The sequence below is a fragment of the Eurytemora carolleeae genome, unplaced genomic scaffold, assembly GCF_000591075.1.
Source record: "Eurytemora carolleeae unplaced genomic scaffold, Eaff_2.0 scaffold1190, whole genome shotgun sequence".
NCBI classification, from domain to species: Eukaryota; Metazoa; Arthropoda; class Copepoda; order Calanoida; family Temoridae; genus Eurytemora; species Eurytemora carolleeae.
In genome coordinates, this window is record NW_019397076.1 from 1 (window position 1) to 144,179 (window position 144,179).

The 144,179-nt window shown below is 33.1% G+C and overlaps 10 protein-coding genes and 1 long non-coding RNA gene across 13 annotated transcripts in view; 7 read left to right on the plus strand and 4 right to left on the minus strand.

Annotated features, from left to right (window-relative positions):
* The first annotated feature begins 1,109 nt into the window (after window positions 1-1,109).
* On the plus strand, window positions 1,110-6,550 carry LOC111711648 (DNA polymerase beta-like). The gene is made up of 8 exons (XM_023486040.1): window positions 1,110-1,910; window positions 2,280-2,457; window positions 2,935-3,098; window positions 3,375-3,600; window positions 3,899-3,991; window positions 4,854-4,958; window positions 5,225-5,333; window positions 5,854-6,550. Exons 1-8 carry the CDS (start codon window positions 1,889-1,891, stop codon window positions 5,986-5,988), a joined length of 1,032 nt encoding a protein of 343 aa, XP_023341808.1. The 5' UTR covers window positions 1,110-1,888; the 3' UTR covers window positions 5,989-6,550.
* On the plus strand, window positions 6,371-14,459 carry LOC111711647 (lamin Dm0-like). Its single transcript, XM_023486038.1, has 11 exons — window positions 6,371-6,450; window positions 6,551-6,659; window positions 7,101-7,203; window positions 7,280-7,462; window positions 7,955-8,084; window positions 10,345-10,694; window positions 10,964-11,330; window positions 12,620-12,699; window positions 12,774-12,936; window positions 13,322-13,460; window positions 13,686-14,459. Exons 1-11 carry the CDS (start codon window positions 6,423-6,425, stop codon window positions 13,759-13,761), a joined length of 1,728 nt encoding a protein of 575 aa, XP_023341806.1. The 5' UTR covers window positions 6,371-6,422; the 3' UTR covers window positions 13,762-14,459.
* Window positions 14,460-14,506: 47 nt separating this feature from the next.
* Window positions 14,507-22,263, plus strand: LOC111711649 (uncharacterized). Its single transcript, XM_023486041.1, has 7 exons — window positions 14,507-14,604; window positions 15,459-15,541; window positions 17,667-17,724; window positions 18,426-18,548; window positions 18,998-19,131; window positions 19,266-19,361; window positions 22,135-22,263. Exons 1-7 carry the CDS (start codon window positions 14,593-14,595, stop codon window positions 22,238-22,240), a joined length of 612 nt encoding a protein of 203 aa, XP_023341809.1. The 5' UTR covers window positions 14,507-14,592; the 3' UTR covers window positions 22,241-22,263.
* Window positions 22,236-41,840, plus strand: LOC111711646 (DNA polymerase iota). Its single transcript, XM_023486037.1, has 14 exons — window positions 22,236-22,322; window positions 22,687-22,750; window positions 24,613-24,674; window positions 28,916-28,974; window positions 29,409-29,449; window positions 30,607-30,709; window positions 31,929-32,007; window positions 32,898-32,946; window positions 34,385-34,513; window positions 35,786-35,891; window positions 36,529-36,624; window positions 39,144-39,252; window positions 39,845-39,912; window positions 40,467-41,840. The coding sequence occupies exons 1-14, from the start codon at window positions 22,263-22,265 to the stop codon at window positions 41,422-41,424; spliced, it is 1,983 nt and encodes a 660-aa protein (XP_023341805.1). The 5' UTR covers window positions 22,236-22,262; the 3' UTR covers window positions 41,425-41,840.
* Window positions 41,841-42,534: 694 nt separating this feature from the next.
* Window positions 42,535-57,376, minus strand: LOC111711639 (uncharacterized protein C4orf22 homolog). 3 transcript variants are annotated; one of them, XM_023486030.1, is made up of 9 exons: window positions 57,342-57,376; window positions 50,874-50,981; window positions 50,733-50,780; window positions 50,508-50,654; window positions 50,005-50,106; window positions 48,081-48,146; window positions 46,824-46,890; window positions 46,535-46,614; window positions 42,535-42,653 (listed from the first exon to the last, which is right to left on the minus strand). In XM_023486030.1, exons 2-9 carry the CDS (start codon window positions 50,945-50,947, stop codon window positions 42,560-42,562), a joined length of 678 nt encoding a protein of 225 aa, XP_023341798.1. In that variant the 5' UTR covers window positions 50,948-50,981; window positions 57,342-57,376; the 3' UTR covers window positions 42,535-42,559. The 3 variants fall into 3 exon arrangements, with proteins under 3 accessions (XP_023341798.1, XP_023341796.1, XP_023341799.1); XM_023486028.1 differs by lacking the exon at window positions 57,342-57,376 and having other exon boundaries at window positions 50,874-51,618; XM_023486031.1 differs by lacking the exon at window positions 57,342-57,376 and having other exon boundaries at window positions 42,547-42,653; window positions 46,476-46,614; window positions 50,874-51,618.
* A 6,131-nt stretch (window positions 57,377-63,507) lies between these two features.
* On the plus strand, window positions 63,508-81,395 carry LOC111711640 (uncharacterized). Its single transcript, XM_023486032.1, has 9 exons — window positions 63,508-63,517; window positions 63,722-63,790; window positions 67,514-67,535; window positions 68,452-68,495; window positions 68,923-68,980; window positions 71,193-71,224; window positions 71,413-71,479; window positions 75,838-75,859; window positions 81,211-81,395. Exons 2-9 carry the CDS (start codon window positions 63,759-63,761, stop codon window positions 81,393-81,395), a joined length of 462 nt encoding a protein of 153 aa, XP_023341800.1. The 5' UTR covers window positions 63,508-63,517; window positions 63,722-63,758.
* A 16,907-nt stretch (window positions 81,396-98,302) lies between these two features.
* On the plus strand, window positions 98,303-106,084 carry LOC111711641 (protein hunchback). Its single transcript, XM_023486033.1, has 11 exons — window positions 98,303-98,313; window positions 100,810-101,515; window positions 102,052-102,176; window positions 102,409-102,502; window positions 102,630-102,701; window positions 103,015-103,094; window positions 103,295-103,366; window positions 103,496-103,601; window positions 103,686-103,781; window positions 103,879-103,993; window positions 104,103-106,084. Exons 2-11 carry the CDS (start codon window positions 100,819-100,821, stop codon window positions 105,469-105,471), a joined length of 2,826 nt encoding a protein of 941 aa, XP_023341801.1. The 5' UTR covers window positions 98,303-98,313; window positions 100,810-100,818; the 3' UTR covers window positions 105,472-106,084.
* A 4,628-nt stretch (window positions 106,085-110,712) lies between these two features.
* LOC111711645 (uncharacterized) lies at window positions 110,713-115,909 on the minus strand. Its single transcript, XM_023486036.1, has 7 exons — window positions 115,688-115,909; window positions 115,214-115,287; window positions 114,579-114,615; window positions 113,949-114,077; window positions 113,359-113,414; window positions 112,473-112,537; window positions 110,713-112,418 (listed from the first exon to the last, which is right to left on the minus strand). The coding sequence occupies exons 1-7, from the start codon at window positions 115,813-115,815 to the stop codon at window positions 112,293-112,295; spliced, it is 615 nt and encodes a 204-aa protein (XP_023341804.1). The 5' UTR covers window positions 115,816-115,909; the 3' UTR covers window positions 110,713-112,292.
* Window positions 115,910-116,318: 409 nt separating this feature from the next.
* LOC111711642 (uncharacterized) lies at window positions 116,319-120,386 on the minus strand. The gene is made up of 6 exons (XM_023486034.1): window positions 120,307-120,386; window positions 119,306-119,433; window positions 118,154-118,258; window positions 117,187-117,259; window positions 116,729-116,853; window positions 116,319-116,370 (listed from the first exon to the last, which is right to left on the minus strand). Exons 1-6 carry the CDS (start codon window positions 120,376-120,378, stop codon window positions 116,319-116,321), a joined length of 555 nt encoding a protein of 184 aa, XP_023341802.1. The 5' UTR covers window positions 120,379-120,386.
* An 8,572-nt stretch (window positions 120,387-128,958) lies between these two features.
* On the minus strand, window positions 128,959-130,300 carry LOC111711650 (uncharacterized). The gene is made up of 3 exons (XR_002767296.1): window positions 130,122-130,300; window positions 129,550-129,623; window positions 128,959-129,244 (listed from the first exon to the last, which is right to left on the minus strand). It is a non-coding gene; the product is annotated as an uncharacterized LOC111711650 (long non-coding RNA).
* A 4,628-nt stretch (window positions 130,301-134,928) lies between these two features.
* The window catches only part of LOC111711643 (uncharacterized), a 13,706-nt gene continuing 4,455 nt past the window's right edge, over window positions 134,929-144,179 (plus strand). The window contains exons 1-6 of the mRNA XM_023486035.1: window positions 134,929-134,958; window positions 135,042-135,170; window positions 138,403-138,973; window positions 139,051-139,182; window positions 139,318-139,779; window positions 139,858-140,010. Of these exons, the coding sequence (XP_023341803.1) occupies window positions 134,929-134,958; window positions 135,042-135,170; window positions 138,403-138,973; window positions 139,051-139,182; window positions 139,318-139,779; window positions 139,858-140,010 (1,477 nt within the window). The remainder of the gene's footprint in view (window positions 134,959-135,041; window positions 135,171-138,402; window positions 138,974-139,050; window positions 139,183-139,317; window positions 139,780-139,857; window positions 140,011-144,179) is intronic.

The following is a 144,179-nucleotide window of genomic DNA, read 5'->3' on the forward strand; positions in this document are numbered from 1 at the left end:
AGTCTAATAAAGAACACACTTATCTCTATCTCTAGCCAAAACTCAAGGCTCTCTATTCTCAGCCAAACTCTAGGCTCGATATACGTCCGTGTAAATCAAAGAATACTATTGAACTAATTTTATTTATATACAGGTGGATAAACTGACCGGGCTATCCCGGCAGGGTCAACTAACAGATAATTAAGATATTTACAGATAACATAGATAGCATTATACTTGATACAGAATCCATTACAGATCTCATCTGAAGTTCCGTTCCTGAGATTGGCTGCTTCTCAGGACTCAGATTGTCCGTCACATAGATATACTGCTTCTACAGTTTCCAGATCTAGAGGTTGGGTTTCCCAGTATATCTTCTAGTATCCTGGGTTTTAAATCCATTTAGCCCCTCTGCAGGATCGGGTTTCCTGTCCAGATTTTTTTGAACTTATGACTAGGAGCCCCATTCTAAAGATCCGTTCCTGATTGTCAGTTACAACACCTTGGGGAGTTGGGAGAATTTCTTCATCCTCTCCTCAACCTCAGGAGGGCTGATCCACAATTGCCTTGTCATTACTCTATTCCCTGTCTTCTAGATTCTCTAGATGTAGAATCCCAGTCAAGCAGCTTTGCATGAGCCTAACACGCTCTGCACAAGCAGTGTAAGTAGCATGTAAATAGTCCCTACATTCCATTCAGGAACCCCAGTCCATGGTTTTCTACACTAGGCTTATTCCATGGTAATTCATACTTTCCATCTGTAAACTCAAGTTCTCCTTTTCTATCTGTAAACTTTAGTTCTCCTATTTTCTATTCTATCTGTAAATTTAATTCTTTTACTTTCTATCTGTAATTTCACCGGTAAATTAGTATAAATAATAAGATGAGAAAACTTTTTAACGGTTATTTTAGGTCATTTATTCAATTCTATTTTCACTGTACGTGTCTTTCGTAATTGATGCTTTTTATTTCATGTCATAAATTTCCTTAGGGGGGGCCGCCCCCCCCCCACCACCAGGAGCTCACCCAGCTGTCTGCAATCCATCTCTCTTCAATCCAAGGTTCGACTTTAATCCATCCCTCTTTTATCTATATTCAATCTACTCTCTTCAATCCATGGTCTCTTCAATTCATACCTTTTTAATCCAATATCTCTCTTCAATCCAATCCAAGGTTCTTCAATCAATGCCATCGATCTTCATTTCATCTCTTCAATCCATCTCTCTTTAATCCACAACACTGTTCAGTGTTCAATCCAGCTCTTTTTAATCCACAACACTGTTCAATCCATCTCTCTTTAGTCCACAACACTGTTCAATCCATCTTTATTTAATCCACAACACTGTTCAATCCATCTCTCTTTAATCCACGACACTGTTCAATCCATCTCTCTATTTAATCCACAACACTCTTCGATCCATCTCTCTTTAATCCACAACACTGTACAATCCATCTCTCTAATCCACAACACTGTTCAATCCATCTCTCTAATCCACGACCACGACACTGTTCAATCCATCTCTCTCAATTAATCCACAACACTGTTCAATCCATCTCTCTTTAATCCACAACACTGTTTAATCCATCTCTCTAATCCACAACACTGTTCAATCCATCTCTCTAATCCACAACACTGTTCAATCCATCTCTCTGCATTTACGTTCCACACAAATCGTTTTAGATCATTCGAAAATCGAAATCCTTTTTCCGTTAATCTTCAGTTTAAATACATATGACTTCACATTTAACCGGTGAATTTAGAACAGGTACACAGTGACGTCACTGTCAGTTATGACGTCATTTAAGCGTAAACTCCCGGCTTAAACTGCGCCTGCGCAGACTGGACCCATGCCGTGACAAACTCCGCACCCAAGTTCTAACAGCCAACTCTGAAATTGAGGAATGTGTTATGTGTACACACGCCAATACCGGTATGACTGTGAATTAATTATTTATTTCTCCAGTATCTCGTAACACCTGGAGATTTGAACCACTAACTTTTAATACTTGCTTTCTAATCTTTTCTAGAGGATATTTCCAACAACATGGCGGGCTTTTTATTGTAGAAGAAATCTTACTTTTAAAACATTTTTCATTGATATTGTTCAGACGGGCAACGTCCGATCCCTTTCTTTGTAATTTGTGAAATGTTCGTTGTTTGAGTGACAAGTCATGCTGTTGTCACTCTTTTTGATGCAGTTAAATAATTGTTTACATTAATTTTTCTTTTCTTAATGTAAACTGTATTACAAAAAACACTAGGTGACATTTTTAAAAAATATTTTATATTTTGTTCATAGAAAGAATGAGTTTGAAGCGTAAGGCGGAGTCTAGTAAGAGTGGCGGAGAGAATCTAAACTCTGATTTTAGCTCCGCCCTGCTTGAGCTGGCGGAGTGGGAGAAGAATGTAAACCGGAACCAGTTCAAATCGGCGGCGTATAGAAAGGCTGCTACGGTTGTATCTGGTCTTGATTACAGGTTGGATAATTCATAAACGTTCACTTGACAGAGATTAAGATGAGTTATACATTTTAAATGTATTACAAGCTGAAGTGCCCGGCGTTGCCCGTGGAAATTGGAAAACCCTGGGATAAATGTCGAATTTTACGCCCCGGGCTTCGATCAGTTTCCTTCAAAAATGTCAGCCAATTCGGTCCAGCCGTTTGGCAAGCATAACTGACAAATATACATACAAACAAATGGGTAATTTCCTAGAGAACGATCTATAATGGAAGACATGTGGCCTCAGCGCTCGGCCCCCTAGCCTGTCCTAATCGTTCTCTAGGAATATACCAGCGAAGGCCGACGAGCTTTATTATCTAGAAATAGCAAATTTGAGGGGAAAGTAGTACGTAGTTATATATCTACATCTGACATAGGACTTGGGAGAGTTTTTAAAAATAAAGGAGTTATCAAATATAGTTGAAGGAAAGTTTTCAAAAATGCTTTAAAAAGGTTGACATCCGGAGCTGACGCTGCTAAACTCCCAGGGATCGGTAAGAAGATTGCTGAGAAGATTGACGAAATGATCGACACTGGGAAGCTGCGAAAACTTGAGAATATCAGAGAAGATGATTCGACCGTAGCGATTAATTTACTGACCAGAGTTTCAGGAATAGGTAATAATTTTCTATTTGTGATTTGTTCCTACGTTGAAGACAATCATTGATCCCAAAGAAATTTATTTATATTCTCATATGTACAATAAACCCCCGCCCGACAAAACCCAATAGTTTAATCATGTATCCCCTAATTTTGTGGGAAAACCCCAGGAAAATGATTAAAAAATTTTTTTTTTTACTGGTTGACTTATAATAGTTTGGTTAAGTTTCACCATTTTTCTTGGTTTTGATTTTTTTAAAATAAATTAATGAAAAACTAGTTTTTTACAACAGGTCCCGCAAAAGCTCGAGAATTATTTGACGCTGGAATAACAAACCTAGAGCAGCTTAAAAAGCAGCATATCAAACTCAATCACGCTCAAAAAATAGGACTCAAACATTTCGAAGATTTCGAACTTCGAATCCCACGAGCCGAGATTACGAAAATTTTTAATGAAATGGAGAAAATCCTGAAAAAGTTGGACCAAGACTATGTTGTAACGGTATGTGGAAGCTATAGGAACGGACAGATTTCGGAACTGATTCAATTTAACAAATATTTTATAAGTTGTTAAATCCCATCTTCTCATTTCTCACTATTTCCTTTTAATTTATGTAATGGGCAATTGCATGAAGTTTTGCTGGGCGATATTTACTCAGAAGATAAGAATAAAAATTATTTTTATAATTGCAGACAGGTTACTCTTTTTATAATCTAGGGGTTTGAAGATCCGACCATTTACACTATGCAGTATAAAGCATACACATTGGGGTTGCATTTGAAAATTTAGACTTTTTTTTAACGAAACGTTCTGCAGAAGAGAGACGGCCACGTCCGGAGATATTGATGTTTTGTTGACACACAAACAGTTTAAACATGCAGACAAACATCATGGAAACCTTCTCCACAGGTACTAGTCAGAGAGTTATTGTAAATTAAATCCCCCGCCCACCATCAACTTGACTTTCCCCAAGCATTTTAGAAATAAAGTGAATGCCCAATTTTGATGGGTATTTTACCGCAAAAAGTATTGAATTTTTGGCAAAGACTATCTTCAGTAATAAAAGGGAAACTTTAACTGAGAATTTTTTGGTCATTTGGATAATTTTATTTTCGAAAATTGCCCTCCCCTCAGTTTTTAAGTCTTGAAGCCATAAAAGGCAATTATTGTTCAAACTTATCCAATAAGCATGACTAGACATAACATTGTAGAATGTAGAGTGGTGGGCAGAGGAAAAAGAGGATTTAATCACCAACAGTTGAATTATATAGGGTGGTGGACAGACTGGAAACAGAGGATCTGATCACCGTCAGTTGAATATTGTATTTATGATGGTGGACGGAATGAATACAAGAGGATCAAATCATCGACAGTTGAATATTTGATGGTAGGGTGGTGGACAGACTGGATAAAGAGGATCTAATCACCGACAGTTGAATATTGTATTGTAGGGTGGTGGACAGACTGGATAAAGAGGATCAAATCAGCGACAGGCCAGTTGAATATTGTATTGTAGGGTGGTGGACAGACTGGATAAAGAGGATCTAGTCAGCGACAGGACAGTTGAATATTGTATTGTAGGGTGGTTGACAGACTGGAAAAGAGGATCAAATCAGCGACAGGATAGTCGAATATTGTATTGTAAGAGTGGTGGACAGACTGGAAAAAGAGGATCTAATCAGCGACAGGACAGTTGAATATTGTATTGCAGGATGGTGGACATGCTGGAAAAAGAGGGTCTAATCACCGACAGTCGAATATTGTATTGTAGGGTGGTGGACAGACTGGAAAAAGAGGGTCTAATCACTGAAAGAATATCTGAAGGGGAAACAAAGTTCATGGGTGTCTGTAAACTTAAACAGTATGATCACTATAGGTAATTTAAGAATGATTCTCATTCTGATTCTATTCAGGGGAAGGGGCTATGGGGGCTAGGGAGGGGGTATAAATGATTTCTGATACTTTTTACCCAAAATATCATTTATTTTTCCGGACAAATCATTTATTTTCCCCAATTCAGTGGAAAAAAAACTTTAAAAAATTATAACATCTAGGGGGAAATTATTATCTTAAAGGGGGGAAATGATTTTTTCGGAAAATATACACCCCTGTGGTCACAGGTCCTACACTAATTCTGTTTAGGAGGTTAGATATACGTCTTCTACCCTTGAACCAGTACTACTGTGGGATTCTATATTTCACCGGAAGTGATGTATTTAATAAGAAAATGCGAACCTGGGCGCTATCTAAGGAATATTATCAAAATAAGCAATTTCACTGGAGTTATACTTAATTTTATAGAGAAACTGAAATAAAAATAATAAATTTTGTTTACAGAGACAAAACTTAATTCAATTAAAGCCTTTAAATGTACCGTTGTGAATTTGATATTCCACTCTGTAGATTAGGGTCACTTGAAATAGCATCTTTGATGGAGATTTATTAATCTTTTGGTTTATCGCACCCAATCTTCTATAATTAGCTTTGGAAAAAGGTTTTACTATTCTAAAATCATTAATCTAAGATAGTTTTTTTTAATTTCTTATTTTACAATCTTTGCAATGTTTTTGCACTACTACTAAACCGCGATTGGTCAATGGATATTCCCGCCATTTCAAAGAAAAATTATTTAACTTTATTTTTCCTAACTATGTAAGAATTGTAGTTATTTCGATTTTTCCCAGACCCCCTTCTCCTACGCGTATATTTAAAAATATCAGTAGAAAATAATGCTGAAAAATTGCTCTTAAATTGATAATATGGTTGGTTAGGGGTTTACCTTGAACGAGTATAGTCTCCGCCCCCTGGAGGAGGGCGTGGCTGGGGAGCCCCTCCCTGTCTCCTCAGAGCAGGACATTTTCGAGTATCTAGATTATCCCTACAAGGAGCCAAAGGACCGAGCCTAATATTAAAAACAGGATTTAATCAAATAATATTTATCAATTTTGAAGTTGGGATGTATAATTTTCCTAAAAACTAAAACCCTGTATCCTTTAAAATCCTTTCCTTCACTATACAAGGAAATCTACATTTAAAAAAATATATTGGGGCAACACAGAATAAATGATTTCAGCGATCAAAATTTCAGTGAAACTGCACTTTTGCTCAAATAGCATAGACCAAAAATGTTTGTAATAAGATTGTTCTACCAAATGTGTTAATTTTTGTGCTTTATTTATTAAGAGATTGTTATGACATTTAAAACGAGATTTTAAAGAATATCTTCGTTATTTTATTTTTAAAATCTTGACAATAGAAATCCTCAAATTATTTTTAGAAATCCGCAAAATTACTTTTAAATCAAAAATACGCAAAATTTTTATTCTTCAAAGATTTCACCATGGGTCGCACGAGAAGACGTCGTCCAGGTCTAATTTCCAATCTTAAGTCATCCTCAGCCTCACTGTGATATGTGTTGTGTATGTTTGTTAATATCCTTGTATTATTAATTATTTATTAAATTTTCAGGGAAAATGGCGTCACGGAGCAGCAGATCCTCTGCCAAGGAACCTACTTCGGGATCCACGTTCAAGAAGGAGCGAGATACTTCCCCCCTTTCTCCTACTAAAATATCCAGGTTATAATTGATTTTGTATAATCTTAATCTTAAAATGTAAGATATGGGGGGGGGGTCTTAAAATAAACTAGGCTTCTTTTTTGCCTGCTTTAACGACTTAAACAAATTTTAAAGCTTAGTTTCTTTTGTTGGATTAAAATTTGGGAAATTTGTCTATCTTGTAAAGGGGTATAGGATGAAACCTGAGAATCTCGGGAGTTGAACGATACATAAAACATCTATCTGATGTTCCTGTCTAGAGAAATTGTGTCAAATTTATACAAAAATTCATATATATATGCAATTTTGTACGTATATTTTTCATCCTATACCCCCTTTATTTTTCCTTTACAGTCCCTTTAAGTTTAAAAAATATTTTTCACTGTTTTTATTTCCTCTGTTCGAAATTTTATTTCTTTCAAATGAATTTTCTGCAAAAGTACTGAACATAATGTACACTAGGACCGAAGAGAAGAAACAACTGGGACATCTAAACGATCGTCTCGCTGCATACATCGACCGAGTGCGTAGTCTGGAACTTGAAAATGGAAAACTGGAAAAACAGGTGAAGTTGAAAAATATAAAAAATAAATAAAAATATATATACATATAACAATTGTTAATTTTTTTTCTGATTGTAGATGTTTTCATTTGAAGAGACGAGTACCAGGGAAATTACAACTATGCGCTCTGCTTACGACAAGGAGCTTGCACACGCGCGTCGTGCCCTGGACGATACCTCGAAGGAGAAGGCGCGCTTGGAGATGGACGCAGAGAAGGCCAAGACGGAGTGCCGGGAGATAAAACAGAGATTTAAGGAGAAGGTAACATTAATTGTTGATTAATAGATTTTTCATGGTGTTCTGTAAACAATTTAATTTTGTAGAAAACGGGATATCTTATCTAGGGAAACTAGGGGCCAGCAAATACTTTGCGAAATCAGACTTGTGAAATTTTAATTCCTCACGTTTTAGATATCAATTGATCCAAAAACATTATTTAAGTCTGTAAAAAAAAATACAATTTTGGAAATTAATAGGGTCAATCATTGCAACCCTTAAAACTGATTTAAATATAGTGTCCTCAATTTAAAATAACCAAGTTTTGAGAGTTTGGATAAATAAAGTAGTTTATTTCAAATAATATATTATATTCATGAAATCATCGGGTAAAAAGATATCACCGTGATTAATTCATAATTAAACTTTCTGTCCGTCTCGACTGGATTTTTACCATAAGATAATAAACTTTAATATCATGATATATTTGTTGGATGATACAGTATCCGATATTAAAGTTGTTCTTTATCTATTTAGGAAGATGAGATCTCCAGGTTGAGTAGATCCAACAAACATCTGGAGACACAGAACACTGATCTCAGAAACAAGGCTGAGGCAGCTTTGGATGAAGTCCGATCTCTTAAACCTGAGTTCGAGAATATGAAAAGTAGGTTTTATTTTTTTAATGATAATTTCATTGGATTAAAAATAATCGGTGTATACGTCAACACCGTTCAGGGATTTGGAGACGTAATTTCTGGTAACCCCTCATTTATAAAGTGGCATGTCCGATTTTCAACTGTAAGCTTGAAACTTTAATCGGAACAAAGCCTTATTCTTCTCTTGAAAAACAGATTTTTTTAAATATGATGTTTTTCTGTTATTGTAACTTGCGGAATTATGCTACAGATACAATAAAGGAAATTCGTTTTAGTTAAATACGTATAACAATATGACATATTCATAAAAACATCAAATATTCATCAAGTTCCTCACAAAGCCCTTCACCCTAAAAATAGTTAATTTCCTGATCCCGCGATTTAAAATCTTCGGCTCGGATCGTAATTCCTTAAACCAAGCTTTAAGACCCAACTCTGACGACAGTTTGTGTCATGTGATGGACAGCTACGAGATCTTGGGCTCTACTACAGGGTTTCATCTAGGAATTTTGTAGCTGGTGTAGTGCTTCCCTTTTGTCGCAGTGTTTTTTTTTACCTTTTTTACTGTTTTGTTACCAAATCTAGAAGTTTAATTGAATTTGTTGTTACATAAAAATGTTTTTTTTTTTACAGTTTATTAGTTGTGAGACTCATGAGACCCGAGGGGTTACAAAAAATATAAACCCCAAAATTTTTGCATTGTTTTTTTTCCCATTTATTATTTCATGTGTTTCCTTTTAGTTTGTGGCAGATTTTGAGCTTAATTATAATTTGTGGCATATTTTATGGATTTAGATACTTCTTGTGGCTTCTGAGCTTTAATGGCATGACTGGCAGATTTTTTGTGGCATTTTTTATAGAAATATGCTGCATATTTTTTGCTTTCGGTTATTTTTTGTGGCATAATTTATGAATTTTTGGCAGATTTTAAGTGTTTTTTTGTGTGGCATTTTCTTCAGAGTTTAAATTTTTGTGGGCTATATTTTATGCTGAAGCTTTTTTTGTTCTAGTTATTTGTTGATGGCATATTATCTGAGCTTTAATAGCTATTATTGTGACAGATTTTTTGTGCCAGGAAACCCAGAGTATAACTTGCGGCATTTTTTATGTGTTAACATTATTTTGAGGTATATTTTAGGCCTAGTGATAGGTTTTGTTGCAGATGATTTTATGCATCTTGAAACTGTTTGTGGCATATCTTCTGATCTTTTATGGCATGTGTGGCAGATTTCATTTGCCAAAAAATATTTTGTGGCAGTTTGTTTTAATTACTGTCAGTGACATTGGCAAATTTAAAGTGTTCAGATATCATTGGGGGTTATTAATTTATGCTTTAAAGTGTTTTTTTTGTGGCATACTTTTTATATTTTGATCCTCTTTTTATGTAAAAAAAACTTTTTGTGTTATATCTACTGAGCTTTGTTTTATTCTTCGATTGCATATGTGGCAGATTTATGTGTCTTGTATAACTTGTGACATATATTATGTGTGAGCATTAATTTGTGGAAGATTTTCAGCTTATGATTATTGTAGTTGCAGATTTTATTCATTTAGATACTGATTGTGGAAAATTTTCTGATCTTTGATGGCATGTGTGGCAGACTTTATGTGGCAGGACATTATTTGTGGCACATTTTATACTTTTAATTACTGTTTATGGCAGATTTCATGCATTTAAATACTGTTAGTGGCACATTTTCTGAGTTGTGGCAGATGTGGCATTATTTTCCCTTTCAATTACTGGTGGCAGATTTAATATGTCTGGGTATAGCTTGTGGCATTTTTTTATACATTAGCTCTACTTTGTGCAGATTTTAAGCTTATAGATAATTTTAGTGACAGATTTATGCATTTAAATACTTTTCGTGGCATGTTCTCTGAGCTGTGATGTCAAGTGTGGCAGACATAATTTGTGACATATTCTATGCATTTATATACTGTTTCTTGTACTCATCAAAACCTGATGAGAACGGTTGTCATCAAAATCTGGAATGCGCCAATTCAAAACACTAAAATCCGCCAAATTTGATATTAAACCGGTTTTAGAACTCAACTCTGTGGAAAATTAGATGCAACTTAAATTCAAAAGCCCAAGCCGTAAATATGGCCCAACGACAGCTTAGACCTATTACCTGAGTCGTATGTTCTTGAATTTTTTAAATCGCGTGCTCTGGCATTATTAAACATGTTCATATATAAGGATTGGAATTAGGATTCAAGTCTGATAAATACATTTAGTGTTTTTAACTGTACCTTTTATTGTTGCAGATAAGCTTGAGGACGCCCGTCAGAAGCTTGAGGATGAAACCTTGAAGAGAATAGATCTTCAGAACCAGCTTCTCACCATGCAGGAAGAGAACGCATTTAGCCAAAATATTCTTGAGCAGCAGCTTAACGATACCAAGGTTAGGAAGCAGATTGAGATAGAGGAGGTGGACAGCAGGGTTCAGAACCAGTACGAGGAGAAACTATCTCAGTCCCTAAAGGAGCTGAGGGAATCCTACGAGCAGCAGATGTTGGATAACAGGGCCGGGTTCACCGCTATCTACGACAAGAAGATTAATGACCTCAACGCTAAGTTGTCAGGGGAGAGAGGAGCAGCGGCTAGTGCTATCCAGGTTTATACTTCATTTTATTCAGCAGTCGAAATTACAATATTTGAAGAGATTTCAAGGTGTTTAAAGTTCTTGTATAAAATGTTGACTAAATCTTAATTGACTCGATTCATTTAAAATCTCGGTACCACGAATAACTTCGCCCGAGGGCAAATGTTAGTGGTTTCTGCTCGTGAAATAATACTATATTCCTCATTCTTGCTGTGCCTCAGGTGTCTCAGTTACTCCGTAGTTGAATAATTACATTATGTTTTAATACAAACAATGTTTAGGAGATGAAGGAGATGCAGACCAAGGTTGAAGGAATGACGAGCAGAGTGAGTGAACTTGAGTCCACCAATTCTGCTCTAAACCGTAGGATCAAGGAGTTGACGGATCAGATAGATGATCTGGGTAGAGCAAATCGTGCTGATATGGCCAGGAAGGATCATGAGATTGATTATCTCAACGAACAGTTGAACAACTTGACTAAGGAGTACCAAGAGCTCCTGGAGATCAAGATAGCTCTGGATATGGAGATAGCAGCCTACCAGAAGCTTCTTGACGGAGAGGAGACTAGGTTGGGTTTATCTCCGGATAGTAGAGAACCAGGCAGAGGAATTAAGAGGAAAAGGTTGGATATTGAAGAGAGTTATGTTGGTGAGTAGTTGTATTTACTTAATAAATTCAGCAAGTTCCTTATATTCCTCCCCTTTACTGTATACTTGTACTTGAGGTCATATATTTCTTAATAATCAAGCGATAAGTACGAGTCGATTAAGTCGCAAGGAACAAGAAATGAAAACAGTGTTAAAACTTGGAGGAGTCATGAAACTGGAGAAAGGTTTTCAAGTTTCGGAGAAAACTTTGCAATACTTGCCAGTTGCTATTTATTAAGTTAATTTTTTCAAAACTAAAATTAAGAATCATGGGTGTTTTAAAGGCGAAGTAATTAGTTTATTTTAAGAAGATTGCTGCTGACTCGACTTAAAGGGACTGCCTTTGTAATTTCCAGTAACCAGTGCTTAGGATCCGAATCTGTTGGATCCGCAAGATTTTGGCTTTCTGGATCCGGATCCAAGGGATCAACCAAAAACTGCAAAAAAAAAAAACTTCTCTTAAAACCCCAAATCTGAACTGTTGAAAAAAAGAGAGATTATAAAAATTTCCTCATTTCTTAATGGTTCATCAAGTTTTAGGTTAAAAATAAGCGAAACAAATAAAACAACAAATTTGAAAATTATTTTTTGTTCAGTAAATCTTTAGAAATGACCAGGATCCGGATCCGGATCTGGATCCGTATCCATTACTGGATTACTGTAAATTTTTCGCTGGGAGATGACTTTTGTGACATTTTCAGCGAGTCAATATATCTTTTTTGTTTCTACTGATAGTGCATTAAGTTAAACCAGGGATCTTGGCGTCCCTGACACCTTCACCTGGGATCTCGTCGCCCCTGACATCTAACACATTGAAGAAATATGTTTGTCATACATATTCTTAAAACTAATCAATGAGGTGGCATTTTTAATGACTATTGGCAAACTGTTCAATCTTTTAATAACTCTCAAGCTAAAGAAGTTTCTCCTAATATTTAGATTGCATAGTGTTGAGTTGAAGTTCATATTGCATGTTGAAAATCTCGTTTCTCGTTGAGCTGTGTCTACAGACCTTGTAAACCTTGTACCTTCTTTAATATTATCATTTTTATGGATAATCTTTCAAGTCTGGATTAAATCCCTTCTTATTCTTCTTTCTTCCATTGCGGATCCAGTATCCGTATCCGGTTCCGCATCAAAATTAAATGGATCCTAAGCACTGCCAGTAACTTTCAATTTATGAGGGTTTTGGTTAACCGTGTGAAGCGGACATGCAACTTTAAAAATGGAGTCATATAAAATTTAATTTTCAGTCCTTTTAATCCTCAATATAGATGATGTATTGTCTAGGTATTAAGATGAACACCTCTTTCAGCCAGCCCGGTGTATTCCTCATCGAACCCCTGGAGGAGTCTAGAAACTGTATCACGGTAATATATATTTATAGTTTCAAGGTAGAAAATATTTTCTTAAAGTTATGCAAATAAGTAATAATATTATCTAGATCACTAATACTGGGGATGAAGAGGAGACCCTAGCTGGACATATTCTCAAGTGCCAGAGTGCTGGAGTAGAATCCACATTCAAGTTTACCAGGAACCACAAGGTTGCTCCAGGAGGAGCTATCACGGTCTGGAGCTCAGATAGTGGGGTAGACCATGATGTTGGTTAGTATTCTTATACCCAATCCTCATACTCAGTTTATGGAGGAATAAAATATCTTGTGAACTTATGCACACAAATCATAAAACTTTCTACCCCATACATCCTCTTAATCAGCTCCTTGTTTAATAGTAGATCCGTTTACTATCTAAACAAATATTAGAGATGATTTTTTTATGAAGTTAAGGATTGATTATGTAGTCATTGGACTACTGGTTAAAAATTATCGGATTCGGGTTTTACTTTATCCGTAGGATTGGGTTGTTGATTGTACTTTGGTTGATGGTAGTTAGATTGTGGTTTGGCTGGCTGGCTGGCTGATGGAATGCATGGAATGCATGGTAAATTGGTGGACTGAAGAATTGCTTGATTGTAAAATGTTGTGTGAAGGATCTGGGCAGCTGGTGATGAAGTCTGGTGCCTGGAAGATGGGAGAGGATGAGGTGAATACTGTGCTAGTGAACAAGGAGGGTGAGGAGATTGCTGCTAGGGAAACTACCTGGGAGAAACAAGTTACAGGATCCAGGCTGTAAGTTTAACAAATTATTTTATTTATTTTAAACATTTTTCCAAGAGAAGAAATATTATCAGTATCTACCATTTTAAATTCTTCTTTATTTAAAAAGAAAAGATGCAAGTAAAAATTCAAATTTGAATTCTGTTCTAGGTTTTCTTAGTAAATTTTGTGTGGATTTTGTTGAAAATAAAACCATAATTTTTTTCTGCCAAATATTTACGGTTCTATTGTTTTCAGGCAGTTCTCCGGGGATGCGGGCAGTAGTGTTCTAGCCGCTAGGCAGGCCGAGGAAAATAAGTGTGTTATCATGTAAATCATGTACACAATCCTTCGTGTACAATTGTTTTTTAGTATCAACATGACTCATCATTCTCCAAGTACCTCTAGCAACACAATGCTTTAAATGTTTAAATGTTCACAAATCACCACCATTTTAATGTTATCCTGATTTAACATCCCGGATATCCGGATTATTTCTCGTTTGCTTGACAGTATTCAAGAAACTTATTGCAGCAAAATTCTAAGTTTAAATAGTAAAAAATGCATTTTAAACAACGGCATTTTGTGAACCCAGTTAATGTACGTTGAACTGCAATGTTTAGTATTTTTATAAACATGGTGCTTGATGCCTCAGCTTGAATACAGATATTTCAAGTTTCTTCTTGGCTTGTAAATTCTAATATCTACATACATCTAAATGTAACATATAAACAAATTTAAATTAGTATTTTTTTCCGGTCCGACTCTTTAATAATTTTTTTCTCTGAGATTATTTCCCAAACCCTAATTTCGCGAATATTCAACAGTTGTATGTAGTTTGGCTAAATTCCAGTTAGCTTTACAGTTGAAACTAGTTTGTATTAAACTAGTTGTAATAACTAACTATTCTAGATGTGCTACTTTCTACTCATGTACAGTGTACACCATCTACAAACTAGTTGAATGTGTTTTCTCTTAACCATGTTTTCGCATTGTACATATCTTGCTTACTGAATAAATAAATGAAACTAATTTTTTGGAAAGTTATGAATGTAAGAATGAATTCTCATTTCAGATAGGAATACAATTTTAAAATGTAGAGCTTGAAATTAATAAATTCTGTCAAGTTCTATGACATTTGAACTACTTAAGATAAAAATGTCAAATGTTAACGACGGTAAGTAGTTGTTTTTCGCACTGTAATTCAACACTCCCTAAAGGACTGTAAGCGTTATTTTAAGTAAACAATGACCATCAATGAAATTATGACAACGGGTTTCTTTAAAGCTTTGTCTGATTAAGCATGAGATTGAAATCGATGTTTGTAATTTTAAAAACTGATGATTTTTTATGTAAGTGATATGCGCATTTCTATTGCAGAAAAAATAGAAGCTATCAGAATTCTACACTTAAAAAAAACTAGAAAAACATCTTTCACATTTTTGAAAGATAACTAATTCAATGGTACCATTGTGAATCGAGCATAGCCATCTTTGCATGGAGGGTCACTTGAAATTACACTGTCAGTCTCTTTAAATGACAAACCATATTCTTTACAGTTTTGAACTTTTTATAAAAATCAGCCTCTTATATCGGAAACTTGTGCGTTTACGCTGAAAAAAAATATTGCGATGAGAAAGAATTTAAATTGTTATTGAATTGAGCATACAGTTGCAAGAAAATAACATGAAATAAATCGGAAGTAGCGGGCTCTGTAGATATTTCTTTAGAGTATTGAATCATAGCCACTGAAATCTTAAAAATTAAAGTTTCCGGTGTCTACGTTCCTATAGTCCATGCAACCACATATTTACTGCCAACCTTCTGCAAGCCGAGCAAGCCTTTACTACATTTTAGATTAACGATAAAGAAATTCACAGAATTTGTTGACTGGATTTCTAAAATATTAAAATATGCACATTTTTAGGCATTTTTTTAAATTTCGACATGCTCTTTGGCTTTTCGGTTTATTGACCTGATTTGTTTACGTAAAGTTTTAGGTACAAAATTATTGAGCTGAGATTATTTCAGATAAGAATGTCTACCTCGGAATCAGAAGATGAAAATTTACAAAAATTGCAATCTGCCGTGGACCCAACCTTGCTGCAGTCCAGGGATAAATAATGATAAATTAACTCCAAAACGACGAAGTAAAGGGAGTATAGGGGGTGAATATTTTGTTCAAAAAACAAGGACACCTACCTCGAAAACCACATTTTTACCAACAGAAGTTAGGGTTTTATTCGCTAAATTTCAGAAAATAAAATATCTTTTTAAGGAGAAAATAGATAAAAAAGTTTCTAAAGAATGAAAAAATTGCCTTTTGGTGTCGTGTCCTATCTCTCATGTTTCTTCAAGTTCATCTGAAATCATCCTGTCCCCGGGAGGGGGGGGATAGTTTTTGAAATTAAATACCCCTCATGTAGTTCAAAGTAAATTCAAATTAAGGAAGGACTGACAAGGACGCTTTTAATTATTCCCCTTGCTTTACCCGGAATGGAGATAAAGAAGTGCTTGTTTTCTTTCTTATGCGCGTGCAGATTAAAACATGATATATGATTCACGAATCCTAAAATACCTGCGCCTTAAAGGTTAAATTTACCCAGAGCTGGAAAGGAGGCGTTGCATCAATGACATTTTTCAATATCTCAGTAAATAATGGTGCTAGCCGGTTCTACTTTTGCATGTATACTCATCTGATGCCCTAGGAACAGGATATGAGATCAAATCTTCAATGTCTCCGTTCGGAGACCGGATATATGGGAAGGTACCTCCGTCGGCTCCGATTTTTTATCTCCGGCCCTAATGAACTTACAGAGCCCAAATTCAACACACATACACTTAAGGACCTATATAATTTAATAAAAAAATTTTTTTCAAAAATTATGTTTTTTTTTGCCAAGACAGGGTGTCAAAAAACGTCATTTTTTCATTTTTTTTAAATGTCTTTTTTGGGGGTGTTCCGATAAAAAATAACGAAAGAGAAAGGGTACAGAAAATGTTTTAAAAACTATTATGAATCTTTTTTAGAAAAGGCGGTTTTCAAAAAAATGTTCACATCACCCCCTGCAGGGCGTCCCAAAAAAATTTCCCACTAATTTTTAAATTCTTTAGAGTTTTATTATCAATAATAGTGATAGCTGGTTCTAGTTTTGCATATATACTAATCTGATATTCTAGGAACAGGATAAATAGTCAAATCTGTAATATCTCCGAGGATAAGGTACCTCCGATGGCTCCNAGCATCAGATGAGTATACATGCAAAAGTAGAACCGGCTAGCACCATTATTTACTGAGATATTGAAAAATGTCATTGATGCAACGCCTTTTTTTGTATTGGTTGGCTAAGGATTGGAGTTCTACGGCTGAATTATATATCCAATGAATTACTTTTTATAATCATGAGGATTGTAGACCCTAGTGGTAGTGAGTTCTTAACCTTGAACCACTTCATGAGGATTGTAGACCCTAGTGAGTTTAGAACCGTCAAACCATTTCAAAAGGATTGTAGACCCTAGTTAGTTTAGAACTGTTGAACCATTTCATGAGGATTATAGTCCCTAGAGAAAGGTTTGTCAAACTTCTTCTAGTTAGTTTAGAACCGAGAACCATTTCATGGGGATTGTAGTCCCTAGAGAAAGGTTTGTCAAACTTCTTGATTGATGGATTAAAACCTTTCCTTGAAAATCATATTTGATTTAATTGAGGTAATCCTTCGTTTCAAATTTTGCAATCAATGGGACGATATTCGGTTAAGTCAATGAATCCTATTAAATCCGTAGATTCAATACAAAAATTCCTGGCTGTGTTAAAACTGATTTCACAGAATTTGTTGCTCAGATTTTTAAGCTTTGTACAAATTCGATTGAAGCTGAATTAAGAAAAACTTGATAATTGATGTCCAAATGTTTTGCTTCCCACATTCTTCAAAATATATGTTGCCTGCAAACAGATTTTGATCTAAGAAAAAAAAAAATTTTTTTTAAGTATTCGAAATTTTTTAGCCGATGTTACCCCCGCGGTACTCTAGGGTTCCCTCAAAAAATTTCCGCCCATCCGTTTGGCCAGCTATAGCTAACATATATACAAACAAATATATTTGAGCGAAGAGCTTTTATATAGAAATATATTTGATTTAAATTCTTTCAATTCAAAGCTATTCAGCGTTTTTACCGAAAAAAATTGTTGGAAATCTTTGCTTGAAAGAAAAAATGGATTTTCATTATTTCCGCCTGAAGTTTGTATGGAAAGAAAGAAGAGGAAAAGGTTAAAAATGTTCCGAAAGATAAACCGAAGGTAAGATTAAATTTTTTCCCATACTTTGAAGTAACTTTTTGATTAAAGCAGAAGTTGTTCCCATAATGTAAAGTAACATTATGATCAAAGATGATAAGCATGGTTCCCGTAATGTAAAGTAACTTTATGATCAAAGTAGATAAGCATGGTTCCCGTAGTGTAAAGTAACATGATCAAAGTAGATAAGCATGGTTCCCGTAGTGTAAAGTAACTTCATGATTAAAGTAGATAAGTTATTCCCGTAGTGTAAAGTAACTTTTTGATCAAGTAGAAGTGGTTTCCGTAGTTAAAAGTAACAAGATCAAAGAAGAAATTGTTTATGCAGTGTAAAGTAACTTTATGATCAAAGTAGCTAAAGTTATTCCCGTAGTATAAAGTAACTTTTTGATCAAGTAGACGTGATTCCCGTAGTGTAAAGTAACTTTATAATCAAAGTAGCTAAGAAATCTTAAGAAAACATTAAGCAGTTTATTTTTTATTTTTTGCTAGTACTTCTTGTTATAAGGAGAACTTTATTTTTCGTAAAGTAAGTTCTAAGTAAATACTGTAGAAAACTGTGTTGCTCTTTGGCGGTTCTTAATTTCTGTATATATTGGTGTCTTGTTCTAGACCCTGAGAAAAGAATTTGAACCCTCTTGAAGAACAGAAAATCTCCGATCTTGACTAATTATATATTTAAAAATATCCATGTCTTGTTTTAGACCCTGAGAAGGGATTTGAACCCTCTTGAAGAACAGAATATCTCCGACCTTGAGGTTACTCCTGAGTTTCAAACCTTCGTTGCTGCTCAGCTTGACAAGATGCTGGAACAAAATATTACAGAGGTTTGGAATCATCTATTATGCATCCCTGTACGTCAATGGTGTTCGTTCTTACAAAACAAATCACCACCCCGCTGGCCTCGTCACTAAACCTATCCTTAAAATTATTTTGTACGTCATGATTTTTTCAGTGCATGAGGGCAATTTAATTCTAAGTTGAAAGGGCTCAAGAAAAAAATTACATTTTTCTATGTATTGTTCATCTAACCCCCCCCCCCCCCAAAAAAAAAACTTCCTTAATTATTCCCCTATTTCTCATTGTGTTGGGGAGATGGGGTCTGATTCCAGCTAAAGCTACAGCTCAAAAAATTTGCCGTAATAATTGGATTTCTTTTAAAACTGTGAATTAATTTACAGCGGATTAAAATGTCTTCCTTCCTGGATTTTTACTTTTCTGTCTCTCATGATTTCTTCCAGAAGGAAGACGACATTTAAACTATTAATTACCCCAGGTTGAGAGAAAGATAAAGAAGGTGAAACGGAATGAACCTGAGACCGGGATAAAATTGTTAAAATCTAGTCTGAAACCTGTAGATCTTACTCCTATCGTACACCACCAGAAAAGGCCAGATTTATTAGCGCATAGGTTACTTTTTCAATTCATCAAAATATTAATAAAATATGTTACATCGTTAAATTTATTTAAGTAAATAGTTTAAAAAACAACTCATTTTTTGTAAAATAAACAATCTTAATTTTTATATTTTATATTTATTTTAGAAAAGAGATTGTAGAAGATGATGAGAGGTTGCGAGAGGTTGCTGTAACCCCGGAATCAATCTTATCCCAAGAGGGAATACAATTTTACGCCAACAAGTAAAATATTGTAATAATTTGATAATTTCGGGCATGTGTAATTTGTTTTTTAGTAGTTTTTGAAGGGATTTTTATGAATTTAACGTTTCTGAACTCAGTTTTTTAAGACGGATATTTTGATACCCATCTTATTTTTACGAAATTTTGTGATCTGATTTAAACTAAAAAAACTAAAATCTCAATTATTTTTAAAATCGTAAAAGAAATTCTTAAATCTCTTTCTTTAAATGTATCTAAGAAAACTCTAGAAGTGGTCACACTGCTGAAAATGGACTATCAGGTTTCAAGTCAAAACACCTAAATTTTTTCTTTGGAATATATTAATATGCAGTCTCCTGAGTTATAATCTCAATTTTCAGGAAATACCACCTAGGGAATGTAAAGTAAATCCATTTTAAAGAAGTTGTAGAAATCAAGTGCATTTTCAGGTCTGAACTCAAACTTAACTGTAGTTTCAAATATTAATCAAGCTTATTCTGTGTTTTTTTTGCGATATTTTTAGAACCGCTAATGGAAGGGTCCCCAATTTTTTTGAATTTTCCTTTTCAGTCATAAGACATGTTTGAGCAAAAAACAAAGTGAACTGTATAATTGCCCAATTACTGCCTAAAAAAGACTTTTTGAAGTAAAATCAGTAAACATTACATAAAAAAAACTTTTTCGGTCCGTATTTTGACAGTCAGGCAGTTGACTTAGGGGTTTGATTTTTTGATACAATGTGTTTCAAGACTGTTTAAGAAAAATGAAAAAGCTTGGAGACCATGCCATATACTGTAAAAAAATATCGTCAAAAACCCAGAAGATGCAGATTAAAGTCTTGAAACAAAATGTTCGTTAATTTTACACCTGTGAATGAACCTGATTTCTACAATGTATTCCAAAGAAAAATTTAAGTGTTTTGACTTGAAACCTGATAGTCCATTTTCAGCAGTGTGTGGTGCAATGTGGACCCTCACCAATATATTCATCAAACCTTTTGTTGATATCTCTTAAAATTTTTCCCAAAATTCCCTCAAACTTTCTTCCATTATACCCTCAAATTCAAACCTTCTCCTTCTATTAACAACTCTAACCTTCTCCCTCAAAACTTCGCCAAATGTCTGATCAAACCTTCTCCCAATATCCACTCAGACCTTCTCCCAATATCCCCTCAACCCTTCTAAAAATTTCACCTCAAACCTTCTCCTAATATCTCCTTAAACCTTCTCCCAATATCCCCTCAAACCTTCTGAAAATATCACCTCGAACCTTCTCCAAATATCACCTCGAATCTTCTCCAAAAGTCCCCTCGAATCTTCTCCCAATATTCCCTCAAACCTTCTGAAAATATCACCTCAAACCTTCTGAAATATCACCTCAAACCTTCTCCCAATATCTCCTCAAACTTTCTGAAAATATCGCCTCAAACCTTTTCCCAATATCTCTTTAAACCTTCTCCTAATATCTAGTTAAACCTTTTCCCAATATCTCTACTTTGGCTTAACATAATATTCGTTTTATCTTTAGCGGTTGTTGTGGAATCTTAATATTTTTGTTTTGTTTTATATTTTCCTCTTGAAATTAATTTTATTCTGAACTAAAAAAAAGTATGGGTTACACTCAATTTAACTTTAAAATTAGTTCCCTCGGTTAATTATTAATTTTTCCTAACTTTGATTAATAAATTTCAAAGAACATTACTTCGATCTTATCTAAAAACTTTTTTCTTTAAAACAATGCCGCCCTTGGTAGTAACAAGGGATTAATATAATCACCAAAATAATTAAGGGGTACATCTATAGAGCAGGGTTCCCCTTGCAATACAAAAGAGAAATCATAATTATCATTTTCACGTCCTTATAAGTTGTATAATTTATAAATTTCACTGTACAAGCAAATCCTCCCCGGCGAGGGAGGGAAGACAACCTCTCCTGCACAGCTTCCTAACCTCATTTTACCTATTTGCGTCCCCATAGAGCTTCCGAACCTCCCTCAAACAGTCTTCCGGGAATAATCTTCCATATATAATCGTCAATTTCTACTTAAAGGGGAACTATTTGATTATTTATGCACGCTAGTCCATCCATAGTATCCTTAACATTTATATAGCATATTTTTTTCTTTTTTACAATCAAAGATCAGGGAGAAAATAGCTTTTATTTATAGATTTTTTTCTCCGCAAATTTTGGAATGGCTGGGGCTTTTTTATGAGCTTTTACTAAAAAGTAGACAAATAAAAAATATTCTTTAAGTTTAGATTCTAAAAAACATTGCGATTTGTAAATTTTCTTTTTAGTTATTGAGATATTTAAGAAAACAAAACTCGGTTATAATCTAATAATTTTAACACTATTGGGCTTTATTTTACAAGCGCTACAGATTTAAAATGCATATAGATCTAAAGATAATTACATTTTTTAATTTGAGCGTTGCGGATATCAAACAAAATCTACAAAAATTTGGTTTTCCAGTACGAACATTGATTGTAAAAAGAAATAAAAATATTATGAAAATGACAATGTTAAGGATACTATAGATGGACTACCATGCCTAAATAATAGAATTAGTCACATTTTAAGTAGAAATTGACGATTATAAATGAAAATCATTTCCGGAAGACTGTTCAGGGGAGGTTCGGAAGTCCTTTGGGGACGCGCACTGCCACAAGTAGGTAAAATGAGGTTCGGAACCTGTGCGGGGAGGTTGCCTTTTCTTCCTCCCCCGGCTCTCCCCTCTAGGATATTTCCTAAAAATCTCTCAAACAATGGATTAAGGAAATGTTTTTTTTTTAAAGATTTGCTAGTAGAGTTGAGCCTGGTATCGAAAGAATAAAGAAGAAGAAAAAGAAGAAAGATAAGAAAAAGAAATCTGAAAATCCTGAGACGAAGGCGGAAGGATAAATAATGTATTTTTCCAGAAAAAATGGAGGATCGGCATGACAGGGTTATTGTACACATTGATCTTGATTGCTTTTATGCCCAGGTTCTAACTTTGTAAAGGGATATTTGGGATATATTCAGAGATATTTTGGATATATTCAGAGATATTTACGCCTTTTTTCTCGGATATTTAGGAAATTTTAAAGTGATTTTTTCAGGGATATATTTTAACGGATATTGAGAACATTTTTACGGATATTTAGTCACAGTGTGCCTGTTTCGGGAAAATTAGCATATTCCCAGAATACTATACCTAGATCCACGGGTATTATTTAACTATTAACATGATGGGGCAACATCATTTCTCCGTTGCGCACCTTTGAAGGGATATTTAGAACATATTTAGCAAGCTCTGAGGGGGGGAGCTAGTGTCCTCATATTAATCCTTTTAACTCAGTCTGATTAAGGTTGAGATGAATAAGAAACCTGAGCTTCGAGACAAACCTATGGGAGTACAACAGAAAAATATTGGTTAAACACTTTTTAACTTAAATTAATTTTACATATATTTTGACCTAGTAAAATGTGGATTAGGAAGACGACTGATAATTCAAGTTATTGTTTAAGTATCCTAATAACCATAAAGTACACAGGAATTGTGGAAATTGATTTTTGAGGAACTGGTAAAAATATTTGCTTTATCTATGTATAAATTTAGCTTGTCTGTTTGTTTGTATCCAATAAACGTCAAAACGACTGAACCGATCGGGCCCAGTCGGAAGGATTATGGATGATCAAAATTTTAAGAATTTGTGTTTAAATGTTTTTTATTTTGTAAAATTTTGAAAATGCGCGAAAAAATGTTATGAAATCCGCAAACTTTTTTGTTTTGTTTTGTACTGTACAAAGAGAAGATGCTCACAGATAAAGCCACAATTAAAAGTTTAAATAGAAGATGGGCGAGAAATACACTTAAGATTTGAAGTGCAAATTTTTCTGTTTTCAAAAGTATGAATCTCAGAATTAATGTACACCGGCCCTGCTGATAAGATAGTTAAAATATCGTCTTTCTTTTCCACAGTTTTATTGTTCTCACTGTAATAAATAAAAATCGGCATTAGCGTTAGTAAATCACTACATTATATAACATTTTGAGCTTCTGGCTTGCGAGTGAGCTTTGTTTATACATTTAAAGGGACAGACCGGCTGTGTAAGGTAATTAAACTGAGTATGCAGTGTTGTGGACAAATCCTTTAGGATATAAAACATATATATATATAACATATATAAACATATATATAAACATATATATATAACATATAAAACTTTTCCACGATGTATGATTACTGATTGCTTAGTCGATGTTCAAAATCATGAATTTGGGTGGGTATGTTTTCAGAATCGTTTTTTTTTTTTAATTTTTAAATTACGACGACGAAAAATAAAGTAAAAATTATACAGTAAACTAATTAGATGGTTAGGAACATATTTCTAAAAAGAAATTTGTCAATAAATCAATGCTAAATCAATTATTTCGTTTTCTTTATTATATTGAATTTCTTATTTTTTATGAATTTGTTCGCAGATTTCTACAAATTCTTCTAATGTCGTCTTTTCAATAATAATTCCAGAAAATCTTTGTAAATAATGAGAAACCAGAATAAAGAGAAATAGAAACTAATAATTGAAATAGATTACTTATTTTCGATGATAAGATTAATTTTTATTTTCTTAACCTGTTCCTAAACAACTAATTAGTTTACTGTAAATTTTGTTTACATTTTTTGTCGTCGTTGTTTAATAATTAAAAAAAAACAATTCTGAAAACGTATCCACCCAAAAGTACGACTTTGAACGTCGACTTTGCGCTCAAACTCAGGATTTACAGATCTTTAAAAAGATTTATATGTCTCAAATGAATCCAAAAGAATTTGTCCACAACACTGCATACTCAGTTTAACTACCTTAAATAGCCGGTCTGTCCCTTCAAAGCAAAGAAAATTTCCATTGACCATTGGCTGTAGACTGACATGTCCAATTCACCACGGTACCCATAAAAGCGTTGTCTGATAAAATTGAATGCGATCTTCATATTTTCTCTTTTTTGATAATTTTGAGTTGAAGTTTCTCTGAAGAAGTGCAAATTTCTGCCACAGAAACCGTGGAGGAAATTTTCAGATTGAGCACTTTTCAAGCTGTTGCAATGACTATATTTTACATTAAAGATGAGAAAAAGGTTTAAAGGGTATTATTGTGAATAGGGTATGTCTTTCTTTAAAATTGATAAAATAGTCCATTTAAAAAATATTTTTGAATTTACTATTTTAAACTTTCTGTTTTGTGTCTCCTGGCCAATTCTTAATAACTATGTAATGTAAATTATTTCTGTTTAGTTGTAACCTGTAACTACCCAGCCAGGGCTAGAGGTGTGGGGAAGTGTATGTATATTACTGAGGTATGTCAATATTTATATCAGTGCTTAGGATCCGTTGGATCCACAAGATTTTGGCTTCCTGGATCCGGATCCGCCAAAATATGCGGATTCACGGATTCGGATCCAAGTGGAAAAATATCGACCAAAAACTGCCGAAAAAATTTTGCTCTGAAAACCTAAATCTGAACTGTTTAAAAAAGAGAGATTATAAAAATTTCTTGATATTTGAATGGTTCATCAAGTTTTTGCATAAAAATAAGCGAAAAAAAGAAGAAAAATAGATTTGATAAATCTGAGTCGTAAAAAAAATCAGTAAATCTGAAAGTAATGTTCATGGCCTGGATCCGGATCCGGTTCCGGGTTTGGATCCAGTTTTTTCAGTTCGGATCCAGGATCCGGATTCGGATCCGCATTGAAATTAAATGGATCCTAAGCACTGATTTTTAAGTAGTATACTATCTATGCTTGGATGCTTGGATGTCCGATCAAAACTCATGAGCACCTAAACCGATTTGCCTCAAATTTTAATTGGAGAACTTGGTAGAACCCCGGGAACCTTCTTAGCTTGGCTTCAAAGTTCCAAATTTAGTAGGATGACTTTTTTAGCGAGAACTTAGTTTCCAAGCAAAGTTGAGTTCCCAAATTAGTGATGTGTGTTATATAGTGTACAAAGCATAGTATTTGTACTTGCATGACTATTCTAATTACCGAACAGAGGAACAAGCAACTTACGTTTTGGGATTACAATTTCTGAGAAGATAAAGTAAAAACTAGGTTCGTTTTTTAAACTTCCAAGTGTTTTTGACTTTTGAAAGATTCCAGTTTATTTCTTTATTTCTGTCAAAGTTAGCATTATTGAATCATGCAAAATGGTTTACCATTAATGAAAAAACGATCGTTTTAAAAGATGGGGTTATATTCGTTTTTGCATTCAAGAGTTTTGCAAACCCTAATCGGCACTGGTATAAACACGACGACATTTAATCTATGCTACTAGAATATTTACAATAAGATGCTGAAATAAATTCAAATAGTAAAACATTATAATCTTAAAATATAACAAAAAACTAAAAAGCAAAACTCAATCAAAACTTGTCAATATGAACAAAAGTGAGAATATCGATAGTTCAGATGACGTTAGTTCTAGTGACTAAATACCAAAATAAATAACTTGTGGATACATCTAAAGTGCAGATGTTCAACAAGAAACAATTATTAAATATATAAATAAGAGTTCACTTGTACATGGTGTACAGTAGCCCCTCGTCTAAATCATACTTTATCATTTTTTGGTTGAATAAATGTCCACTACAATTTAAGAGATTGAGTAATAATATGAATGTCGTCATCTATAAACCAGTGCCGATTTCCGGGGTTTGCACTACTTTTGCAGGGTGTTAATTGAAGGGTTAACAAAGTGTAAGGAAAACATCTCATATTTGCCGCCCAAACAAGTAGTTTGAAAACTTTAGGTGAAATTGTCCTCTCATTTAAAGAATTTTGTATTTTTTAAAGCTTTTGAGTATCTTCTTTTGTTACAAGGACGGAATTTTAAGTTTCCAGTTGGATCTATTTTAAAGTGACTTGCGTATTCATGCTACGATGACAATTAGGGAAATTTTCACAAAAGCAACTTTTAAAAATAGGAATGTATCTTCCTCATTGTACTAATATCAAGGTTTAAAGGGTGCTGCAGCTGTCAATCCGACATGCAAGGATATTAATGATATTGTGATATTAAGTGTACAGTCTCTTATAAGTACTTTCCAATGATTCCAATCATTGTTTAAGGTTCCATTAAGGAACATGAATCTTTGATGATAAAAGTAGTTTCTGATGGTAATTTCATTACTGACATTTTTATAAAAAAAGAAGGTAATTTTCTGTTCTTTAAACATTATTGATCCGGAATCTATTCTATTCTAAGAAGGAATAATAGTTTTACAAAAATATATATTTTCTGTCATTTAAATATTGAAAGATAACTTTATTTTTGTAATTTTTCTTTTTTCTTCATTAAAAAGGACGTGCGGTTTGATCTTAATAGAATGTGATTTGCCTTATTAATTTCTTAAAAATCAACGAACATAATTCTTACTTCGTCAAATTTGATCTTTTTCATAAATAAGGTGACACATAAGGGGAAAATACTAATGCTGCTTCCTGGATCCGGATTCGCAAAAACATGCGGATCCACGGATCCGGATCCAAGGGGCAAAATATCAACCAAATAATGCCGATTTTTTCCATTGCGGACCCAGGATCCGGATCCGTATCAAAATTAAATGGATCCTAAGCACTGGTCAAAATACCATGTAGGGTCAACGTTTCAGTTTCCTGTCTTTTTTATGAGGTTTTCAAGGGACTGTTTACTTGATCCTATATTGACAGAGTTGCTTGTTCGATTCACAACAGTCCCCTTAAAAGCTTTTGCATGACCAAGTACGAATAAGATGTTATTTTGTTTCTTTTTTAAAACTAATTAATTATATTTGCGGCTTCTCTACAACGTTACTTGCGCATTTCTTGCTTTAGAATTATTTAAGAAGTGAAGTTTTCAGGCCAGAACAACGACGTTATCTTCTACATTATGTATTGGATCAAGGCTTCAAGGGTGCTGTTGTGAATCAGGCATGCACAGTAACTTAAAAATTCGTTTACAGTCTCTTAAACTCAATGTGTATCAGGTCAGACAGAGCTAATCCTTTAATTAGATTATCTTTGAAAAAAGCCGATTACTAGATTTATGTTGAAAAATCTTTGATTAGAATAAACCATATTAAGGGGATCAAAGGGATAATTATTTATAGTTTATTTAAAAAACCCTCAAACAGACAAAAAAAGGCGTTATGCATTTTGATATTATTAAATTGTATTAATTTTTTTATGCAGGTTGTCCCATATCATATTAGATCATAATTGTGATTTTAGGGACTAATCAGAAAATTTATAAAACAATGAATCATTTTTTAAAAACGTAAAAGGTTTTAAAAAGTTTTCTTGCAGAAAATACTAGGTTTTTAGTGCGTATTTTGGCGTTAAAGCTTAGAGATAATCTAATATAATATGGGACGCTCTGTAGTTTTTACAACATTTTCTCAAGTTTACGCCTATATTTAAATCGTTAAGATTTAAATTTTCCCTTGTATTCTTAATTATTCTTATTTTATTTCCCAGAACACATGAATTTCATTTTTTTTACATTTTTTTTCTAAAAGCATTTTCTCTTAAACATGCATCTTATTTTGAATATCATATGTAGGTGATATTATATAATTTACTATTTGTAGGGGTTTGGATTTAATTTAGTACTAACTTGGAAACCCAGCTTTGCATGGAAACTAAACGCCAACCAACCCAGTTTATAATCTTTAAACCATACTAAGAATATTCCCCTGGTTTTACCGTGTTCCTTAATCAAAATTTGATCAAATCGGCCAAGGGGTTCCTTCCTTTATACAGTCGTCGTCGTCGTCGTCGTCGTCGTCGTCGTCGTCGTCGTCATCGTCATATATATCAACACTGCTTTCGATTTCAATTTTTTAACTCCACTAAGCTCTTAAAGTGCATGGATACATACACGTAATTATAGAAATAAAGAGAAGCTGTCAATTAGCACCTTCTTTTTGTTTACTTGTAAACTTGTAATTTGACGAAAGCATGTTATAAATCAAAACTTGTATCGAAAACTCATCTTCATTGTATTGATATGAACGCCGACCACTGTTGATCTCATCTTAGACCTTTGGTTTGGAAGTAGGACGTCCCTAAACTTTGGTTTGGAAGTAGGACGTCCCCAAACTTGGGTTTGGAAGTAGGACGTCCATAAACTTGGGTTTGGAAGTAGGACGTCCCTAGACTTGGGTTTGGAAGTAGGACGTCACCAAACTTGGGTTTGGAAGTAGGACGTTCCTAAACTTGACAGGAAGAATGACAAGTTTTATAATAAAGTCATTAAACATTGGACAATGGACAATCCGAAATAATAATAATAAAGATAATAATCTAACTACAAAAACTGTTTTTATCCTTACTTTAATGGATGTGGGTACTATTAATATTATTTTACCTATCAACTTTGATGTCTTCTTACATATTTGACGTACTTATTGAATGCTAAAAAGATTTAAAGCTGGATATGATTCACTAACCCAAGGTGACATGGACATGGGGAATTGACGAGGAGCTCAACATAACATAGCCTTCATGACATGATACTTTAACTGTAGATTGAATGATAATATTAATAATAATAATACTAGGCCCGTGAGATTTGTCCTGAGTTAGTTCTAGTGAATGGTGAAGATCTTGCAGAATACAGGTAGATTTTAAATAAATAGAGATTACATATATACAGTGAGACCTATAAATCTGTGGAATACGAAGACAACTTTACTTTATAATTTTAAAATGTCCAATACACAAAATACAGCAATTGTACTGTGCAGTGTATACAGGCGAATTCCTTAAGATAACTTGGGATTTAAAGCTAATTTAAAGCTGGTTAAGCTAATTGCTCATCAGCAACATAAAATATTCACTACTTCCTTTCACGTCGTCTTCCATTTTCCACAATTTAATGGGTCCAACTATACAAGGATACATTTAGCAGTTTATAGTAAATAGTCCCTTTAATGCTGCGTTATGTTGTTTAATGAAACAAAAGACTTTGTAAACTTTCTTTTTTACTTTTTACAAAGTTCGATATTAACAAATTTTCTATTCATTGCTCGTGTTAGAGAGTTTATATTTCAGACGAGTCAGCACAGCTGTTTATTCATCTTTATGTGAAACAGGTATAAAAAAATGTTAAGATCTTTGTTATTTTGTATTTTGTAAGGCCTGACATTCCACTAAAATGGACTATATATAATTAACGTAATTTCAAGTTGTCCTCAATTTCTTTAGAGTAGCATGATCGATTAACAACTGTACCCTTCAAATCTTTCTCATCAATGATGAATGACACATCTAAGTTGATTTTCAGTTGTGTTTCTTCAAATGCAACTTAAAGTTACAGAGATGATGGAGGCCATTGTCAGAATTCAACACTTAAGATCGAAAAACGACCATATATTCCTCATTGTTATTCGGCTAGAGGTATTGAGGGTACCACTGTCAATTGAGCATGCTACTCTGTTTTTTTAATGGAGGGTTACGTTTAAGTACTGTTAAAGTCTCTTAAAATATTTACATTATAAGCTTTAACTACCTTAATTGGATTATTTACTTATTTTGAGTTATCACATTATACTGGGATGAGAATTGGTTGGATATCATTATATCCAGGTATACTCTCTTTATCTAGGGAGTCCTGTAGAAAGGTTAGGTATGGATGAGAGTCAGACTTAGTTGGATATCATTATATCCACTCCAGGTATACTCCCTGTATTGAGGGAGTGCTGTAGAAAGGTTGAGTATGGATGAGAATTGGTTGAATATAATTATATCCTGGTTTACTCCCTGTATCTAGGGATTCCTGTAGAAAGGTTGGATATGGATGAGAACTGTTTGGATATCATTATATCCAGATATACTCCCTGTATTTAGGGAGTCCTATAGAAAGGTTGGGTATGGATGAGAGTCAGAATTAGTTGGATATCGTTATATCCACTCCAGGTATACTCCCTGTATTTAGGGAGTGCTGTAGAAAGGTTGAGTATGGATGAGAATTGGTTGGATATAATTATATCCTGGTTTACTCCCTGTATCCATGGATTCCTGTAGAAAGGTTGGGTATGGATGAGAATTGGTTGGATATTATTATATCTAGGTATACTCCCCTATATTTAGGGAGTGCTGTAGAAAGGTTGGGTATGGATGAGAATTGGCTGGATATCATTATATCCAGATATACTCCATGTATATTAATCTAGGGAGTCCTGTTGAAAGGTTGGGTATGGATGAGAATTGGTTGGATATTATTATATCCAGATATACTCCCTGTATCTAGGGAGTCCTGTTGAAAGGTTGGGTATGGATGAGAACTGGCTGGATATTACTAAAATTATCCAAGTTCGACGTAGAGAGCAAAACATGACTGATATTTCGTTAAGGTTAGTTCCATGTACATTGTCAAACTACTCCATAGCTTACAAACTAACTACTTTAAACCTTACAAATATCTACTTACCTTACAAACTAACTACTTACCTTACAAACTAACTATTTAACTTACAAACTATCTACTTACCTTACAAACTAACTACTTACCTTACAAACTAGCTACTTACCTTACAAACTAACTATTTACCTTACAAGCTAACTACTTAAGGTTTAAACTAAATATTTAGCGTACAAACTAACTTCTTAGCGTACAAACTAATCATTTAGCGTACAAACTAACTATGTAGCGTAGAAACTTTTAGTACATATTAAAATTTTAAAAAGAATGAACAAGTTTCAACTTTTTTTTATAATAATAAATTGGTCATGTTTTGTTGAGGCTTCTGTCGAATCCAATGTTTTGGACAGTGGAATAAAAAGCAAAGTTGTTAAGAATAATATTTCAAAAAATCTCAGACAGTGCAGATTTTTGTTTGCAAGTCAATAAAAACATTTTAATAATTTAGAAAAGCATGGAATATGCCTTTTCTAACATGTGGACACACATATTCATCATTCAATATTTAAAACAGCCAATCCCACATATAAGAATACATTGCATGAAATGTCTTGAAATTTAGTACGAAAATTATGACAGTTGTAATGCTTCATCATTGGTCTGCACAACGAGAAAGCTGCAGAGATAATCGCAGCTTTAACGGGTTGAATACGATTTGTGAAAATAAATCCAAATATCATTATAGAGTCGTAAGTTTTTTGATAATTCTTAAGTAACTGCTTCTATTTTTAATTTAAGGTAAATTAATAGCCCTGAAATATAAAGGACAGCAATGGATATATTAAACTTATTTTCCGCGGCATTTGATCTTAAATATGTTGAGAATACGACATTTTAAAAAACTCTTCCTATGTATTCATACATCTGGGATTGATTGAAGAAAAGTAGACGAAGTCTCAGTGACTCTTCATTGACAAAAAAATAGTTTAATATTAATATACGATTCACAAAGGTACTCTCTAAAGCTTTTTATCAAGAATGCATGAGATATTCATCATATCCATTCAAAACTTATTATTTTTAATTTTGGTTTCTATCCATTGTGAGCAAATTGGCAGAATTATATCTTTCTTATTATTTAAGAGCACTCTAGGTATACCCCTCTTAATTGGAAAATCGCTTGAATTTACGGAACAGTTTCTTTCATTTAGTGGTAAAGTATGTGGAGAGCTTGAATGTGAAGAGTGTGAATGCATAGATAATCTCAAAATAGGATCCGTCATAGCACAGGTTTAATATTTTATAATCATTTGGAGAAAATCTGTTTTTTTTATTACGAGTCCAACTGAAAGGGCAAAATCTCGAAAGTGTAAGTCCCCCCCCCCCCAAAGCTTCAAAGATTGTTCCCCCATTCTTAAAAATGTACACTCTTTAATTAGCAAACAAATATAAGAATAGTTGCACATGGTCAAATCAAACTTAATATGAAACAGATTTGTTAAAATATGTAGATATTGTTTTTTTTTGGCTGTTTCTACAGGGTTACTAACAAAGGATGAGAATGTAAAGACGACCTGAAACTTAAGTCTTCTGGCTGGAATATAATCATTTTATGACTTATTGAATGGTCAGACAAAAAATAATGACGTTTAAAGATTCAGGGCATCATAAATATAAGGAATAAGTATAAATTCTGAACAATCGTCTTTGCAGTCTCATCCTTTGTAAGTAACCCTGTATATCAAATCTAATAATACGAAATTTGAGAATTATAAAACGTTGCTTTGACAAAACATTTGAGGAAATTCTTTTTTGTTTCTATTTTATCATCTTATTAGAAAAGTTTTGTTTCCGTTCTTAAGTTGTGATTAATGTTATTATATTCAACATAAAGTGATCAATTTTTATAATCAATTGGGGCGCTAATTGATCTCCATCTTATGCAGACCTACGGATTAGTTTAATATCCCGTGGTAATCCTACCCTGTAGAGATAACTTCTATTGAGGGATCGATTATTTATCCTCAAACTTATAAGAGCCCGCACTGCATATTGAGATCAAACATTCCAGAATAACGATATTTAACACAAAGGAACTGTGACCTCAGGTCACGTTGAATTAAAACTTCAAATTTTTTTCTTTTTTCTGTAAAATGTCAACTTTATTTTTGATATTCTAGGAGCTGAGAATGATGTTGAAAGACAAGCATAATCTTTCATCCAGTGCAGGTTTCGTATTAAAAATATGGTTAATCAGGCTTTTGGGCGCGCTTCTATTTCATTTGTAAACATTTTCTCTTTGAATACATCGTAAAACAGAAAACAAGAATTCGCGGATTTAAAAAAAATTTCGCGGATTTTCAAAATTTTCGAAAAATAGAAGCAAATTTTTGAAAATTTAATCATCCAGAAACCTTTCCTGGGGGTCACGTGAGGTCCCACAAAAAGGGGGGGGGCATAGGTCGTATTACTCTCCGGAAAATATGAACAGTGGTTAAACATAACTTAGCTATGGCCTAGGACGCTGATTTTTTGCATGCTAACTCACTAATATGTATTGAAACTGCAAAAGGCAATTTCAAAAAGATCGAAACAAATGTGCATTGTGCGCGCTCGCAATGCTAACCTTGAATTAAAAAAATTTGAGGCACTAGGGCGCAAAATTTTCAGGGATTATTTTGTGTTATCGCGTCCTGGTGCAATTTCAAACGTGAAAAAAGTCGTATTTTTTATACAAACAAACAGACAGACAAGAAAAGTATATATATTTATATATAAAGAGGGGTCATTCTTATCAAGTCAGACACCACATTGACGTCGAATTTGCGCTCAAACTCAGGATTTACAGATCTTTAAAAAGTGTAATATGTCTAAAATGAATCCGAAAGAAGTTTTCCACAACACTGCATACTCAGTTCAACTACCTTACATAGCCGGTCACTCTCTTTAAGGTTTATACAGGGCTAGCATATATCATGAGAAAACATAAAAGCCAGGGTCCTCAATGCTTTAACTGGGCATTTATTTTTTGTTAATTAAGTCTTGAGATGTCGAGCTAATTTCAACTGATTATTACAAGATTAAATATTATTTTAAGATTTTATTTACTTCTTGTATATGATTAGAAATTTTACATAATTTATAATTATATTTATATTTTTTGACCTCGACTTTCTTCACGAGTCCATCCTCCAATTTTCGCAAAACCTTTTCTTTAAAGATTCCCTATAATGTATTTAATGATTTTGTAAAGTTGTATTTTTGACATTAACTTAACATAACATCAACTTTGGCAATAATTCAGTAACGAGATGTTTCAGGAAGCCGAAATATTGGATTTGATGTAATCTCATAATATCTTAGCTGTGTACAAAATTGACTTCTATGGTTTCTAAAAACTGGGGGAGTGGATAAGACCCGGGGTTACATAAAGATCTAAACCATTATGTAGAACTTGCAGAGACCCTAATTAGAAGATCCTATTTTTTCAAATTAGAAAATGATAAAAATATACTATGAAAGCCATCTGTTAACGTTATTGTGCTTAAATTGGGACTGTTCAATGTCATATTGCCACTATTTGCTGATTTGTTATACATGAAACGATTCTTATATAAATTCATTCGCTCTCTGGTGGAAACCAACTCATACGTTTTTAATTTTCCAGGTATAGCGCATAACAAGGTTCTCGCCAAGCTGGTTGGAGGTGTGAACAAACCAGATGATCAGACCGTCATTGCTCCGGGTTCAGCTCTTTTACTTCTTAAACATGATCTCCGGGTTACCAGTATACCAGGTGAGGTTCAGTTCTTTAAAATGATCTCCAGGTTACCAGTATACCAGGTCAGGTTCAGTTCTTTAACATGATCTCCGGGTTATCAGTATACCTGGTCAGGTTCAGTTCTTTAACATGATCTCTAGGTTACCAGTATACCAGGTCAGGTTCAGTTCTTTAACATGATCTCCGGGTTATCAGTATACCTGGTCAGGTTCAGTGCTTTAACATGATCTCCGGGTTATCAGTATACCTGGTCAGGTTCAGTGCTTTAACATGATCTCCGGGTTACCAGTATACCAGGTGAGGTTCAGTTCTTTAACATGATCTCCAGGTTACCAGTATACCAGGTCAGGTTCAGTTCTTGGGTTACCAGTATACCAGGTCAGGTTCAGTTCTTTAACATGATCTCCATGTTACCTGTATACCAGGTTAGGTTCAGTTTTTAAACATAGTCTATGTGTATACCATGGTTAGGTTCAGAAAACATAAGGACAGTTGAATATAGTTAACAAATAAAAGAAACAATCGTTTTAATGTTTTTATGCTTTTTCACTTTTTTTATCTACAACTTTTTTCTCTTCCCTATATAGTTAATATCTTGAGTTAAAACTTGAAAATTGATAATTCCAGTGAACTAACATCAAAACTCGGAAATTTATATTTCAAGAAAAGAGTTAAATTTGTTTAAGAAATTCGAGAAGTTGAACTATTTTGATATCTTTATATCTTATCTAATAGTTCAAGTAAGTCTATACTAGAAATATATAGTTCAGCAAACATTACAGATATTGTTTTTCTTTTGAACTATTCTCTCTAGAGTTTCATCAGACATTTACCACGAATCATTTTGCAAAAGTCACTTAAATGTGGGAATTTATTACTTTTTTTAAAGTGAATGTTTGCAAAACTAAATAGAGCCATCATTGGTATTATTAGCAAAGAATCGAGAATGAAGATATCAGATAAATATTAAGACAAGGTGCCCCAAAAGTTTTTCATCTTGCCTATTTTTAAGGCTTCAACCTTTAAGATGGTGCACATCGATTGAAAATTTTTCATAAATTTCGAAAATATCCAAAATTGTAAAAAATCGAACCGTGGTAAGAGCTCTAGTACCCTAAACCCCGTTTGTTTGGAACACCCTGTATTTATTGAAATCTTGTGTCCTCGGCTTTTCTGTAAAGTGACTTTACGAATAGGCAGGCAACAACATTTCTAAGTTTTGCTGGGTTGTAATGGTGTTTTTTTTTCTTTTTTTAAACGAGCCCCTCAAAATGACGTTTCTTTCAGGTGTGGGAAGAAAAACAGGAGAGCTGCTTTCTGCAGCTGGGATTGAAAATTTAGAGCAGCTTAGAGCTGCTCCCGTTGAGGATGTAGAAGCAGTGGGAATATCGAGGTTTGTTCTACGTGGAATTTTACATGATAAAAACTTAATGTTTCAAACTTCACGTAAATTGTTACATGTTCCATGAGACATGTTTTATGTGATACGTTTAATGTGACATGTATCATTTGACCATTCCATCTGACATTTTTCATGTGAAATGTTTCATGTTATGTATCACATACTGCACTTTTTTAATTTAGTTGTACATGTTTCTGTTTAACTTGTCAGTGCTTCTGTTCATGTTTCTGTTTAACTTGTTAGTCCTTCTGTTCGTGTTTCTGTTAAACTTGTTAGTGCTTCTGTTCATGTTTCTGTTTCTTACTTCATAATCATTTTCAGCGATGCCTAAAATCTAAATTATTATTCACATTTTTTTTCGTTTTAGTCTAATTTTAAATTGGTTTATATTTAAATATTTAATTTGGTTGAGTATATCCGCCAAGGTTAATAATATTGGAAGACGACGGAAAAAGCCAATATTGATATTTTGGAACATAAGATTGCAAAATTATAGTCATAAAAGTAATGAAGTCAAAATCTCTTTCAAGACACGGCTTCAATCTTGATCTTGATATTAATCATAATTTCTAAAATTCCGATTTTAACTAAGTTTAAGATTTTATTAATTTTTTAAATATTTGCCTAGGGTTCAGGCAGATGTTATCAAAGGACTCTCCTGGGGTCGGGACAATTCAGAGGTCAAAATGTCAGGTCGACCGGCAAGTTTAGGCCTCGAGGACAGGTAGGAGATGTCAGGGGCGTAGTGGAGGTTAAGCCTAGGGGGGTGCAATTTTGTGCACCCCCTTATAAAACCCGTATTAGGACAAATTAAAGCTTAAAATCAATATAAATCTACCCTGACCATAGTTACCAATTATAAAATCTAGTAGTAAATAAGGAAAAAACTTTGATTTGAGGTAAAAAAAAGCGTTTTTTAAATGTTGAAGGGTACTGCCCCCCCCCCCTACTACGCCCCTGGGAGAGGTCAATAGGCCAAACACTGGTGCTCTTTTCTGGATTAAGAACCTGTAGAGAAGATAAAGATGTAATATTAAGGAAAGTGTCAAGTTTAGGGGAAAAGAAGTTGTAGGCGAGCTCATGATGTAGAGAAGTACCAAATGTTGGATAGGAAAGATTATGTCGGATAAAAGGTCAGTTTTTGAGGAAAAGATAGGTTGCGAGATCAAGATGTCAGGTAGAAATGTTATTAGAGTTGAAGATGAAAGTTAAAGGAACAGTACAAACAAATGTTGTACACAGAGCATGTTTGTTTGTTTTTATGAATCCACTTGATGATTTGCCTCAAATTCGGAATGAAAGCTTGAAATATTCTTGGCATGTTTTTTAGTAATTTAAGTTGTTAAGTGAGTTAATTTTGTTAGAAGAAAATTTAGTTCCAGATAAAGCTGGGTTCCCAAGTAGTCTTCGATAACATCCTTTGTTTTGTTTTGTTTTTGTCTTTCTTACTTTTTAGAATCAAAATTTTTTGCAAAACTACTTATCACACCCTGTAAATGTATTGAGTTATATTCCAAAACATAAGAGACCGGCTCCAGACGTTACCATCTCAGATTTGGCTGAAATTTTGCACACAGCTTAATGTTTAAAAAAAATATATTTCGTTTTTCAATTTTTTTTGGGGGACCTCCGGGGTCGGAGTTGGAGAGCAGCAAAATTTTGAAATTTTTACATAATTTCTGTATTAGTTTTTGTCTTTTTTTGGTTTTTAGTTAGTTAAGAATTTGACTTTATATAATATCAAAGTTACAGGATTTAAAAAAACTTTTTTCTTAAATTTTCAATTCCGCCCCTGGAGGTCCCCAAAAATTAAACGTTTTTTTTTTCAAACATTAAGCTGTGTTTAAAATTTTAGCCAAATCGGAGATGGTCATTTCCATAATTGTCAAACAATTGTCCCTTTTATTTTGGAATGCCCCTATTAGGAAAGTAAGAGAGAAAGGTATATTCCCTTAGCTACTGTAAAATACATACGCTTGAAAGGTTTTCAAAAGAAAGCAATTTATTTCAAAATGAAATAAAGAAGATTTAATTTTTAAGTTATCCAAGGAACAGTTTCCAAACTAGAGAGTAAATTAAAAAGGAAACTTAGATTTAATTCTAGCTTTGAAAGGAATTGAGTCTTTGCCACAATCTAAAATTTTCTAGTCCCTATATCTTTGTAACCTCAAAGTGTGAAACTTTTGATATTTTTAACTTCGATTATTTGATCTAACATAACTCATAGTTTGAAATATTCAAGGTCTACGACATTGGGTTTTAAAGAGATAGGGATTAAAAAATCATAGTTTCTGGCAAAGACTCAGTTTTTTTATGATTTGACTCAAAACATTTTTGAAAATAAAAATTAAATTTTTTACATAATTTTCTGTTTTATAATTGATTTCAAAAAAAAATTAAATCAAATTATTTAGTTTTTAATTGCCATAAACCTTCATTGGTTCGCCCCATCCCCCAGCTTCAAGCCCTTAATTTTCTCTCAACTAATTACCAAATGTTCACTTTGCCACAGGGTTACACAAAAAGATGACACTTAATAACTTCCTAAAATTTATATAATATGACGATTTCAAGATTTAATTAAGAATTCTGCTTTGAAAAAAGTTATAGCCTTTCAATTGATTAATGGCAAAGAAAAAAAAACAAGTTTACAGTAGCAGATAATCGTGAATTTAAGAGAGAAAAAACAAGTTTACAGTAGCAGATAATCGTGAATTTAAGAAAACAAGAAGCGTCGTCTCTGAAGTCCTTTGTACTACTCTTGTATGTTTTACCCCCTTAAACTGAAAAATAATTTTATTTTTATCTGCTGTAGTTTTGCCATTTTATTTTCTTAATTTAATGGTAAAAATGTCAGCTGCTATAAATAGTATCACTCCCACACATGTTGTCAAATATATGTACTTCATGTCACCAAATACTATCCCTGTAAAAAAAAATGACAATTTCACAATAAATAGAAGAAAGAGTTTTGACTTTTGTGCATTTTCGTCACATATTTAAAGGATGTATTTTTATTTCGTAACATTGTTTTATTTTCATGACAGGGGAATTTATTCGATTTCCGAACTAGTTTTTTAAGCCGACGAATTATGTTTCTTATAGAATTATTTGATTCTTATTATAAGTTTGTTTGGAACTTTACAAACATGTTTTGAGAGCTTTAGATTTGACTTGAGAATATTTTGATTGATCGTTTGCTATTTAGATCCTCAGCAATATTTTAACACTTTATTGTTTAAGATTTCTGGGAATATATACAAAGGAAGAGTGTGCTGAAAAACTAAGATGGCTGCTGGGTCGTCTTCTTCTCTTACTTGCCGAGGACGGGAGAAAGCCGACTACAATTAAGGTCGTAAAATTAACCTGCGTCCGTTTTTTTGTGAATACTACAGTCGTCGTCGTAAATTTCAATGCAATAAAGACAACTTTCTATTTTAAACAGCAGAAACATATAACATGTAAACCAGTCGAGAAATTGTCCTTTAACAGATACTCCTTGTTAACTTGTAAACTTATAATTTAAAAAATGCTTGTTAGGAATCAAAGCATTATTGATATAAAGTCGTCTTTATTTTATTAATATAATTTCCGATCACTGTACAATGGTCGACCAGTTTACGTCTCCGACGTACGTCTCAATTATCTTCACGTCAGAGAGGAATCTAACGTAAGAATTTTTTTGTCCAAAAAAAAAATAAGCTAAAAAAATTATTTTTTTGATAGGAATAAGTATCAAAACATTGAAAAATTTAACTTTTATATTTAATTTTTAATGTTTTTATTTCTAGAGAATCATTCTTAAAAATTTAAACCTCTATACATTCTGCATTAAGAACAGAACCCACTAAATATTAAAATAAACAACGCCAAGTGAATATTCAAAATCAATACTTTTAATATAACTCCTGTGTTTAAAGGAAACAAATTAAATCATTTTACAGATTACGGTCAGGGATTATTACAAGGACAAACTTGTAAAGAAGTTCCACAAAGAGAGCCGACAGACAAAGTAAGTTATGATTTAATAAAGAGATTGTGCACAAATTAGCAAAGTTTGAGAGCTATCATTTCTCGTTGAAAATAATTTTAAAAAACGTATTCTGAAAACGTATTCAACCCCAAAGTAGGAGTTTTGAACGTCGAATTTGCGCTCAAACTCAGGATTTACAGATCTTCAAAAAGTTGTATATGTCTCAAATGAATCCGAAAGAAGTTTACCACAACACTGCATACTCAATACAACTACCTTACATAGCCAGTCACTCCCTTTAATAAAGAGATTGTGCACAAATTAGCAAAGTTTGAGAGCTATCTTTTCTCGTTGAAAAAGGGCTTCGCAAAAGCTTTAAACCTTTAAAAACAATTTTACACTTTGTCAGACGCCCGTCATGAGTTGATAATTAGTAAAAACGGAAATAAAGTCTTGATTTTGTTACGTACAGGGTCACCCACAAACGATGAGACTTTAGATTGTCATATTTATTATCTAAAGAGTTGCAGGTCGTCATTAAAGTCTAATTTTTTGTGGGTCACCCTCTAGTAAATGGTTTTCTTTTTTTTCAGAGTAAGTCCCAGACTATTCCAGTTTGAGAATGGTTCTATTAAACCTGATTCTGAAACATCTCTAGTCGACCAGTTTCTGGTTCTCCTGGGGAAGATGATCGATTACTCCGACAGCTTTCACATCACCCTCCTGGGCATTGCTGTCACGGACTTCGTGGACCAGGTCGAGAAGAAGGGGTCCATTAAAAACTTCTTCATAAGTCCTAAAAAGGATGGAATTCCTCAAAGTGTTCCCACTGAGCTGAGCAAACCAAAGAAAAACTTGTTCTCTGATGATTCTGAAGAAAGGGCGCAGAAACGAAAACAATCGTCCGAGGAGGATTTTTCTAAAAAATCTAAAGTTGAGATTATGGTCAAAGATACAAATGCAAACCTGTTGGTTAATCCAGGACCTGGAGAACCTAAACCCGTCCCATCAACCTCTGCTCCTATTTCTTGCTCAACCTGCCCTCCAGAGTACGACCCAGAGGTCTGGAAAAACCTTCCTGAAGATCTTAAACAGGAATTAATAAGGAACACTTACACCACTGATAAAGTATTAATGGGGAAAGGATCAAAAATATCTACGGAGTCTAAATCTAAACCAAATTGCTCCAAGCTCTCTCCGGAGTACAAATCTAAACTAAATGGCTCCAATCTATCCCCGGAGTCTAGATCTGACCCAAATAGCTCCAAGCTCTCCCCGGAGTCTAGATCTGAACCAAATAGCTCCAAGCTCTCCCCGGAGTCTATATCTAAACCAATGCTAGAGATCCCCGTGTGTCCGAAGGGATTGGATCCCGAAGTCTTCGCTCAGCTACCAGAAGATATTAGAAAAGAGTTGTTATCTGATTCAGCATCAGCTGTAAAACCGAAGAAAACTACTCCGCAAACTAAATCCTCGAAAAACGCTAAAAAAGGGTCTGCCACAAAATCCAAAGAAAAAAATTCCATTTTAAATTATTTCAACCGATCATAATTTAAAAACTTTAATTAAATTAAAAACGAATTCCCCTTCAAACTCGTTTTAACTTCGTCCCCTCCCCCTTATTTTGAAAAATGTTATGCTGAAATAAACCTTATGATGAAAAAGATGAATTAAAAATATTTCAAATAAAGAAAAACGAAGTTTAAAGTTCCATTGATTTTGTTTACTTACTTCAAGTTTTCAAAAAACTTAATCACCTCTTCCACATTTTTCCTTTCAGCTTAAACAAAATGCTGGCTATTAGAATATCCTCAAATAGTTTTCTAAAAGTCAAAGCATGGTTATTTAATCGAAATATGAAATATATCCAATTTTTTAAATAAACCATTTTACTGTGATCAAATGTACACCTTGTTTAATTTTTAATATCTAGTCTATATCATAAAGAAATATACTTTTGTTTTTAATCAATCAGTGTTTTAAATTGAAATGAAATTAGCTTTATTTTCTGATGTTATTTGAATCGCTATGAAATCTGACAAAAAAAATGTTGGCTGACATTACTTTTGTTTCAGGTATTTCATTTTGGTGGAACTAGAATGTCCGGAATCTGTATAAAATAGAAAATTAAGTTTTTTAAGAAAAATTCTTGTTTTGCTGCAATCAGATATTTGTCTATGTACATTGTACAATGCACATTGTACAATGTAAAAGGTTATTTGTGATTAGAGAGTCCTAACTTTATATAACCAATGAAATTAGGTAAGCAACGCCAATTCTTGACGAAGAGTATTTCGTAACTTAATTCCCATTTTGATTGGGACACCCTGTAGCGTTGATTCATGCTAGGCTAGGTAGTAATTTTGATGAAATTCCTGAAATTTATGCGTTTTTTACAAGAAATAATCAGTTGATTGATCTTTAAATTTATCAGTTGCTTAAAGGGACTATTACATAAATTCAATGATACCTCCGTGCATGCGACGATGGCAATACTCGATTTATAACCTTTACCTTTCCCCGGCCTTGAAACCTGAGGAAGATAACCTAGTCAGACAAAGTTTTAAATGGAAACGCTGTGAATTGAGCATTGCCATCTTTGTATGTAGTCACTTGATTTTACGCACACAGTCCCTTTAAGTTAACTTTTCCTGACAAAAATATAGAATAGACATGTATTCACTTTTCATAGATACAGGTCAAATAATTTAGCTTTAACATTCTTATTCTTTGTATCAATTTCCGTCCATTGCTGACTCAACTCCTTCTCTTTCTCTCTCCTAGAATATATTTTCTTTCATTCATTATTCATGATCGGATAAAAATAATGCTGTAGGGATGTTAATTTCACACACACCCCTCCCTCTCAGTGGGGACCAATTATTTTTCATTAATAGAATTCTTAAATTTTGGTTCAATATTAAAAAATAAATATTTTCTGAAATTCTGTTGAACATCAGTGAATTGTTAACCCCTAAAATATTCTTTAACTAGAACCTACGACCCTTGACATGATCCTTGTGAGATTATATACAGGGTTACCCACAAAGGATGAGACTGTAAAGATGACCAAAAATCCTTAAAATAAGACGATCCCAAGGTTAAAATAAGGCGATCCCAAGGTTAAAATAAGTATGTTGCCCTTGATGTAGAATTTTAATGGCTTATTAAATGATTTTGCAAGGAATGAATAAGTTTACAATTGCAGGGAATTATAAATATAAGAAACGAGACGGTATAAAATACGTACAGTCGTCTCTGAAGTCTGATATTTTGTGGTTAACCCTTTAGTATTCTAGTATTCAGATGATAATCTATGGAAGGGCTAACTAACGTTATGTTAAGTGATGTTGACTATTCACAACGATTTCCTTAAAACCTTAAAGGGACTAGTGTTGTGGCCTTCTATATAAAAGAGGGGCAACGGTATATCTATTTAGTATTTATACATTTATCTAATCAATATTGATATTGTTGTTTTTCAGTTTGCTAGGTTGAAAAGTGTTTGATTTTCACAATGTCTTCCATTGTTTCTGAGCCAGGAACTGCAGGACACTAAATTATTGGGAAACCACAATTAATGATATGCAGAGTGTCCCAATAAACATGGGAATTGAGAGACGACTTGAATGTCGTCTTTGATTTCTGATATTTGATGCAAAGAAATAAACGTCTGACAAGCTTTTCATAAAGTGATCTACCTTTCTTGTATCTTCAAAATTGACGAAGATATCAGATATTATGAAATGCCACTCCATAAATGAAGTCACTTTAAACGACTTCATCATTAAAAATTAACTTTGTTCATAATTAATGTCGTGACAAGAAGATAATATAATGGTGTCTGAACAAGATAAGATTTCTTTATCTTAATATATTTCCTGATTTTTTAATCAGAACTTTAGATTAGTAAAGGGTATTTTGTAAATGATGTACAGTTGTATGCATAGATTAACAGCCAGAGGAGAATCTAGATAAACCAGAGATTATTATTCTTAGAGGAGGAACTTCATAAACCAGAGATTATTATTCTTAGAGGAGGAACTTCATAAACCGGAGAATATTATTCTTAGAGAAGAAACTACATAAACCAGAGAATATTATTCGTAGAGAAGTAACTACATAATGTTGTATTCCGGATTGTTTGGTATATGAGTGAACAGTCCCTTGAATCCAACAGGAAGCCAGATGAGTCAGTACATCCCGGACCGCTGCAGCGTAGACACAAGTCGCACTGCACATAGCCGTCCAGGGACCTGTGCTACATACCGTGCACAGACAGCTTACAGAGAGAACCTTTCTGAACGAGAGAAGAAGAAGAAGACGATGAACCGCGTTCCAGTCATAGTGCGGAACCCTGCCTATATCGAGGAACTAGAGTCGGATGAAGATGTTGATCCAGCAGACCTTGCTCCTCTTACAAGTGAAAACACTCCAATTGTCACTGTTCCCGCTTCAGAGGATGAAGATGTAGCTGAGGAGGTTGTAGAGGATGGAGATGAAGATCCTGATGAGGAAGATCTGCCCAAGATAATGCAGGATGTCCTCGAAGAGCTAGTGGAGCTTAATAGAGAAGTGACCCAGGGCTTACAAGGATTGGACCAGGAGCTAGAGAGCATAATGTCCCTTAGGGACACTAGCTCACAGCAGCCTACTGTTGTCCCCAACGTCAATGTATGGGACACAGGGAAGGCTATAGAGCAGGAGTACAGGCTGCACCCTGACCCAACGATGATGGAGGTCAGGGACAGGTTGTCCAATCAGGTTTGGGATCTGCTCCAGATATCACAGGAGCAGGTTGACCAGCACACCTGCAATAATAAGGATATGAAGTTGATTGAAGGACTGAGAACTACAGGGTGTCCCAAAAAACATGGGAATTCAGTGAAGCTATCTCGATATATGGAGATAGCTGAAGTATTGTAATGCCAGGTTACAAATATATATGACAGCGCATGAGGAGTTAGGCCCGCGGAATAGGACTAACCCGATCTGCAAAGTCAACAGGTTACACACATGATAGATATAAACAGGTTTAAGTACTTGTATAAATCTTATTAAGTGTAGATTTTAAATACCATTTATTGCACGTATTTGTGGTTCCCAGATACCACAATAACCCAAAGAATATTATTCCTAGAGGAGAAACTTCATATACCAGAGAGTATTATTCTTAGAGGAGGAACTACATAAACCAGAGATTATTATTCTTAGAGGAGAAACTTCATAAACCAGAGAGTATTATTCTTTGAGGAGGAACTACATAAACCAGAGATTATTATTCTTAGAGAAGAAACTTCAAAAACCAGAGATTATTATTCTTAGTGAAGAAACTTCATAAACTAGAGGGTATTATTCTTATAGGAGAAACTTCATAAACTAGAGAGTATTATTCTTAGAGGAGAAACTACATAAACCAGTGAGTATTATTCTTATAGGAGAAACTTCATAAACCAGAAAGTATTATTCTTCGAGAAGAAAATTCATAAACTAGAGAGTAATATTCTTATAGGATAAACTTCATAAACCAAAGATTATTATTCTTATAGAAGAAACTTTATAAACCAGAGAGTATTATTCTTATAGGAGAAACTTCATAAACCAGAGAGTATTATTCTTATAGGAGAAACTTCATAAACCAGAGAGTATAATGCTGATAGGAGAAACTTTATAAACCAGAGAGTATTATTCTTAGAGGAGAAACTACAAAAACCAGGGTATATTTCTCTTAGGAGGTAGGAGGAACTACATAAACTAGAAAGTACTATTCTTACAGGAAAAACTTCATAAACCAGAGAGTATTTTTCTTAGAGGAGAAACCACATAAACCAGAGAATTATTGGCTATAGTGAACTTAAATACGAATGTCTTCCTTTATTATGTAAGAAGATAGCTAGAAACTATACCTGGAGATATTAGGTATAGCATAGACCAGGTCCAACCTACTACTAGATTTAAACATACCTGGAGATATTCGGTATAGCATAGACCAGGTCCAACCTACTACTAGATTTAAACTATACCTGGCTATATTAGGTATAGCATAGACTAGGTCCAACCCATTACTAGATTTAAACTATACCTGGATATACTAGGCATAGCATAGACCAGGTCCAACCAGGGGTCAAAATAATTCCTTTTTCAATCCCATTTGGGAATGACAAATTTGAAAGAAATGGGGGCAAATTCTTTAATTGGGGGCAAATTTTTTTTTATGATAATTAAAAATAAAATTGGGGGCATTTTTTTAGGGTATTTTTTTAAAAAATTGGGGGCATTTTTTTCAAATTGGGGGCAATGGGGTAAATGTGTTAGTGGAATTTGAAAAAAAAAAATTTAACTGGGGCATTTTTTCTAAAAATTGGGGGCATTTTTTTCAAAATTGGGGGCAAAAAATTATTTTGGGATCGAGAAAATCAGCTTTTTTGGAAATTACATTGACCCCAGGGTCCAACCCATTACTAGATTTAAACTATATACCTGGATAAATTAGGCATAGCATAGACCAGGTTCATTCCATTACTAGATTTAAACTATATACCTGGATATATTAGGCATATAATAGACCAGGTCCAACCCATTACTAGATATAAACTATATACCTGGATATATTAGGTATAGCATAGACCAGGTCCAACCCATTACTAGATATAAACTATACCTGGATATATTAGGTATAGCATAGACCAGGTCCAACCCATTACTAGATTTAAACGCCAGAGTTCTATTCTCAGAAATCACCTGAAAAAAGGATTAAGTCAATGTTTTTAAAGAAGAAAAGGGTTTTATAATGTTAATTCTTTGGAAATTATTTTCACTTTGTTTTGGGAACAGTTCAATATTCCAATCTAAACGTGAACCCTGAAAAACTTTTAGCACTTCATCTAAAGCCCAAGCTATGTGCAGTTTGCATTCAGGAAAATGTTGATTGTGTATTACCCTGTATCTACCTGCCATTGTGGAGTAGAAGTAAATTTCCCCTTTCCTCTGCTCAGATTTGCGTAGGTTAGATCTTCACTATATTATATGCAGAACATACTAAGTACTTTAATTTCACGCCTCAAACTTTAATCTTTCTTTTTATTTTTGGAAACTGATGGTGTAATCCGTAGATTTGATTAAATATTTGATCTTGCAGAACATGTCTGCGGGATCAGGTCGGAGGAATGAAATGATTACAATATTAAAATTTGTATTAAGTAACCAATTTAAAAGAAATTATAAATTAATGAAGCCCTATTTTTGAAAAACCGAACAAACCTGTTCTAAGGGTTTCCAGTCAGAATTTCGTTGCGCGGAATTGCGCGCTTTAATTGCTTCCGCTTGTGCAATTTCATTGCGCGGAATTGCGCTATAATTGCGAACAAGGAAGTAATTAAATACTCGCGGAATCGCATGCAACGGTATTGTTTTCCATCTTAAAATCAATAATTTTAACTGTGACTTACAAATTTAAGCAGCAGATACAGGGTGTCTTAATAAACATGGGAATTCAGTGAAGAATTCAATATCGTCTTTTTAAATAATTCTTTGATTTAGTATACACATCTTTACAGCCATTTACCGTTTTCATAAAATAAACTCAAGCAGACATAATGATATTATGGCTTTGAAATAAGGTATTATAATGCTAATTCATAACAAAGACGATATTGAATTCGTCACTGAATTCCCATGTTTATTGGGACACCCTGTATAAGAATGAAAATATCATAGAATTCTCATGCATTTTTTATTTGTTTACATTGGAATGGTTTATTCAAAATTAGATATTTTGCTACAGTGAAAACCAGAAAACTACGGTACTGAAAGACACATCACAGTGTATTTGATGTCGTTACAAAGCAACAAATTTTAATTAGTATCTTGTTAACTCACTTATTCAGTTAAATGGGTCTAAATGTCGTCTTCCTATGCCAGAGTTTTCTGGTTATCAGGCTACATATGAGTATTTTAAAATAAAAGTTTAAATTTAAAATTAATTTTCCTAGCATTTGAGATTGAAATGTTAGTGAAGTTCAGTTTATTGTATGCCACTACCAAAGTTTAAATTGAGTTTTTTTGTTGTTGAACGGAATTTCGTAATAATTAATTGAAATTATTGCATGACATAACGTTTAAACTGAATCAAAAATTGAAACACAAGCTGGAATTGAAAATTAAATATGAGACACCCTGTAAAAACAATATTTGTATGATTCTGTTGCCTTTGGGGTGTCAAAGTTTTCTCTCCTGTTAGATAGGGAAGAAAATTCTCCTGAGCAATCCTCTCCCTGCAAGGAATTGAGCCTTTGCAAATACTCTGATTTTCAAATCCCAATATCTTTGCAACCCAGTGTCGTAGATCTTAAATATTACAAATTGTAAATTCTGTTAGATATTGTAATCTAAGTTTGAAATATCAACTGTTTACACAACCTGGTTTCAAAAATAAAGGGATTAAAAAACTTGAGTTTGTGGCAAAGACTCAATTTCTTTAACAATATTTTCAACTTTACAGATAGAAAATAAACGGGAATCATAAAATATTAATAGATTAAGATAAAAAAATATTTAGTTTATTTTTTTTTATATTTATTTTGCTTTTTCAGAGTTNTCCCCGGGCTGCGGGTTTTATATTTTCCCTTGTTGAAAGGGATTGTACAGGAAAAATGAAAGGGGGTATAGGATGAAACCTGCGAATCTCAGGCGTTGAAAGATACCTATAAGACATCTATCTGATGTTCCTGTCTCGAGAAATTGATATAAAACTGTAAAATTGTAACAAACAAATCTATTACTACTGTAAAATATAAAAATTTGTTTAAATAAACTTTACAATTTGCATTTTTTGACTACTTCAACCCCCCCCCCCATCTAAATTCTCTAAATTCCTTCAATTTTCAAATTGTGTTTTTTTGTATATTATATTTCACTTTGTATTCATTTAAGTTTAATATTAAATTAACTTTCTAGAGCAAGAATTCATTTTAGAATTTAATATGATGTAGGTAAATAAACAATAAATATCTATTTATTTGTTAACCTTCTCATTATGTAGTAAATGCCTTACTCATAAAACTGCTTTCAGACCCGTATCAATCCAGGTACAACTCTTAACTATCAATGTCAAAAACAGGCACGATCTCATCAGCTAATAATGTCGACACGGACACAACCTTGTAAACTATCAATGCCAAACACGGACACGATCTCGTCTGCTTTCAATGTCAACAGGGATACAAGCTTGTAAACTATCAATGCCAAATATGGGCACAATCTCGTCAGCTATCAATGTCAACAGGGACACAAGCTTGTAAACTATCAATGCCAAACATGGGCACAATCTCGTCAGCTATCAATGTCAACAGGGACACAAGCTTGTAAACTATCAATGCCAAATATGGGCAATGGCATGATCTCGTCAGCTATCAATGCCAACACGGACACAAGCTTGTAAACTATCAATGTCAAACACGGTCACGATATCATCAACTTGTATGCTAAATGAGGAACAATTACTTCTCTCACTATAATCTAAGTGGAGTCTATTCCAACTAAATGTATTTGGGGTTATATGTTAGAACATAACATTAATCGACGTAATTACAAGTTTTAAATCAATATATATATATATATATATGTATACAACGTAGTAAAGCTAATCATGTTACATAGTTATTTACAGCGCAGTTAAGGTAAATCAATATATGGTTTTACGTAGCTATTTACAAACATAGATAATTAATAATGTCCTGCGTAATTCAGGTTTAGAGATAAAGTGTTACACAATATTCATTACAATTAAACCCTGTTATCACAAGTTAAGTCATGCATTAAAGGTACTGTTAGTGTAATTTCAAAAGAACTTTCACTTAAAGGTGCATGCCCGATTTATACTATACCATTTTTTAAACATTTATCTGATAATCAATATAGAAAAAATCTTAGTTTTTCTAGTTTCCTACATACTGATTTTGAAGCAAAAACGCGCAAGTCAGTTTTTAGAAAAACCCCAAATGAAATAATCAATTTCAAAGAAAAGAGACTTAAAGATTTTGCGGGTACTGTGAATCGAACAAACCAAGGATGATTCTTAGATTTGATTGCGGCAAAAAATTCCTGATTTTCTGTTACAAGATGAATACATACCTGATATCAATATGGCCGGACACCACTGCTCCTTTCTCAGTTTCAATTTGTAGATACAGAATTGTGTTCAGAGTCCCCTCCTTGTTAGAAGCATATCTCTCTCTAAAAACTAACAAATTAACAAATATACCTAATTTATCCGTTTATCACAACTCTGCAGACAGCCATTTTTTACTTTACATCTAACTAGGAAAGGTTTCCTTAATTAAGGAAATTAATCAGCGATATGTTAAGATAATTTTAATTGGAAATTACTCTGAAAGGAATTGAGTTTTTGTAACAAACTCTGATTTTCTAATTTCAATATCGTTGCAACCCAATGTCGTAGACCTTTAATATTTCAAACTATGAATGCTATTAGATCAAATAATGTAAGTTTGAAATATCAAAGGTTTACACCATCAGGTTACAGAGATATAGGTTTTACAAAAACTGAATTTGTGGCAAAGACTCAATTCCTTTCTTTAAATCCCTTTAAACAAGATGGTTTGACTTTTAAACACCTGACACTTTGAACTATAGGATCCTCCTCCTCGCCGCCATCTTGGATTTCAGTTTTCTCATTTTTCTTTTCCCGCATTCTTTTATCCATCTGAATCTGTTCCCGGATTTGTGCAAATTTTTCCCTCGTAAGTGTTTCTCCTGACGACCTGAAATCGAGGTTTTTTTTGGTGGCCCAAGTTGAAAAAAATTAGATTGATTTAACTATTTTAAACATTCTGTTTTACCTGTATCCCAATTCTGCAATCATTCTTCCCATCTCTTGATCCATGTAACTAAAAATTATTTAATAATATTTTTATTATTCCTTTTTTCCATTTATCCAAAATAATGCTTTTTCGTTTTCCGAAGTAATGATGATAACTTACATTTTATCTTCAGCCTTGAGAAGAGAATCCAGGTATTCTTCATAGCTTTTATACTTTCCAACATCATCCTGCATTCTTCATAGATCTTACTGCTCTTGGATATCCTTCCTGTTAATAGATTTAGCTGCTCTTGGATATCCTTCCTGTTTATAGATCTTACTGCTCTTGGATATCCTTCCTGTTTATAGATTTTACTGCTCTTGGATATCCTTCCTGTTTATAGAGTTACTTCTCTTGGATAACCTTACTGTTTATAGATCTAAGTGCTCTTTGGTATATTTGCTGTTCATAGATCTAGCTGCTCTTGGATATCCTTCCTGTTTATAGATCTAGCTGCTCTTGAATATCCTTCCTGTTAATAGATCTAGCTGCTCTTAGATATCCTTCCTGTTTATATATCTAGCTGCTCTTGGATATTCTTCCTGTTTATAGATCTAGCTCCTCTTTGATATCCTTGCTGTTTTTAGATCTAGCTGCTCTTTGATAACCTTCCTGTTTATAGATCAAGCTGCTTTTTGGTATTTTAGCTGTTCATAGATCTGGCAGCTTTTTTATTTTATCTTTATTTACAGAATTTTTTTGCTGTTTCACAAATCACTTACTGTTTATAGAAATTGCTGTTTCCATACATCAACTGTTTAAATACTAGCTTCTTTCAATGCTCTTCATATTTCAGCGAATTTTTCGTTAGTAGTTGCTCATTTTTTTATCAGAGCTTTGTAAGTAAACATTTCTTATTTCCATTTTGTCTTAAAGAAACCCTGATTATAAAATGAGAAGAGGTCATAACTCATAATATTAAAGAAAAGCCTTATTATGAAATAAAAAATATCATAAACATAAAAACCACTAATTAAAAAATAAAAAAGGTAATAATGTCACAGAAAACCCGATTTATAACAAAGAAAAGGTCATAGTATCAAAGAAAACCCGATTTATAAAATAAAAAAGGTCATAATATCACAGAAAACCCGATTTATAACATAAGAAAAGGTCATGGTATCAAAGAAAACCCGATTTATAACATAAGAAAAGGTCATGGTATCAAAGAAAACCCGATTTATAACAAAAAAAAGGTCATAATATCACAGAAAACCTGATTTCTAACATAAAAAAGGTTATAGTATCACAGAAAACCCGATTTATAACATAAAAAAGGTCATCACAGAAAACCCGATTTATAACATAAAAAAGTCATAATAACACAGAAAACCCGATTTACATCATAAAAAAGGTCTTTATATCACAGAAAACCCGATTTATAACATAAAAAAAGGTCAACATATCACAGAAAACCCGATTTATAACATAAAAAAAGTCATAATATCAAAGAAAACTCAATTTATAACATAAAAAAGGTCATAATATCAAAGAAAACCCGATTTATAACATAAAAAAGGTCATAATATCTAAGAAAGCCCGATTTATAACATAAAAAAAGGTCATAATTCACAGAAAATGCTATTTATAACATAAAAAAGGTAATAATGGCACAGAAAACCCCAATTTATAACATAAGAAGGGTCATAATATCTAAGAAAACCCGATTTATAATATAAAAAAGGTCATAATATCAAAGAAAACCCGATTTATAACATAAAAAATGGTCTTAGTATCAGAGAAAACCCGATTTATAACATAAAAAAGGTCATAATATCAAAGAAAACCCGATTTATAACAAAAAGGTCATAATATCACAGAAACCCCAAATTATTAATTGTAAAAGGTCATAATATCAAAGAAAACCCTAATTATAAAATGAAAAAATATTTCTAATATCAATGGTCTGAAAGTTATATATATATATCATTGCAAGTTCTAGTTGTGACTGATTCCTTATGGAAAACTTTTTGTTCTTCAATATAATTGACAAGGTTGAATCAGAAATACCAGAAATACTGCTTCTTTATTGTTTATTATTTATTGTTTATTATTTATCATTTATTCTAGTTTAGAAGCTATAACTTTTTGTGATACTTCTATGATCTTGTTATAATCTTATACATTCAAATCTAAAGAACAAAAATTAAAAGTTCACAATCACTAATTGAACCTGAGAAAAAAGTAGGCAAATCATTATTTTTTATTCCCTCCCAGTTTGCCCATTTTATAAGTGTGTTATATCCCTACAAGTATATTATATCCCCCTGTCGCCCTAAAGAATATTATATCCCCCTGTCACCCTTAGCATATTATGTCCCTCCAAGTATATTATATATCCCCTGTCGCCTTAAGTATATTATATCCAACCTGTCACCCTTAGATATTATGTCCCTCCAAGTATATTATATATCCCCTGTCGCCTTAAGTATATTATATCCAACCTGTCACCCTTAGCATATTATGTCCCTCCAAGTATATTATATATCCCCTATCGCCTTAAGTATATCATATCCCCCTGTCACCCTTAGTATATTATGTCCTTCCAAGTTTATTATATCCCCCTGTCTTCATAAGAATATTATATCCTTCCAAGTATATTATATCCCCCTGTAACACTAAGTATATTATGTCCCTAATAGTGTATTTTATTCCCCTGTCCCTCCCAGTATATTTTATCCCCAAAAGTGTATTAAATCCCCCTGTCCCTCCCAGTATATTATAACCCCTGACTCTCTAAGTATAATATACATATACTCCTGTCACCAAGAATAGTATATCACCCCTGACTCTCTAAGTATAATATATCCCCCCCCTCCTGTCTCTATTAACAATTCCCCCACCCTGTGATTGGATAAATTACTCAATGTTGATTAATTTGGTTTTGATGAACACAATAAAGAAAACTAAGAAAACTCTTTCTTCTTTTACAATTCTCAAGGTTACACTAAAGTTCTGTCTAAGAGGAGCTAGAGGGAACTTTGTCACTTCTAAAACTGTATTTCTTTTGTTTTTGTACTTTGGACTAGAGGTTTTTTTATACTTTGGACTAGAGGTTTTTTTTATACTTTGGACTAGAGGTTTTTGTACTTTGGACTAGAGATTTTTGTACTTTGGACTAGAGGTTTTTGTACTTTGGACTAGAGGTTTTTGTACTTTGGACTAGAGGTTTTTGTACTTTGGACTAGAGGTTTTTGTACTTTGGACTAGAGGTTTTTTTATACTTTGGACTAGAGGTTTTTGTACTTTGGACTAGAGGTTTTTTTATACTTTGGACTAGAGGTTTTTTTTATACTTTGGACTAGAGGTTTTTTTATACTTTGGACTAGAGGTTTTTTTATACTTTGGACTAGAGGTTTTTGTACTTTGGACTAGAGGTTTTTTATATCACTCTTTTATTAAAAAGATTTTAAACACCTTAAGCATCTAACACAGAAGCGCATAGAATGGAAAAGAGTCAATTATTTCAGTTTTCATCTTTGTTGCAAATACATCTTTGATCGAAGTTAAAATATCTTTTTTTTCTGAATTCATTTTCTAGTAAGATTCGTTAGTTCAGTATAACTTTTCATTACGCTTACACTTAATTTAAATGGATGTTAGAAGCGTTACACCAAGTTACCCTCAATGTGCATTCGAATTTTTAAACCGGGTTAAATATAGATTTGTTGCCCATAAGTCTTTATACCGCGTAAAGTCGTCTTTCCACCCTCCTCCAAACCAAACAATTTTTCCGACACTACCTCTGTACTCCGACAAAGGAACATTGATCAAGTGAAACGTTTTAACTAGTGAGTACTTACAATCCGTCAATAACCCTGCAATCTATAGCAATTTTACTTAAACAAGCCATGCAGTTTCTTTCTTTAAACTGACCCATCACCCATCACTCCTTAATTACCCACTAACACACCCAATTAGTAAGTTTATTTTATCAAACAGTGAACAATGTTACACCAATATTTATTTTATTAAACAGTGAACAATGTTACACCAATATTTATTTTATTAAACAGTGAACAATATCATATTAATATTTATTTCCACTAAAACTGTATTTTATAGGTTTATAATAAATTCATTTATTGAAACTATGCGTTAAGGAGTAGAGGAGCCATCAACCATCAATCAACTAATCACCTAATCAACCAATCAACTAATCACCTAGTTACCGACGCCCCGGTTAAGTTTCAACAAGATTATTCTGGATTTCCTGAAATCATGCAAAGTTATTTGCTTTGAGTTCTCACTGAACACCCCGGTTCCGATATATTTATGTAGACATAATTTGCACACCATTTTTAGCGCCAAATATATAGGATTTCTCCGTCGTCAATGGCCATACAAAGGTTTACAGGGAACCGTTATGAACAGGGGCGGATACAGGGGGGCGGTAGGACCTCTGCACCCCCCCCTGACGGATTCAGGGGGGGGGTTGTATCCCCCCCTGAGACTTCAGAATAGCTTCTCATTAGCACTTAACGGAAAGAAAACCTAGTGCAAAAAATAACTATCTTAAAAAAAATTTCGCCTGCACTGCGTCTTTTGGTTCCTAAGTCTGATTTTTTTGTTCCAAAATAAATCTATCACCCCCCTAAGTTTAATCCTGTATCCGTCCCTCGTTACCCTAACTTAAATCTTGTATCCGCCCCTGGTTACGAATTGAAAATACGCCAATCCAGCGGTGGAGGGTCAGTTGAAATTACGTCTCCTGAGTTCATTCTCTTTAAGAGGTGTTTAGTAAGCATGATTGTTATGAATAAAATTACATTCAAATATTTTCATGGAAAAAGGGAAATTTAATTCCTTTATTCTAATTCTAGAATTTTTAGCTGTGTAATGTATAAATAATGAAATTCTTAAAATTTGAACAATAAAACAAGACCGTGGCTTTTTAAAAACATAAAATATTAATGTGTAAAATGAAGAATAAATTTAGAAAGTTTATCTATATTTTATTATAAAAACAAATCTGGTACAAAGTGTGTATGTATACCGTATGTACGAGGTGTGTATGTACTGGAGCCCCAAAGGGTTCAAACTGTTGATTCCGCTGAATTTTTATTTGATCTTATACACGGCAATTTTTCTGAACAAGAAGGAGATGTTAGGATTTAGATTTATATCAACAATCTAAATTGTCTGAAAATACAGGGTGACCCAAACAAAACAGGGGCTAAAGGTATTCGGCACTTTTAATTGAATAAAAAAGACTCGTGTGCTCACGTATAAATTTTTTAATTTGAAAGGGGTAGTTAAAATAAGTTTTTGTCGTCCGACTTTTCCAATTGGTGTAAAACTTTTGGTGTAAAACTATTGGTGTAAACTATTGGTGTAAACTATTGGTGTAAACTATTGGTGTAAACTATTGGTGTAAACTATTGGTGTAAACTATGTCGAATATTAGAAAATCTCTCCATTAACTTCAGGTAACGTACCAATATTGTTAAAGAAACAAAAAAATGCAAATTCTTCTGGGTTTTCTAAAATCCAGGTTCCTAAACCTAGAACTCTTTGAAGAGAATCCTAAACCTAGAACTCTATGTAGATAAACCTAAACCTAGAACTCTATGAATAGAAATCTAAACCTAGAACTCTATGAATAGAAACCTAAACCTGGAACTGTATGTAGATACACCTAAATCTAGAACACTATGAAGATAAACCTAAATCTAGAGTTCTATGAAGAGAAACCTAAACCTAGAACTCTATGAAGAGAAACCTAAACCTAGAACTCTATGAAGAGAAACCTAAACCTAGAATTNTGTCCCAGATTTGAATGTATTAAATATGTATAAAAGAAAATTGTTCAAATTTCAGGTTCGTCCTAACATTTAAAATAACAAAGGGTGGTTATACAAAATAAAAAATAAAAATAAAATATTATTGGGGGTTTAAAACACTGATTCCTGTTTTTTCGGGAGGGGGGGGGGGTCACCTAGTGTTATAGATCTTTCAGGTACAAAACAGCTAACCCCAATATTCAAGACATAAAATTGCGCATTTAGTTTCACATGTTTGACTTCAAACGGAAATTTAAAAGCAAAGACGATCTAAATCGTTTCTTATATCTAAATGGTTTCTCATGCTTCTGTGGACACCCTGTAGATTTTTTTTTAATTGTTTAAAAAATACATTATAATTAGAAAACATATTTAATAGAGCTGTTATTTCAGTCTTAAGTTGATCTTTTATAAAGGTTAAAACATGGAAAAAATATCTCTCCATTATCTTAAGTAAAGGGCATTTTTATGCGATTGTACAGTGATAACCAGAAAATACTGGAATATTAAGGCGACATTACAGCAACACTGAAGTGTATTTGATGCTGTAACAAAGCAAATAGTTTTACTAGACAATTATTAAATCACTAATTTAGCAAAGTGGGTCTGTTTACACTGCACATTTTCTGTGTATCAAGCTCATGGGACTTTTTAAAGTAATAACTTGATTCTAAAAGTCGTCTTACTATTTCAGAGTTTTCTTGTTATCACTGTATATGTATGAGTTCTTGCAGAGAAATATTTTTAAAAGAATAAAAAGTAAGAAGTGCAGATTAACTTATTTGGAATAACCACTTAGCTCTACCTGGCAGTGTGTATTAGCCTGAGTGTACGATTACGACAGCTTACTGATATGGGATATTTAGAGATTAGAGATTATTCATACAGTACAAACTTCAAATATGCAGTACGCTTTCGGAGTACAAGTGTATGGGGAGGTTTTGTATCTTAAATTTACATAGTTTTCTCAGAACCTTTAATGAACCAAGGTTATAATGCAAAACAAAAGTTAATTGCAGTTGCGTATACTCTGCGTACATATTGAAACCAGTTCTCTCTGGGCGGAATTTGTAAACAAGAATAGAGGCATCAGTGTTCGTTTAGTATCCGAGGAGGATAAAAGCATTGAATTTTGAAAGTTTTGATAATTCACGTATTAGTTTCCTATAACCAGAATATTTCATTGATTTTTTATGTGAAAGATGGATACCATGTCAGGCTGTAACATCCGTCTTGTGTTTACATTTCCCACAGAGACTGCAGTACACTGCTGTACAAAAGATGGGTACACCTCTGAAATAACTTTCCCTGAGCATATACTTTAATGTATCCCTGGACATATACTTTAACGTATCCCTGAATAGTGAATATATACTTTTATCGAATCAATAAATTGGTAAATATTAGACAATGGGTTACAGAACACTACCGGGAAAACCTTTTAAGGTTCAGATAGGGATTAATATTCTTTACTTAGGAATTATCGATAAATATTATTTATTTAAGGGTTCATGGATAATTATTCTTTCTTCTAGGGATCAGGGATTAATATTTTTTTCATAGGGATCAAGAATTAATTTTCTTTATTTAGGGATCAGGGATTAATTATCTTTATTTAAGGGTCATGGATTAATTTTCTTTATTTAGGGATCAGGGATTAATATTCTTTCTTTAGGGATCAGGGGTTTATATTCTTTATTAAAGGATCAGGGATTAATATTCTTTATTCAGAAATCAGGATTAAATGTGTACAGGGAAAAGGGGCAATATTTTGTTTTTAGGGATCAGGGATTAATATAAAATATAAAAGATATTGATAAAGTAAAGGGGGGGGGGACACTCCCATCAGTTTATATAGATTGATTAAGCTCTATGAAAGGTTCATCAATTTTTAAACCTTTTTTGGAATTAAGAGAAGATTCAGGTAAAAAATTGAAAAATGTTTTTTTTTGTTCTGATCAGGCGATCGAATTTTCATGACAAAAGTACATTGTGCATGGATGGTAACGGTTCTAGAAGATCAATTTAATTTCTATTTTAATGATAGTTTAATGCCTCTTCATAAAATACGGAAACCATTTTTTCCGTACATTGATAAAAATAACGAAGTAAACTTTTGCAGATTTTTCTTTTTTCTTTTTAGCCCTTACCTGGGGTTATTTGACGTTTATTAGAAACAAACAAACAGATAAACCAGAAGACAAACAGACAAAATATATTTAAAGAATAGATGCTATTCTAAACTGTTCAAAATATATTTAAAGAATAGATGCTATTCTAAACTGTTCAAAAATTATCCAATTTAACTGTAATCGTTTTTGTCCCAGATTTGAATGTATTAAATATGTATAAAAGAAAATTGTTCAAATTTCAGGTTCGTCCTAACATTTAAAATAACAAAGGGTGGTTATGTTAATATATTGGAAAGCTAAAAAATTAACGTGTGTTTGTATCATATTTTGTCATGCCTTGATAGAAAAAAAAACTTTAATGTTGATTCTGTTTTTCGGAACTTCCTGTACGCATGCCTTTAACTGCTTTTTTAAGTAATTGTCTAAATTGATGTAAAGACCTTTAAATAAATATGATGGAAACGAGATAAATCAATATGAACATGCTCTATAAACTTTGATTTTCTGATCCCTATACCTTTGGATTCCAACGTCGTAAACCTTTGAAATTTCAAACTATGACTTTTGTTAGATCAAACAAGTTTGAAATATCAAAGGTTTACGACAGTGGGTTCCAAAGATATTGGGATTAGAAAATCAGAGTTTGTGGCAAAGAGTCAATTCCTTTGAACAGTAGCTTACAGGCCGTGAATAGTTTAATAGAAAACATTCAACTTTTTAATTTTCTAAAAAAGTATAATTTTAAATCGCCATTTCCTTTCCCTTTATTCCTATTCTCTGTTTAAATCTGACTGTTTTCTAGGACTCCTCATATAAAGCTTCTGAAAGAATTGAGTGAATCATAATAGCATGTTTTAAAGTGATAAATAAACATTTTTCTATACTTTGTACAAGAAAATGATAATGAATTATAAACACGAAAATCTAAAAACTTTGTAGAAAAAATCACAAAAAGTCTTTTGTCATATTTTTGACCTATTCTATTTTTTTGTATATAAGAGTGAACATATTTTGCGGGTCATGACTGACAGAAGTTCTAATTCAAAGGATCTGAGTTCCTGCCACAAACTCTGATTTTTAATCCCTATATCTTTGCAACCCAATGTTGTAGAGCTTTGATAATTGTCAATCCAAAAATTCTTTTGGATAAAATAAACAAAGTTTAAAATATTATAAAACATCAGGTCACCCAACGTTAGTAAATATAAAGAAAAATATTTAAATAATTTAGATTGTTACTTGACGAAACTATGAATAATTCAACATTTTTACTCTCCCCCTCATATTTGTTTTTACAATATACAGGGAAGGAAGATGTAAAATTAGCATAGTTTTACAGATTACTCAACTATTTTTGTAGTGTTTACGTTATAAATATAATAGTAAGGACTTTTTTAAACAATTTATATCTTTCCTACAACGTTGCACACCACACAGAATCATTTGCCTACGTTTGATGTAGAAAACTAGTTGGGTTAATCGCTACTGGATCGCAGACTAGATCAGTATCCTGGTTCTATGATGAACCCCCATCCTTGGTTCTCTACTCCTTGGACAATATAATGAACCCCCTCCTTAGTTCTCTACTCATTGGATAATATGATGAACCCCCTCCTTAGTTCTCTACTCCTTGGATAATATAATGAACCCCCTCCTTAGTTCTCTACTCCTTGGATAATATAATGAACCCCCTTCTTAGTTCTCTACTCCTTGGATAATATGATGAACCCACTCCTTAGTTCTCTACTCCTTGGATAATTTGATGAACCCCTCCTTAGTTCTCTACTCCTTGGATAATATGATGAACCCCCTCCTTAGTTCTCTACTCCTTGGAAAATATAATGAACCCCCTCCTTAGTTCTCCGCTCCTTGGATAATATGATGAACCCCCTCCTTAGTTCTCTACTCCTTGGATAATATAATGACGACACCGAGAATTAGGTTTTTATTAGATTTATATCTGTCTTCACAATCAGGCTTAATCTGATCAAGTATATTGCTTAACTAGATACAAGGATTATTAAATTAAGTTAATTTATCATCACTTTTTTCATCCAACTCTATCTGATTTAGGAACAGCTACCAACTTACCGTTTGACCCATAAATGTGAAAGGTAGGAAGACGACTGTTAGAATCAAGTTCTGATCAAGGATGTAATGCAAGGAAAGTTATTTCAGAAGTGTATGCATCTTTTGTACTGCAGTGTACTGTCTCTGGGCGGTAATGTAAACACAAGACGGATGTCGAAGCCTGACATGATATCATAGAATCTATCTTTAACATAAAAAAATCAATGAAATATTCTGGTCACAGGAAACTTTTATGTGAATTATCAAAATTATCAAAATTTAATGCTTTTAACCTCCTCGGATACTAAACGAACACTAGTCTTGTTTACAAATTCCGCCCAGAGAGAACTGGTTTCAATATTTACCAGAGTATACGCGACAGCAATTAACTTTCCTTGCATTACAACCTTGGTTCTGATTATAAATAGTCCAATGATCAAGAGACACAGCAATTGTTCATAATAAACAGACACATTTCACTGAATAAGTGATTCAATAACATAAAACACACTTGATTATTATTTTCTTAATGTTGTCTGTCTATTCCACAGTTTTTTGGTTGTCACTGTATATATATATATATATTTCTAAAACATTTTAATTGAAGTCCTAAATTAAGTTGATGGGGGAGGGGTGGTGTTTAGACCCCCCCTCCCATGTTCGAATGTAGCATGTAAATTGTGTGTATAAGTTTACTCTGGAAATTTGAGAGAATTCTCCGGAGAAAAGAAGAAGATAAGAGAACCATCTCCGCTTGGATTCTCCGCATTCAGTCTTGGACCCGGAGAAGAGACGAATCCATCCTCTAGTTTTAAATCTCAGACCCATAGAAGGGATGAATCCATCCGCTTGTATTTAATCTTAGTCCCGGTGAAGAAACGAGTCCTTCCTCTTTTATTCAATTTCAGAATTGAAGAACATTTTTTTTTCATCCTTTAGCATTCCAGAAAGATCCAAACTGGTAGAAAAAGTGGCGTCAATATTCAATTTTATATGTCAACTACACCTTGCAGCCTTTGATTTTATATCATAAACTCACTAATACATTTTTAAAGCCCTAGACAACATAGTTTTAGTAGAAGATAATATTTCCATTCACTAATAGCGCTGATTGAAGGATTCATTTCTCTAATTGGATAATGAGATAGAAAGATAGATGTTACCGTCATAATATTTCTATTGGTTCAGAATAGACAACAAACACATGATTGAACCCTGATTGGATCAGGCACTAATCGACTCGGCATACTAGAGTGTAGACAACTAAAATCTATAAAGTACTTTTTTTAAAGTAATTGGCAAGATTCTATAAATTTTCGAGTCCTATTTTGAAACTGTTGGATCAGTCGTATCCATTCTTTAGTTTTCAACCTTACACCCGGAAAAGACACCTATCGTCTAACATTCAGCGAGATTCAGAAAGCATGGTGGATTAACAACGTTTTTAGCCAAATTTCATAATTAAATGATAAAAAAGAAAACTTTTCTACAAAATATTCATTTTCTTCAATTTGTTTTCCCTCTTAGATTGCAGGAATATGTGAAATACTTCAAAGATAAACTACGATTGAAAATTTTCAATTTTCAAAAAGAACATGATGAATATCTTTTGCAATCTTGAGGAGACAAGGCTCTGAAGGATATAAGTGATTATATCAAGGGGAAAAAGACAACTTTTGATTATAATGCTTTGATCCCTAACAAGCGTTTTTCAAATTACAAGTAAACAACGAAAGTAAGTGTTTTTTTGACAACTTTTCTTAGCTTTTAAAGATTGGTAGAAATCAAAATTAAACTAAAAAGTCGTCTTCATTGTATTGACACATACTACGACGACGACGACTGTACATAAATGGAAAATCACTTCCAAAACGTCAACAGACCTGGTGCTCGTTAAACAACACGATACTATTGAATTGGTCTTATACATGGGTAAAATGTTTGACAATTATACAAAACATTATTTAAATAAATTGAATAAAAAACAATCTTCCTAAACTATGAACCATTCGAAAATAGAGAAAATTCGTGTCAGCTTCTCTGACATTTCTGTCTTTATAGAAAAGTTTTAAAATGGAGGAAGTTTGAGTTTTCATCCTCTCCTCAAACAACGTGTACACGTCTCTTTAACGACGTTGAGATCTCTTTAAGATCTCGTTAAGAATCGGTGAGTTAAAACTATAAATGAACTGCAGGGTGTCCAAATAAACATGGAAAAATAAAAGTATGGCTTGGAGGTTGTCAGAGGACAAAGTGTTTATTAAAAAAGGGTTCCACGGTTTTTTGGAATACCCGGTAAATTCATTGTTTAGTTCCCATGTTTATTAGAAAACACTCGGTATATTCATTGCTCAGTTCCCATGTTTATTAGAAAACACTCGGTATATTCATTGCTCAGTTCCCATGTTTATTGGAACACTCGGTATATTCATTGTTTAGTTCCCATGTTTATTGGAACATTCGGTAGATTTATTGATTTCTAACTTTCTTTGTTGTAAATATTATCTCATCATTTTATCCATAGATTAATAAAAAAGATAGTACACTATATGTCGTCTTTTCAAGAATGACAAGACAGAGAGAGAGCATGTTATAAGCGACATGCCCGTAATTGTTAACGAAAAACCCCTAAATCTGGAAAAGACGACATCTAGTGTTCTATCTGTGTTGTTATTAATCTATGATTTTATCCTTTACAAACTCAACAGCTAGGTTGTCAACTTCTTCACGTTTTCATGTTCAAAGGTAGTTCGCGGTTGAGGCAACATAATTGGATTAGGTTAGTTCTATCAATGGAAACCATTTGAATTTTGGGGATTTTCGAAGGTTTTATTGGCATGATAGAAATGCGAACTTTAGTTTTCAAGAAGTGATTAGCAAAATTCACGATATTTGCCTCAATTAACTGTCATTATGGACTGAGTGCTGCGACAACCGGCCAATGAGACAATTTCTATTCACAAATGAATTGTTTTTATTTTAGAACTGATTGCGCTGCTGAGAAGAAATTAAACCCCGGGATGTTTCTTATTTCGGGATTGGTCACTCTCAGGGAAATAAATGAAGACGATATTTATATAAGCTGAATACTGGACAAAACCCATACATCAAGGAAACTACCCCCCCCCCCCCATTTTTTGGTGGATGGTGGGGACCGGGGAACAAAATATAAAATAAATATAGTTTTACTCCAAATAAACATTGAAAATTAAATAATATTATTTCTTAAAACTTTACCCCCTTGGAAATAGGGAATATTTCAAATCATACATTTTTATCAAATAGTGTTGACATTTCTAAAAATCTATAAACATTTTCAAAAATCTCAGAAATTATGTTTGAACTTTTGAAGAGGAAGATCTTATCATTTTGACAGTTTTAATTTCAAAGTTAGAACGGGAGAAACAAAAATAACAGCTTAACCTCAAAAAGTTAAATTACACTTTTTGTTAAATAAATGTCCGTTAATTTCCTTTAAAAATGCTGTCAGTCAAAAAAGTTAGAATTCACACGCTTTGTCAACCTTTAACGGGTGAACTATGAAGAAAGTTTTAAAAGAATAAAAACTTTCTTAATTAACGGAATGTTCTGGAATTAGAAGGATGTACAACTCCACTAGACAGAAGGAGAAAGTCATGTATGCGAAATTACCGGTATGAACTTGTGACCTCGTATGCAGCTTATCTAGTTTTAGCTTTAAGCTTAAATATGAGAAAAACGAATTTATTGGTTTTACATTCAAAATTCAAATCATTTTGTTTGTTCTGAGCAGCTCCAGAGAAGCAAGAGTTATGATTTTAATCTTTGAGCTGAAAGTGCAGTATTGTAGAGAAAACGTTAGGGTTCATTTGATACTAATATGAGACATCTTTACGGTGAACAGTCATAACCAGAAAACTCCGAAATAGGAAGACGACTTTATAGCAATACTTAAGTGTAATTGATGTTGTTCATTCATTCATATATTTATTCAACTACAAAGCATGAGATATTACAAATAAACAATCACAATTTACTATGCAGTTTGGACCCGCCTAACCAGGGTTGGTTGTTTTGAGTGGTTGGCCCGAAGTTAATAATAAGTTAATGAATATAATTGGTTACACATATCAAGATATGTTTTTGGATAGGTACGGAGTTGATTGGAAGGAAGGAGATTGTCAGGTGATCTGTGGCAGGGTGAGCTCAGAGGGATTATTATGTAGAGATAAATTAAATACAGGGTGTATTTAATGTTGTTATAAAGCTAATAATTTTACCAGACACATGACACATTAAATCAAAAATCAAGTGAAATGGGTCTATTTACGCTGAATAATTTCTGTTTCCCGTGCTCATTGGACTTTCTGAAGTCGTCTTCCTATTCCAGAGTTTTCTGGTTATCACTCAACAATTTTAAAGAAGAGTGTAAGGTCGTTTGTAATATTTCACCAGTTGTTTCAGTCAGCAGAAGACACGTTTTTACAATAATTTAATAACCCAGACAAAAAATGAAGAAAAAATATTAGACTAATTTATTGTTTAGGAACTAAATATCAAAAGAAATTTTCGAAAAAGTCATAAGCAGTAGAACTGTAGAATCGATTATTTAATTATCACCATTACCTTTGTTGTTTTTATAATTCTATTCGCAGATTTCTTCAAAATAAAGAAAGCCTCCAACAAGCGACACTAGCTGAAAGAATTTGCATAAACCTTCGAGATTTCAAAATGAATTTTGATAACTTATTTTCAATATATCAGTTCATTATTTTTCTCAACATGTTTGTATGATATGCAAAATGTTTTGTCCAAGTTATTTAAGAATTGTAAAAGATCCATGTACAAAANAGTGGATACAAAACCTCTATTAAATGGAGTAGATACAAAACTTCTATTAAATGGAGTGGATACAAAACGCCCAAAAACAAAACGTCAAATAATAAAACATCCAAACATAACACCCAAAAACAAAACACCCAAGATTTCAAAATGTCCAAAGTTACAAAATATCCAAAGCAACAAAAAGGCCAAATAACATAATGTCCACAGTTACAAAATGTCCCATATTACAAAATGCTCAAAGTTACTAAATGTAAAAAGTTCAGCTGTTACATTAGTTAGTTAGTTAGCTGCAACGTAAGATAAAATAACAAAAGATAATATTACATATGGTATAAGTAACATAAGATAAAGTACAAAATATATACGTTACAAAAGATATAAGTTACAAAAGATATAAGTTACAAAAGTTATAAGTTACACAATTATAGAATGGCAAATGTTACAAGATATATAAAATATTTTTTAACTGCGACTAGGACATGATAAGGGGGCCGAGCGCTGCAGCTAGTGGTTCAAATGATACGTAAAATAATACGTCTTTAATGACGACCTTACCAGGGGCGTAGTCCGGAATTTGTCCATGGGGGCCTTACATTTTCTTCTTTCCAGGGGGGGGGGGGCTCAGCACCCCTTGGGATCAGTTTGATAAATCGAAATAAAACATACTTTTACGAAAGTCTTGACAGCGCTAATCTTCATTGCCTGAAATCTATATACATAGCAGAAACGTTTAATTCGACGCGATTAAGTGCTTAATCTGTCAAAAAATCGAAAATCGAAAATATCTACTGTATATATAAAAGGATTAAAAAATAGAAAATATCTACTAAAAGGATTAAAATATAGAAAATATCTACTATAAATAAAAGGATTAAAATATCGAAAATATCTTCTATATATAAAAGGATAATATCGAAAATATCTACTATAGATAAAAGGATTAAAATATCGAAAATATCTACTATATATATAAAAGTATTAAAAATAGAAAATATCTACTAAAAGGATTAAAATATAGAAAATATCTACTATAAATAAAAGGATTAAAATATCGAAAATATCTTCTATATATAAAAGGATAATATCGAAAATATCTACTATAGATAAAAGGATTAAAATATCGAAAATATCTTCTATATATAAAAGGATTAAAATATCGAAAATATCTACTATATATAAAAGGATTAAAATATCGAAAATATCTACTATATATAAAAGGATTAAAATATCGAAAATATCTACTATATATAAAAGGATTAAAATATCGAAAATATCTACTATATATAAAAGGATTAAAATATCGAAAATATCTACTATATATAAAAGGATTAAAATATCGAAAATATCTACTATATATAAAAAAGGATTAAAAATAGAAAATATCTACTAAAAGGATTAAAATATAGAAAATATCTACTATATATAAAAGGATTAAAATATAGAAAATATCTACTATATATAAAAGGATTAAAATATAGAAAACATCTACTATATATAAAAGGATTAACAATTTCCATTTATTATATCATTGCAATGCATTAAATTAACCTTTAAATTTATTAAAACAATTTCACACTTTAAAATTAGACTTTGATGATAAAATAATAAAAACATATGAAATGAAATTAAGATTCATCCCAAAGCTTTCATCAAAATTCTTTTTGATGTTTTTGATGTTATTCTGCATTATCATAGAAAGGAGTTTTCACGAAAATAATAGAATTTGATATAATTAATCGACCGTGAATAGTCTATTTGATGTTTCGTCTTTCCAACATGTCTCCCCTCCCCCCATCTACCTTTCTTTCAGACCAAATTATCTGTCATACTTCATAGATGTATAAAGAATCTAATAATTCAAAATACCATAGATTATGATTCCTCATGGACTCCTTTTTACATTCATGGACGTGAAAAAAAATATTTTTTTATTTCATTTGTTTCTTTAAAGTTTGCTGGTAGCTGTGAACCAGGTAAGAATGTTCTTTTTCAATTTTGTTTTGGTGAACGAACTTCTTAAAATATCCATTTACTTTAAGAGTGCTATCAACGATTCACATACTTTTTTGGGGTTGTTTTACTATAGAAATTCACGATTTGCTTTCTGGAAAAATTACGTTCAAGTAAAGATTTAAAGGGCACAAAATTCTCTGAACGGAAATTAATGAAAGATAGGTTACGTTTGAATTTCCTTTAAGTAAAAATTAAAGTAAGATCAAATAAAACAATCAGTGTAAAAAATCTCGACTTAAAAAACGATAAGAGAATAAGGTAAAATAGAAGATTGAGAATAGAGAAGTATTTTAAGATACTTAAGAACTCATGATTTTTAATTTGGTTTGGTTTGGCCGACATTTGGAGAAATACTATTTTATCAAAAAAATATCTGAAAACTTATAGTTTAGTTTCCTCTAGTTCAGATCAGAGGGTATATTTTTGGCACATCAAACTCAAGGAAAGTTATTTCAGAGGTGTACACATTTTTTGTACTGCAGTGTACTGTCTTTGGGCGGTAAAGCAAACACAAGACGGATGTCGAAGCCTGACATAGAATCCATTTTCACAAAAAAAAATCTATGAAATATTCTGGTCATAGGAAACTTTTATGTGAATTATCAAAATTCAATGCTTTTATTTCCTCCTCGGATCTAGAGGAACACTGATGCACCTATTCTTGTTTACAAATTCCGCCCAGAGAGAACTGGTTTCAATATGTACGCAGAGTATACATAACCGCAATTAACTTTCCTTGCATTAGTACCTTAATCAAACTTGTGTCATACAAGAAACTACGGAGAATAATAAAAACTAGAAAGACGACATTAACATTATAATGCTTTCTGTAATCTAATGCTCACTTGTTAACCAAAAATATTGTTTTTTATTTAGATTAGTTGCAGTCCCGCTCCTTCTACCATTTCTAATGGACAAAGGTAGTACATGACTGAATTAACTATGAAGTCTTTAGACGGGTCTTTACTCTTTAGAGTATACTTCAGAGGGGACTTTAGGTGTCTTTGAGTACACTTGAGGCTGAGAGGGGTCTTAGAGAACACTTTAGAGGGGTCTTTAGAGTACACCATAGAGAGTGCAATTGATAGGGTCTTTAGATTATACTTTAAAGGGTTTTTTACTCTTAAAAGTGTAAAATATACAAATTACATCAATACATAATTTAGGGGGTGGGGGGGGGGGCAGTGTTTGAATAAAATATTAGACAGATTGGTAAAAGAAAGATTAAATTGAAAATCCTAACCGGCTTAAAAAAATTCTACAAAATACTAGAATCGGTTTTGGAATAAAACCTTTAATTTTTCCCGCGACCCCTCTCTTGAAAATCTAATTATCTGCCTGGTGTAGGGAGCTGGTGGAGCAACTGGGAAACCAGAAACCTGATATACTCAGCCTGGAAACCCAGGAAACCTAAACATTAATCAAACCTTTGCTGCAAACTCAAATTTCTAATTCCTATGTTTTTCCTACCTATATTGAGTAAACCTTTGATATTTCAATCTTAGACTATTTCATCTAACAGAATTTGTTGTTTGAAATATCAAAGGTCTAATCACATTGGCCTGCAACGATAAAAGGATAAGAAAATCAGAGTTTGTGGCAAAAACTCAGTTTTTTTGTTCAAAAACAGTTAGATTGTAATTTTATTACCTCTCATTGGCTAATAGATGAATTATTTAGTATTGCCTTTGATCGGGTAGACCATGATTTTCCAAAGGAATTTATTTTCTCTGTAGGACTTCTTGTATGTATAATGGCGCGTATGTGAGCAATTCGTCTTTGGAAAATGTTTGGTCTATTTCCTCCTTCATATATAAGTTACTAGCTAAACATCCCGGCGTTGCCCGCGAAAAAAAAATTGAAAAAAAATTTTGAAAGAATTTTTTTTTTTGAAAAACAGATTTTCGAATTTTTTTAGTCTATAACACCCCCCGGCCACCCATGAGTGTCCACAAAAAAAAATTCAGCCCAATCGGTCTAGGCGTTTGGCCGGTTATATGCAACTTATATATATATACGAATGTCTTGCTTTATTATTTAGATAGTACAAGAGATAACCTTTTCTTAGCTAACTAGTGAACCGAGCAAACGAGCAAAATTGGTGAAATTATGGGAGACAAAATGTAGATATATTTAGCTACATGTCGATAGATTTTTAGTGGAAAAAAGGAAATTATAAATCTATTAAAGCTAAACAAAAATTCAATGGGTTTAGATATATTGGACCCAAGAGAGCTCAAAATAGTTTTGATATTCTCTAAAGAACTAAAAACTAGAACGAAATAAGGAGATATTGGTTTCAATTCAACATTAAAATTACCTAACCCTTTGCACACGATGTCGTAGACCTTTGATATTTCAAACTATAAATTCTGTTAGATCAAATATTTACAGTTTGTAATTTAAAATTTACACCATTGGGTTGCAAAGATATAGTGAAATAAATAGAGTGATACCGTTCAGATCCTTTAAGAAAAAAATAGTTTAAAGTAAAAGTAAAAATCTTTTTGTAATTCTTTCGCAAGCCCTGAATGTAAACTTTAAATCAAACTGTTTTATAAAAGATGCGAAAAGATTTGAAATAATCAAATAGAATTAGATGAAAAAGATAAAACTTTGAGAATATTAAAAGCATAGCATAGATTAATTAACAATAATAGATAGAACACTAGATGTCGTCTTTTCAAGATTTAGGGGTTTTTCATTCACAGTAACCCTGAGGCAGAAGCCCAAAGGAATTACGCGCATGCTCCAGAGAGAGAGCCTACATCTACGCCGCATGCGCTTAACTCCTTTGGGCTTTTGCCTCAGAGTTGTTGTTAATTAAAACCCCTAAATCTTGGAAAGACGACATTTAGTGTCCTATCTGTTATTGTTACGCCCTCGGGTTTCATACGTACCTCTGACCCTTTAGTAAAAGTAAATTCAACCTAAAGTCTTACCGCGTCATCCTTGTTGCACCGCCTAGTCCTATTGAGTGCCTGCTTTATTTACCCAATGTCCAGGCGATACAGTACAAACTGGGACCGGAAAGGTTGAACCGGCTCGGAAATTCAAATCTACTACGGCTGCCCTTTTAAATTGGTTGTAATTTCTCTGAGAGTAAATGATACATTCTTTTTAGAGCTAACATTTTATCTCCGTAAATCGTATTTTGCAGATTTTTCAATTTTCTTGATTTCAATAGTATTTTACGCCCAACATTCTTTTCTTTAATTATGCATAAACAACGAGGTTATAGTGTATAGAGTGATGATATACGCTAATCATTTACTATTTTTTTAGGCCATAAACTATACCGAGAGCGTACTGCATATTTGTTTATTATAAGTTGATTCTTGCCTAACCTTTAGTACAGGGTGTCCCACGAAACATGACATTTAATAAATAGTTTTTTTAGTCAAACAAATGTTTTGCTTGATTATATTTATAGTATAGTACAGCTAACTGAGCACACAGGTAGAGAACTATCATCTCCCCTGTGCATAAACCTTTCCAGAACCGGGGTCTCCTGAGCCGACCATAAAAATTCAGCCGTTTTGACGTTTATTGGATACAAACAAACGGACAGAGAAACAAAGTAGTATTAATGATTCCTTAATGTTTATGGTTAACAGGAGGAGTTATCTGGTCTAGGGGGTGGGTTCAGGTAATCATTAAATAATATAAATAATTTACATGTTATTGAATTCAACCAAAAAGAATTCAAAAGATCGTATTGAAAAATAAAATAGTGAATTAAAAAATTCTAATTTAAATAAATTTAAAAAACATCTAAATTCAGTCCAAAAGAGCAAATCAAAAAATAAGATTTTAATTTTTAAACTCCAATTTTAGGGAGAAAAGATTTCGGAATGTGGCTGAGGCGTTTAAAATGAAATGGTTCATGTTCAGACATCTGCTGGTGAGTTGAAACAAAAACCTTTAAGAAGTCAAAAACAAATTATTAATGACACCGAAAGAGAGAAAAATTAAAGTCGTCTTCATCGCGTCTTTTTTACAGAATCGACTCTAGAGTATAATGTTTCATTTCAAGTGTACATTTTCTAAATACAAAGGAATTGAGTCTTTGTGCACAAACTCTGATTTTCGGATTCCCTTGTCTATGCAACCAATGTCGTAGACCTTAGATATTTCAAACTATGAATTCTGTTTGGTCAAATAATCTAAGTGCTAAATATCAAAGGTTTACACTATTTAAGGTTACAAAGATAAAGGGATTAGAAAATTTGAGTTTGTGGCAAAGACTCAATTCCCTTCTGTCTGGTGACATAATTAAAGTCTAAATAGTCATTAATTTCAAGAAAATTAAAAGATTGAAAATTGCATTCCAAAATTTCTGTTAAAGACACAAAGTTAGAGATATTAAAAGTTTACACCCATGATGTTGTAAAGATATACGTCAGAGTTTGAGATAATTATTTAGTTCATTGTATTTACACCCGTCAAAAGTAAATTGCTTTGTAAGAATCTCCAGTCCAGTTAGGTAACCACCAAAAAAGTTCTCGGAAAAAAAGTTTCCTGTAAAAAAGTCCTAAAATTTTGCACTAAAAAGTCCTGTGGAAAAAAGTCCTTTCATTAAAAAGTCTCTGGAAATAAAGTCCTACAAATTCGAGACTTTATTTTTTAGGACTTTTTTCTGGTTCCTGTTCCTGATTTTATACCAAAAAGTCCTCGGAAAAAAGTGAAAATGCATTAAAACACCCATAGCTATATATGTTCAATATGCAGATACATGGAAAAAGTTCTTTTTTGGAAAACAATTTTTAAAAAAAATATATAAAATATATTTGTTACATATATAATTATGTATCCCAAGGGTAGTTAGTTTTTCCTTTTACATTTTATTTAAAAATATGAAACTAGCCTTGTAAATGATGTACATAGTACACTTGTACGCGGAATCACATACACTTAAGGACTTTTTTCGAAGACTTAAATTACTGATTTCAAATTTCCCGAGACTTGGGACTTTTTTCTAGGTTTTTATTTTCCTCGGATTTATTTTCGTCCGGACTTTTCTTCCTGTGATTTTTTCCCCCTGAAACTTAATTGACAGCCCCCATACTATTTTAGTAAAAAAAGTTCCAGAAATCTAAAATACTGGACTTTATTTCCAGTGACATTTTTACCAAGGACTTCAGAAAATTCGGACTTTTTTCCAGAGTTTTTATCTCGAGGATTTTTTCCTGAAACTTTATTTCCCGGGACTTTCTTACATAAATTCGATTTAAAAAGGTGGATTAACTTCCTCGCAGGATGATTTATTTTTCCACACTAAACTAAGCTAGTGGGTTAGGTAAAACAGGCCTATGATAGGCCGGCTACCTTAAAAAATCTGGCCACGCCACTGGACCGACATTGGATAGAGTCGGGCCGCGGTACTTGCCGCGTGTCACTAAGGCCAGTACAAGGGGTCCGGTCTGTCCGGTTCGAATTCAAATTGACCCTAGTCCACTATGATGCAGTACACGATATAGTGTATGAAGTACGTTGCATAACTTTCCTAATAAACGAAGAAAAATACAGATAGTACAGCGTTCTATACTGACCCTGCTGAGCCCAAAACTTAAGACAGGATATCGTCATGAAAACCAGTTTTAAAACCCGGGTTTCACGAATCGGATTTTGAAGTTCTGTGGATATCAATGTTTTTGTTATGAATTGTTATTTTATTTAGTTTCTTCATATTCTCCATTGTTTTCAAATATCTTAAATCAAAATCTACAAAATGTTTTGACTCAAAAAAGGAAACTCAAGAGTTTCGTTCAACGATACTCTTTTAAATTTCAAGTTCTGACTTAGATCTAAATTTTTCCCTCCTTCAATAGGAATACTATGCTATGCAACGTACTTTATGAAGTAATCGTGAACTGCTTAGGGAACTTTCTTGTGGTCCTGCGAGGTCGTTAAACCGCCTTTTTAAATCAAAGATCCTTACAAAGAATTTTACTTTTAACGGGTGGATATACAGTGTTTCATACTTAGATTTACAAAAACGACTAGTTTTACAATTAATGAAATAAAAAAAAATAATAAAAAAAACTTTAGGTTTTAAATAAAATAAAAACACAATTTAAAAAAGGATAACAACCTCGTCACTTTATTCATTGGAAGTTTTAAATAATATTCTAAGAATTTATTAATTCCATGGAGACAAAAATATTGATGTAAATATATTTATTTTTAATTTCATTTTCTGGAACTTTTTAAAAGATGAATAGACCGAATATATATATATATATATATATATATATTCGGTCTATATACATATATATCTACGTATATTGGGATTTCCAGGGTCTCTCCTTTGTGATTTGCAAATTAAAGTTAAACAACATCATTTCTTTTAATGGAAAAATATAAAACTGGGAAAATAAAAATCTTAAAAGGAAAACATACGTACTTTTAAGTGGAGCTTCATCTCTAGAGAGTGGCATGTCGGATTTTCAGTGGTATCCTTCATAGATTTTTCTGATTAAAAGGACTGTAAAGGAAAAATGAAAGGGGTGTAGGATGAAACCTGAGAATCCGAGGCCTTAAACGATACCATATAAGACATCTATCTGATGTTCATGTCACGAGAAATTGATATAAAAACTGTGTCAAAATTATACGAAAATTCATATATATACAATTTTGTATAAAAATAAGGTTTAAACAGATTATATTAAGCAAATATGCAACCAATATAATATAATCGTTTTTAGATTGGTTGCTGAATATGATCTGTTTAAACCTACTACTTCTATACAAAATTGTATATAGATGAATTTTCGTATAATTTTGACACAGTTTTTATATCAATTTCTCTTATAGGTATAGTTTAACGCCTGAGATTCTCAGGTTTCATCCTATACCCCCTTTCATTTTTCCTTTACAGTCCCTTTAAGTATGAATCAGATATTAACGTTTTTCTCTTTGAATAATTATTTTTTAAAATTGTGGTTTCTCTACAAAAGTGACCTTGCTAACCAATCGAGGAATTCTTATGAATTTATCACTTTTCAAATATCGTCTATATTATATTGGTAATCCTATTTACCAATATAATATAGACGATATTATATTGGTAAGCATATTTACCAATATAATATAGACGATATTATGTTGGTAAGCCTATTTACCAATATAATAAAGACGATATTATATTGGTAAGCCTATTTACCAATATAATATAGACGATATTATGTTGGTAAGCCTATTTACCAATATAATAAAGACGATATTGGTAAGCCTATTTACCAATATAATAAAGACGATATTATATTGGTAAGCCTATTTACCAATATAATATAGACGATATTATATTGGTAAGTCTATTTACCAATATAATAAAGACGATATTATAGTACAGCTTTGCTTTCTATCCAGCTTGCATGTAAACAACTGGAAGCTGTGAGTTTGACGGGCAAATAATCTTTGCTGTAAAAATAATATTTCCTGATGACACAAAAGTACACCTGCAGTACACACGTTATCAAAGTGTGTACTGCATATTTTATTCAGTTGTGTCATGTCAATAAATATGCCAAAAAATTTAAACTTATAAATAAACCTATATTTCTTCATATTTATTACACATTTAAAGTTTTCCCATTTTATGTCATAAAACAAAACAAAAAACATTTCCCTTCTTAATTCACAGCTTCCCTTTGTTTACATGCAAGGTGGAAAGTAAGCAAAGCTTCACTAAAATGTCGTCTTTATTATATCGGTATAAAGGCTTACCACTATAAAAAAGCACAAAATCTTGCACATTATTGAACATATATTCATTTCGGTAACCACCAAAAAAGTTCTCTGAAAAAAAGTTTTCGGAAATAAAATTCTAAATGTTGGCGCTAAAAAGTCCCAGGAATCTAAAACGCAGGACTTTATTGATCCAGTGACATTTTGTCCTAGGACTTCAGCAAATTGTGACTATTTTATTTTTTATTTCAAGGTTTTTTCCAGAAATTTTTTTTTCGGTGACTATCTTACATCGGTTTCCTGATTGTTATTGTGAATATAGAGTGTGTCACATGAAATTGCAACGGCAGCTCTATAAAATCATTGTTAGACCAACCAATAAATAAGCTTTTTTTCTAAAATAAGGTTTAAAAGTTTAAAAGTTTAAAAGTTTAAAAACTGTTGGTGCAGAATTGAATTGGTAAATAGATCTATATCTCTCTCTCTTGACAAAGCTTTGCACTTTCAAATTCAGGAGAAGAAATAAATCTTATTCTAAACAAATTGTAATTCATATATTTTTATTTTTAGGATGGAGTCAGAAAAAGAAAAGGTATTTTTCTTTCATTATGACGTTTGTTCTTTAAAAATTTTTTTGAAATTAAAAAATATTTGTAGACTCAGACGTCAGAATTTATGAATTTTGTTGTGTGATTCTCGAGATTAAGCATGTTGGTGGATATACCCTGTAGGGATAACTTCAATTGATCAAGCAATTATCGTCAATTTTATAAGTGCCCACATTGGATATCGAGATCATGAGTTTAAGATTAACAATACTTCACACAAAAATTCCGACCTCAGAGCTAATGTTTTAGGGTGCATACTTTTCTTAAAGATATTTGTAAATGTACGTACATTGTAAGTAAATATTTTTGGTAATAATCTTCGCATTTGGTGCTGACATTTCTACAAGCCTTTCATTGGAAAAAAATTTCCTAGATTTTTTGTTTTGAACAGATTTCCAAAATTAAAGGTCATTATTATAATCACAAAATCTTGACCTTGAGAATCATATTAAGCAAACCTCTTCTATTTATATATAAGTATACTTTGCTTGTCTGTCTGTTTGCTAGTATGTGTGTGTCCAATCAAGGTTGTATAAAAAGGTTGGTTACTCTCGATGCGCTGCAATGTACGGAAAATGTCGTCTCCTAAGATGGTAGATATTTTCCTCATATGTCGTCACTAATTATAGAGGCGAGAGTGACGTCATATGAGGTTTTTATCTATCTATCTTAGGATATGACATTTTGCGTACATTGGAGCGCATCGAGAGTAACCAACCTTATTATACAACCTTGGTCCAATAAACCTAAAAAGCTGAAAATTGAGCTATATTTTTGAGGCAATTCACATGACCCCAGGGAAGGCATGGATGGTCAAAGTTAGATAACTTTGTCAGGAAAGAAAGTCAACATTTATAATTTATCAAACTGCGCTACTGTAAATAGAAATATCCGCTAAAATTTAACAAAATGTGTGCCCTAGAAGCCTTTTCTTTGTATTAATGTTTTATTTATCTTTGAATGTATGTCACTCTTACTTTAAAGGGGGTGTCTGGCTAGACATTGTAGTTGAGCTGAGAATGCAGTATTTTTAGGACATTTCTTAGGATTATTTGAGAACGTTTTACGGTGCATATTTGTTTAGCAAGAGCACAAATACAATCTTTGATATCCTCATAGATTGTCCAATTTGAAGGGATGATATTAAAATTATTCAATGACGACCGCGAAATTTTTTACAGTAAACTTATTAGATATATTAGATAAAAACAGATTGAAAAAATTAAAATGAACTCTTATCATTGGAATAAAAAACCTTATTCAGTTATTGGTTTCTGTAATGTCTCATTTTTCACAAACATTTTCCGTAGATTTCGTAGAATTTTTATTAAAAAGACGACATTTGAAGAAATCTGCGAAAACATTTGAAAACAATAAAAAATTCAATATAATGATAAAGAAGGTATAATTGATTCTAACACTGATTTATGCACAAATTTCTAATAAGAAATATGTTCCTAAACATCAAATTAGGTTACTGTGAAGTTTTTGTTACATTTGTCGTCGTCGTTATTGAATAATAAAAAAAAAATCTCAAGATAATCCAAAATGAACAATTTGTTAGCATTTTTAAGATTGAATTTGCGTTCTTGCTAAACAAATATGCGCCGCAAAAACGTCGCATAAGTCTCAAATGAATTCTAAAAAATTTCTCTACAGTACTGCATTCTCAGCTCAACTACCATGTCTAGCCAGACACTCCCTTTAAAACTAGCTTCCTATCTAAATTGCTTGGTTAGGCTGAATTCCCTATTTGGCTAAAGTGTTTAACTCTTTGTTCCCAAGAGACACAGAGAGCCAAGGGAACAGAAAAAAATCATTAAATAAAATAAATTTCAAGTTTCTCCAGCTTCAAAGGATATTATAAAAAAGACCCAAGGGCCCAAGAGAAGAAGTACAAATCTTTAAAGGCCAATTTTTCCCCATGGTTTTACTTCATACAGTGATAACCAGAAAACTGTAGCATAGGAAGACGTCATTAAATCAATATTGAAGTGCGTTTAATGTTGTTGCAAAGTAAATAGCTTTACTTTAAAGTTGCAAGTAATTAAATTACGTATTAAGTGAAATACACTGTTTACACGACACCAACTGCTCTGCCTCATGTTTATTGAACTATTTAAAGTCATAACTTAAGTCTGAAAGTCGACTTCCTATTTCAGAGTGTTTTTTGGATAGCACTGTAAACATTACGATATTTAGTGTCATATCTGTTAACTTAATTAATCTATGTTTACCCCTTTCTCAAAATTACTTCAAAGCAGAAGACGACATTTAATTATCTTCCAGATTAAAGATTTCAAATATTATTGAGAAAGTGAACACCAACAGAAAGACAAATCTCTAGTGATAGCGCAGTCTTCATAAAGTTTTCGAAAAGTTTTTAATCTAGATTCTATCATTTTTTATGTAATGTGGGAGATTATGTTGCCTGAGCTGAAAATTTTAGAATGGTGGATATTGAGATCAATGCTTGATCCTCTCTTTTTGGCTAATCTCAAGACTAATTTAGTCTTCAGATTAATTTCTAGAGATTAGAGATGCGCTCTTTAACTTATAAAAAAACCGTTTTTTAATTTTCCCGCATTTGTATTGTCATTTCAATTGGACTAATGATCGATTGAACGAACGTAATTAAGTTTTTGATTAATGTTCATCAAGACTAACGTTCAAAAGAACTATTGTTTTCAAATGTGATAAAACATGTTTTTTAATAAGTTCATATTAACATGATTAAATTTATATTTATTTGAATGCTCTAAAAGCCGGCTTGTGAACAGCTGACTTTAGTTCAATCTGATATTAGTCCAATCGATATAGCACCATTTCTGTATTTGTAATCAAACGTATCTTTAATACATGTAGTAGAAAATGTGATATCCAACAAGAGCGGATTAAAAAGAAATTAAAAGTTTCAGCCTGTATTACCCTGGGTCTTGTGTTTCCTAAAAAAAGTTCAGCTAATTCGGTTCAGCCGTTTTGACAGCGCCATAGATAACATATAAATATGAGCAAAGAGTTTTATCAATAGATTATAGAAAGATAAAAGAACTTTTTAGATAAAAAATTATATTTAAATACAATTAAAGAATTTAAATTTTAAATTAACAAATAACAGAACTTTTAAGATAAAAACTAAAGTTTAAATACAGTAAAAAGAACTACAGTTAAACCCTAAATGAGCAATACATCGAAAAAATTTTGCAAATGTCGTCTTGACAATTTTTCATACTATTTTACATAAATCTCAGTATTTGCGAAAATAAATAAATAGCCATGAATATGCGGGAACAGTTTTAAAGAGTTCCTTATAATCATTTAATTAAAAAACTAAATATCTGCAACATTCCATTATTAGAAAGTAAAGAATACGACATTTTATGAATTCTTTCAAAGTATGGTCTATCTAGGATTTAACCATATCACATGCTTAATCGATAAACAATTAAATAATGATGATTTTTTTCAGCTTTATGAGGTAAATTACGATTGAATAAGTGCTTTAAATGGTCTCAAGATTAGGAACATCTTAAAGGGTTAAGATTTACTTTATTGTGTTCCTAATCCCAAAATTTGGAAGATCATGATTATTTTAAATTGGTTGAACAATTCCTTTGATAAATTTTATAAACTTAAAACTCCCTGTGTGCATTCCATTTTTTCTCCGAAAAATGAAATCATTATTTACTGGATGACTATAGATCATTTTTGAGAATGGTTAAGCATAATTATGCTTTTTATCGAGAAATGTTTACAAAAAATTCAAATTTTCAGATTTATTTTCCATGAAAATTGAAGAATAAGGTTCCTGAAATGTCAAGTCCTAATCAAATTCTTTTTATAAGTTTAATTTTAGAATTTGAATGTGAAAATCTTCTTTTTGATTTATTTAAAATTATTAATCGTTGTGATATTATTTATTTAACTCTGAGCAAAATTCAAAACGGTCACAGAACTGTAAAAGATGTTCTTTACTTAATTATATTATTATTTCTATCATTATTATTTTTATTTTCGGAGATCACGTTAAAATAAAGTAAATTATACGTAATATAAAAATCCTAAATGTCTTCAATCATAACTTAAAGAGATATTGAGAAGAACAAAAAACTTTTGAATTTCTAATATGTAACCAGAGCTCAGAACTTTTGAATGGTGGATATCGAGATTATTGCTTGTAAATATCGGGATTAATGCTTGATCCACTTTTTTTCTTAATCTCTAGATTAAATAATGCTTGTTCTCCTCTTGTTGTTAATCTCCAGATTAAATAACCGATCGAGATTAAGGATATCCCATTTTAAAGTTTTCAGAGCTGAAAACTTTAGAATGGTGGATATCGAGATTATTGCTTGATCCTCTCTTTTACTTAATATCAAGACTAACCTAATCTTGTACTTTTATCCTAAAAAGTGTATAAAATTCAACCAATCAGAGTCGCGTATATAAAGCCGATAAATTTGAAATTTTGCGCGCCATTTAAGATTAATATACAGAAATGAGAGGGACTCTTTTTTTTAAAAAAACCGGTTTCTGATTTTTCTCTACTAAATCCAAGAAAGAACGGTTTAAGAAGAAAATCAAAAGTGTGTCCATAGGATACTCAGATTGAGTAATCGGGATTAAGGATATCTCATTCTAAAGTTTTCAGAGCTGAAAACTTTAGAATGGAATGTCCTTCATCCCGATCAGTTAATTAATCTGAGCTGAAAACTTTAGAATATGATATCCTTAATCCCGATCTGTTAATTAATCTGGAGATTAAATTCATGAGGACAATAAACAATATTTAATCTGAGCTGGAAACTTTAGAATGGTGGATATCAGGATTAATGCTTGATCCACTCTTTTTCTTAATCTCCAGATTAAATATTACTTGTTGTCCTCATGAATTTAATCTCCAGATTAATTAACAGATCGGGATTAAGGATATCGCATTCTAAAGTTTTCAGCTTTGGAGATTAATAAAAAGAGTGGATCAAGCATTAATCCCGATATCCACCATTCTAAAGTTTCCAGCTCTGGATATTAATAACAAGAGGAGAACAAGCATTATTTAATCTCGAGATTAAGAAAAAGAGCGGATCAAACATTAATCCCGATATCCAACATACAAAAGTTCCCAGCTCTGCTCGGATAAATTTTCTTCTCTCATTCTTCATAAATCTGACCTTCTCCTTCTGTCCAGTTCGCAGTCAGATAAAACATAACTACAATATTCTTAATTAAAGAGAAGAAGGAGACGACAATAGTCGGTGTATTAGCGTTGTATTATTTAATTTATTTGTTTATTTAGGTGGGATGCGATCCTCTAATCCGTTTAGTTTTTATTTAGGCGGGATGCGATCCTCTAATCCGTTTAGTTTTTATTTAGGTGGGATGCGATCCTCTAATCCGTTTAGTTTTTATTTAGGTGGGATGCGACCATCTAATCCGTTTAGTTTTTATTTAGGTGGGATGCGATCCTCTAATCCGTTTAGTTTTGCTTCGAAAGCAAACCTGGCATATCGTATTATCTAAATTAACAGGTACAGTTTGTGTACATAAACACTGTGTACAAGTTGTGTACATAAACACTGTGTACAAGTTGTGTACATAGACCCATTTGTAAATTTTTGTACGTAGACACATTTCAAAGGTTGTCTGCATATAAACTTTTGTACATAGACACTTTGAACAATCTGTGTAAAAGGATTCAATGTACAAATTGTGTACATGAACAATTTGTACAGTTTTTGTTCTTAGACAATTTGTACAGTTTGTGTTTATAACAATTTTGCACTTTGTGTACAGGTTGTCCCCAAAAAAAGTTTGAAGTAGGGGTATTGGCAGTTAAGGGATTAATTTTTGTTCAATTTGCACAATCAAGGTGTCACTCTGTTATTTCAAGGTGTAATTTTTTGATTTCTCGGCCTTAATTTCTTTAGTACGATATGTATCTAACAATATATGAGATAATTCACTATATAATTTTTTTAAGTCCTGTCAATTGTCAATTGTCATATTTGCAGCAAAGTACTTCTCGCATTCTGCTATCAAATAAATTCTAACAAAATATACCTTTCCTTACTCGATACTAGAAACATAATTTTAAAATTTCTAAACATTCCTGTTAGGTATTGAGTTCCGGAACCAGTGTCTCTCAGTTGTGAACTATACTAGGAGTAAATCCAGGATGTACCCGCAGTTTCAGAAAGTTGAATATTCTAAAGAAAATTCGAATTAAAAAAATATTTCTAATAAAGGAGAGCAGAAAAAAGGAGTCTTTAAATTTTTATCCTTAAAATCGTATTATACTAAACAAAATGTAAAAAGATTAGAAATTAAAAAGTTTCCGTTTTCCAACCTTTTCTTGAGACGCATTCTTCTTCCTTCAAGTACTTTTCACGTATGGAACTGATGTACCCCTCAGAATACTGACAATATTGCTATCTTAACTATATTTTTACATCCATTCCAATCTTGTATCCTAAATAATTTGTATCCTATCCAATATCTTGTAACCTATAAACTTTGTATTCTATCCAATCTTGTATTCAGAAACATTTTATCCTATAATTTTCTGAATCCTGAAGTTTTTTATTTAAAACATTGTGTATGTAAATTTATGTAAATATTATATTATCTAATAAATATATTACTTTTTCCCCCAGTTGTTTTTTAATGAGACATTTAGATAAAAGACAACACAATTATAGGAACCAATTAAACAAATAATCTTTTTCACCTTTTTTAGAATTTGATTTGATGAAATCAACTCAAATATACCTATTTGATGAAATCAACTCAAATATACCTATTTGATGAAATCAACTCAAATATACCTATTTGATGAAATCAACTCAAATATACCTATTTGATGAAATCAACTCAAATATACCTATTTGATGAAATCAACTCAAATATACCTATTTGTCTCAGCCATATATAGATGCAAGGGTTGGCCATAAGAGAATTTATGACTGTACACCATATGTCTAATTTATCTAGGCTTTACACAAAACAAATTTATTCCGGAATACACTATGAACTCGGTTTTCGGTGGTTAAAAACCAACTAAAAACTGGATGAGCGGTCTGTTTAATTTAATTAGGCTTATGTCGAAAAAAAAATACTATTTATTTTTACACAAATTCGCGTGCATAAACGATCCAGACTTCTAAATCTAATAATGATATTATCTATTTTAAAAAATTTACTAAATGAAAAGTACTAATACGAATGCTGAGCTTTTTGCTTAAGTTTTCGATTTTTTCACTATGGTTAATACTAGTTCAATTTTATGTTTCGTTTCAAGTCCAGTTTCGGTTCCAGTCCAATTTCGGTTCAAGTCCAGTTTCGGTGCAATTCCAGTTTCGGTTCAAGTCCAGTTTCGGTTCAAGTCCAGTTTCGGTTTAAGTCCAGTTTTGGTTGCATTTCTTAAAAACAACGTAGGCGAACAACCATTATGCAATTACAATTGTACAGCCATCGAAAAGGAGTTAATTGTATATCACGGAATTTGGTTTATTCTGAGTACAAAATTCTCTTACGGCCTTACCTTACCTTGATTGCACATACATCAACATATTTACAGACACCATTTTGACTTTTTTGGACAACGTGATAAAGAAAGAGCATTTAGCAATTACGCAGTACAGGCAACTAGACACATATATACAAAGCTAAGCAATAGCTTTTAAGCCTTTTCAAGCTCTATTAAACACCTCAAACTACTAACACCAGAAAAATAGAAGAACTGTAGAATAAAGATTTCATTTCCATTAGACTTCTCTTTACAGGTTAGCATGTTCAATTCACCAAGGCACCATTTAACGCTTCATCTGAGAAACAATAAAGAAGATATTGTCAATTTTTAATCTTGAAAATTTATGGATATTGAAAACCAATCGATGAAATCAAAATAAAAAGGAATAGAGTAGATATATCGATAAAAACAAAATTATCAAAATTTTCAATTATCCAATTGCAAATTCCACAAATTGCAAATTTAAGCTTAAAATAACATGATAGCAATTCAATACCAAAATTATGAAAATTTCACAGAAAACTGAGTAATTTTGATAAAAAATTATAAAATTTAACATACAATACAGGGTTAGCCACAAGGGATGAGACGTAAAGAAGACCTGAAACTCTTTAAATATGACGACTTATAAGGTTGAATTAAGTATTCTTCTTTGACTATGGTCATTGTATGGCTTGTTTAATGATTTAAAAAAAGAACAAGACAAGTATGAACTTGCAGGAAACCATGAATTTAAGAAATATTGTTCAGTAAAATTCTTTCTTCAGTCAAATATTTCATTCAGTAGAATAGTTCATTCAGTAAAATCGCTTGTTCAGTAAAAAATCGATCGTATTTTAAAAACTTGTTCGAAAAAAATCGTTTATAAAGTAAAATACTACTGTTTTTAGGTTTGTTCCAAAAAATCGTTCGTTCAGTAAAAATCGATTGTTTTTTCTAAATCTTTTGAGAAATTTGTTAGTTGAGTACAAAAACAATAATTTTTTCAAGTTCGTTCGAACTTTACAAAATCGTTCGTTTCTTTTTTCTTTGTTTTTTTAAAAACGAAATTTTTTAAAATTTCTTTGAACGATCCATTTCATTCAACCATTGTTCGTTTTTTCTGAACTACACCCTTTTCCATAAAAAATTTAGTTCGTTTTCAAAAATTTCGTTCGTTGGTTGATAAAGTGCCAGAGAGTACATGCTGCATACTGCATACTGCAGCTTTACACTTGTACAGAGTATAAATGTACTGTCATAAAAAAGTGAGTGAGTATTCTGTAACTGTATAGTGAAGAATTTCTACATAAAAAGTAAGAAAACATTCTGTTTTAGGTGATTTTGACGCAAAAGAAGTGACAAACTAACGAAAAATATCTATATAATAAAACAAGACATTTGTGTATATATATATTGCGTATAGCCGGCCAAACGGCTGGACCGATTGGGCTGAAATTTTTTGTAGACACTTTTTTTCCACGGGAAACGCCTGGCCCTTCAGCTAGTATCTATTAAAATACTAGTTTATCAATTCTTCTTCGTCCATTGAATTTTAAACTTATGTTTAGTATTTTTTCTTGATTAAACGTTGAAAAGTTGAGCTTAAAAAGAAACATCGCCGAGAGAAATAAATGTAAATTGTACAAATTTATTCTTTTCTGAATAAAATTACGCAATAATAGTGGAAAGAACCTGTCAAATCATTCGTTGGGATGTTTAGAAAGATGAAAATTTCCCTGTATGTTAATTGAAGGACTGCAGTATGGTTTTGGTGAATTATATTGACCTACTAAGCCTAGGGGTGTCAAAAATGATTTTTTTGCAGTTTTTTGAAAACGTCCAATAAACCTAAAAAAGTTTAATTTTGATAAAACTTTTTGTTCTGAATGATTACAAATATCTATCTAAAACTTTCTTAAACCGGCATATTTTTTCTATATTCATTTAGTTAAGAGTTTGAGTTAAAATAAGTATTAATAAATATTGCTTTATATCGATTAGATATCCTTATACATATCGATGTGAAACCTTTCAGAAAGTAGGAAAGATTCTGCAGAAAAAAGTTGCCAAACCAAACAGAATTTTTATTTTGAACAAAAATATTTAGAACTTATATAGAAGCTTTTCTTGGTTGCACTTTACTCTAGTTTTGCATTATCTTCATTTGTGTATAACAGTATAAAAGAGGTTCCGTTGATGGTTTAAAACTTAACAGCTGATGATTCATTGGAGGGAGGAATGGCAGAAACACCAATTTGTTATTCCCAAATTTTTTTATGGAAAGTGATGGAAACAGGGTATACAGAGTGCTTCAGGGTACAGGGTACTTCAATGTACTGCAAAGTACTGGGCTTTACTGGGGGAGGGGATACAGAAACCAAACAGAATTTTTTATTTTTAATAAAAATATATAAGTAGAGCCAGAAGCACTTCTAAGGATGTTTTCTTTATAGTTTTGCACTATTTTCATGGACACAAAAGCTAGTTTAATACTAATCAGCTGAAAAAAAAATCATTTCTGACACCCCTAGGCTTTGTACGCCAATATAATTCACCAAAACCATACTGCAGTCCTTCAATTATCATACAGGGAAATTTTCATCTTTCTGAACATCCCAACGAATGATTTGACAGGTTCTTTCTGCCTAAATGTATCATATGCTGTATTTATGCAGAAGAAAAAGTTACACTTTAAAAGAGTTTCTATATAAGTAGATAGCATCAAATTCGATTGCTTACTAGAAAACATCAAATTTAAAGTGAAGCTACGTGAATAAAATAAAAACAATTATAATGTAAAAGATCGTCAAATCGAGCTGTAATAACTACCTTTAATCACTAAATTATGAAACAGCCCTAAATAGTTGTGCATTTTCTTTAAATCTATAGTTTTCGATAATTTACATGCAAACATACTTTTCTATGAAATCATTCCTAAAATAAAATGTAATGCTCGATTGTGCATTGAAACCCTATATCTGCATCCATCATATTTAAAATCTATCAACTTTCTAATATTTTTTTTTTTGATTAAGTTCAGGCCGGTAGCTAGAAATTTGTAAAGGGGGGGTGGGCACAACCTTTTTTTTACCTCAAAAACTCAAAATTACTAAAGATTTTTAACTTATCACACATTATACTTTAGTAAGATAGATATTTTGCCTGTTTTACATTATGTTTTCTTTCCCTATTGAGAAGCTTGAATCAAGAAATAGCCAATATCTTTAATACTGGGAAAGTAAAGGATGTAAATGCCTTTAAAGATCAAGAAAAGCTTAAGCATGAAAATCTTCAGTTTTCCCAAAACTGAAATTCGAAAAAAACTCCTCCTGCAAGCATGATAATGAGTAAACTACATTATATATAATTTCAATTTGTCTCCATGTTACTTTTTGCTGTACGATGTTTCATTAGAATTATTATTCTAATAAAAGATAGGAAAAGGATAAACTTCTCAAAATACAAAGAAATTAATTCGAATCCTTATCATTTAACAAAACATCAGGATGCAATAAAAAATTCCCAAATAACTTATTTCAGAAAGCATTATATTTTTCTTATATGAAGAAAAAATAATCCTTTACACATAATTAATATTGGTAACAAAAATTAGATTGTATTCCAATTTTATCCCCTTTTTCTTTCTTTCCTTTTTCGAGTCATTAATTTTCTTTTTTTTTGTCTCAGATAGTGTGAAAAGGAAGGGGTGGGGGAGGGGTGCAACAAGTCAAGTCTACTGCACTCCATGCAGTTCACCCCTATCCGTACCCTAGGCCTCTTCTACGAGTGTGTATAAAGTGATTTTCAAGAAAACAAAAATATAGAAGGTCGTCGTCGCCTTTTTTCGGAGGTCAGATTTTTTAATGAATTAAAAAATATATTTTTAATTTCGTTGCATTCAACAGTTTCAATTTAAAAAAAAAATTTACGATGAATACATTTTTTCCACTTTCTCGGGTTTATCGGTTTAATTATTTAATTAAATTAAATATCAATTCATCGAAAAATCGCAAGTTTACCAAAAAAAAAGTTTTATGAACCATTCTTATTCATGAATTTCATTAACTATATATTTCAAATTGTAAAAGCCGATTGTAATAAATATTGTACTCAACAGAATGATAGTTTTAAATTGGATATTTCATATATCTAACAGAACACAAAGCACAGATTTACAATTACAGATATATTTATAGTTTTAACAGATAGATTTTGTAATTAAAGTAGTTTTGTAATACAGATAGATTGTAGATTACTGAGCAGTGAACATTATAGATATAGTGTAGATGATAATTTTACAAAGATCGCACATTGTTGACTTCAAAAAGGATTTTTTTATTAAAACATGAATTGATTTGAAAATGGTTTGTTTTGAACTGTATGTAGTTTTAGTTGTTCTCTATCTTGACTCTTTGCTCCCAGATAAAACATAGACCCTGAGCAAACCTAGAACCATCTAACTTAATTCTCTCAGTTAAACATGAACCCTGAGTAAACCTAGATATATATATATTGACTCGTTGCTCCCAGTTAAAACATAGAGCCTGAGCAAACCTAGATCTAGCTTGACTCCCAGCTTTGCTCCCAGTTATAAAATTAAAAAAACCTGAGCAAACCTAGAACCATCTAACTTATTTCTCCCAGTTAAAACATGAACCCTGAGTAAACCTAGATCTAGTTTGACTCTTTGCTCCCAAATGAAACATATATCCTGAGCAAACATAAATCCATCTTAACTCTTTGCTCCCAGTTAAAACCTATACCCTGAGCAACCATAGATTTATCTTGACTCCTTGCTCCTGTAGATATGACATATAAGAACCCGAGCAAAAATAAATCCATCTTGACTCCTTTCTCCCAGACAAAATATAGCCTGAGAAAACATAAATCTATCTTGATCATTTCTCCCAGTTGACACATAGAGTTTGAGAAAACATAGATCTATCTTGACTCCTTGCTCCCAGATACAGCAAATACCCTGAGCAAACCCAGAACCATGCGAGTTATTTATTTCAGTTGAAACATAGAGCCTGAGCAAACCGTGATATATCTTGACTCCTTGCTCACAGATACAGCAAATGAGCAAACCTAGAACCATGCGACTTATTTCTCCGAATTAAAACATGGACCCTGAGCAAACCTGTATATATCTTGCAACATGTTTTCTCAAAGTCGTCATTTCTTACTCACAGAACTTTGTTAATCCCTATTTTCTTATCTAAGAGAAGGGGCGGGGAGATGGTCCAAGGAGGGAGGAAACGGGCCTTGTATGCACTTGATTCATGCTAATTTTTTATTTTCGGAAACTTGTGTCTAATTTTCGGAAAATAGTGTATAGTTTTCGGAAAATTGTGTCTAATTTTCGGAAAATTATGTTTAATTTTCGGAAAATAGTGTATAATTTTCGGAAAATTATGTCTAGTTTTCGGAAAATTGTATCTAATTTTCGGAAAATTGTGTCTAATTTTCGGAAAATTGTGTTTAATTTTCTTTCTTGTACAATGGGCAGAAAGGAACAGAGTTCTGAGTCCACAAATTCTGATTATTTAATCCCTATATCTTAGCAACCTATTGTCGTAGACCTTATTTCTGATAGAATCAGATAGTGTCAGTTTGAAATATCACACGTTTACATCCATCAGATTGCAAAGGTATAGAGATTAGAAAATTTGAGTTAGTGGCAAGAATTTAGTTCCGTGGACCAGGCATTTTATATTATTTATAAACCCTAAAAAAAGGGCCACAAGACAAGATTTTTTATGCAATTCTTTACTTCCTATTGCTTGCTTCCATCTTATAATATATTGTTGTCTTTTTTGCTTTAAGTTTTGGTGGTACACATTTTGTGATTAGTTTTTCATTGTTTTGTCCATCTATTTATCTATCTGTCTATCTATCTATCTATCTATATCTATCTATCTGTCTGTCTGTCTGTCTGTCTGTCTGTCTGTCTGTCTATCAACGTTACAATGATTAGTCCGGAGTCCTATTGAACCGTATAGAGACAATAATCCTTCCACCTTTTCTTTTAACCCTACCACCCCCAGCCCTTGCCCACCCACCAGAACATTGCCCCCCCCCTCTCCGCTTCCGTTCTGTCCCCCCTGCGTGCAGCACCCTTTTCTTCCTGTTATTCAAAATTAAATAATTACGAGAGAAATAAAAAAACAGAAACCGGCGGTTCGGCCGGAAGTGCCTTCTGGATCCACTTCCCTTTGCCTGAAACCTCAAAATGGCAAATTTTTGTTTATTGATGTGTTTAATTTTCTTAACTAATTTTGCGCATTAAATACAAATAAAACATTTATAAGTTAATATTTGCCAATTATCGTTTTTACATATCTTGATTTAAGTTTTAAAGAACGTTTTTTTAATGTTTATTTTCTATTTTTTATTTTTGAATTTGATATTTATTATATCGCTAGAACTAGCTGAAGATGGTAAATCCGGACCATAAAATATATTTTTGAAATTTGGAACTAATTCATCATCAAATTTCATAACAACTTTTTTGTTAGAAAAATACCATTTTTTGGCATAAAACATAAATTTTGGTTTAAAAACAAGATATTTTTCAAATTAATTATTTATAACTTAACCTTATTTCTGATAATCAGATCGTTTTTTACAGATTGTAAAACCTAGGATTGTTATTACATAAAAAAGTTTAATGTAAATGGATATCGTATTTTTGGATTTAAAAGTGTAGTTTTTATTTTTTATTCAACGATTGTTAAAATTTACATACTCCCAGTCCCAAGATTGCTGGACTGAAATCGAAGGCTTATAGACTAGAACGTGTTATTTTCCAGTTCTCCATTTTCCTCCCCCTTCACCCTCCCCCCTCCCCCTTCTGTGAAGATTCTATTTGGAGAAGAATTTAGAAAGATGATATAGAAAGTTACGAAATGGCAAAGAGGGGGTGGGGGTTGTAAAGATTAGAAAGTTTGGCGGATTTTACCCCTTCCCGCCTGCCCGGCCCGCCCTCGCACCCTCTTTCGTAAACAACTTTCGAATTTTTCTACTCTCCCCCACCCCCTTGCTTAGGCCTCTACCCCTTCACACACACACACACCCCCACCTTCCACACATGCACTTGCAACCCTTATACCCGGACTAACCCCCTCACTAAGCAGAAAACACCTGAATCCTTCCCGGCCCTACAACCCATCGCCGCCATCTTTTTTCTAGATTTTCTTTTTCAATCTTAATTTGATTGAAAATAACTTATCTTAAAAACAGGAAAGGGATTCAAGGATAAACTTTTTTAATTAATCAGCAATCAGTATGATTTTTATTTCTAATAGATTTTTGTGCAAATTAAATTTTAAAAATAGTTCTCGATTGGTCTACAGAAATCTTGTACAGAAATCTTGTACAGAAATCTAATAATGCAAGAAAACAAAATAACTTAGTTTGACACTTTTATTAGATTAATTTTTTCAAGTTACAGATCTTTTTGTATATATTTTGACACATGAAAATTTTGAAAAGATAATTTTTTGCATTGAAACCTCATCATTGCTAAATAATTAGGATAAAGCAATTGATTTTGATATTTGTGCAACCCTGTAGCGGCGATTGCAGGCAGTTTTTCCGTGCCGGGTCTTTTAGGAAGGGAGAGGGGGGGGAAGTGGGAGGAGCTAGGCAGGACGTTTTAGCGCTCATGCTGTTTAACAGAGAGAGGGGGGATATACAATCTTTAACATCTTTTCTAATATTTTATGATTTTTAAAATGTTTAAACAAGTAAAAAACGTTGTTTCTAAGAATATGAGCTTTTCATGGATTTTTAAGTTGTGAGCAACCGGCAGTTCAAACTGCTTGGGATAGAAAAGGCAGTGCCTTGGAATCCTTGCTCCTGATTGGTTGAATCCCAAGGCTGCTTGACTTTTCTCAACTCTCATTGGTTTAAAAATATCCCGTAAAACAAAGCCATCGTAAAACTATTACTCCGGAATTGGAAACTTCAAATGCGGATTAAAATCTTGAAAAATAAAAATTGAATCGTTCACGTAAAATCTTGTTTACAATTCATCCGCCATTTTTTTATTCTGTTATAGTCTATCTTTGTTATTGAGTTCAAACTTGTTTATTAGTTTTCTTATTTTTCGTAACGAGAAACTAGATCAACTCCCCCCCCCCCTTGGCCTTACTTCTACATAATAACATTATAAATTTTATAGTTCAACCCTTGGCATTCATCCCTTTTTTTCTATCGCTTAATCTTTTAATATTCTAAATCAAATCTCAGACTTTTTTTCAAATTTTTCATTTTTTCATTTGTTTATTAAAGTGTTTTATGTTGATATATTTTCAGTACGTTAATTCTAGTTCTCCAAAATACATACAACCTTCCTTATTATTTCTATTTTCCATTTTACCTATATAGATGTCGTCGCCATAATTCCTTTATTCTTTAGTATTCTTTCCTAGAACCTTTATTTTATACCTAGCCTTTTATCTTTTTTTCCATATATTCGTTATTTTTTTCCATAGATTCATTATTTTTTTTCATAACGTCTGCTTTTTTATTTTTGTTCACCATAATATCTGCCAGCTTTATTTTCTTTTTTCACCTTTTTTTAGCTTCTTAACCTAAATCCAACCATTTTCAATCGTACCTATCTCCCATCCCTCCCTCCCTGTCCCCTTAACCCTGTGGCTTGACATTTCACCTGTTTTTGATATTTTTGTTGGAACCCGTTAGATAACCCTGGTAGAGTTGGGCCGGGTGGGCACCATTGCAGCTTAGAGTGGGCACCAATCCTGCTCAACAAGTGAAATTGTGCCTGTGGCTCGGCCTGATAGTGGCCTAGGCCATTACAATGGGTTCCAAGGAATGTGGGTCATGCACACCAGAGTTAGGAAAATTTAACCCTTTTAAAAAATCTTCACTTTTTAATTTAAAAAAGTTTAATCTAATTCTAGAATTTCTAAAATCCAAATATAAATTTTTCAATTATTTTTCTAAAAAAGAGAAAAAATGGCTGAAAATTTTCTCAACTCTGATCGGTTGTAAAGAGCTGAAATCCGTTCTCACAAACAACCCCTGCCCACCACCCTTTAACCCTTACTCGCTCCCCCCCCCCCCCCTTNCGTTGGAAAAAGTTTGGATTGCGGACGTTTATAGGTTTCTATTGTGAGTTTACAAACAGGGTATCTACTCTCCATTTTTAAATTTTAAGAACTATTTTAACAATTTCTACAAATATTTTAGGGGTGATGTTAATTTTTTTTACAGAGCGGTGATAAACAGCCAGGCCCCCTGATTTTGCCACGTGCATAGCTACCCCTCCCCCCTCCCGCTTTTTTTTTGTAAATCGGGAAATTTATTGCTTAGGATCAAAATGCCGACTACCTTTATAGTATTGATATATTTCATATTCAAGAAAAAAGTAGTTTAGTAAAAAATGGAAATACTACTTTTCAACTTTTCAAGCCTAAAATATTCTAAAAGTGGACAGATTTTCTGGAAAATAATATCAAGAGTAAAAATAGATAAGTAGCAGGAGTAAAGATAGATAAGTAGCAGGAGTAAATATAGATAAGTAGCAGGAGTAAATATAGATAAGTAACAGGAGTAAAGATAGATAAGTATCAGGAGTAAAGATAGATAAGTAGCAGGATTAAAGATAGATAAGCATCAGGAGTAAAGATAGATAATTATCATGAGTAAGGATGGATACGTATCAGTAGTAAGGATGAATAAGTAGCAGGAGTAAGGATGAATAAGTAGAAGGAGTAAGGATGAATAAGTAGCAGGAGTAAGGATGAATAAGTAGCAGGAGTGAGCAAGAGTAAGGATGGATAAGTAGCAGGAGTAAGGATGAACAAGTAGCGGGAGTAAGGATGAATAAGTAGCAGGAGTAAGGATGAATAAGTAGAAGGAGTAAGGATGAATAAGTCTCAGGAGTAAGGATGGATAAGTAGCAGGAGTAAGGATGAACAAGTCTCAGGAGTAAGGATGAAGTATCAAGAATAAGGGCGGATGAATAAGCATTTGAAGTCCTGGTGAAAAATGTAAATGATGGATGATAAATCAGGATGATATATCAGAGTTGGACTGGATGAAAATAATTCATTCATCATATGTCAAGGTTTTCAAAATCTGGGATTTATTTATATTTTAAAGTCTGATCTGGTTTGAAGGGGGGGGGGGTCTGCAGATGGCTTGCTTCTGATTGAAATGTGTATTTGTTGGGACAGATTAAGCCTCCCCAATGCATTTTGTAAATTTTGCCATTTTTACCAAAAATCGGAACAGATGGTTCCAGGGGGGGGGGTTTAAGATGCCACTTTTAAATTTTCTACATTTTAGGTTTTGGGTTTAGTTGAAGTATTCAAATGCAGCTCAATGAGAAATGGAAGGATGTGACTGTAATCTTTTTAGCTCCAGACAGTGTCCAATACAGAAGTACATGTAAAGTTTTGTAGTTTTCACCCCCCCCCCCCTCTTCAACGTTTGATATGAATGCACACACGCGCCTCTGAATATGACAATACGAGATATTGAATTATATTGAGCAGAATAACTCATAGAGCAGAGGTTTTATATTTGAGCTTTACTCCAGGTTCTACTTTATATACAAGGGTTTCTACTCAGGGTTTTATATACTCCGGGTTCAATATAGTTATGGTTCTACTCAGGGTTCCATATACTCAGGGTTCTATATAGATAGGGTTTTAATCAGGGTTCTGCTTACTCCAGGTTGTACTCAAGAGTTCTACATACTCAGGGTTCTATATACTCCGGGTTCCATATACTCCTGGTTCTGTATACTCAGGGTTCTATATACTCTGGGTTCTGTATACTCTGGGTTTTATATACTCAGGGTTCTTTAGACTCAGGGTTCTATAGACTCAGGGTTCTATAGACTCAGGGTTCTATAGACTCAAGGTTCTATAGACTCAGGGTTCTATAGACTCAGGGCTCTTATACTCAGGATTCTGTAGACTCAGGGTTCTATAGACTCAGGGTTCTATAGACTCAGGGTTCTATAGACTCAGGGTTCTATAGACTCGGGGTTCTATAGACTCGGGGTTCTATAGACTCTGGGTTCTATATCTCCGGGTTCTATTTACTCCGGGTTCTATTTACTCCGGGTTCTATATACTCCGGGTTCTATATACTCAGGGTTCTACTCAGGGTTCTATATACTCAGGGTCCTATAAACTGAGGTTTCTATATACTTGGGGTTCTATATACCCAGGGTTCTTAATACTCAGGATTCTATATTCTCAGGGTTCTATAGACTCAGGGTTCTATAGACTCAGGGTTCTATAGTATCAGGGTTCTATAGTCTCAGGGTTCTATAGACTCAGGTTTCTATAGACTCAGGGTTCTATATACTCAGGGTTTTATAAACTCAGGGTTCTCTATACTCAGGGTTCTATAGACTCAGGGTTCATAGACTCAGGGTTCTAAATACTCAGGGTTCTATATACTCAGGGTTCTATGTACTCCGGGTTCTATAGTCTCAGGGTTCTGAATACTCCAGATTCTCTTATGGTTTGTGTCGGTAGAATACGACATCTTATTCCCGGGTTTTTCTCCGGATGTTTTCCATCCGTTCAAGGACGGAGTAAAGGCCCGGGGTGAAACATTCAAGAAACTACTCTTAAACTCGCTTCCAAGTTTCAACACTGAATATTCAATCAACCAATATTTTTCTTCTCTTACATTTAATTAAACCACTACTTTTAAAACACCCCACGGTTCATTTGGGTCATTTATGGTCAAAATTCGTATGGATGTATAGCGTAACATATAAATATAGAAGAAGAAGGGGAATTCTATATATTTCTGTTTTTCAGTAGCAGCTGCCATTGGGGAGGGGCGGGGGTTGGGGGGGAGACCAAAAATCAGCGAAAATAAAAATGACTTTGGCGTATTTCTATTATTGTTGAAGGTACAGATGTGTTTTTATGTTTAGTCTGTATGAACAGGGGCAACAAACGAGAATAAAACAAAATTTAATTTTCAAAGGTAATTTTTTTTAAATTGTATAAAATGAAGTTTTAGTTAATTATTTCTTTTTGTATCGTTTTGTAAGAAGTCCCCCCCCTCCCCCCTCGCGGATGTCTACACCCCATTTTCATTTTCCCAAATTTTGCCACCAAAATAACGATTCAGACTCAAATAGAAGTAATGATTTTTTTTCCATTGAAAAAATGTCAAAATTTACCCGACAAAAGTAAAAAATGGCTGAATTCATATTTAGAGAAAAATAAAAGATTTAAACGTTTTGGTAAATGAAGATATTAAACCTATAGCACGTCCGGAACTACAAAAGAGAGAAATCGGTCAAGTTTTATTTCCGGTTATTCAGCAGCCATGTTATTATCCTCTTTTCTAAGTTTTATATCCGGGATTTAGTTTGTTCATATCCTAGTTCTCTGTACTCACGTCAACATCTAGCTTCCTATCTTCTTTATATATGAACAACTACTTCCTATTCCCCCTACTGGACCCCCCCACCCCCCCCTGACTAAATTCCTGAAACCGCCCATGGACCCGTGCATACATAAAGGGGTTGTTTATCGTTAGCAAAATGCCATGCCTTCGGTCAAAATCCCGTAGTCAGCTTTCTCCCAGGGATGTTTCTACCCTGCTAACCTTTAAATGATCACAATCACTTTTTTTTAAAATTTCTCTAATAATAATCATTCGTTCACGTACAGAAGGTATAAGACACAAAAATGGCGTCCCTGCGCGCGCATCATGCCGCCATTAATTGATTTCTGTTCGAACAATCCTTTTCATGTCGTCATTTTTCTATGTTTATAATCAATATCGATAATAATAGTATCTAATAAACATTAGACATTAGACACATCACACACAAAGTAAAATAGCAATGTACTGAGTCTGTGTCTAATTTGGACATCGTCACGTTTATTTTCAGAAATGTAGGTCCACTTTAAAAAGACTTGAAAGTTTTATTTATAATTTTTGATAATATATATATACTTTCCGATTTATCTTTGAAATTTTGAATAATGCAAGATTTTCATTACAAAATATACATTTCTTGTAAAAGTAAGAAAATAGACATTACATAAAAAAAGTTTGAAGCTTGTCTCAAAAATACCCTAAAAAGTTGAAATGTCAGAATGTCAAGAGATCTTCTAAAATAAAAAAATTAATAAATCTTGAAAATGAAGGTTCCGTACAAAAATGCTAGTCTCCGGATGTTAAAAAAAATATCGAAATAACAGGACACGGTGCACTGTCAGCCCGATTGATTTTAGTTTTGAATGACCAACAATGGTGAATGGGTCAAACCAGCTGTCCCCCTGGCAGGGGGGGGGGCAAAAATGGCACGCGACANTGGGGGGCAAACAATAAGATCATGTTTTTGAAAGGACAATAAACCGTCAAAATATATATCTTATAGTTCATTCTCACCTCTCAGTGGTGTATTCTGTACACTGTATTCTATACTGTACAGCGTTGTAAAGCGTACAGTATAAATCTGAATGTAAACAGCTGCTAGAAAAGGATTAAACCCTAAAATAAAAACTAAGACAGGGGGGTGGAGGGAATTTTCCCCAGATAAGGACGCAAACAACATTATTTCAGCATCATTGGAGATATTACTGGATTGGTCAAATGTTGGATTTACTTCAACCCCCCCCCCCCCCCCCCCCCCCTCCCCCCTTTCCAATCCCAACCTGAAAATCAGCGCGTGTCGTAATTTGCAAAGTTTATCATAAAACTTCGTTAAAATCCCCAAGACGCTAAGATCCCCCTTGTTAATCCTTAAAACGGGCAAAGCGTGGCAAATGTGTAACCTCTGAAAAGTTTAAATGTCTGTGAATGGAAGAGCTTGGAAGGAGTTTATGGGACGGAATGTGAAATTGACCAAGAGAAGGGACGCCGCATTTTCGAGAACGGATTTTTAGAAATTGTAAAATTGTATTCATCAACGTCATACGTTTATTCATACTACTACAAAATACTGCTATTTATTCACTATATTTGGTTTTCTAAATAATCCGTCTCTTCATCAATTCATTAATCTCATTCAAATCCCTCCACCATACTGAAGGTTTAAATAGAAGGTTTTAAACAAATTAAATGTCTGATTACTTTTTGCATTTTTTTTTTATAAATTTTCATTAATTTTATTTTTTTTATTTTATATTCAATTTTTCATTTTATTCAAAAGTTTTTTTATTAAATCCCATTTTCATTTTCTTTTTTCTCTTTTTTTTCTCTCTTTTCCTCTCTTTCTCTCTTTTTTCTCATCTTTCATTTATCCATCTGACCGAGTATCTGGTGCTACCCTGTGGTCAGACCTCTACCCTGAGCATGTGCTACAGGACTAGGAGACAAAACTGCATTTTGCTCCTCCCCGAACCCTGACCTTAGATTATCCTCTTCTATTGAACAAGTTTTCAATTCAGGGTTTCATCATTTGAAGGTTTAACCACAAAACTCAGAGAATAGACTAGAAAAAAGATATCTTTAAAAGCGACAAGGCATAATTTTAGATTCGATTCACAACGGTACCATAAAACTTTATCTTATCAAGAATCAATGAGATTTCCATGCTTATCTCTTTAAAGTTTGAATTATTTTCTTTGGGGTTTCTCTATAAAAGCTACTTGCGGATTTATTGCTACAGAAACAACGGAGGAAAGTGTTGAATAGAATACTTTTTAAGCTAGAAAAACGAAGATATCTTCTGCATTATAAATCAAATAAAATGTTAATGGCATGGCCCTCTTTAAATGGAGTTAAAAAGTATAAACTTTTATGAATTCAAAGAACAGTGTGTAAATCGTAATGTACTATGTCTTCAAATTGAACAAAAAATTAGTATTCAAGGCATGCGATATGTGTGTTATCAAGAACTAGAAAAGGATTATTTTAATTTCGACAAAGCTTCAGTTTTGATACGAGACTGGGACTAAAAACTGGGTAAACAATCTTACACTATCATGCATTCAAATTCAATATGAAAAATTAGCAATGACGTTATTAGCTTTACTTATTAATATCTTACCTATTTCCCCCTCCCCATCTTTCCTTTGAAAATCGACCGGCTAGTAATTATAATTTTTGAAAGAAAATATATTTATATTTTTTCATCTGACCATTGCAGCTGCTACGGCTGTATTTTCATACACAGTTGGACCTCCCCCCTCCCCCCTGGAGAGCAGAAGAGGGGGGGGGGTTGCCCAGTATGAAAGGGTTACGCGAGGATAGAGAGGGGTGGGGGTATGTCGGATGTAAGGCCTTTCTACGAACTGACCAGTATATTACTTAATTTTAAATATGTGTACAGATAAATGTAAATTTTGAATAGAATTTTCTTCTTAAAAGAAATAATCTTTAAATCTTTTTTAGTAATTGTCTGAATTTAAAAGAAGGAAGGTATGAAGGGTAGTGGAGGAGGGGGGAAGGGGGGGGGTCCTAAATATATATTCTTTGTCCACACATGTGGGAGGAAACGGTGAGTGTTAAGTGTATTTTTAGCTCCCGGCGTTACTGTCAATGGGTCAAAAGAATATTAAAGGTGTTTTAAAAAAAACCAAAACAATTAGTTTAATTAAAAATATTTAAAACTTTAAAAATGTCAGTGGTTGATAAGTTTTAAGAAAAGAAGTCAAATGAGAAATAAAGAAAGAAAAAAAATATTTAATTTTTCTTTCTGTAAATTCCTTTTTTTATAAGTTTTTTTTAATAAACTTATCTTGTCCCCCCCCCCCTATCCTTCCCATTCTGTTTGGTTTAAGAACACCCTACAAAAAGTAGAATCTATTTGGAGGTTAAAAATGGAAAAGGATATAAATTTGGGGGATTTCTCGTATTTCAAACATAGAAATAATAACTGACCATATGCTAGAGACGCCACGCTATACAGTGTCACATTTTTCTTGAAAATAATTTTGCGGATTTTTAGGTTAAATTCAAATTTTAGCCCAATACTAAAGTTCATTAAACCGAGAATGGACATTTTGGATTCATATTTCATTATTCATCTTCAATATATTCAATTCAATAATTTAACTTAGTTTTTACGTTAAATTTAAATATACAATATAAATACATTCTTGAATCTTTTTTATTTAGCTTATTTCGTCCGTCTGTTTATTTATTCGTCTATTGTCCAAGTGCATCTTCAGCCATATTACAAACCGGAAATGCCTTTGAGATGTCTCCAGCTCCCTCTTGCGGCTGCACATAAAGACCGGAAATAGTAATGCTTCTATTTAATTAAAACTGAAACGAGAAAAATTAATATTTCTGATCATATTTTGTCATCGTTTCCGTCCTATTAATCATTTTCGTCCTATTAGTCTTCTCCTTGATATCAATCTTTTCAATCCTTTCTGTCTTATCAGTCCGTCATATAAATCCTATCTGTCCTATCAAACCTCTGTTATATCAATCTTTTTCGTCCTATAAAATCTCTCCGTAAAATCAATTCTCTCCGTCCTCTCAGATTTCGCCATTTTCAACCCTCTCCTTTCTATCAATTTTTCATCATCTCATCAATCATCTCCATCTCTCTTATTCCATCCAACCTATAATTCCCCTTCATCTCCGTCCTATCCATCCTCTCAGTCCTATCGAAACTTTCCGTCCTATTATTCCTCTTTGTCTTATTAAATCTATTCGTTCTATCATTCCTTTCGACCTATCGATCATTTCCGTCTTCTTTCCTATAAATCCTATCTATCCTGTCAATGCTCTTCGTCCAATCTGTCCTCTTTGTTCTATCAATTATCTCCGTCCTATTTATTCTCTCCGTTCTATTGATTCTCTCCGTTCTTTTGATTCTCTCCGTTCTATTGATTCTCTCCGTTCTAATGCTATTAGCAGAGGAAGTATTAACGGATTATTATGTAAAATAAATTTGCTCACTTTTTAGTTCCTATCATACAATACAATCTTTTGATTTACAAAATTGGGTTAACAATGATATAATGAAGAGGATTTCTGTAATTGATATTTATGTTATGATGCTTTAGATCTTAAATAAGAATAAAATGAGGTTTCAGTAGCTCTCTTAAATCTCAGTTCCCCCCTCTCCACTCTATTCAAATTTAACGTATTTTTAGAGATGTGGCTTTTTGGTCAAATAGCAAATTTTATCCCCAAATGGTCAGCTGTCTCGCTTCTTCCTCCAGCTGCCCTTGTGGGGGTGGGGGTGTTAACCCTCCGTGGGGTTGAGGGGGGGGGGGCGGGGGTACCGGTCATTCAGTTTTGAACGCCCCCGCAGTAGTACTTGGTACTCCCAGGAGCTTAGACTGTGAATTCTAAACCTATTGTAGTCAACACCTTGTGATATACAGATACCAAACACATGACATAGATAGATAGATAGTGAAATATATTAATATACAATATTTGTGTACGGAAAGTTATGTACAGTTATTAATCAATTAATTCATTATGAACTGGGTTCAGGATCAGTGTATGATGTTGAGCTCTCAGGCCCCGCCCCAAGGGGGCGTGTCTTCCTCAGGACCTCATCCTCCAGCCTTGCATAGGCTGCCTCCAACAAGCCCGGCCCTGCCTCCGACCTCTCCTCAGATAGCGTATGAAGGACGGGTTTCTCTGCTCTCCAACTCCGGGACGGGAGAAGCTTGGCCTCATCCTCCACATTTTCAGCAGTTTAACAGCCTCAACTTCAACCTTATCCACAACCCTTTCTCCAGGAAGGAATCTGATCTTGGGTATGGTCTGGAGCAGGATAGAGAAACGTCTCCGAGTAGTGCTGGATCTCCAAGGACGGATGAAACCATTGATAAATCCTCGGACAAACTCGACAGATCTAATGATATCTTGGAAAAATCCTTTGATACAAAACCTGATCAAGGACGGACGGAGGAGGAGAAAACCTCTCTAGATATTCTCAAGGAGCATATTAGAGCACAGCTCCCGAACCCTCCGACGGAGGAGGACGATGTTGAGGGCAGGTCTCCGGATGAGAGAAGTTCTCCAGGGGAGGAGGAGAACTTGGTCGTACCCCCGTCCCTCTCTATACGTCGGGACATACAAGAGGAGGGAAGATCAGAGGACCTCCGAAATATATCGGAGGAGAAGGGTGAGGAGTTTGAGGAGGAAGAAGAAGAACTTAGGATAGATGAAGAAATGGAAGAAGAGGAACGAGGTAAACCTCAAATTTTATTTTAGTTTAGATTTTAAACCCCTCTCCAATCATGAAATAAATGGAAATTGCGTCTCTTAATTCTTAATTATTTTTGCTTCATGAGTCAGTCTCACAAATTGCGTCATTCAAATAGAAATTATGATTTCTAATAATTAAGATTTTTTTTCAAATAAAAAGCGCTTCCTTTAAGTTTGTTTAAAAAATGCATATATACGTATTAAAATGTTTGATCAAAAGTTAACTCAAATCTTTTTTATAATCTTATCAATTGCGTTCAATATTTTAATAATTCTTAGAAGTTACTTGATTAGATAAACGACTGCGTGGTATAAAAACTATCTGGAATTAACATTATTATATAGATATGCAGGACCTCTTTTATTCTTATCGATTTTAAAACTTGATCTACTAGTTTCCAACCAATGAGAGAAGAGATGAGATTAGCTCAGATCTCTGAAACCTCCCTCGCCGCGGCGAGTGGACGAGGTTGCGTGTTTTTTATCTCAGACAATTACGTAATCTCAATTATTATCTAGACTTGGATCAATTTGAAACCCTGGATAAAAGCGTAGAGAAGCTTAATCCGTTTGTTGGATTTCAACCATACCTAGCGCTGAAAAATGAAGAGGATGGACTTAATTCGTTGGAGAAATTGCAACAGGTATTTGCAAAAAATATTATTATGTGTCACTGTTGCAAATTATGAACTAGATATTTCATTTATTTGAACGTTTATGCCCCGAAATTCCTATAGATTTACAAGATGCATTCGGAAGAAATAGCATATCTTTCATATTCTAAATACCTATGATCCTCAATTTTAAACATCTCAGTTACAATTGAGTAAATAATATTCTATGCAGTATGCACAAATTAATAATAATTTTGTTCAGGTTTTGAACAATCGAATGTTCAGTCCGCGTGACAGGACTGTTGAACAGATAAGGGCGGAACCGAACGGAAACGGAAACCATGTTGATGAGAACGGTAAGAAAATCAGCCCCCCCCCCTCACTACCTACATACAAGACCGTAAAGAGTTAATAAATAGTAAACTCGCAATTCTTTAGTTTATCTTGCAGATTTTATAGTTTTTCATATTTTCTGTATTTTAGGAGAGTTTAGGTTCATATTACCCCCAGATGAGGAGGGCATGGTTTATCAATGCCATCTTTGTTCTTTTACAGGTAATTAATGTTAAAATAGTCCTTTTATCAATATATTAATTAGGATCCCGTGTATGTAAATTTATATATTTGTTAAATGATACATTTATTTAATGACGTGAAGAAAATTTTCAAATTCATCCTACCATTAGTTATTTATGTGGGAAGTATCAATTTCCAAACAATTTAATTAGCTGAAATGAAGCATTCCTTTCATTCAAATTCTATAAATCGGAAAACTATGAAGACGACTTTCATGCGTGGCATATATTCTTATATTCATTTAAATGTTCATTACTACTGCTAATTTATATTGACATATATTTTTTTTCAGCCACAACTCGAATCCAGTTTAACGCCCATGTAAACTCTCACTATACCTTCCAGTGCGTCAAATGTGATTTTGAGGATAAGGTAAAAAATTAGTTTTTCATGAACTTAAAACATGTTAAACATTACATAACTCGAGAAAAAAAATTTAACATTAAAAGTTAATTCTTGATTTATTTAAATTTTCAACTGGTTGACGCGTTATATGACAATATTTGTCCAATGCACTGTTTTAAATATTTGATTATACAAGAGGTCATTTTTAATTTGATATTCTTGTTTAGAGCGAGAGTATTTATGTTCGACACCTGAAAGAGGAGCATAACTGTACTCCGGAGGATCTAGAAGAGGCTGAGGTAGGAAGCAAGGGAAAAGGGGTAAGGAACGATAAGGTGGAGGATGAGGGTGGGGGGAGAGAATGGGAAGGGTTTTGGATTTCTCAGACTTCTTTGTTTATGATGTGTTTAAACTTGTATTTTTTCAAGGTTCGAGTGCCAAGAGTTAATTCTCAGGGGAAAGTAAAAACCTTCAAGTGCAAGCAATGTGAGTTTGTTGCTGTCACCAAAATAGAGTTCTGGAAACACGGACGAGGTAGGGAAACCCGCGAAAACGCGCCATTTTGATTTTTTCCGCCATTTTTAATGTATAACATTATCATAATCAATCTTATTTTAGGACACATCAAGCCTGAGAAACTGCTCTGTTGTCCTAAATGTATTTTTGTAACTGAATACAAACATCATCTCGAGTACCATCTTCGTAACCATTATGGTAAGTGCATTGAACAAAGTGTACAACTCTATATTTTCTGTTATTTATCTCACCAAGTGCTCTTGTTTATTCTTGATATTAATAAATCTATTTATAGGAACTAAACCGTTTAAATGTACCCACTGCAACTACAGCTGTGTAAACAAGTCTATGCTGAATAGTCACATGAAGTCTCACACCAACGTCTACCAGTATAGATGCGCTGATTGCACGTAAGTTGATCTTTTTTTTGATACAATCTTGAAGTACCCATAATATAAGAAAACATTTTTATTTTCAACATTTGAAATTTTTTTATAACTAAGATAACTTGTTGTTTAGGTACGCTACGAAATATTGCCATTCCCTGAAACTTCATTTGAGAAAATACGGTCACAAGCCAGCAATGGTTCTCAACAATGATGGAAGTCCAAACCCTCTTCCCGCGATGGAGATGTTTGGCGGAAAGCGTCCTAAGGGAAGGAAGGAGGACATGTATCCACCAACCATGCTGCCCCAATTCCCCTCCATTCCTCCCAACTTCATGCAAATGCAACTTCAGCACTTACAGAACCAGTTTGGACATCCCAAGATGCCCCAACCCCCTCCCCAGTTCCATCTCGAAGACCCTGGCAAGTACGCTCAGAAACTCGGAGAAGCATCAAACGGAAACCACTCCCCAACCTTTATGGGCGGAGACGAACAAATGGGTTGCGATAAGTGCGAATTTTCAACATCTTCTAAAGAGGTTTTCAGAAATCATCTCATGCTGCACGCCAGCTCAGAACGAAGCGCGCTTCATCATCTGCTCACATCACCGCTCCAGCACGGAAAGCGATCATTCTCCGACCTGAACAAGTCTGGGGAGGACTTCTCTTATTCTCCGAGGATCCGGAGTAGGAGTCCATCCTCTCCCTCCTCATCCTTCGGTATGAGAAGTATAGATAAATCAGATTCACCAACAAGTACTTCATCCTTTCCTCCACACCTCTCATACTTTAACAAGCTTGCCATGTCGAGCCCTCTTCTTCAAGGACTAGTTCCTAATCCTGCAATAAGAGCACTTATGGAGGAGCGACACAAGGAGGCTCTCAGGGAAGAACGTCACAAGGAATCGATGAGAACCACACCCGACTCTATGAGAGACTCCTTGAGAGACACCCCGGAGTCCCCGTTGTCCCGTGAAGGTGCCCCTCTGCCCCCAAACAAGAGACATAAATCTGATATATTCTCTGCTCTCTACGCCAGTAGGATGAATGAGATTGAGAAAGCTGAGTCTCCGAATGGAGCCTTGGACCTTAGTAAGGAAACAGTAATTGGAGGCGGTTCACATGGAAGCTCCTCCGATGTGGATACTGGTAGTAATCCGCGAAGCCATTCCTCCAGTCCGGCGCTGTCCTCTAACAGCAAGAACAGGAGGAAGGGGAAGGCTTTTAAGATAGAGCGGCGGACAGATCGGGACTCAGAGGAGGAATGCGTCAGTTCAGCCATGCCGAGCCTAGTTCCCATTCCACGCAGCGCGCACGAGGACCCGTTCCAGAATAGTACAGCGTGTAAATTTTGCGGAATTGCGTTCCAGAATTCTGTGATGTTCCGGATGCACATGGATTATCATGGATTTGAGGATCCGTTTAAATGTTCCCATTGTGGGGAAGAGGCAGTTGATGCCCTTGCGTTTTTTCTTCACATTGCCCGGCGAGAACATGTATAGTCTATTACACAAGAAAATTTTCGCATTTTTTTTGCATATTTAACATAATGGCTAAATTTTTACTAGAAGCGTGGCAATTTCTGTAATTTATTCTCTTGATAAAATTACAATTTTAGCGAGAAAAAAATGCAAATTGATTGTAGTTGTTTGATCAATTTTTAAATCAAAGATAAAAATAAATCTATTTTATATCAACGTATATGTACATAATAAAAACTATGTCCTATAACTGATCTGGAGTTAATGTTGAAACTGTTCTCCTGGTCGGCTCTAGTGCTTCGTGATTTCCTAATGATTATAGTCCTGTTAACATACGCCACATTGTAATATATTGTTCCTCAATTTACGGGTTTTCAAATGCTGATCGATAATCAAAAAGAAAACAAGCTTTCAAATAATTATTTTTTATAACTTTAATATTTTTCAAAGTAAAACATGTGTTGATTTGTCAAAGAATTTATTGGATGGAAATATTATGAGGCTTGTTTACTTGAACCAGTGTACATAAAAGTTATTTAATGTACATAAGTAGAGTGCCCTGTACCTGCTGTAAACGTACGGCAGTGTTGTACTTTATCTAGTATTTTCTGAAATATATTGCTTAGCAAAATGATATTTAAGTTTATCTAATGTTTTAAATTATCCACTATGATGGTTCATAATAAATAAAAATTATCTAGAATGTGATTTTCTTTAAAAAATAATGATCAAGTTTTTTTAATTAACTCTATTTTACACACAAGATTGTATCTCTAGTGCGGTAAGATTCTTTAAAGTTAAATTTAGTCTTTCACATTCTCCAATATTTTGTACATCTCGTGAAACATACATGAAACATCATACTGAAACAAGAATTAGAGAAAAGTTTTAAATTATTTATATTCCCGCAGTAAATAATTTTCTGGAATATTTGATTTTATTTAACTCTAATAATGTCGATACGCTGTTGGTTTTGTGTACACTGAACTAAAGAAATGATCGCGGATTCTTTATTAATATTTTTTGCAGATTTCCTTAAATCTGAAGGAAAGACATATTGTTCAGAATAAATATAAAATGGAAAGAAGGAAAAAGAAAGAAAATTTTAAAAACGAAAAAGAAGAAATATTTATGGTTTCTATAGTATTCAACATAAATCTCGACATAGTACAGGGTGGAAGCACTGAAGAGACAGACCACATTTGGAAATGCCAAAACTATATGTAGGTATTTTGTGACTATTAGCTCTAGAATCTTACTTCTAAAATTTGATTTACGAATAAACTATTGCAAAGATTAAAGACGACATTATAGTCGTCGTACTACTATCAAGGTTATAATGCAAGGAAAGTTATTTGAGAATTGTTCGCATCTTTTGTACTGCAGTGTACTGTCTCTGGGCGGTAATGTAAACACAAGACGGATGTGAATTATCAAAATTATAAAATTAAATGCTTTTATCCTCTACGGATACTAAACAAACACTGATGCATCTATTCTTGTTTAATAATTCCTCCCAGAGAGAACTGGTTTCAATATGTACGCAGAGTATACGCAACAGCAATTAACTTTCCTTACATTATAATCTTGACTACTATCATGTTTCGTGGGACACCCTAGAGCCCAAAACTTAAGACAGGATATCGTTATGAAAACTAGTTCTGGAACCTGGGTTTCACGGAAGGGGTTAGGCAGTTTTTCGTTTTGAATATTTTAATTATGAAATATTATTTTATATAGTTTTTTCATATTTTCCATTTTTTTCGAATCTCTTTAATCAAAATCTACACAAATATTAAGACCCCAAAAAAGAAACTCGGGAGTTTCGTTCAACGGTACTCTTTTAAATTTCAGGCTCCGACCTAACTTTTTTAAACCAAGCAAAGAATATTCTCTCGCATCTAGTTCTAGCTGTTGTCATAATTTTAGGCAACTCTGTTGAGAAGTTCCTTAGTTATGATCAGACATTTAAACGAACAAACAGAGATTGCATTTTTCTAAACAATTTTGTGCCTCTACTTGAAATTAACACTTACTTAGAAGTCAAGGGACTTAAATTTTTATAATTCCTTTTCTTATCAACTTTTTTAAAAGTTGTATTTGTTTTAATTATAACATAAAATAAATATATTTAGTAAATTTATTTATTTTCATATCAACAAGAATAGGAAATAAAAATAAGAAAGAGATGAGGCTGCAAGAATTATCATTCATTTATGGTTTCTAGTCTTTAACTTTGAAATGCCTTATCTCTATTCTAAACTGATTTTTATAATGTAAAAGTTTTAACTCAGAAAAAAATAAATTTATAATTTTGTCGTTGTTGAAAACAGCTTCTCATTGTATAGATCATCAGAGATCGAACAAAAGAAGCTATTTTTATATATATTTTTCTCTAAAATCTTCAATAATATTTAATAAGTTAAACATTTTCTAACTTGGGAAAATTCAGAAAATGGGCCTGTATTTTTATCGTAACAATTTTTTATCTCAACCTGATATTAACATTAAAAGATAATGAACCTAAATTTCTATAATTCCTTTCCTTAACAACTTATTTTTGTAAGCTGTATTAGTTTTATCAAAAAAAAAGATATTTATTTTCATTACAACATGAATACAGTGATAACCAGAAAACTCTGGAATAGGAAGACGACTTTTAGACTCAATTTATGAATTTAAATAGTTCAATATGCAGGGGATACGGCAATTGTGCAGTGTAAACAGACCCATTTCACTTAATTTGTGATTTAATAAGTAAAACTATTTGCTTTGTAACAACATCAAATACACTTAAGTATTGCTATAAAGTCGTTTTCCTATTTCAGAGTTTTTTGGTTATCACTGTAGAAAAATAATAAGAAGGGGAACAGAAGATACAAGAATTATCATTTATTTAAGGTTAACAATATTTATTTGAAATGCATTACTTTTAGGTTTCTGCATTTGATTGAGTATTTTGATGGTTTACCAAATGGTCAAGCACAGAAGTATGCCAGTTTTGTCTCTGAAGTCTCATCCTGTATGTTGTAATTTGTAATTTCTCCAGTTGTAAAGTCTTAAAAATAAAAGGCAATTTTTATGTTAAGAATCTTTTGTTAAACAGGCAATATTTTTAATCTAAAATCCACAACAAGGTGTCCCACATCATATTTTTATCTAAAATCTACAACAGGGTGTCCCACATCATATTTTTATCTAAAATCTACAACAGGGTGTCCCACATCATATTTGTTATCTAAAATCTACAACAGGGTGTCCCATATCATATTTGTTATCTAAAATCAACTACAGGGTGTCCCCCAACCTATTTTTATCTAAAACCAACAACAGGGTGGTGTCCCACATCATATTTTTATTTAAAATCTACAACAGGGTGTCCAACCTCATATTTTTTATCCAAAATCTACAACTGGGTGTCCCACATCATATTTTTATCTAAAATCTATAACAGGGTGTCCCACATCATATTTTTATCTAAAATATACAACAGGGTGTCCCACATCATATTTTTATCTAATATCTACAACTGGGTGTCCCACATCATATTTTTATCTAAAATCTACAACAGGGTATCCCACATCATATTTGTTATCTAAAATCTACAACAGGGTGTCCCACATCATATTTGTTATCTAAAATCAACTACAGGGTGTCCCACATCATATTTTTATCTAAAACCAACTACAGGGTGGTGTCCCACATCATATTTTTATTTAAAATCTACAATAGGGTGTCCAACCTCATATTTTTTATCCAAAATCTACAACTGGGTGTCCCACATCATATTTTATCTAAAATCTACTACAGGGTGTCCCACATCATATTTCTATCTAAAATCTATAACAGGGTGTCCCATATCATATTTTTATCTAAAATCTACAACAGGGTGTCCCAAATCATATTTGTATCTAAAATTTACAACAGGGTGTCCCACATTATATTTTTTATCTAAAATCTACATTAGGGTGTCCCACATCATATTTTTATTTAAAATCTACAACAGGGTGTCCAACCTCATATTTTTTATCCAAAATCTACAACTGGGTGTCCCACATCGTATTTTTATCTAAAATCTACAACCGGGTGTCCCACATTATATTTTTATCTAAAATCTACATTAGGGTGTCCCACATCATAATTTTATCTAAAATCTGCTACAGGGTGTCCCACATTATATTTTTATCTAAAATCAGCTACAGGGTGTCCCACATCATATTTTTATCTAAAATCAACTACAGGGTGTCCCACATCATATTGTTATCTAAAATCTACTACAGGGTGTCCCACATCATATTTTTATCTAAAATCAACTACAGGGTGTCCCACATCATATTGTTATCTAAAATCTACTACAGGGTGTCCCACATCATATTTTTATCTAAAATCAACTACAGGGTGTCCCACATCATATTTTTATCTAAAATCAACTACAGGGTGCCCCACATCATATTAGGTCGTTTATAGCTCTAGATTAAGATTAAAGGGACTAATCAGTAAACTTAAAAAGAGTGAATTATTTAGAAAAAATGTTCTTGCAGAAAATACCAGGTTTTTTTTAGAATTATATGCGTATTTTTGGACGCTCTGTATGAGTAACAATTTGTAAAATTAACAGCCCTGGGTCTGCATGTTGTTTCTCTACTTAGAGTTATCATTTTATTAAAATAACATATTTACAAAATATATTACACTGCTGTCTGTATCATTTGTATTTTTATTCACATTTTGAAAATTATATGAAAACTCTATTTAACTTTAGTTTTTATTAAAAAATATCATATTTACAAAATATATTACATTTTTAAATTAACATGTTTACAACAATGCAGAATTTCTATTAAATCAATTCGAACATTTTTCTGAAATATCTGTTAAGATCTGGAACTTTTATTGTAATTATTAGAGTGCTATTACACTAAAGTCATGTTCTAGTATTGCTAAGATTGAGTCTTTGCTGATTTTAACCTGTTTATTTTTTGTAAATTCTTTATTTTGTTTCATTTCTTAAATCAAAAATCCATGTCAACCTTTATATCTACAGATCGCCATTGAAGTTGTATACTTTGTGGGAAACCCTAAAAATGAATTACTTCATTTGAAAAAATTATTATAAAGTCGACGAATATTTTACATCAAATAATTGGCAAATATGATTGTAAAAGTAAGTCGAGAATTATCCAGAAGGAAAGACGACATTTTGTCGGTAATAAATATCGTCTTAACACATGATTACTATAAAACATCAACATTTGATAAGAATCCGCAATACATTTATTCAAATGGCTTTTTCATAAAATAAAACATCACTAAACAATGAACTAATTTTATACAATATAAATCACTATGAATAAATAACATTTATCTTATTTTATATATATAAATACGTCTAGCTGAGTTCAGGTATTTACAACTTAAAACATTTGCAGCGTTAAGGGACTGAAAACAGAATTTGAAGTGGCTCTCCATTTGTAATGTGGCACGTCTGATTCACTACGGTACCCTTTCAATCTTTGTCTGATCAGTGATCATGGATATGAATATCTTTCTGGCTGAAAATTGGTTATTTTCAACTGTGTTTTCTCTGTCAAAGTGTATTAGGAATTTATAGAGTAGTGCCAATGAAGGAAACTGTTAGAACCTAACACTTTACCTTCTTGTTAATCAGATAGAGGTTTTAAGGGTACCGCTGTGAACCTGACATGCCATCTCAAAAATTACGCCTTCAGTTTCTTTAAGAATTGATTAACGGTGGAGCTATATCTCTGGACGGTATTCATATTAACTGTCTTGAAGAAAACATAAAAAAGTTGTTTTTTCACTTTTCAAGAACATAAAGAGGAAAACCATGGGATTTTAAAATACACGTGAATGGAAATTTACCAGTACTCCATGTACTAGAATCTACCTAGAAGGAGCGGATTCAATTGCTATGTACCGTCCCATTTTGACTGTGTATGTACTGTACAGCTTGCTCTAGCTAAGTAGTTCCTGTACTTGAAATGAGCCGGAATCTACTGTACATGGAGTCTTTTCATGTCGATATTAGGCCGAATGAAACTCACTATGGAGGTTATTTATGAGGAGGGGGTGGGAATTTATGAAGACTCCATTGATTCTATTCATGTTGAGATGTTGATGAAAGAAGCATCAATATGGAGTCAATCTATGAGGAGTTTAATAGAGATTTACAAGTACTCCATGAAGTCTATTTATGAGGTTCGAGTAGATGGATATTTTCAAGTACTCCTTAAATTCTAATTATGAGGAATGGTTGAAGATTTACACATACTCCATGGAGTCTATTTATCTAGTGTGTGAGGCAATTTACAAGCACTCCATGGAGTCTATGTTTAAGGAATTGATGGAGACAATGAATCATGGGAGTCTATAAAAAAGAAGGAGGGTTTTACAATGAAACCTGGGATCGTGTATATGATGAGAGGGGGAGGAGGGGTTTACAATGAAACCTGGGATCGTGTATATGATGAGAGGGGGAGGAGGGGTTTACAATGAAACCTGGGATCGTGTATTTGTTTAGGGGAGAGGAGGAGTTTAAATTGAAACCTGGGATCGTGTATTTGTTTATGGGAGAGGAGGAGTTTACATTGAAACCTGGGATCGTGTATATATTGAGGGGAGAGGAGGGGTTTACATTGAAACCTGGAATCGTGTATATGATGAGGGGGGAGGAGGGGTTTACAATGAAACCTGGGATCGTGTATACGTTGAGGGGAGAGGAGGGGTTTACAATGAAACCTGGGATCGAATATATGATGAGGGGAGAGGGGGGTTTACAGTGAAACCTGGGATCGTGTATATGTTGAGGGGAGAGGAGGGGTTTACAATGAAACCTGGGATCGTGTATATGAGGAGGGGGATGGATACCAGATACTAGATATCCTTCTTCGGATCCTTTCATTATTTGAGGCCAGAACAACTAGTAAATTTACAGAGGAGAATAAGCCCTAAAAAAAATTAAATTACATAAATTATTTTAAATTTTCTTTTTGTTCGCTCACCTGGCAAACTTGTGATAGGGTAGCAACATACAAGAGCCACACTGGGGTGATGTCAACTCCGGCTTCTAAAAGTAAAATTTATGAACAAAATTATTTAGAATTTAATTCTTAATTTTAGGCAAAAATAATCCCCAAAATACATTTGATGACATAAAAAGCTTTAAATAGGACTTTGTTTATCAAATAAAAACTATGGGATTTAGAAAAGTATCTGTAAAACATTTTCTGTTCAAAGATTAAAAAATTATATTAACTTCTTATTCTCGAGTTGTCTCACTATACAATACATATCATAAGAATAAATACTTCTTCATCATAAAATTCCGTTATTCACAGGGGGCGGAAACGTCATGTGTATGTGTCTATACCAAAAGAGTGTGTGTAAGGAATACCGAACCGAAGGCGTGTACTGTAGGTATACACAATACATAAGAATCTCGGTATTTGTACAGTCTAGGAGAGTGCATTTATTTATTGTTAATTGTTTACTTAAAAATAAGTTTAATATACATGTAGTATATTATTTATATATTTAAGTAAACACTGTAAGCCAAATTTTTATGCAAAGAATATAATTTGATAAAAGTTTACAATAAGCTAGTCGTTATTCAGGTTTAATTATAATTGACGACATTGTTCTGCAATTTCCTTGACTGTAGTCATGTTGTGTGTCTGTACCAAAAGAGTGTGTGTAAGGAATACCGAACTCGTCTGCAAAGCAGTGCGACTGGCTTTCTCATGCCAGACCAGCGCCATTTCCTTTCCCTTTATTCCTATTCCCTGGTTATTCCCCGAGAAAAGCCTCTTTTATCTATTCCTAAATCAATAGGTCAGTGTTCGAGAAATCGAACTGTCCTCGATCGATCATTTAGATATTTTTATTTACCTAAACATTCTAGAACAGTGAGTAGATATGTTGCCTCAAACCCATTACAGATCAGTCTAAACAATATTTTTTTATTAAAATGTTTTAAACTAGTGAAAATGTAATTTTTATTGACTGCATCCATTTACAGAGTGGAAGGTCTAATTCACAACGGGAACCCTTTATCTGAAGAACACTGAGGATTCAGCTAAAGTAGTTTTTTGTAAATACTGACAAATGTTTTTCTATTTTTCGACTGCATAAATCCACTGAAGCCACTTTTACAATGAAATTACTATTGAAAAAAATCAACTTTAAGCTGAAAAGGATATCTCACTCATCGAGCAGGTTTAAAGGGTACCGTTGTGAATTGAACACATTACCACAAAAACGCTACTTGCGGATTTAAAGCAGCTAAGAAGATTGAAGGAAATTTACAGAATTAAACACTTTTTAAAACAAAAAACGACGATATCTTCCACATCATTGATGTGATCAAGATTTAAAATGTTCCGTTATGAAAAAAATGTAACTTAAGAATACGTCTAGATCCTTTAAAGTCTGTTCTTTGTGTAATAACAATTTGATTTTTCTACAGAAGCGTGAAGTACCTTGGAACTTGAAGGAATAAGGACAACCCATTTAAAAGCAGAGCAAAGGTAAATTCAGTTTTATCCTGAACACCGTTATCTGAGCTTCCAGAAAAAATCATCTGTTGATGCGATCCATCCATTGAGATTCTAAAATGATTCTTATTATTAATCAAATTATTTCGTGACAACAAATGTACAGAGTTCAAAACATTTAATCAATACATGTACAAGACATGTACAATACATGTACAAAGTTCAGAACATTTAATCAATACATGTACAATACATGTACAAAGTTCAGAACATTTAATCAATTCATGTACAAGACATGTACAATACATGTACAAAGTTCAGAACATTTAATCAATACATGTACAATACATGTACAAAGTTCAGAACATTTAATCAATTCATGTAAAATACATGTACAATACATGTACAATACATGTAAAAAGTTCAGGACATTTAATCAACACATGTACAATACATGTACAATACATGTACAGAGTTCAGAACATTTAATCTTTTTAAATTAAAAGTTTCTGCTCTTGGAAATCTTGTACATACGTTTTAACCTCAAGTTGATTTTTTGGATTTTAAGTTCCATCAAAATACAATTTTAAAAAAAATTATCATTTTTAAAATTACCTAGTGAGAACTGGTGAACCCCCATCCTCTGCATCAGCTAAAACAAATGAAATTAAGTATTTAAATTATTTTTTTTTCCAAGTTCGGTCTTCGAAAATTTATAGTTTTAAATATCTAAGGTCTTCGACATTTTGTTGCAAAGTTTTAGAAATTAGAAAATCAGGGTTTGTGACAAAGACTTAATTCTTTATTTTCATTTTTGTTTGTTGTAAATGATAGTTTCTCTTTGAAGTTTCTAGAAATATTTTTAGAGAAATATTTCTAAAATATTCAAATTATGTTTTTTGAAAAAAGTTTCTTAACACGAAGAAGTTTTACCCTTCTTTAGACTGGTTGAACTAAACTTACCAATCTTTAGACAGGTTGAACTAAACTTACCGATCTTTAGACAGGTTGAACTAAACTTACCGATCTTTAGACATGTTGAACTGAACTTACCGATCTTTAGACAGGTTGAACTAAACTTACCAATCTTTAGACAGGTTGAACTAAACTTACCGATCTTTAGACTGGTTGATTTCTTTAGACAGGTTGAACTAAACTTACCAATCTTTAGACAAGTTGAACTGAACTTACCAATCTTTAGACAGGTTGAACTGAACTTACCGATCTTTAGACAGTTGAACTAAACTTACCGATCTTTAGACTGGTTGAATTAACTGGAGAAGTCTGGTCTTGTTGAACAGAACTTGAATTCTGGAGCCTGAACCTACAATAAACAATATAGTTATTAATAGTTATTGCTTCATAATCGGCTTTTAAGCATTCGTAATCCCTCCCCCTCAATCTATATAATAAAACAAGACATTCGTATATATATGTTACCTATAGCCGGCCAAACGGCTGGACCGATTGGGCAAAATTTTCTTGTGGACACTCAGGGGTGTTATAGGCTTAAAAAAATCGCAAATTTTTTTTCCTCAAAATTTTTCCGCGGACAACGCAGGGCCCTCCAGCTTGTATTTTTATAAATAAAAAATTATTTTGCTTTTGGGGGATTTTTAGATGAGAAAAGTAATGAGTGGGTAACTTTTGAATGCAACGAAATTAAATTCGAAATAAGTTAAACTCATTCAAATAGATTGAAGATTACGCTGATCTTTATATACCTTCTTGTCATACTGTAGATGATAGTGATGAGAGAGATAGAGAGTGGACCGACTAGGGTTAAACTTAACCACGGCCACCCAGCATAACTAGAAATATTGATCATAAAGATAGGGTTAAACTTAACCATGGCCACCCAGCATAACTAGAAATATTGCTCAATAAAGATAGGGTTAAACTTAACCATGGCCACCCAGCATAACTAGAAATATTGCTCAATAAAGATAGGGTTAAATTCAACCACGGTCACCCAGCATAACTAGAAATATTGCTCATAAAGATAGGGTTAAACTTAACCACGGCCACCCAGCATAACTAGAAATATTTCTCAATAAAGATAGGGTTAAATTCAACCATTCAAAAAACAGTATAACAAAAAGTAGACAAAATAAACGTAATTACCCTATAATGAACCTAAAACAATTCCACGTATTGTGAAGGTTAGAGCCTCAGTTAATTAATTGATTTTCAATTAAAGACTTATTCTATACTGTCACACAAATAAGATAGGTCAACAAGAAAAAAGTATTTCGTCTCCCAACCAACACCNAAATGCCGGAAATAATAAACTGAGATGTGTATGTTAAAAATTTAAAGTCTTAAAATAAATTTGTGAGAAATAAGCAAAGTTTTTCACCTTACATACTGTCTATTATTCCACAGAGAGCTTTGCTGGATTAAAGTCCTAAAAAATATCAAATAATGTACACCAAATCATATCTTTAGAGTTGTTTCTCTACTTGTTTTACACTAGCTAACAGTGGTTTTAGTCCAACTTTCTTTAGTTTACACTGGTTTACACTGGTTTACACTGGTTTACACTGGTTTACACTGGTTTACAATGATTTACACAGGTTTACATTGGTTTACACTGGTTTACACTGGTTTACACTGGTTTACACTGGTTTATACTGTTTTTTACTGGTTTACACTGGTTTACACTAGTTTACACTGGTTTACCCTGGCTTACACTGGTTTACACTGGTTTTCACTGTTTACACTGGTTTACATTGGTTTACACTGATTTACACTGCTAAACTTACTGAATATGAATTCCGCAGTTGCACTCCCTAAAGTCCCAGCAAAGTGTGGAGATTTTAGTCTCGAGGAACTTTCCATAGTTGACGATGAGAGATACAGCCACCAGTCCCAGTAAGATAATCCAACCCTGATCCAAACATTAAGCTTAATCCGGAGTTTAATCTAAGCTGTTTCTTCAAACCTGTCTAATTGCTCTGTTTATCAATTTTTAAAATTGTTTTTCGTTAATAATAATTTTTTTTCATTATTTTTAGTTAATTATATCAAGTTCTTAAAGGAATTAAATTTTTGTCACAAAATCAAATTGTCTTTTCCCTATATCTTTACAACCTTATAGTGTAAATCTTCTATATTTACATTTCAAAGGTCTACGACAGCAGGTTGCTAATATAAAAGGATTAGAAAATTAGAGATTGTTGTATATACTTAGTTTCTATCCTAAAAAAAAATATATTCTTACCTTGACTTGTGTGCCTGTTACAGAGATGAGAAGTAGGGCAAGTCGGAGATAGACTGATAATGTTTGAAACACCCTGACAAGAAAATAAATTAAAACACCCTGAGACCAAATTTAAAGAATTTGAGCCACGGCTTAAATTTGAGACGCAGCTCAAATATGGTTGGTTCCCCCATCTCTAATATCATGAGATTTCCCATTTAATTTTTTCTGTTCAATTTTCTTTTTTCTTCTTGCCAATTGTTTCTTGTTTCTTGTTTCTTTGAGGCCTCTCCAAATAGTTCCTTTAATATCAAGTTTTGGAGCAGGTAGGAAAGAGATAAGGAGGTTTGTAGGTGGAAGGGTATAGGGGATTGCTCCCTGTTTTCCTTCTATTATACTCTTTCCGAGTTAAGCGGCATTAAGGAACCCCATAACTGCCCCCCTTACGCAAAATGGGGAGTTGTAAGCCCTAAAGCCCCATTGAGAGGAATCTTCCACAGCAGTCCAGTCCTCACAGCTGGTCGAGTAAAAAACTGGTATTGTTGTGCAAGGCTTGTATACCCATCAGGGATTAGACTCTTTCTTTCAGTTACACCAGGCTGAAGATGAAGTCTTGTTTTGTTCTATGTTCATTCCTTGTTTCCCCGGTAGGATACGAGATGGGCAACTAAGTGCAGTGCTCAACCAAACTGTAAAGCCGGGACCGCTAAAGAGAGTTCTGCTCTCTTCTGAGGGCGGTAGGCAACTGTGTAGTAAAAACTTAATTTCTTTAGTTCTCGTCGTTTATAACAGCCTCAAAAAATATGCATATTGCATTAATTTAGATTTGTGCAAACCAATTTCTTTCACAATACATCAACCTTAACAAGGAAATTAATGCAAAGGCTGAGAATTTTTTGTAAACATCCAGATGGTTATGAAAAAACCAAATTAGAAGAAAAAATCCTAAACATCATTCAGAACATAGCGTCCACCATTTTGCGTTTACCTGTGAAAAGGGTAAATCAAGACTGGGAAGATTTTCAGGAGAAATGGCGGGAAAATATCGTACTTTAGCTTGACCAGCTCCAGGGACGACAGTAGTAAGTAGAAACTAAAAAATAAAAACAATTTGAATTTTGAAACTTACAAATCAGTTTCTAAGATTTAATGTGTTTTGAGACTTAGGAACTTAAAGAATAGTGTCTTTGACCAAAGAAACTTAAAAACGAATTTCTGAGATCTGAGAAACTCTAAACCTGAGATATGAGTACCTTTTTGAGGAACATAAACCCGGTTTCTAATATGTTGAGAACTCACAGTGATCCAAAAGTTGCAAGCTTCCATGCAAAAATTGATGAGAGTTTTCACAATTACTTTTAAAAAACCAAAGCTAAAACTAGTGCTTTATATGTCTAAAATAAACATACCTGGGGCTGTAAAAAAGTGAAGTGAGTTTGTGAGTAAAAATCAAAGGCGTTGCGATACTTTAAAGTTGACCCGGTCTTAAAAATTGACGCACTTTTACATAGCAGTCTGGTTCTTTGTGAACCAGATTTAACAACTATTTATCTCATCATTACAGGGAGGCAATAGGGAATAGGGCTACAATTTATACAGGAAGGAATATTACATTGCCGAGGTTTCCCAAGACTTTGTAAGGTCCTAAAGCATCAAGAGCGTAGCGAGGGATGCAAAGGGACCCAACTAGGTCGAGGGAAGCCAAGGCAATGTAATTTTCTCTCCTATATGTGTTGCCTCACGTTAATGTAGAGATATGTAAGTTTTCAAACTTTTAAACAAATTTTATGGAGATATTTCCACTTCTTAAAATATAATATTTTAATTTACATCAAAATCTACCCTTTTCAGGATTTAAAAACTGTAAATCTTTTTAGTTTTGTAATTCATATTTTTGAGTTCAAAAATCAAATCTAATTATTGTTTTCTGAGTTGTAAACCCGCAACTTCTTGGCAGAAAAAATCGCAATTAATTAGATTGCATCCCTAGGGTTGCAATCTAACATTGCTGCCCTGGATTCAGGTTTGCACGGTAAATATATTAGGGATTCAATCAATGTCATAATTTCGTTCAAAAGTTGGAAAAAAAGTTAAAAGACGGTTTTGAGAACGTTTTATTTTAACCCCAAATTGTATTTACCTGTCGGAGCAGAGAATTGATTTTGAGAGCCATGTTTTGTATTCCCTCATGTAGAGATGTGTGATCATGTTTCCAGCTATCCCGGCAGCAGAGAGAATACAAAGCAGAACACAGACGACATTCGAGACCTGAATAAGATATTCTACATATCTGCGGTCACGAATCAACCAGACAGGATACAGCGTTGACGCGGACTGCCTGTCCATGTAGCCCGGGCGCGATTTACTGATTTGGAGCTGCATATATTGCTGTATATTTCGTGATAATCAATCAATCGAGATGAATAATTTGGGGTTATCGTATATGTTGTACGAGGAAGGGAAGGCAACCTCCCACGCAAGCTTCCGAACCTCATTTTACCTATTTGCGGCAGTGCGCGTCCCCATAGGCCTTCCGAACCTTCCCCAAACAGTCTTTCGGGAATAATCTTCCGTTTATAATCGTCAATTTTTGCTTAAAACGGGACTAATTCGATAATTTAAGCACGGTAGTCAATCTACATAGTATCCTTAACATTTAAATAATACTTTTCTTTTCTTTTTTTACAATCAAAGATCGGGCTGGAAAATAGGTAAAATGAGGTTCGGAAGCTGTGCAGGGGAGGTTTCCTTCCCTCCCTCGCACAAAATCGTCGCAAAAGTTATTATTTTTTAATTGTACATTTTTCTATTGCAGCTTTGAGCTATTCTAACCAACTGTGGAAATAATTATTTTTAATACATGTCGAAATTTTAAAGGAATCATTTTGCTTTGCTTTTTAAGTTAACCTAGTACATAATACTAAAAATTGTTGCTTTTATAGTAATTTATTAAAAATTTTCTTTAACTTTTATTTTAAGTATTTAAGTATGGTTTAAGAGCTTAGGTTGCAGGTCAGGACAGGATATCATTTATTTAAAAGAAACTCGGGAATAATAAATTTCCATGTTATATGGGGGGGGGGGGGGTTACTTGCAAGCTTTTTCTGCTTGTTTTCAGCCATTTTCCAGCGTTAAAATCACCTCGGCATAGAATTCTAAAGAGAGCCCTTCAAGACTTCTCCGAGCTATTCGATCCAAGCATTCACCAAGCATATGAACGTGTTCACTAAAAATGACAAAACTAAACAATTTTTTCAATTTATGTAATTATCTAAGTAACATTGAGAAAGATCTAGTTATTTTTCCTATTTTGATTTAAATCAAAAAATCTCGGATATCTCATTCCTTCATGAAAAGAAAATGGTTTAATGGGTCCCGTTGTGAATGTTTAAATTTGGTGTCAGTTGAAATTTCGGATATAATCCTTTTAAAGAATATAATTCGGATATAATCCATTTAAAGAATATAATTCGGATATAATACGTTTAAACAATATAATTCGGATATAATCCCTTTAAAGAATATAATTCGGATATAACCCCTTTAAAGAATATAATTCGGATATAATCCCTTTAAAGAATATAATTCGGATATAATCCCTTTAAAAAATATAATTCGGGTATAATACGTTTAAACAATATAATTCGGATATTATCCCTTTAAAGAATATAAACTTAGATTTTTTACCCCGGATCCTCTGGATTGTTTTCTTGTGCCAGCACTTGGAGTTCACCATTCAAATAATAATAATAATAATAATAATAATAATAATAATAATAATAACAATAATAATAATAATAATAATAATGATAATAATAATAATAATAATAATTGTAATAAAAATGAATAAGTCACCTCAACAGCATTGATTGACAAGTTAAGATCTGTTTTGGCAGTGCAAGTGCTAAATTAAAGAAAACAAATTATTTTATGAAATGAACTTGAATAGAATATGAAATCTGTCAAAATTAAGAATATTGTTTAGATGAAATCTCTATATTTATAATTAAAATCATTTTATTGTTATGCTGTAAGATTTTGAAAATAATTAATGTTGTTAAAAGGTCAAGTTTCTGAACAGGAACAGAACAGAACAAAAACTGGTAAAACTAAATATTTTGTTTCGGCCATTTCTGACGATTTTTTTTATCGAGGGTGGATAGGGGGGGGGGAGGGGGATTATTGATAATTGATCTCCTATAGCCATTATAGAACCATGTATACTTCATCCAAACAAAAATTGAAGTAAAACTTTTTTACAATATAAACACCAAAGGGATCAAACTTTTTTTTTCGATTAAGTTTACTTATTTTGCCATAGACATTTCTAAAGTACGCTTTATGTCACTTTATAATTTATAAAGAAATGAAAATCCTACTCCCCCCCCCCTGGTTTTTGTCACAATACTCCTGTTAAAATGCATTTATCTTGTGTTTCATGTTGAGAAAGGACAAAACTAATATATTCTGATAATCTTTTCACTTACAAACATTTTGTTTTGATTTATAACGATTTCAATTTAGAATTACTTTTCCCGTTCATATATTCGGAAGAAAAACATATATTTTATAGCAAAATCACAAGAAAGCACAGTGGTTTCACGATAATCTAAATATATAAATAGATTCTAACAAGCATAAAGAAAAGATTTAGGGGCGCCACAAAACCTCAATTTATTCAGAGTAGCGCGTTGAAAAATCCTATTTAAAGAGTTTTAATGAAATAACGATAAACTTGTTGTGAGAGTTAACATCCTAATAATGGACAACCATGACTGAATTATAGATAATTCACGATAAATGTATTTTTTTTGTTAGCCTGGAATTTTCCATGTACAAGCAAATCCTTCTAAACATATTTAACTTGAAGATAAACAAACATTTGATTCAAGTGAAGAAGAAAGAGGGTCAGGTGCTTAAAGTCCCTGTAAACATGGGAATTAGAAGATTACTTATAAATCCTCGTTGACCTCCGAAATGTAATAAAAAAAGGCATGTCTGGCTTTTCAAAATTGGGCCTATCTTGTTTGTATCTTGGTATCTTATGATTTGACGGAGATTTTTAGAAAATCCAAACTGGAGGAGCTAAGAGATCACAGAGTATCAGGGATCTCGCATAAATTGGACCTTCAGCGGAATCCTACAATAACTGGTTAGAAAATGACGCGCAGATCAAAGACGATTCTGAAGTGTTTATTGGGATGCACCGGATCAAGATTAGAAATATGTAAACGTAAAAAATACCTGTCAAGAATGCTGCAATCTGTGAAGCACGAATTCATTTCAGAAAGAAAAAAATTTAACTAATAAAATTTTTTTTATTTGATTTTTTTTTTCAGAAAATATGAGTATTGATTCATAGTGTAGTTTAGTTGAGAGTTTACCATCAACTAATATTTTCTACTCTCTGACTGAAGTCCGTCTCTCTTATTTCTCTTTTTCATTCTGTAACGGGCCTCTTCTCTTCCTTGTTTGACTGTCAGTCTGCCTTTATCTATCTTTCTATCTATCTATTTAAGAAAACGAAAATAGGCTGGATTCTGGAAGACGACTACTCCATACCTAGATTAAAGGAAATTTGTAGAAGAAACAAGAAGAAAAAAAGAAATCAGTGAAAACATCTATCATAATTATAGTAAAACCTAAAACTATATCTATCCAGGAATAATATTTCTATCAAGAATGTTGATCATGTGATTGTAAGAGACGAGTTATTGTCTAGTTAATACTCTGACAAACGTGAGAGTTTAGAATTATATTTTTCTAAAATGTGATGGAAGGATCGATGTCTGCAGTATGTAAATAAGAATAGTTATGATTGACGTGTGAGTGCAAAAAATCATCGGAAAAGCAACAAGGTATTAGTTTTATTAGTTATGTATAGAAAAATCATTTTTTGTATTAATATATACACGCACCTCTACCCCTTTAGTAAAAGTAAATTTAACCCATATGAAGCACAAAGTCTGACCGCGTCAACCTTGTTGCATCGGCTAGTCCTATCCATAGAGCTAGGTACAGTACAAACTGGGACCAGAAAGGTTGACCCGGCTTGGAAATTCAAATGTACTACGACTGGTTGTGATTTGATGGGTGAAGAGAAAGATAAGAAAGCAAATCCCGCCAGAGAAACAAGATTGTTAATATGTTCCTGTATTGGATATGGGTATTACAATCTCTGAAACCTGTCAACCTTTCAACTTTTCAATTGGATAATTTGTTTCTTACCGTTACAAGATGTATGTGTGGTACCAATTTGGTTAGATCTGTAGTAAATGCATCCAGGTACAGTTTCACTTAGCTATCAATGCTAAACCCGGACACAATATCGTCAGCTATCAATGTCAACCAGGACAAGAGCTCGTAATCGATCAACGCCAAACCAATGGGCATGATCACCTATCAATGTCTACACGGACACAAGCACGTAATCGATCAACGCCAAACCAATGGGCGTGATCAGCTATCAATGTCTACACGGACACAAGCACTTCATCGATCAATGTCAAACCAATAGGCGCCATAGCTATCAACATTTTACAGGACAATCTAAATCTAAGATTTCACACAACCTTGAAATATTGAAACTAGGAAAGTTTAAACTTTAGTGTTTAATTTGTATGAAAAATATCTTGGCACATAGAATAGACATTGAAGAAACTAGTATTAGTAGAATTAGTAGAAAGGAAGAAAAAGAGAATTTTATAAATATATAAACTTTGTTGCATAAAGAAGAAAACTAAATATCTGTCATTGAATATTGACAATCTATCATTTATATCCTCTGGTTTTAACTTGAAAGTTTATCGATTGATTTTTGATTAAACACTTTTCCCTGTCTCCGCGATCCTTATTCCTCTGATAGATTTACTTAATTTGAAGAAATAATTTATTAAATTGGTAAACTGCAACATAGCGTGGCATACATTTATAGAATATAAAGGCTGAAATTAAAATAGAAGCACTGCTTAGAGTCCGTCTAAACTTTCAGTTGAGACTAAAATCTAATCTCCTGTGTCAAAAAGTCTATGTTGATACTGATCGTACTTTATCTCAATCCTTTAGTTAATCCCCAAAAATTATCAAGATTTTCATCCTTGATTACTGAAGAAGAAAGGCCTGAATAATTTTTGTTTCATCCCAACCAATTGTGGTTCCAGACATAATATTTTCACCGAAACCAATGTTATAATGCACGGAAAGTTAATTGCAGTTGCGTATACTCTGCGTACATATTGGAACCAGTTCTCTCTAGGTTGAATTTGTAAACAAGAATAGATATGCATTAGTGTTCGTTTCGTATCCGAGATAATTTACATAATAGTTTCCTATGACCAGAATATTTCATTGATTTTTATGTGAAAGATGGATCTTATGTCAGGCTGTGACAGAGACAGTATACTGCAGTACAAAAGATGCGTACACATCTGAAATAACTTTCCTTGCATTATAACCTTGACAGAACGATGTGTTCGAGATTTGTCCGTCGAGTGTTCTCCGGAGCAAATTTCATCTGATAAACAAATTGCACTTCCTGGCTTGAAACCGAGTAGTTCATACACTCCACCCCGAACAATCGCTTCTGTTGTATTTATTGTGATATGTCCCCTCTTCGTTTGAAGGAAAATATAGTGGTCACATTCCTTTTTCAATCCTAGGATTTACTGATTACATTTCATGGAGACCTGAGGAAGATTAATTTACATGTGTGAATCATGCATAATGCCACTCTGTATTTCAAGTATCACTGAAGTAGTAAATTTATTTTGCATAATTCAACGCATTTTAGACTTTAACTCAATTCTTTAAATATTGAAAAATCCATAGGTTCGTTTCCGACAGTGTTCAGTTGAAAAGATACAACTTTTCTTTCTGAGATAGAAAATTAGTTTATAAAAACAATCAAATTGAGTTTTTTTCCTGATCTCAATGTTTTGTTTTATACCTGAAGAGGAAATGCTTGGAATTCAAGAAATAAAATCGATAAATAATAAATTTCTTCTAGTATATATTAATATTTTTTCTTAATCTATTAATGTAAAGTAGTGATCCATCTGTTTGTTTCTTTGTTGAGTGGGTTGACTTTTATAGAGAAAAAAAAATAGTTTTCAGGCAAAGCTGGATTACCAAGTTATTAAAGTAAAATTATAGTTATAATCTCTTTTATTTTTCTTTTCTATTTTTAAATCTAAATCCAACCTAATAATACTTTATTCTATTTCCTATTAAAACGTTTATCTTATCATTATAATAATAATTATAGTCAATTTTAAGATCCCATTCTGATTCGAAATTTTGAATTAAGTTTTTTATTTACACTGAATCTGCATTGTATCTAAACTTTGAATTCGGAGATTTTTATACTGTATGAACATTCTGAACAAGTATAGATTTGAACAAAAGTGCAATAACTGACAAGATTTATACTTTTTACAGATTACCAATGATAGGACCAAGCTTATTAGCTGTAAAAGTGGAGAAAATCCTTCCCCTATTGCTGAAAAGACGACATTTCCCGCAAATGTTTTGATTTTACTTTAAAAACTAAATTTTTATACATATTTTTTTGCGATATTTGCAGGTTACATAAGAATATTTTAGTGCGTAAGTCTGAAAGCTTTAGGTCTGAAAACTTTAGGTCTGTACAAAAGTAAATTTTAGAGTTTGTTTATGCATTTTACAGAAAAGTGTTAAATTCAATTTTGTATAATCCATTAGTCATGTTTTCAGGGTTATTGAACAACGGATTTTAATGTCTAAAAAAGTAAAATTTACCAAAAGGTTAAAAAAATGCAAAATAAATTTGCCACATGTAAATATTTAATTTGTTAACCACCTCATTTTTGCCACAAACTAAAATTTTCTTTTCCCTTTATCTTTGCAACTTGATGTAGATAAATCTGTTATTTTATAAGCTTAGATTATTATATCTGACAGAATTCATAGTTTGAAATATCAAATTTCCACGACATTGGATTGCAATCATAATGGGATTAGAAATTCAGAGTTTGTGGCAAAAACTCAGTTCCTTCATACTTTTTTCTAAGGCCCCGACCAACAAGAAAAAGTTCCCTATTTTAATTGTGAAAGGCTGGCTACCAAAGTGATACAAAAGCCGCAAGCTCTCGTTTTAAAATCGATGTTTATTAAAATTAGAGGTAAACACAAGTGCTTTCTATTGTTCTAAAATGTCTAAGCTTACTAATGAGGCAATACAGTAAGAACCATAAAACTCTGGAAGAGATAGAAGACTTCAATGCACATGAGACACACAAATGGTGCAGTGTAAACAGACCAATTTTACTCAATAAGTGATTTGATAACTTACTAGCAAAGCTTTGTAATTCAACATAATTCTCAATATGAGCTTATCACAGTATTTATCGTCAAGCTCTCTTCTTAAGATATGGAATAACCTGCCTCTTGACTTAAAAAAAGCAACACTCCATATTTAAAATAGACTACTAAATTCTCTTTTTGAAAATTACATTACATTACATATGTTTTGATATATGTTTTGTACATGTCAGAAAATTATTTTTAAGTCTAGTTATTCTAACAAATGTATGAACTATTTTGCATAAGATAAAATCGCACCCTGATCTTTAATAGTTCTCCTCAAATATATTTAATTGAAATGCTTTGTTATCATTATTGTAGTTAGGTGGAAAAAATAATCAAAACAGCCAAGAGCTTCCACCTAACTGCTTTATACTTGTACTGTTAAAATAATCATCAATTTGTAATTGTAAACTCGTTCTGTACACAGATACATGTATTTTAGCAATACACTTTATCAATCTGTCTATCTATCTAGTTATCATTCTTTATCCAAAGCATTTCATTTCATATTTCATATTTTTATTCAACTACAAAGCACGAGATAATACAAATAAAAAATCACAAATTACAATGTAGTTTGGACCCGCCTAACCTGAGTTGGTTGTTTTAATTTGGTTGGCCCACTATAATCTTTTTTAAAATCTAGATATTTATTTACGTATCATGGTTATTATGGTTTACAAGATTAATTGTACAAAAATACCAACATGTATTAAACAATTTTAATACGATAATAATGTGTACATATATTTAAATTAGATAAATTATACTGATACATTTTATCATTTTCATTTTTTTCCATTAAATTGGAATTTCGGATTTGTCCTGCAAGACACACAAAATGAGGGATGCAGGGAATAAATTGCTTGTATTTAGTCTTTGACTAGGATTTAGTTTTTTTAAAAATTCATCTGTATAATATTGGAGCATTTAATGAGAAAAATCTGATGGGCATGCATTAGAAAGTTTTTATCTAACGATGTAATGGAAATGTAACAAAGTACAAATGGGAAACAGACTACGATTGTACTGACGGTGAACATTGAAAGTTCGTCGCCAGTCTTACATTAGTTGAACTATTTCGTCTTGATGCTAAATAGCAGACGTAATTATGTAAAACAATATATTTGGGATACATGCAGGCGAGGAACATTGATGGTTCCTTCCTGCATGTTCTTTTCTTTATGTAGTTAATAATCTACACGGCCTACGTGGCTATAGCAGGCACCAAAATTTGTAAGTGTTAAATTTGAAAAAGCTTGTTGTAGAAACGACTAATTTCAAATTAAAATCATGTAGAACATTGGTTCCACATTTCTGACTAAAACATTGGAAGGAGATTCATTTCTCTTAAATAATCAAGGTATAGCCAAATGATGCACAGTTATATTGTGCAGGGGTTTAGAGGTATTGATGTAGCGTATTTGTCTCGTCTTCTTGAGACATCATGATTTCCAGGCGATGAGGTTTGACGGTCCAGGAGACGTTTCTGCTTCCACAGACTGAATCAGTAAGAAAAAGAGCATTAGTTTATTGTGAAAGAAGATTCAAGGCTTGGGAGAAGATTCAGATTTTAAAATGGAGTCCTCAAAATTTTATGGATTGATAGAGATTTATTTAGTAAGACATTTAAAATATAGAGACTCGGCTTTACTGAAAGTTTTTATTCCAGTATTCTTTAATTAGCCTTACGGACACAAACCAAATCTCTTTTTTGTACGAGTTGGTATTACATGCTTGCAGTAGCAAGGTTTTATGTCCGAAAGATTAAATTAAAGGGTAGCAAATGAAGTGAAAATCTTAAACCTTAGAAGACTGACATTCCATTCTCAACGTTTAAATTTTGTAAAAAAATGAGTTTTAACAATGAGTGCCTTAGTTTTCGTGCAAGAAGGTTTTGACTTTAGTTCTTGCTTGCAGTTACATAGTTTTATGTCCGAAGTATTAATTTAGGGGTTAAGAGGTGACAAGAAGGTTTTTAAACTTAGACAACTGGTTTTGCATGCTCAAAGTTTATAATTTTATTTAGAGATGTGATCTAATATCGTGTACATTAGGTTTCGACCTTAATATTCCAAAAAGATCCATGTTCACGCTCCCGCTCTCTGTGTATAGAAGGTTAAAAAATCATTGGTAATGAAGGAATTCTGCCACTCATCACGGGACTTATGGAAATATATTTTTTACCGTTATTATGTGCTCAGTGATGATGATGTAAGGTCTCTTTGGTTCTCCGCTCATACGTCCTCACGGTTTCAGCATGACTAGGTAAAAGAAGAACTATGATGAAGGAGGAAGGAAATAATTCAAGCATCTCGGGGTTTTAATTAATTATGTTTATAGAGCTCTAATTATGGCTTGAGTTAAAACGTTAAAATATTAATTAAGAAACGCCAAATTAAAAATATTTACCCCCCTACAGAATCCTTATTTACCCCCCTGTATTAGCTCGTTGTATTGAGCTATAAATTAAAAGATAGCGTTGCTGCGTAGTTTTCCTCTCATCTTGAGACATCATGGGTCTGTCGGTCCAGGGGGCGTTTCAGGTTCATCAGGCGTTATTTTTCGCCGAGAAGTACCGATATGAGGTCCCTCAGCTCCCATGAGGTTCGTCAGGATATTCTCGCACTCGTTCATCTTCTCGGGCACGGTTTACGTTAATCATCAGTTTTGGGGTGTAGCTCCGAGATCGCCAGGTCCGATATCCGTCTGTTTGTCAGCTGGGACCCAGTTTTAACTGAGTATAAAGAAAAATTTTGACAATTTTTTGCAATATCTCTTTAAGTTTTAATTTCAAGACGTGATATTACAGATTTAGTTTTTGATAGTGAAGGATTAAACTTTTCAATCGATTTTCAGCAAGGCGGATATAGGAGGTACTTGACATATTATTAAAGGGAAAATGCATTAAAAAAAAAAGATTTTTTTTGTCAGTGACCAATTTTTAATATAATTTTTTATGATGGCGGTAGAATAATATTAAAGAGTTAACATCTTCGAAACTTCTACGGGCTCCTAAAGGTTTTATTTAATCTTTTTTACCGTTATTCTGTCCGTTTGTGAGATGTTCTGACTCATACAACCAGCCTGCACAGGATCAGGAGGTTCTCGTCAAACTGTTTAAAAGTGTAAGAGAATTTGGAAATATGTGTAATTATTTTAAGAGTATTTAAAAGCAGGACGATAATAATGAAAATAAAAAAAATTTCTTTTTCGCGATTTAATTGTTAATTTTCAATTGGTTTTTCTTTTCATTCTTACGAGGCATAAAAGTCGAAAGTGTCATATTTTGACAATAATGCGAAAACGAGAAAATATATTATTGCTCATCCAAATTTAATTAAGAGCCAAAAGATAGAAATTTCAGTAATACAGTAAAATTTCTTTGTTAAGATTAAATTTAAAAAAGAGTATTTACATTTTCTTATTGTGTCGGACATTTTATTTTTGAAATTGTTCATCAGGAACCAGTAGTTAATTTAATTAACTTTTTTCGAAGGATAAGTAAAGTGTATAAATATGTATATTTATACTTAAAATTTTTTCCGAGATGGAAAAGCACAATTAAAAATTTTTTTTTGCAAGAAACTATGTTGCGTGTGGATTATCCTTACCGTTTTCCACAAGCTATTTGGCCACAATTCACTCCTCAGTTTTGAGATAGTTTGAACTGTTAAGGCAATAGGAATAAGTTGAGAAAAGGATAGATAGGAATAGGTACTGTAATAGGAAGTTTTAAAATAAACTATTGGCAAGTTTTTAGCAGAAGTTAGCAAATAAATAAGAAATATTTTGCTTTTACGAGTTTTAATACTAACGTTTAAATACCGACAAATATTGTCATAAGTCAGCAAAAATAGGAAATATTTTTTTGATTGACAATTGACAAATATTGACATAAGTCAGCAAGAATAGGAAATATTATTTTTTATAAGGAATGAAAAATGGAAAAAATAAGTTTAAATGATGGAATTTATTGTGTTTTAAAAATAAAGATTTAAAGGTTGAAATTTAGAAAAGGTTATAAGGATAGTGGGATAGGAGTAGGATTAGGTATAGGATTAGAGAAAAGGATTAAGGGATTGGTAGGTGAAAGAGGTGAGGACGAGTACCTAAATGAGGACTAACCAGGGTTTTACCGAAACAGGCTGGGGTACCCATGTGAGGGGGGGGGAATCCTGTGCAGGGTTCTTTCTATGTTAAGCACGTTCAGAATATTAGCGTTTGGCCTTTTTCTGATACGACATGGGCGGCTGCGAGCGTTTAAACGCACCTGAGGGCTTCAGTTCCTCAAAACCGCAGTACTCTCTATGAGTTTCCACCCATTGGGAAAAACTAACCCCGCACGGAACAGAGGGACCCAGGGTTGGTTTGGGCATGTCCATTACCGTCCAGAAATGATGACATTTCTGAATTAAATTCCGGACCACTTCAATCTCATTAATGCAACCCCTTTCATCCCTTGACAAGTTTGACTTAACCCCTTGAACACTCTCAATATCAGACCGGGGTTCAGGACAGGTAAAAGTTGACACGGGTACTGGCTTAACTTTGCCATCTTCAATCCCCCCGTTCCTGCCCATGGCGTTAGACTCCCTCTCTACTAGAACTTCCCCTGCACAGGACCCAACCCCCACACCGCTTACCTCACTGGGGTTATCCAACCTGTCCAGCATCCCCTGGAAGTCGGACATATAGGCATCGATTCCACCCTCCTCCACCTCCATAGGAACACTACTAAGTTTGTCAGACATTTCTCTGAAAAATAACATTATGGTCAGTTTGTACTTCACAACACTGATACACGCATTTGCGTTGGTATCCTTAACGGATCCATAAACGCCGCAATCTCTTTGAGTTGTGGTGTATTTCTTTTTTAATTTCAAGACATTTAATTTTTGAACAAAAATTTCAAATATACTTAAACTATCCTCGAGGGATTTACTTTTATTGCATTCCAGTGAGGACGCTATGTTTTTGTTCAGATTGTCCAAAAGTAGGACAAACTCAGGTTTACTGTTGAAGGTTATATTTTTATAATTAACGTAAAGATGTACTGCAGTTGTTGCAGGGTTCCGGCGTATCTTTAGGTTCGACAGATGTGATTCGTCAGAGTTATCCTTGTAGGATTGACTCGTAAGGAATCTTGATTTAAAAATTATTAATGGCTCAATTTTGACACTAGGTACACAAAGCTTACACTGTAACTTGAATATATCTTCCTTATTGAGTCTCACACAAAATGGCGGACTAGCCATGAGTAGCATTGTCATGGTTTGGTATGGCAAAACACGGGCGGTTGCAATTATTATTGTCACCAGCACGATATTAATAAAGTTGTTATTATATTTAGCAAGAAAGCTTAAATTTGATTCAATTTCAATATTCGACGAACAAGGGTTTGTTGGTTCTAGAAGTGTGGTAAGAAATGAAATGTTTTAATATGGTAGTATTGTAAATTCGTCTATTATTCCTTGTGGAGAATATAAAGTACATGACTATAAAGCAAATAATGTTGGTTGTTTCAATATTATAGGATATTGGATTGCTACAGCCTAAGAAAATTGTAGTTTTTAATTCTTCATGTGATAAAGCCCCATTTGATATTATCAGGTTTAAATCAGTTAGAATATCGTATATTTTTGGACAATCCCAGAAAACATGGGAGATAGTTTCTCTCGGTGCAGGTCTAAGTTTTCCAAACTCGCACCGTTGACATGTAGGGTCGTGATCATGAACAAAGTGTGCAATCATTGCATTATGATATAGAGTCTGAGATGTAAAATTGAAAATAAAACTACGTAGGTTTTTTTTCAGCTTTGAGATCTTAAAAATTTTATTGAAGTTGCAATCTCTCTCAGGATTTGCGGCGATATAATTTGATAGGGCAACGCGCTTGCGCAAACCAGGCGTCGGCCCGAAGTCTGACTCGACATTATCAATAATCCGTCTTATTTTAACGCTGCCCCCAACTATTTTCCTAAAGAAGGTAACGATAGGTGTGCAAACTTTGTCCTTGTTCATTGCAAACTGCCTCTTCACGCTTCTATGCACCGATTTTAAATAAAATACTTCCAATAAGTTAGGTCGGAACCCGAGGTATAACGTTAGACTATTTTCTGAGAAAGTATCGCTGTTAAGTATGTCTACTAGGTTGACGAATCTTAGTTTTCTAACCAAAGTTGCTTCTCCATGTGTAAGATTTTCTCTGAAATGATTTATATTTAATTTCTCACCAGACTCCAATCTCGCTGTGTCATTATCAAATATTCTCATATCAAGAAAGTTACCATTCGTCGACCAGAATACATTACAAAATGTCCTAACATAAATTGATAGTTCTCCACACGGAGTGTCCGTTGAGCTATTGAGCTTTTAAAATGAAACGGGAAATCTTCAGATATTCTGAAACTCTGAATTTCTTTTGCCCAAAAATCGTCATTATTGATTGATTTTCTAAAAAACCCAACCTTGATCGCGTTTATGTAAGATTCAATCTCAATCATTCCTAAGCCTCCCTGATGTATTGCATTGTATACCGTGTTTATTGGTGTTTTCAAACTCCCTCGCACAAAAGATCCAATCTCATTTCTGAGGGTTTGCAACTGAGTTTTACTAAATGTGATTACAGGGGCCGAGGACCCGATTTGTGACAGGAGATATGTTTTTGCGATATTTATCCGACCAACAATTGATAGTTTGAATTTTGACCAAAATATCGACATTCCTCTAATTTTCACCATGAGCTTATTAAAATTAGTTTCCTCCAAGTGTAAGTTTTCAGTGATATCTAACCCAAGTATTGTTAGATTTTTCACAATCGAGAAGCCAGTTTCAGCAATATTTTCAGCAAAATTAGGCGAAACATTAATTGGTAAAACTTGAGTTTTTTCTACGTTTATTATTAGGCCCGATAATCTACCGAACTCATCAAGTATATTTTTAACATTTACGATATTTTCAGGTTCGCCGTTTACGAGTATGGATACATCGTCAGGGTAGCTACTGTCGTTCACTTGAGAGCCGTTTTCAAAGACAGGATGAACAACACCTAGATCCAGAGTCAGCTTCCAGAGCAGAGGTTCTAGTGCCAGTATGAAAATCAAACCTGACGGTGAGTCACCTTGTGCTACTCCGCACAGTATCTCAAAGAAATCGATAACACCGGACTCAGTTATGATGCCAGCAATTTTCTTCTTCATTGTGGTTCTGACTATTTTTATCATATAATCGGAATAGTTAAAAAATTTTAAGATTTCTAGGATATATTCGTGCGATACAGAATCAAAAGCTTTCTTGAAATCGATTGCCAATAGCGCTAACCGCTTGTTCTCAAGTTTTCCTTTCTTAATAAATTGTAATATATTCATTAAAGCTTCATGTATGACCTTAGATTTTGAATAGGCTTTTTGTGAATCGGATGTGTTTGAGTCAATTACACGTTTGAGCCTATTGGCAAATGCTTTCGAAAATACCTTATAAACATTGCTTAGAAGGCTTATAGGACGCCAATTTTTAATTTGTGTGCAATCTCCCTTCTTAGGAATAAGCTTAATACTTGCAGTTCTTAGATTAGGATAAAGTTCTTCCTTTTCAACCATAACTTCAAACCCCTTGGTTACAGGATGTCCAATTAAAGGCCATAGAAATTTAAGTGTAGCGTAGTTGTATCCATCCAAACCGGGACTCGATCCTATCTTTGTCTCTCCTAGTGCTTTCGTAAGTTCATAATGTGTAATTGGAACGTTGTCTCTCTCAGAGTCCAAGTTAGATAATTTTTTTGATTGCACATAATCACTGTTCATAATTTCTGGAGTTAAAAATTGTTCGAGACTCAAGTTTTTTTCCGGAATTTTGCTATAAATATTTTTAAAATAACTGCATAATTCAGCATTTCGTTCATCATTATTTTCGTAATCTACTGAGTTCCCCTGATTATCACGTTTTTTAAGTTGATTTAAAGAATCATTACCCTTTTGTGCTTTTGCAAGTGTACAAAAAGATTTAGTTGGTTTCTCAAAGTTCATGGAATGCCAGAGTTTAGTTCTAGCGCAGTTTCGAAGATTTAAATCGTCATCGAAATCAAGAATTTTTTTTTCTAGATAAATTTGCTCTTGGTAAAGGATGGATTCAGTATTTAAGTTCATTTTCTGCAACTCTGCCATTCTATTTCTCATGTCGTTAAGTAAAATATTCGTCATTTTTTTATGTGCACGCTGGTGTGACATTATACAATTATGAAGATTGTTCATTAAAGTCTCAAGAAATTTGTCATATTCGATTATGATAGGTCTATTTCGAACTATATCCCTTATATCTAGAAATGGGGCAATTATTTCATCAATTTCATGGCATTTTTTTTCGATTACAGAGGTTAGTAATTTATCATGCGGAAAGTTATTAATTGATTTTTTTATAGAGATGATATCTGCAAGAAGTGATCGTGCGGAGGTGAGCTGTCCATTGATCTCGACAATGAAAAGAGGATCAGCCAGAGGATCAAGATAATCACAAAAAGTACTCAACGTTTCTAGACTAACGGCCTGCTTCAGGCCGGAGATGTTAAGGAGACTTGGATCAAGAAAAGTCAAATTTCGTGGAGATTTCCTGGCAGGGACAAGAAGGACTCCCTTGTGGTCAAAGAGCTTTGTTGTGATAGGCAGGTAGCTAAGATTAGAAAAAGATTTAACAAAACTTGGAGAGCATAGAAAATGATCAATTCTTGATCTTGAGTGATCGTTTTTGTTAAATGGGACATGACTGAAGATTCTGCGGTCAGGATAGAAATGTCTAAAGATGTCAACAGTGAACCCCGTTTCACACCAAATAGAGAGAGTTTTAGAGTTTGAGACATTTGGGATCTGTAACATGTTTTTAATATCCAAGTTGAAATTATTTGTGGCGGTTATTGCATTTGCATCAGTTACCATGTTGAGATCGCCACCTATTAGAAATTCATGATTACCTAAACTAAGAATGTCTCTCTTCAGGTTATCCAAGAAGTCGGGGTCCTGATACATAGTGGGACCGTACACCGAACCAACCAAGAAGACTGAATCGCGGAGAGCTATTTTCAAGATTAAATAATTTTCCAGACTACACTTCACGAATTCTAATATCTTGTAAGGTAATTGTGATTTAATTAATATTGCTACACCACGGCTAGCCTGGGTAGAGTTGGTGTATGTGTGATATGAACCAAACTTACTAAATTCTAACCTTTTCTTAAGGATTTTTTCACCATCATTACCCAGCCTGATGTCCTGAAGCAATATTATTTCCACCTTTTTGTCTAATATGGATTCTAACTTTTGGTCAAATCTATTTAGGTTACTGTTTAATTGGAAACGTGTTGATAAATTCAAAGAATTGACATTCTGTGATAAAAAGCGTATGCCGCTCAGATCGTTAAATGTCGCCATTATTATTTATTGCGAGTACCGCGTTTGGTATAATTGGAAACAAAAAGAAAAAGCGATTAAAGGCTATGGCGTATTTAAAGATGATAAGGTTTATAAGATCAAGGTGATTTTTATAAGTTTTTTGAAGGTAGATAACGAGGATGTTTGAATTTAATTCATGGTTTATTATAAATATACGTGTAAAATTTTCAAGTTTATATTTTTTATAATATGAATATGTGCTAGATGGATGATTGCATACGAATTTTACACTTAAAATGAGAGGAGGTTTTGAAAATAAGCAGGATATCTGTTCCCTGTTGACTTTTAGAATTGATAAAGATTTACGTCGGTAAAGAGTTATACAAGCGTTAAAATTTGTTGAGATAAAAATTATATCAAGTTTGATTAAAATTCGACAATGTTCAAATACAGTCTCACTGATACTAAAATATATTCTTAAACTTGTTTCAGTTTGTACCGTGACAGAACTGGTTCCTAGAGTGAGCAGTACACACACGTTCACACAATACCTCCGCGTAAACATCATATAATCACCAGAAAGTGTACCCTGATGTGTGGCAGGACCTGATAGAGCTGGCGCAGGCGCAAAAGAGTATTGAAAATTCATAATCCAGAGGAGGTTAAGAAACATGAGATGAGAAGATGAATTTCCAACTTTGACTTTAATGTTATATGATAAGTTGATAAATTTAAAAAAAGATTTACTTTTCAACTTAGAATTTATAATATCGATCAATTTCTTATGATTTATTAACAGAAAAATAGTTGTGACATCGATTATTAAAAAGTTTAAAATTTTGTGATCCTCAGAAGTTATTTTGTCTAGTAATAAGATATTGAGCAGAACATTTGAAAGATAAATTTTTTTTTGGTAATTTTTGGGTATAAATTTTTTATTTATTCGAGGCACAATAAAATTGAAAAGAATGTTTGTAGTATTGTTAGAATTAATACTTTTTTTATCCTTAAATCCTAGAATGTTTGTAGTATTATGCTTGTGTTTCTTCGAGTCCCTCGTATCTGTTCTTGGTTGGTGTGGTAGCTCGTGGTGTTCCAGGTAGTGGTACCGATGGTACACCATTCTTAGCTGGTTGGAAAGAGTTTCTTAGAGGGTCAATATTATTGTTAGGGATATTTTTAGAGTATTCTTTGGAATCAAGGAAATTAAATGAAACATCTTCAATGTTGGATTTGCAAGGTTGCCTTTTTTGACCAAACTTATCAATGTCTGAAGGGTTTAGGGGAAAGCTTAAGGTTTCAACATATTCCCATCTTTCGTTTGAAGTTGGGCGGGAGGATATTACTAGTTTATTGTTAGATGCAGAGGGACGGATTAAAATTTGAGAACCTTTGAATTTGTTTGATTTATTGTACCCCGTCCTGATTTCCTTGATGTGAGAGTATAGATAGGAAGGCCATTCCACAACTACCTTTTTTGAAGCAGCTCTGAGAGCTTTTTCAATCGAGATCTTTTTGTCTTTATCTGCGCAGATAATCCCAACGGGTGTGTTACCTTCGCGTATCGATTTTGTATTGATCGAGATCGAACTGCCGATTAGGTGTTCCGGTGCGACGTTCAGTTTAGTTTTTAGGGTTTTTTTAACGTTTTCCCTAGCTGTGTTAGTATTTTCAATTTTACCACCAATTAGAGACTCCTCAACGGGCATATCAAGAATTTTAACTGTACGTTGTGATTTTTCCATTTCTTTTTTAAGTTTCTCTCAATGTTGAGCATACTTCATTGTTTGGTTAGATTCTCTAATTTCTCGGTTTTCGTTTACAACACGGTCAACGGTGCCAAAATCTTCGAAAACTACGTGGCTCAAGAAGACAACAATTTGATATAATGCGTTAAAGGTTTCTCGGTTTGGTGGTGGTGCATTTTCGTCGGTTGTGATCGGTGCGAGTCCTTTCATAATTTCGACTACTTTCTCATAAACTTCGTTGCGAGGATTAGATCGAGGTTTGGAATGGTTCAAAACGGTGACATCCCAAGTGGGCTTATTTTTTCGCCGTCTCTGTCAAGTGGACGTTTTTTGCCATTATCATATGTTTGAGAGTTCGTGATCGGAATCGGTTCGGTCGGTATCGGTTCGGTCGGTGTCCTATTTTCGTTCGTGTTTCCAGGTCCATCGTTGGCAGCGCTTAAAATCCCAAGTGCAGGAGTTAGAAAGCTAAGAATGGAGAGTTGTGAGACCCCAGCTTTTGGGGGGTCTTTTTTTTGAGATCATTCTTTTTCGTCATTCTGTCCTATCGAAAAAGGAATAGAAAATAAGAAAAAGAAAGAATTGGAAATAAGGAATAATAAGATGTTGTTTAGGGAGGATTGTTTATAAGTACGGGTGTACTTACTTGATTTGCTGAGATTTGCAGTACTGTGTACACACTAACACTACAAAGCTGGAGCTAGTTCACTAGGTGTTTCTCGCTCGAGATACTGAGATGAACTGAAATGAACTGAAATGAAAAGAGCAACAAGTCCAAGAAAGGCAAAAAGTCAACTAAGAAAACCAAGTCAGGAAAATCCAAAAAGGCCTCAAAGAAAGGAAAAAGGAAAGCAAAGTCTATGAGAAAGAATGATGACAAAAAACAAAAGAAAAAGGAAAAGAAAAGGGAAAAGAAACAAAAGAAGAAGGCTGTCAAGTCAATAAAAAAAGTAAAGGGTAATAGATCTTCAAAGTCAGGATCTGCAAGACAAACTTGCACCATTTCAGATTCATGTGTTTCAACCGCTGTAAGCTATCTGAGAATTGTGCAGAATCAGGTTGCCAACTTCAAAAATCAAAGGGACAGAATTGTGCGACAAAACACAACTGGCACAAGAAAGAATGATAAGAAAGATGTTTTTTCTGCACCTCTTAACAGACTTGTTGATTTTGCCGGGGGTAATAGAACTGCCCCAACCTGTGGATCTCTGACCAAAGAAGCAGGTGTTAATAACATCAAGAACTTGACTGACACACTTAACAAGTGCTCTGATAACATCAAGGCTGCCTGTGACATTTCAGCTCTCCCACAACCAAACACAACCTTTGTGGACGGTAAGCTCAAATATATTTTTGTCACATGTGATTAAAAATGTAAAAAAGAATCTTTAATTTTTTGAAATTTTTCTTAGATTGCACCAAAAAGACTGAAGCTTTTGAAGCTGAAGTTGAGGCGTGTAGATCAAAGTCTGGAGCTGAAGCCTGTACATGCTGGGCTGCCCCCACACTTGGAGCTGATATTGCCACCATAAGGACATGCTCACGTAAGTGTAATCAAAATGTGTTTAAAATCAGATGTTTTCTCTATTACTTTGAGAAATAAAGCAACAAGCTTCATGCTATCCCTTAAAAATCTATAACCTTTTGACTAAGCGTTTTATTAAATTATGAATATTTAGTTGCTGAGGAAGCAAAAGCTATGGCTGCTGCAGTTACAGCATGCAAAGCTGCTTTTTCAAGCTGCCGTAAGTTTGAGGATGAAGTTGCAGGAGCTATTCACTCATGCAGTGTGAGCACTGATGGTTTAAAAAGTAAACTAAAGAGTTTAGCAGCAAACACAGATGCAGTCACCAAAGCAAAGGACAAGATCAATGCAATCATAAATAGTAGACAGATGGTATCAAGACAAGCACCAGCTGCCAGTTGTGCAGAAATCATTTCAATATCTGCAGAACTACTTGTACTTATTGGACAAGCACCTGCATCTCCCAGAGTAGCACTTTTGGCTGTTTCAATTTCTACCACAACAGCTTCCTGTTCAGCTGCTGAAAAAGCAAGCTTGAAAGAGTCAGCTGCAAGTTTTGAAACAGCTCTGGCAGCTATTGCTTCTGAAGTAGCTGCAGCTCAAGCAACCTTACTACGTAAGCTATTTTTAGTTTGAAATTATTTCTGTTTTGTTTATAACTACATTCTTTATATTGAAAACTAACTTTTTTCAGAGGCTACAGGAAGTACTGCAGTAGCAGCTGATATTGCTGCTGCTCCATCATGTGCTACTGACAGCTGTGCACCACCTTCTGTAGTTGAAACAACTGTAGATCCTGCAACCACAACCCCTGCTCCAACAACTACTGCCACTAAGGCTCCCTCTCGTACATTGAGAAGACAGGCTGTAGAAGATATCCTAAAGAGAAAACTTCTTTAAAGACTAAAGAACACCTTATGAAATGTTATCTGGTATCACAAATTGTTCAAGCTAGTAATTTTATATAACATGCTTTAATTTACCTGAAATACATGCATTAAAAATGTTAACTCAATATTTGAAGAATTTTTCTCAAAAAATCTTCTTTTTTATAAATTATAATGATTTTCCATGTGTTTCATGCAAATATTTGAATATTTTTAAGGATGTTTCTGTATGAGAACCTTATCCCTTTCCCCCTCTAAATCCCATGTTTGATGTCCAAATATGACAAATGAAACATCATTGGAAATTCTGATGCTCTACTTTTAGAATCTGCATAAAATTTGTAGATTTACAAAAATTAAAATTTATTTTGCAAATCTAGTTTGCAACAAAAAAGATGTCCAGAAAATGATAAAATATACTATTTTTAAAAGCCTTTAATCATGTCAATTCAAATATGCAAAAAATTTTAGATAACCTGATGTGTTGTTGAGAAAAACTAAAAATGTGCAAATTTTTTTGACAGATTGTATGCATTAATTTGCAAACAATTCTTTGCAAAACTTGTGTAATCCGTTTCCTTATGTCATAGGCTTTCTAAAAAGCTAAAAGTTATCAAAATCTGACTTATGAAAGTGGGTTAAAACAAAGATTTAGTTTGTTTCATGAAAATAAATCCTTCAGGCAGTGTGCCTGAGGACTCAGGCAGTTAGTAAAAAAGCATAGTTTTAGATTCAAGGATCGGGCTATGGGTTATTAGGAAAAGTCAGAAAATGTCAACAACCTCAGACAATTACTTTTTGAGTTATGTAAAAAAGGGTTAAAATATGATAATAGTTTTTTTTTCATCTAAAATCCATTTATTCCTTTTTCAAAAATCTACATATGATCTTTTCTTACTTTTTTTTAAATAATGTGGTCATTTGCAAATATTCTGTTTTCTCATCAAAAAGATTATTGTCTTCCGTCAAAGGCACCCAATGGGAGTCATAAAATTAGTAAAGAGAATAAACTTTGTTTATTTTAATAAATTGTTAGGTTTTTGAACTTTTAAAAGGTTCAGTAAAATTTCAGAAGTTTTGCAAATTTACAAATTGTGCATTCTGAATATTTGTTTTGCTTTCACTATACCAAATTTTAACAGAAGCTTAAATGACCTTTTTAACAAAGTATTAATTCTTGTTTAACATTGTGTTTCGATCATTTCTTTGAATAAATCTTCTATCAGGGTCAACATTTGACATAGTGTGAAAATAGTGAAATGCTTAGAATGGAAGTACATCCCTATATGCTGGGTTCCTGTAATTAACCCACTATAGAAATGCAGAGTCCCTGCAATACTGTAAAGTCCTGGCCTGTAGCCATACCCCTTTCTCCTAAAATAAAGGAACAACGACTTTGAAACCTCTCTAAATAAGTTGCTTGGTGTAATCTTACTCTTCTCTTGAAAAATTGAGATATTACTACATACTAGAGATGTCAACGATAGTGTAACGTAACGTAAAATGTACGTTTTTGTAATTATGCCAAAAACTTTAATTTTCATTTAATATATCTTGGCAACCCGATGTCGTAGACCATTAATATTGAAATATACAAGGTTTAAACCATTGGGTTAGAAAGATATAGGGATTAGTAAATTTGAAAAAAAAAAAAAACTTAGTTCCTTTCTAAAGTGTAAACGAGTTTTTTTGTAACATGCTATTATTGAAAATTCAAATCTTATAAATGTTTCTTGGACATTAAAGGTTTTGGTTTGCCATTGTTTGATGGGACCCACTAAAACTCTGGAAAAGGAATACGACATTAAGAAATTTTATATGCATTTTCTGTTATAAAGCAAATAATTTACTAATTGCAAAAAAAATCAACTTATTGAATGGAACGGGTCTGTGAACAAACACGATTGCTGGGTTTCATGTTTATTTGACTACTTGAAATCATAACTTCAATTGGCATGGTTCATGTTTTAGGTTGAAAAATTTAGAAATGTAGATACTAAAATGCAAAAATATTTTATCAATTGGAAAATGCGGGTTATGTTTTATTCATAAATAGATTTTTATGAAACTTTAGAATAGAAAAATAACTGATTTTTTAATCGATTTTTTATTATGTTAACATTAAAATAAAAAATATTTTTTTTTGTGGCAAAACGGTGCGACTTTCGGTGGGTTGTTGGCTCTATTACAATATTGATCACCCCTACTGGACAATGGACATGCCACTCCATAAATGGAAGGTCACTTGAAATTACGTCTCTAGTCCCTTTAAGACACACTTTGAGTTGAAAGTCTAATGCTAAACACTTTCATTTACAAATTTTAAAAATCGTTAAACATAATAATATTATAACATCTTTATATTGCATAATGCATATTCTTCAGCACATTCTCTAAAAAGGTTAACAATACAACAGCAACATACAGGGTGAGTAAAAATATGTAATTATCACGGAAAAAATCTTTCAATGCTTTCATTTAGAAACAAAATTATTTTAATAAAGTGTAACGTTAGACACATTAAGGTTTGAACATTTTAATACAACGCAACGTATAGAACATTTTTTCAAATCTTTCTTAGAAACGAAACGAATAAACAGTTTTGATTGTCAGTTGTAAAAAGTGTAACAAAAAATTTTTCACAATAACGTTTCGATAAATCGTAACGTAAGAAAAGGTGCACTTTAGTAAAATTTCTAAACGTAATTAAAAGAGTTTATATTGGAAAAGTTAAGATAAAACGTAACGTTAACAAAAAATATTCTTTGCACTGAAATGCATTGTAACGTACAGAACTATGCCCCAATGACGTTTCATTAAAGCAAAACGTTTGTCATCTTTTAGATCTTAAACCAAGTGAAAGTGTAACGTAAGGTCTCTAAAAATATTTACCTTGCATCAAAGTGGAACGTTAAAAATTGTGGTTATATTACATAAGCTTTTACGCAACGTTGGGAAAGTTTTTAAAACATCAAATGCAAAAGCGTAACGGAGCTTACTGTTTTTTCAATAACATTTACTAAAGCTTAACGTTGTATAAGGTATTCAAGTGCAGAAAATTCATTACGTAACGTTACTCTATACCATAAAATTTTAAAATGTGCAACGTAACGTTTCAAACGTTAATACTTTTGATGAACACTATCGTAACGAAAGCTAAAATCTAGAAAAATCAAAACGTTGACATCTCTTCTACATACATACAATGTAACAAATATGTTCCAGTATGTATCAACAATTCAATTCTTTAATTTTGCAGAAACATTGCCTCAGTTTCAGTATTTAATCTAGACAATTCAAAAACAGTGAACACCGAACATTAGTAGTAATATCAAAATTGTCAACATTTCTGTTATCCAATATTGTAAAATTTTGAGCTAAAAACTAAATTATGAAAACTTTCTGTGTGTCACTGTCCACTGTCTGTATGAAACATCAGGGAAAATCAGATTTTCCCTGTAACATCAAGCTAAAACTACTTTTGTTGTTGACAAATTAGAAAATATTCTACGTCACATAACATTTAAGCTAAAATTACTAGTTTTCACCCCAAAATTACAAAACTTTGCTATGCCTTGTTCATTACGTTTCACTCAACCCATACTATAAAACCCCTTTTTGCACCTCTAATGGGAAAATCCTAGATACAAGCCTTTATGCATTTTTCACTGTAAATGGAATTTTTTTCTGTGCAGTTTTTGTTCTAAAATTATACTATAACCAGAAAAAAGGCCTAGAAAATAAAGTCTTAGCATGATAGGAATTTATTTCCAGAGAATTTTTATTTCAAGGACTTTTTTACACAAGGCTTTTTTAGTGCCAAAATTTAGGACATTTTTTCAGAAAATTATTTTTCAAAGAACTTTTTTGGCGGTTACCTTACCAGCTTGAAAAAGCTGTACATTATACATACAGATTATACCAGACAAACTGGACATTCCTCCAAATGAACCAGCTCCTTCTAGGGAAATTCTAGTGGTATGCATGGTTCCCAAGGATGATATATTATAGATACAGGAAAGTCAAATAATTTAGAGGTCTTGTGATAAGTTTAAAGCAGTAGCATCTCTATCGTATGCACCAAATGTTTACTTTAGTATCAACAACCTATGCTGCAAATGGTACTTAA

Coding starts and splice junctions, on each gene's coding strand:
- LOC111711648 (XM_023486040.1), top strand. CDS start 1,889: ATGTGTACACACGCCAATACCG. Junction 1,911..2,279: donor GTGTACACACGCCAATACCG/GTATGACTGTGA, acceptor TTTTGTTCATAG/AAAGAATGAGTTTGAAGCGT. Junction 3,099..3,374: donor GACCAGAGTTTCAGGAATAG/GTAATAATTTTC, acceptor TTTTTACAACAG/GTCCCGCAAAAGCTCGAGAA.
- LOC111711647 (XM_023486038.1), top strand. CDS start 6,423: ATGGGTCGCACGAGAAGACGTCGTCCAG. Junction 8,085..10,344: donor TGAGTTCGAGAATATGAAAA/GTAGGTTTTATT, acceptor TTATTGTTGCAG/ATAAGCTTGAGGACGCCCGT. Junction 11,331..12,619: donor TATTGAAGAGAGTTATGTTG/GTGAGTAGTTGT, acceptor TGTATTGTCTAG/GTATTAAGATGAACACCTCT.
- LOC111711649 (XM_023486041.1), top strand. Junction 15,542..17,666: donor CCAACCTTGCTGCAGTCCAG/GGATAAATAATG, acceptor TTCCGCCTGAAG/TTTGTATGGAAAGAAAGAAG. Junction 18,549..18,997: donor TGGAACAAAATATTACAGAG/GTTTGGAATCAT, acceptor TAATTACCCCAG/GTTGAGAGAAAGATAAAGAA.
- LOC111711646 (XM_023486037.1), top strand. CDS start 22,263: ATGGAGGATCGGCATGACAGGGTTATTGTACACATTGATCTTGATTGC. Junction 28,975..29,408: donor GAAGATCTTGCAGAATACAG/GTAGATTTTAAA, acceptor TTTATATTTCAG/ACGAGTCAGCACAGCTGTTT. Junction 39,253..39,844: donor GAAAGCCGACTACAATTAAG/GTCGTAAAATTA, acceptor ATCATTTTACAG/ATTACGGTCAGGGATTATTA.
- LOC111711639 (XM_023486030.1), bottom strand. CDS start 50,947: ATGCAGGATGATGTTGGAAAGTATAAAAGCTATGAAGAATACCTGGAT. Junction 46,891..48,080: donor AAAACTTTGACACCCCAAAG/GCAACAGAATCA, acceptor CATATAATATAG/TGAAGATCTAACCTACGCAA. Junction 46,615..46,823: donor CTTCTACTCCACAATGGCAG/GTAGATACAGGG, acceptor TCCTTTTTTCAG/GTGATTTCTGAGAATAGAAC.
- LOC111711640 (XM_023486032.1), top strand. CDS start 63,759: ATGTTTCTTATTTCGGGATTGGTCACTCTCAG. Junction 63,791..67,513: donor TCGGGATTGGTCACTCTCAG/GGAAATAAATGA, acceptor GTTTCTTTAAAG/TTTGCTGGTAGCTGTGAACC. Junction 75,860..81,210: donor TGGAGTCAGAAAAAGAAAAG/GTATTTTTCTTT, acceptor GTTTTTATTTAG/GCGGGATGCGATCCTCTAAT.
- LOC111711641 (XM_023486033.1), top strand. CDS start 100,819: ATGATGTTGAGCTCTCAGGCCCCGCCCCAAGGGGGCGTGTCTTCCTCA. Junction 102,702..103,014: donor CCATCTTTGTTCTTTTACAG/GTAATTAATGTT, acceptor ATTTTTTTTCAG/CCACAACTCGAATCCAGTTT. Junction 103,602..103,685: donor GTTCTGGAAACACGGACGAG/GTAGGGAAACCC, acceptor ATCTTATTTTAG/GACACATCAAGCCTGAGAAA.
- LOC111711645 (XM_023486036.1), bottom strand. CDS start 115,815: ATGGTTAAGTTTAACCCTATCTTTATGATCAATATTTCTAGTTATGCT. Junction 113,415..113,948: donor TTATTCCTTCAAGTTCCAAG/GTACTTCACGCT, acceptor AATATTGTTTAG/ACTGATCTGTAATGGGTTTG. Junction 112,419..112,472: donor CCCTATCACAAGTTTGCCAG/GTGAGCGAACAA, acceptor AATTTTTTTTAG/GGCTTATTCTCCTCTGTAAA.
- LOC111711642 (XM_023486034.1), bottom strand. CDS start 120,378: ATGCTTGGTGAATGCTTGGATCGAATAGCTCGGAGAAGTCTTGAAGGG. Junction 117,260..118,153: donor TTGATTTACCCTTTTCACAG/GTAAACGCAAAA, acceptor TTTTCTTGTCAG/GGTGTTTCAAACATTATCAG. Junction 116,854..117,186: donor TAACAGGCACACAAGTCAAG/GTAAGAATATAT, acceptor TGTTTGGATCAG/GGTTGGATTATCTTACTGGG.